Source organism: Eupeodes corollae, chromosome 1, assembly GCF_945859685.1.
Source record: "Eupeodes corollae chromosome 1, idEupCoro1.1, whole genome shotgun sequence".
Classification (NCBI taxonomy): domain Eukaryota; kingdom Metazoa; phylum Arthropoda; class Insecta; order Diptera; family Syrphidae; genus Eupeodes; species Eupeodes corollae.
In genome coordinates this window covers 287,148,908-287,293,086 of record NC_079147.1, presented here as the reverse complement: position 1 = coordinate 287,293,086, position 144,179 = coordinate 287,148,908, and the positions used below count along the sequence as shown (strand labels likewise).

Sequence of the window (144,179 nt, the reverse complement as noted above, 5' to 3'; positions counted from 1 at the left end):
GTTTACAAATTTATTATGATTGAATGTTGGAGGCGTGGGTACTCAGAATAAGACGTGATGCACAACAAAAATACAAATACTTATTGTTGATACTTATGCGGGTTATGTTGTTCTTTGTTGTTGTTGTTTGGAATCACAATTCACAGGAAATTTATTTATTATATTGTTACTTTTTATATTGTTGGCATGTGTGAAAAAAAAATAAATACATAATTGATTCAATTGCTTTTAATTAGTTGAAATTGGTTGTTATTGATTAGTTTTCACCAAGGAAGTTAAATTGTTGTCATAAAATATTTGTTTTTTTTTTTTGAAACATAGAGGAAATCAAAATTTGTGTATATTTCCATCACATATCAACGTCATAGAGACTTAAGTTTATGCTTCGTACATTCATATATCGCGAGAACGATAGGCGACCTTGAGACTTTAATTTCAGTATTTTGATCTTCACACTTTTTAAATAAGAACAATTTTACAAACGAATTAATTTCTTTTCTTTTCGGTAATAAACCGTTGATAGGTTCTGAGAAATTTTGTTGCTCCATACGTTAAAAATATAAACAGTTACCTAGCTTTGAGAAACTAATTTGATACGTAACTTTGAAATAAAAAAATAACAAAATTGAGTATGTAACAACTTATTAAAGATAAATTAACATCAAATTTGTCAACAATACACTATTAAATATTTAAGAGTTTTAAGTTGTTTTTGAGAGAGTGAGGTTATACAGGGTGGGCCAAGAATTCGTTAACATTTAAATGTAACTTACCGCGCAAACTATTGCCGCGCGGGGCGAGGGCGGGGGCACTACCTCGCTTCTTGGAAATTTAGTCGCATTAGATCGCTTCGCGTTGCCGCAACGCGCTTACTGCGTGAAACAGTTTTATTTAAACAACTTTTCGCTCATTACTGTGAGACGCTTATTTCGCGTTGAATATGGTTTACACGACTTAAGTCAGTGCTCCTTTAATAAAGAAATGGGTGAAGAAGTTCGAAGAGACGGGATCTACACTAAATGTGAAACAAACCGACGGCCCGCGGACTTCTCGGAACAAAGAGAACGCGCAGCAAGTTTCTGCTTCTGTTCGACGTGATCTTGATTTATCGACGCGTAAACGTTCGGCTGAATAAGGATTATCCCGCACATCATTACGACGTATTTTGAAATTGGATTTGAAATTACATCCATATAAGATCCAGGTAGTGCAAGAACTAAAGCCTAATGATTTAAATTTGCGTAAGTCATATGCCGAAACAATGTTAACTCGATTCGGTAATTTTGACAAAATCTTATTCTCTGACGAAGCCTATTTTGACCTAAATGGACACGTAAACAAACAGAATTGCAGGTATAGGAGCAGCAAAAATCCTAAAGCTAAACATGAGAGGCCACTTCACTCTCCTAAGATAACTGTATGGGCTGCAATTTCAGCAAAAGGAATCATCGGACCTTACTTTTTTGAAGATTCTCGAGGCCGTTCAGTTACTGTTAATTCTACCGAGTATGTGAAAATGTTACGGGAGTTCTTAACACCGATGCTACTGGAATTTGCTTGCTATAATCGTAACACATGGTTTCAACAAGATGGAGCCACATGCCACACATCGAACGAGTCCTTGCCGGTGGTCAAAGAAATGTTTCCGGAAAAGCTGATTTCCAGACGAGGTGACATCCCATGGCCACCCAAAAGAGCAGATCTATCCCCAGCAGACTTCTTTTTATAGCGTTATTTTAAGAGTCGTGTCTACATTGATAAACCGAATACACTCCGTCAAATTAAAGAAAAAATCATCGAAGAGTATTCGAAAACTTCAGGACTCGCTTAGATAAGTGCAAAAACCGAAACGGTGGTCATTTAGGCGATATAATTAAAAAAAAAAAAACTGATAACTTTCCATCTCGTCTGTCGATTTATTTGCTTAAAAGTCTATATGTACTCGTATCAATTTTTACCAAATTTGCGTACTATTTTTTGTAGATTTTATTTTTTATGAAAAAACGGACTGTTGAATTTTTATATAAAAATTACTAAATATTGAAAACAATATTTTCTGTGAAATAAAATAAGTTTGAAGCCAATATTTTTAATTTTTGAAAAGCTATTTTAGCCGAAAGTAAATTTTTACCAAGTTTTAGTATTGTTTTTTTTTTTTTAGAGTTTTATTTTTTGTAAGAAAACTGTCAATTTGAATTTTTTAAAAATTTTACCAAATGTTGAAAACAATATTTTTTATAAGATAAAATTAGTTTCAAGCCAATATTTAAAATTTTTGAAGAGATATTTGAGTTGAAAATCAATTTTTACCAACTTTTATACATTTTTTTTAAGGTTTTTATTTTTTGTAAAAAAACTGTCAATTCGATTTTTTTCAAACTTTAACTGAATGTTGACAACAATATTTTTTGAAAGATAAAAGTAACTTAAAGCCAATATCTCAAAGTTTTGAAAAAATATTCGAGTCGAAAATCAATTTTTACCTACTTTTATAAATTTTTTTTTAGGTTTTTATTTTTTGTAAAAAAACTGTCAATTCGATTTTTCTCAACATTTTTCAAAATGTTGAAAACAATATTTCTTATAAGATAAAATAAGCTTGAAGCCTAAACTTCAAGTTTTTGAAAAGATATTTGAATTGATATTCAATTTTTACGAACTTTGAGTAATGTTTTTTTTTAGATTTTTATTTTTTATAAAAAAAACTGTCAATTCGATTTTTCTCAAAATTTTATCGGATGTCAAAAACATTATTCTTTGTTGCACAAAATTGTTTTGATTGAGATGAAATCATTTTTCAGTCCTAAAATTTTGGAGGTGACAAATTTTGTTTTCAGTTTTATTGATTTTTAAAAAAACCGTTATATTGATTTTTTTTGAAAAAAATATACCTGTTTGGTATCACGTCACAATATATTATATAAAATTTAATTCAAGTCTCTAGCATTTTTGGTTCGTAAGATATTTAGGGTTAACCAAAATTTTCACCTTTTTTTCAAACTGCTATGGTAAAAAAACCACCCACGCAATTTTCTTGAGAGCCCTTTCTGCATCTTTCTGCCTTATTATCTGTATAACAAAATTTATTTGAAGTTGATATCTCTTCTGGTTCTTGAGCTAAGGAGGACGAAAAAAACGTCGCGAACGTACGGACGTACGGACGTACAAACGTACGTACACACGCACGCACAGATATCTTTCTAAAAATCTTTTATTTCGTCTCTAGGGATCTTGAAACGTCGAGAAATGTCAAAATTTTCAATTTGACAAATCGGACCCATTACAATAACTTCCTATGGGAAGTTAATAAATTACAACTAATTAGCTTTCTCGTAAATAAACGATTTCTAAAATATGTTAAATGGGTTTTTATACGATTTTTTCAAATGTTAAAATGTTAACTAATTCATGGCCCACCCTGTATATGAATACAATTAAGCAATTATAATATTAATATTTTGTCACTAATGGTTAATTTTGTGATTAATGGTTAATTAGCTCTCTATAAATAATCTATCAATAATCATAAATTGTAAATACTTACCTGCTTTGAGAAACTGTTTTGGCAGCCTGATAAGAATATAGGACATTACGTATTTTGTAACAATTAAAAAACAACAAAATTGTAAACCATCATTCACTCAATAAAAAATGAACAGATTTCTAGGAGGTGCTTTGATAAAACATATAGTTCGTACGAGAAACTTGTAAATGCTACAACTTATTCAGAACATTAAAACCAATTTCTTAGAGTTTGCTTGCTAAGTTGAAATCCGTTTCGACTAAAATAACAGCAAATATTGGACGAATAGCTTTAAATTGTCATAACTAATTTAAAGACTAATTATCAGTGAATTATTATTTATTAAAATTTTTGATGAATTGATTAGTTTGCATACAACTAGAAAAACAACAACAAAAAACATAGACTATAGAATACTAAATTTTCAATCGTTGAATGTTGTTTTGTTTACTAGTTAATATTTAATAACACCTTGATAAATCATCAGAGATAAGATGTTCTCTTAAAATTCTGTCGTATGTACAATTTAAAACAATAAATTGGTGCAATATAAATAATAATAATGATGCTTTAAAATCTGTATTGAGGTTTGTTTAAAACCGGGTTTCCCAAAGTGTGTCCAAGTGCTCCGCAGAAATATTTGAAAAAAAAATAAAAATTCCAAGGCGGACTAGCAACTAGTTATTTTTGGGGTTCTGATCTTGTAATTTTGATCGCAGCAGTCGGGTTTGAAATTCAGGGACAAATTCTATTTTTATTCCATCTTACTCGTATAAATTTACATACAATACCACGAAGACTAGTGAAAGTGATGATTGAAATAAAAACAGTTTTTGTTTAATTCAGTTTTACTTTATTTTGTTTTTATAAAAAAAAAAAAAACAGTTTAAAAGAAGAACCACGTATCATGTTTAAATTTTGGATTTGCTGAGGCAAATAACAAGTGACAGCAAACCTCAATGCGAAATTGCCACAAAGTGTCGACGAACAGTGTAATGTTTCCAGCAAAAATGAAACGTCATTTTGCATGAATTCATCCAGATTGCAAAAGCAAACTAACTGATTTCTTCAAAAGAAAGTATGATAAACTTAATAAATCTCAAACCATTATTATTTATCACTCAAAGACAGTGAACGAAAAACCGTTGATGGCCAAAAATTAGTTAACACCGTTCCTTTGTCAAATAACACTATATCAAGACGAATCGGAGAATGTGAAAGCTATTTTACTTTTACGAATAAAAGTCACAAAATTTGCGCTGCAAATGGATGAATTGACGGGTGTTGCAGGGTCTATTTTAATAGTATTTGTGCTCTACCAATATCGACAGTCCTTTCAAGAAGGTCTGCTCTTCTGCAACCTGTTGCCAACTACTACAACTAGTGCTGAAAATTTGAATTTGATTGAGCAATTGTAAATGACAACCTCGTGGATGTATGCACGGACGGTGCCAAGGCTTGAAAAACGCCCGGTGCCGTCGCAAGAATAAAGCAAATTTTTATAGGATGCACCAGTAGCCAGCCGAAATGTCCTCGCAATGAACAAAAATTAGGGTCTCTCTTAAAGAGGTGTTGGACTAAAGCATGAAAATAATAAACATTATTAAATCACGGCCAAAGGATAAAAGCCTCTTTAAAGTATTGTGCGATGACATGGGTAGTCTACATAAGTATTCACTTCTTCGTGAAAGTAAGGTTGCTTTCTCGTGGAAAAACACTGACGCGGCTTTTGAAATGAGAGCTGAAGTTACAACTGTCCTTATAGACGACAACTTTATTTTGGGGGACACGTTGTGTAATGAGAGTTGGTTATTGAAATTGGCTTATCCAATGACAAAATAGAAGCATTTAAAAATAAAATCCAGTTTTGGGCTGAATCAAAGAATTTAAAGAAGAAATAGATTTGGACATTCCCCCTGATATTTTAAATGAATGTCATTTGAGTAATAAGCCTGTACTCTGCCGTGTTGGAAAAACCACCTTCCCTCACATCGCTGCATTTTGAGTGCCTGATTGACCTGACATAAGATTCTACGATAAAAGAACTTTTTGCAACAAAGAAGTCTTTATCAGAAGTCTAGTGTATGTTGAAAGACGAGATTAGATTGCTGTCAAAGAAAGCTAAAATAATTCATCTGCCGTTTGCAACAACATACATGTGCGAATAAGGGTTCTCTGCATATTTCGGACTGGTTTAGAATAAACTAGATTAAAAAAGAATATAACATATACTAGTTTTATAAATTTAAAGAGAATCGAGGATTTGTTACCCTTATGAGAGCTTTAACTGCGTGAGCCTAATGTAAGACAGAATTGATCCACTTTAATAATTATAAAAACAGTCTGCGACAGCATATGTCTATCCTATAAAATTGGCTCACTATAACCTTGTTTATGCTAACCAAATTTGTTCTGAAATTAATCATGTGAAGTTTCGATATTTTTATTGTGCATGGTTTGATAGTCGGGGAAGTTGAATTGTGTTGAAATTTCTGTTCAGTTAGAGGTTTCGCAATTCATCATAAATGAGGAAAGAGTTGCCTTTACGGAGAATATGGAGAATGTTGACTGATTTCAGCTTTACATTGAAGAAGTTTTTATGAGATTTTCAGGCATTGGGCGCAATTACAAAGCTAGTAACTACGTAGTTAAAATTCAACCAGCTTTGTGAATGCAAAATTGCACTACAAAGCTAATCAATCCGGAACTGTCATATTAATGACAAATACAAACATATACAATAAGAAACATTTGTGTTTTCAGAACTTTAAATAGTTTTTTTTTTCTTTTTAAATTCAATAAAACCAAATTGAAGATATAATATGATTGATTTACAAGTTTGTATTTAAATACCGAAAGATTCATTTCATTTTGAATTCTTGTGTCCTTTGTGAAACGTCAAAACCAGTGTGCACTACCTTTGTAGCTGAAAATTTTACACTACGTCGGAGGGAAAATTTCAACTACTTTTGTAGTTAGATTTAGACAATCAGAATCCCTTGACTACGTAGCTACTAGCTTTGTGAATGCGACCATTGGTTTATCCCGAGAAAACAAAAGCTGTTGAAACATTTCAACTCCAATTTACGCAAATTTAACTCGCAGCCGTGACGGATAAATGTCGCTCAATTTTAATTACTTAAAAATTTAGTTCATTATGTTACAATTTGCTCAATTTTTAAATTCACAAACTGTATGAAAAACTCTATCCACTGAAGAATATTTTTGATTTTAACAAAGGAGATTTATTTGCACTTAATAATTCCATTGCATCAACTGACTGGAAACATGTTCGATTTATCTTTGCAAAGTGGGCATACAAAATTTGTAGATATTTTTTCTATCGGTTTAAACCAATGTTTCACAAAAAGAAAGTGTTGGAAATCATTTAAAACTCTTTGGTCTAATAAACGTTCGGGTAATTTAAAAAAAGTTAAAAAAGATTTTACAAACAATTCAGAACATCGAATTCTGATTCTGGAGCTGACAAAAAGATTGTCTGCCAGTTTCTAAAGGAGTAAGATTTGTTGAACAAATATTTACACAAATAATACGTACTGAATATTCGAATCCGTATTCCTTTTGATCCAATGGCCTTTTGGACTTTTTTAAATAATAATAACATTTTTACTGTTCTTCAGGAAAATATGTACTACAATTGTCAAACATAAAATTACGAACTTCGTATTTTTTCTCTTGGTTTATGTACAACATTCCACATTAAATTTTGACCAACCTTAAAACTATTCCATCAGTAAAGCTAATATCTAAACGCTTAATTGTTTTGAATCGGATATACTTTCTGATATCTCAACATTAAAATCCAGTTTGCATCCTGGCTCTGGCGAAAAAACCTCTCGTTAGCTTTGGCACTAACGATTATTTTTAATAAATCCCTCTAGTTAAATATTTTTGAATAAATGGAAATTTTCATATTTAAGTCCTATTAAGTCCAGGCGCAAACAATTTGGTAGTTAATTATCATGCCATTTCTAAGATGTAAGATATCTGCAATTCCTAAATTATTTGGGCTTATAGTTAACATCATATATTCTTTAATATAAAGGAACACATTTGTGTTGAACGGCATGGATTTATGTTATTCCTTTGAATCTGTCTTCCAGGTTAACTTAATCTATACAGATTTTGTGAAAGCTTTTGCCCCAATTTGTCATTAAATTCTTATAGATAGGCTGAAAGTTTTTGGAATTCATTTTTTGCTGTTGAAATATGTATCCATCTACCTTGACAATAGGAAATTTCATCTCTAGTACCATAAAAGTTTTCTGGAGTTCCTCAAGGAAGTCAACTTGGGCCAATTCTTTTTAACATATTCGTTTATGATATCCCTTCTTAGAAATGCTTGTTTATGTTTGAACTGATGGCTTATAAAAATATACCTATGTGTCATAAATAAAACAGAAAAATGTTATGTTTTTACTGAAAATCGCAGTTTTATTCCAACAATACACAACTGTCAAATTTTCAACCAGATTCTAGATCGCAAATCTGAGATTCGCGATCTAGGAGTCACTAAAATTGTAGTTTTCGATACATGTAGATTATATTATAGCAAGGGCAAACTCAATGCTTGGTTTTAAATCGCTATACTTGTCTTTAGTTCGTCCTATTCTCGAGTTTTGGTAAATTATATGGTGTCCTTCTCGCTTAATTGGGATATCCCGCATTAAAAGAATTCAAAAGGCGTTTACAAGATTTACAACCCTATTCTGCTATTCACGTAAATCAAATATTCGATTCACCCGTTCGATTCCCTTTCACACTGTCTTTGAATTCTGCTATCCATCGGGTGAACTACATTATCCTAAACTATTTTGAAATTCACGTAAACAGCTAAGAGAATCTTCAAACAGAGAGCTTCGAAAACATGTTTAAATGTGTCTTTACATTATTATATTATATTTTATTGTAGCAGTAATTATTTAAATTTTTTATAATTATATTGCACAATTTACAGAGATTTAGTGTAACCCTTTTATTACCATGCAATTTTAATTATTTGTTAATAAAATATAATAATAATAGTATAACCCTACTTTACTTCTGAAAAAAAAAATTATATAGAATTATCACAGTTTAACATAACTAAAAAATCGAAGGAAAAACCTAAAAAAACCTTCAAATTGTCAAGAAACATGGTTATCCATGATTGGAGAGAATAGGAGGCTGGGAAGTATCGAAAAACGCTAATCTCAAAAATGCTTTACACGTAAATAAATATATAAATACAATAAAAATAGAAAAAGTAAATATGTCAACAACCAAAAATAAATAAATACATAAATAAATAAATAAATAAAAATAAAAAAAAAATAATTACATAAATAAACAGATAATAAATAAATAAATAAAAACAGAAAAAGTAAATATGATAAGAAACAAAAATAAAAAAGAGACTGATAACTTCCCATCCCGTCTGTCGATTTGTCTTGCTTAAAAGTTTGTCTATATGTACTCGTATCAATTTTTACCAAATTTGTGTACTATTTTTGTAGATTTTATTTTTTATGAAAAAACGGACTGTTGGATTTTTATATAAAAATTACTGAATATCGAAAACAATATTTTCTGTGAAATAAAAAAAGTTTGAAGACAATATCTTTAATTTTTGAAAAGATATTTGAGTCGAAAATCAATTTTTACCAACTTTTATAAATTTTTTTTTTAGGTTTTTATTTTTTGTAAAAAAACTGTAAATTCGATTTTTCTCAAAATTTTTCAAAATGTTGAAAACAATATTTCTTATAAGATAAAATAAGCTTGAAGCCGATATTTCAAGTTTTTGAAAATATATTTGAATCGATATTCAATTTTTAGCATCTTTGAGTAATGTTTTTTTTTAGATTTTTATTTTTTTTAAAAAAACTGTCAATTCGATTTTTGTCAAAATTTTATCAGATGTCAAAAACATTATTTTTCGTTACACAAAATTGTTTTCGAGATGAAATCATATTTCAGTCGTAAAATTTTTGAGCTGACAAATTTTTTTTTTCAGTTTTATTGATTTATAAAAAAACCGTTATGTTGTTTTTTTTAAAAAATATACCTGTTTGGTATCACGTTACAATATAAAGGGTGATTTTTTTGAGGTTAGGATTTTCATGCATTAGTATTTGACAGATCACGCGGGATTTCAGACATGGTGTCAAAGAGAAAGATGCTCAGTATGCTTTGACATTTCATCATGAATAGACTTACTAACGAGCAACGCTTGCAAATCATTGAATTTTATTACCAAAATCAGTGTTCGGTTCGAAATGTGTTTCGCGCTTTACGTCCGATTTATGGTCTACATAATCGACCAAGTGAGCAAACAATTAATGCGATTGTGACCAAGTTTCGCACTCAGTTTACTTTATTGGACATTAAACCAACCACACGAATGCGTACAGTGCGTACAGAACAGAATATTGCGTCTGTTTCTGAGAGTGTTGCTGAAGACCGTGAAATGTCGATTCGTCGCCGTTCGCAGCAATTGGGTTTGTGTTATTCGACCACATGGAAGATTTTACGCAAAGACCTTGGTGTAAAACCGTATAAAATACAGCTCGTGCAAGAACTGAAGCCGAACGATCTGTCACAACGTCGCTATCGTTCAATGCTAACAAACTTTTTGTTGCCAAAAATGGAAGAACTGAACTTGGTTGACATGTGGTTTCAACAAGATGGCGCTACATGCCACACAGCTCGCGATTCTATGGCCATTTTGAGGGAAAACTTCGGAGAACAATTCATCTCAAGGAAAGGACCGGTAAGTTGGCCACCAAGATGATGCGATTTGACGTCTTTAGACTATTTTTTGTGGGGCTACGTCAAGTCTAAAGTCTACACAAATAAGCCAGCAACTATTCCAGCTTTGGAAGACAACATTTCCGAAGAAATTCGGGCTATTCCGGCCGAAATGCTCGAAAAAGTTACCCAAAATTGGACTTTCGGAATGGACCACCTAAGACGCAGCCGCGGTCAACATTTAAATAAAATTATCTTCAAAAAGTAAATGTCATGGACCAATCTAACGTTTCAAATAAAGAATCGATGAGATTTTGCAAATTTTATGCGTTTTTTTTTTTTAAAAGTTTTCAAGCTCTTAAAAAATCACCGTTTACTATATTAAATATAATTCAAGTCTCTAGCGTTTTTGGTTCGTAAGATATTTAAGGTTAACCAAAATGTTCACCTTTTTTTCAAACTGCTATGGTAAAAAAAACCACCCAAGCAATTTTCTTAAGAGCCCTTTCTGCATCTTTCTGCCTTATTATCTGTATAACAAAATTTATTTGAAGTTGATATCTCTTCTGGTTCTTGAGCTATGGACGACGAAAAAAACGTCGCGAACGTACGGACGTACGGACGTACGGACATACGGAGGTACGAACGTACGTACACACGCACGCGCAGACATCTTTCTAAAAATCTTTTATATCGATTCTTGGGACCTTGAAACGTCGAGAAATGTCAAAATTTTCAGTTTGACAAATCGGACCCATTACAATAAGTTCCTATGGAAAATTAAAAAGACTCATTTTTAAACATAATGTATACTTTTTTTATAAAGATGATGCACTCGTGTCAAAAACAAAAATCTGTCGAAACAGTTTTGACTTTTTTGGTTAAAATACGTTTCAGCATAAATGGTTCAGAATTTACAATGAATATTTTAACTAAATACTGAAGATAGGGATTGTTGATTTAGAAAACTATCAATAGTTTCATTGAGAAAAAACTACTTCATGCATTAAGATAGACTCAAAAAACCTTCAATGTCTCTAATCGTTTAAATAATAATTCTAAATAATTTAAAAACGTGACGTGACAGAATTATTTTGAATGTCGGATTTAAACTTAAACAATCAAACTCCCTCGGAAAAATGAAAACCTGTCGATAAGTGTTATTATAGAGTAATTGAATTTTGTTTTTTATTTTGACTTTCTGCGATTAATTCAATACATTAAGCGCCACCTATAATTTTAACGCCAAAAGTTAAAAGATCTGTTCCGCTACTCACGTGGATCGTATATTCGATTCACCCGTTCGATTCAATTTCACACTGATTTTGCATTCTGCTATCCATCGGGTGAACTACATTATCCTAAACCAATTTGACATTCACGAAAACAGCTGTTCATGTGACAATCTTGAGAATGTTGGATGAATTGTTTTAATTCATCCAAAAATTAAGTTTAATCAATCCAATTGTTTAGTGTAATTTTGGAAATTTATAATATTTGACTTTTTCCAATTGTAAACAGAGGAAAATAAAAATCATCAAACCGAGATTTTCAGAGAAATGTAAGAAAGTTAAAAAACTCAGCCACGTCTTTCATTGGTAGTCCTAGGAGGTTGAGTCTGTCTCTTAGGCTATTCCAAAATTCTCGGAGGTCTTCGGGTTGTCGTTTTGCATAATATTTTGAAATATCTGTATTTAATTTCATTACATAAATTATCGTTGGAATTGTTCCTTGTGTGTCGTTGTTCCCCTAAAAATGTTAATATTCTTTTATTTATATATTGCTAACACCAATTGATAAACCAGACCTCAAATGAAAATCCACTACATTTCATTTGCGGATCTGAATTGTATAGAATAAATGCGTTCACGTGAATAAAAGAATAGAGCACAGTATTACCGACGTTACCTACATACTACACATATTCACTTCAAATGAGTAGCAGAATAGTGAAAATTCAAGGAAAATTCCTCCCTATGAATAGCAGAATAGGGCTGATTATTCTTAAAAATACGAACATCAGTCGGACCCAACCGTTCACTTTCATTTTCCATTCATTATATCGGGTTATGCAATAAAGATTTTAATTGATTGCACAATGTTCACTATTTTTATAGGGAATTTTAAATGCACTGCTGACCCGTCTATCATTTTATTTTTAGTTTTGTTGGTGAACTGTCAAAAGATGGAAGCTTAAAAAATGACAACTGAATAAATAGCGGGCTATTCAAAATGAACCTTCAAAAGCTGTGTGATATTTTCTTAGTGTTACAAACAGCTTAAAACTTATATTACATCATATTTTCATTAAAAATCTACACTTTGATTTTTATAAATAAATAATAAATATATTGAAAACTTCCCCATAAGAAAATGATTAGATAAGAATTTGTGTAAGTGCCATTCTCTTTCAAGATTAAATAAAGTGAAGACTGTTTTATTTTTCAATTAGACATTGTGTGATTTCTTCTTTTAATAACGATGTATCAAAACATTTCTCTTGATTGATTGACATATTAAGAAAGTTCTGAGTACAAACAGAAAAATAAAAAAAATAAAAACAAATAAAAATAAAATTTAACCTTTGCGTAAGGTCCGATTTAATGATTATTCCAACATTTTCTTATTATTATTTTTAATCTAACTAACGATACAACTTAAAACAAAAAATACAAACAATTTATAGTTACTCGTACTTATTTAATTAAATTCTGTTATTTTATTAGCTAAAGGCCTTTAGCCTCTGTTTAACTTTGAGTAAAAAGTTGGTAGCCTCGATTGTTTTGCCAAAACTAACTTAATTTTTGACTGAAGATCAAGTCCTGTGGTGATGTTGTTAGTAAGTGCGAGCTGTCTATACCTAAGCTCTATCATCCAGTTTTTTGTTTTAATATTTTATTTTTCGCTATTCGACTTTGGAATACATTTATTAGAATGTGCAGTAGCATGCAATTGGCATGTTAAACAAACAGTGATGGTTAAAAGTATGGCTACACAACATTGATTTTTCTGCAAATTTTTGAAAATGACATTTAAAAACCTGAAAAACTCACTAGATTAGTCTTAGAGGACAGGTTCCATCAAAAATCGAATTCAATTGACAATTAAGTGATGGAACGAAAATCATCACCCTAATGCGAAGATGTTATGACATTTCAAAATGGCGGCGATTGTCACTTTTCTCTGACATTTGTGCATCAAACAAATTCAAAATTAACCTCAACAAAACATAATCGCTATATTTACATGTAAGAGGAGGGGTGCATACTTTAGACTCTTTTGAGTCTCCTCAATATAACATTTTATTTAGATCTCAATGACATTTGAAACAATTAAAAAAGTCTATATTATATCTTTCTACTTATCCAAGTGCAAATGAAATGATGAAACGACAAAATAAGTTGCTTTAATTAAGTCTAATGTGAACAAGGTCCAAAGAATGATTTCTCAGTCATGATAACTCTTGTGATTATTAAGAACTTTTCATAAACTTGTAAAATAAAAGTGCGAATACGCCCAAGTGAACATAGGTTGTATTTTTATTCACATTTATTTTAAGTACACGTTAGAAGTCGTCTGCGACCATAATATTTTGTGTTTGCACCTTTTTTATTCACATACTTTTTCTACTTACTGTATTATTAAAAACGAATAAAAACGAGACTCTGGGTAAGCAAGTCAATGATCGTATGTTAGCAAGGGTAACGACTTTTCATATACTGCATTGCACTTGGTTAATTCTGATTATTATTGTTATTTGGCTTTGGTTTTATACACCTCATTTGTACATTTAAGAAGCAGCTATACGTTTAAAATTCGAAACAAATAAATAAAAAAAAAAATGTTACAACTTCTGGCGAGTGAAATAAGACAGATGAATGACTGTGAAAGACCTTGGCATGGTTTCTATGAACGGTATAGAGGTTGACAACACAAAAGCGGTGACGCCGGGCGGCGCGCGGCGGCGCTGGCGACCGGCGGATGGAGGTCTACTCTATTTTACATGCAACATATCAACAATATATGTATGTATACAGTCCTCTATCACAGCTATACAATTCAGATATCAATTGATAAATAAAATAACAATAGAATTAAATCAAAATCAACAAGCGGAAAAGTTTCTTTACGTTTATGAGGGACACAAATAATTGTTAGATTTAAATTATCATGAAAAAGAATGGAATTTTCTTCTTTAGAATTTTCCATTGACACAAAAATGCATCAGTTTCCATATAATCGGAAGCAATGGGTCATTTTCATTTAAAGTAAAAAATTATACAAAGCATTTGTATTAAAATTTAGTTAAGTCACAGGAAAAAGCGGAATAATAAAGGGCTTTCTATCAATAAGAGGTTTCATTTGGGAAGCTGTCATTTTTGAAGCTGTCATCTTTTGACAGTTGACAAGTTCAAACTATAAAACAAAAAAAGAGGCTGGGACGCGACCCACACTGATAACTTCCCATCTCGTCTGGCGATTTGTCTTGCTTAAAAGTCTATATGTACTCGTATTATTTTTTGTAGATTTTAATTTTTTATGAAAAAACGGATTGTTGGATTTTTATATAAAAATTACTGAATATCGAAAACAATATTTTCTGTGAAATAATATAAGTTTGAAGCCAATATTTTTAATTTTTAAAAAGATATTTGAGTCGAAAATCAATTGTTACCAACTTTTGTTAATTTTTTTTAGGTTTTTAAATTTTGGTACAAAAACTGTCAATTCGATTTTTTTCAAAATTTTATTGAATGTTGAAAACAATATTTCTAATTAGATCAAATTAGTTTGAAGCCAATACCTACAATTTTTGAAAAGATATTTGAGTCGAAAATCAATTTTTACCAACTTTTATACATTTTTTTTGTAAAAAAAACTGTCGATTCGATTTTTCTTAAACTTTGTCCTAGTGTTGAAAACAATATTTCTTATAAGTAAAATTTAATAAGAAGCTATTATCTGAAATTTTTGAAAAGATATTTGAGTCGAAAATCATTTTTTACTAACTTTTGTTATCTTTTCCGGTTTTTAATTTTTTGTAAAAAAAACTGACAATTAAATTTTTCTCAAAATTTTATCATTTGTCAAAAACATTATTCTTCGTTGCACAAAATTGTTTTGGAGATGAAATCATATTGCAGTCTTAAATATTTGGAGGTGACAATTTTTTTCTCTTTTTTTTTTTTTTTAATAAAAAAAAACCGTTAGATTGAATTTTTCCAAAAAATATACTTGTTTGGAATCACGTTACAGTTTATTATATAAAATTTAACACAAGTCTCTAGCGTTTTTTGTTCGTAAGATATTTAGGGTAAACCAAAATGTTCACCTTTTTTTTAAACTGCTATGGTAAAAAAAAGAGAGCCCTTCCTGCATTTTTCTGTCTTATTATCTGTACAACAAAATTTATTTGAAATCGATATCTCTTCTGGTTCTTGGGCTATGAAGAACGAAAAAAAACGTCGCGAACGTACGAATGTACGTACACACGCACGCACAGACATCTTTCTAAAAATCTTGTATTTCGACTCTAGGGACCTTGAAACGTCGAGAAATGTCAAAATTTTCAATTTGACAAATCGGACACATTACAATAACTCCCTAAGGGAAGTCAATTAGATGGTACAATAGTGTATAAGGAACCTGGGCCTAGTGTCTTACAAATCTCAATCTTTCCTGTAAGCGAGTAATGTCGGAGCTGAATGGGACCTACAATTAATATGCTTTAAACTAATACTTTTGGGTCGTCTTGAAACTAGAAAATAATTTGAGCTATTGGAACAAATTAGTGAAAGAATCCAAACCGTGTACGCTCAAGAAATTCGATTATATATTTCGGCAATATATTTATTTTATTGGGCGTGTTAATGACCTTTTATTGACAGTCTGAACATTAAAAAAAGGAAGAGAGATTTTGAGAGGAGGTACCGGTGCACATTGGTTTTGAATCCCTTAATAGACCAATCACTGGGAAAGAAAGAATGTGTAAAGAACGAATTGCTGCACTTTACTATATGACCAAAGTTTGACTCGATAGCAAACGTATATCTTTGGAACTTATCATTTCTTAAACAACAATGCACGGTATTTTGCATAAAGGTGTAGTTGGCACTCAGGACGACCAATAACTCGCAACATCGTATCTGCGCTGATCATCAAAATGATCCAGATTTTTATCGAAAAATCATCTCCAGAGGTTACTTAACCCAATTTCACGTTTAAGATTACGGGTATCAGGAAATTTTGAGTTTGGAATATTTACAAATATGAGTTGAAAATCCTCAACATCGGCACCCAAGTGACCCACATTTAAATTTGTAATAAGGAATCTATAAAACTTGTCACATCCGCGTTACTTTACAGTTTTCTAAAAACAACTAAGTTGCTTAGATGTTTCTGAATAGTTTTTACTCCTTAAAAACTCAAATAAAGGAGCTTGCATTTATGTAAAATAAGGGATTTTGACCCCCTCTTTGAGTGTGACGGAAAAGTGATGTCTCTTAATAAAAGTATAGCAATATGATGGGTTATTTTGAACCTTGGTTAATTTATAACTTTTAATGTTTAATTTATTGAATTCGTAAAACAAATTAACGTTAGAACTTAAGACTAATATTGCATTTATTCTTAGATTTATAGATTTACAATGCTTTAAGTAATTGCAAACAAAAAAAGCTAAACTGAAGTACTGAACAAATTTACTTTAAATGTTTTACTTTTAAAATAATCGCTTACGAAATATACCAAAAAGTAATACTTGTTGTAAACTGAAATCAATTGGTTGTGGGGACTGTTTTACCATAGTTCGATCTGCTTGATATAGGACGTAAAGGAACTTGTCTTCTAATACTTGTACGGCAATAAATAAAGTTTAATTTTTCCAAAATTGTTGGTGATATGACTGACCCATTGACTGACTGGGAAACGAGTTGTGGACTAGGAGTTAACCAGAGTAAAACTGAACTGTTGGTCTTTACCACCAAAACTAAAGTACCGCCCTTCACGCTACCTCGACTCAACGGTCAAATCTTATCATTGTCTTCCAGTGCAAAATATTTGGGAGTTATACTCGACCCTAAACTAAACTGGAAACTAAATATTGAAGTACGGGTTAAGAAAGCCTGTGTTGCCTTCTACGCCTGCAGCAAAACTTTCGGCAAAAAGTGGGGACTTCAGTCGAAGATGATGTTATGGACGTACACATCCGTAGTACGCCCAATCTTAACATAGGTATGGCTCGATTGTGGAGTGGCCTGCTCTTAGCAAAACATATAATATTAATAAGCTAAAGAAGGTTCAGAGAACAGCTTGCGTGGGCACCACAGGGGCCATGCGTACTTGCCCAACGGACGCCTTAAACGTTATTTTGGATCTTCTACCAATCGACCTTTTTATTAAATACATAGTTTCCTGCAGCGCTATTAGGCTGAAGGAATCAAAAACCTGGTTGTCAAAACCTTATGGTCACAGCAACACTACGAAATTGATTCCCTCAGATATTATCTCGGTAGACACCGACTACTGCACTCCTACTTTGAACCTTAGTAAGGGTTTTAAGGTTATTTTCCCATCGAGAGAAGATTGGGAGGATGACATCGTGTCAATAGGTTTCGACACAACCATCTTTACTGACCGCTCAAAGAATTGGTTGTGGGATCTTTTCTGAGACCCTAAATGTAGCCAAATCCTTTAGGCTTCCTGACTTTGCTAGCGTTTTTCAGGCTGAACTGCTTTCAATAAGGGAGGCATGTAAGATACTTAAACAAAACCCAAACCAAAACCGAAATGTGGCTATCTTTACAGACAGTCAGGCAGCTGTCAAAGCCATTAGCTTGGCCATATCCTCATCTAAATTGGTCCAGCAATTTCGCGATAGTCAGGCAAGGATCGGCCCTTCATAGCTCACTTGCGGAAATGGTTAACATTCCTCTTGGTGCTATGAAGGGTAAAATCTTTTCTATCTACCAAACTGAATCAAACCGAAGGTGGAGCAATTTACCCAACTGCATTATGTCTAGGAAGATATGGCCCACCTATAACAAAACCCGTACAAACGATCTTCTATGCAGGCCAAGGCAAGACAAAGCCAGGATTGTTGCTTTTTGTACCGGACATTGGCCTATAGTAGTTCATGCAGAGAAGTTGGGTATCACTTACAACACCTTTTGCCGTAGTTGTAGTGACCAAAGAGAAAGTGAAACGATAATCCATTTCCTCTGCAAATGTCCTGCTTTGCCAAACACTAGAATGAAATACTTTGGAAAAGCATTCTTTCAAGAACTTGTTGAGCTATCTGAGAAAAAGATTAGAGACCTAATCTTTTTTCTCAATGCGACAAAATGGCTCTAACATAATCGCTATGAAGCTTCTCTATCAATCTATCTCTTTCAATTAAAGGTAAAATGAGTTTTTGGTATCAAAACGGCGCACTACAGCGCTAATTGGATCTCAGGCTTGGTTGCCTTGAGATCGCCTACCTACCTACATACCTGACCCAATGATTAATTTTATAAAAATGTGTTTCGAAAGCGATGGACGATTTATGAGCGTAAGCCTATGATTGTAGGGTGTCTATTGGACCATGGGAAGAAACGGAGGCAGAAGCGCATGAATATTCTTTGCTGTTTATATGGACTAAATAAAAGGGAGCCCATATTATGCAGCCATATTCCAATATTGGTCTTACAAATGATCATGAAGAAGTTTAAGAATATAAGAGTCGCGAAAATCATGTTTTATAAATCCGAGTGTCTTATTTGCTTTTTCAATAATATAGTCATAATGATTTGTAAAAGTTAATTTTGAGTCAAGAATAATAACTAGGTCAGAGAAAGTAGAGTGTTTAGTCAAATAATAAGAGTCTAATTAATAATTGCAAGTCAAAACATTTTGTTTGCGTATAAAATACATTGATTTACATTTGTCTATGTTTAGTAAAAGCTTATTTATAAAACACCAAGCGCGACTATTTAGATCATCTTGCAGGAGTAAATATTTGTCAAGTGAATCAATACGTTTGACAATTTTAATGTCATCAGCGTAAATTAAAACAGATGATTGTTTTATAATAGAAGGTAAGTCGTTAACGTACAAAATAAACAGTAAAGTACCCAAGTGCTACCTTGTGGCACGCCAGAGTTGGTATACAAATATGATGGCCGCTCATTCCTAAAAACTACGCTGTATGATCTATAATATAAGTACGACGAAACTCATCTAACAAATTTATCGTTTAAGCCTTGGGATTCAAGTTTGAAAGTTAATGTTTTATGGCACAATTTATCAAAAGCCTTACTAAAGTCTGAGAAGACATAGTGAACTTGTTTCCGTTTTTCAAACGAATCTATACAAAAAGAACTGAAATGAAAGAGGTTAGTAACTATTGACTTATTTTGAACAAAACCATGTTGATTGTCACAAATTATAGAATTACAATTAAACGATATGACTTTACAAGTAATGAACTCAAATAACTTAGGGATGACGGATAGTTTTGCAATGCGACGATCATTTTTTATTTCTTATTTACTTATTTATTTATTTATTTATTCGTCTTAAAAGTTACACACTCCATTTAGACTAATAATTATATGATACATAACATACAAATAAAATACATAATTTACTTATAGCATTATAACAAATTTACTAATATATTTTTCAAAACATTTCTATTAATATTAAAATCAATTGCAAAATCATATTCATTAAAATCCATACAAGCTCTTGTTATAGGATTATACTTAGCATAGCTAGTACTGTGGTAAGGAACATTTAGGAAATCACAGTCATGAGGGCGCAAGTTTCTAGAAGGCGCATAAATAAAAAACATAGATAACAAAACTGGACAGTCAATATTAAAATTCAAGACATCAAAAGCAAAAAGTATTGAGTTTAATTTTCTTCTCTGCGCAAGAGGTTTTAGGTCAATTAAAATACACCTCGTCTCATAAGATGGAACATTTGAATAACCATATATTTTTCGTAAGGCAAACTTTGTGAACCTTTTTTGAACTCTTTCTATACGACAAATGCTAGACGCGGTAAAGGGACTCCATATAACAGTACAATATTCTAAATGTGTGAATTTCGAAAAACAAACCCTAGCATAGAGTTTGCTTTTGAGATCGCATGGTCTATGTGATTTGAGAAATTCATTTTAGAATCGAAGATTACGCCTAGATCCTTATGGCTATCAAGTCTTTGTAGAATGTCATTTTCAAGTTTATAATTATAATATAATGGACTGTGATTTCTAGAAAATGTCACAACGCTATATTTCTTATTGTTAAAATATAGCCCATTGATATTACACCATTTAATTAAATTATTTAAATCAATTTGAAATTTATTTGCATCGTTAAGTGAATTTATGGAACTGAATATTTTCAAATCGTCAGCAAATAGAAGACATTTAGAAAAAGTAAGATGCAGAGGTAAGTCGTTAATAAAAATGATGAAAAGAAGTGGTCCAAGGTGACTACCTTGAGGAACACCCGAAAAATTTATAATTTCCTTAGACAAGGCAATATTAATTTTTACCACCTGTTTCCTACCTACTAAATAGCTCTTTATCAACATTAGGAGCTGAGAGTGAAATCCATATATCTCTAGTTTCTTTAAGAGAACACTATGTTGAACGCAGTCGAAAGCCTTTGAAAAATCAGTGTAAATAGTGTCGACTTGAGAACGCATTTCCATTTGTGATAGACAAAAATTTTAAAAATTTAAAAGTTGTAGTAGTGGATCTACCTTTTAAGAAACCATGTTGGTAAACTGAAATGTTATTGTGAATAAGATTATACAATTTGTTTTTTACTACAGCTTCGAAAACCTTAGGAATTAACTGCAGTTTTGCAATTGGTCTGTAATTTTCAATCGAACTTTTTGTACCTGATTTATGAAGGGGAGTTATTATAGAGTATTTCCATTCATCTAAGAACTCACCATTACTTAAAGAAAGGTTAAATATTATACAAAGTGGTGTAGCAAGTATATTAGCACAAGTTTTTAAAAGAATTGGTATCGGTGTTATGTACGAACTCTTCCAAATTTTAGGAAAAGTTGAAGATTTGAGCGATTCATTAAAAAGAATATAAAGAGGATATTATTAATAGGATGGGCATTTTTTGAAAATATAAGAACTTACACCATCTGAACCAAGGCTATAACAAACGTCCAGTTATAAAGCTTTGCGAACGATTTTATCTTTAGGCTAATTGATTTCAAATGAGGGAAATTTTTTGAGAGGGCCAATGACTCAAGCGTTTGACAGGAGTTCTCTACTTTAAAACCATTTTTAAAAAATTTGCAAACATATTTGAAATTTTTTTAGAGTAATGGATAAGTTCGTTGTTGAAAAACATGCAGTTTGAATACCCGTCAGTATTTCTCTTACTATAAACATAGCTGCAAAAGTTTTATGGGTTGTTTTTTATGTCGGCTTAAGTATTTAAAATAAAGGCATTATATAGAATATCTGAATAGTCAATAAACATATTTCTTAGCTCATTGAATATTACCAAGTCATAATTAGCTTTTATTTTATTATATATCCAGGCCTTGTTATTTTTTAAGTTTTTAAGCAAGAGTCAAACCATGGAGGAGATTTAGAAATATTGCGCGGTTTTCGCAATGGTGTGGTCTCATAAAAAAAGTTAAAGATAACACTGTAGAATTTATAGCACAAAGCATTAATGTCACAGTTCTCAAACAAATGATTCCAGTTAACATTACATAACAGGTTGAAAAGTTCATTAAGACTGCATTTTTTAAAGTTAAATTCAAGATTTTCTTTGGAGCAATTAGGAACATTACATACATTTAAATTAAAAGATAGGTCTAATGCTGGATGATGTCGGCCTTCTTCGACAAGAAGGGTATTGGCTGAAGTTACAGCAATATCATCATTGAGTGTGTCCAAGAAGAAAATAAGGTCCAATATTTGTTAAAGTTGTTGGCAATCCCATTAAACTGGCTTAGAGGACATGTTAATAGGAGATAGAAATTTCTCATGCATCTGTTTAGTACAGATCGAGTTTGGAAGATTGAAATTTCCTAAGACTAGTAACTCATCTTGTGGCTCAATTTGATCGTTTATTTTATCTATACAATTAATTAAGTTTTCATAAACGGTGTTAGGAGAGCTTGTATGTAAAGCGTGATTTTTTTGAGGTTAGGATTTTCATGCATTAGTATTTGACAGATCACGCGGGATTTCAGACATGGTGTCAAAGAGAAAGATGCTCAGTATGCTTTGACATTTCATCATGAATAGACTTACTAACGAGCAACGCTTGCAAATCATTGAATTTTATTACCAAAATCAGTGTTCGGTTCGAAATGTGTTTCGCGCTTTACGTCCGATTTATGGTCTACATAATCGACCAAGTGAGCAAACAATTAATGCGATTGTGACCAAGTTTCGCACTCAGTTTACTTTATTGGACATTAAACCAACCACACGAATGCGTACAGTGCGTACAGAACAGAATATTGCGTCTGTTTCTGAGAGTGTTGCTGAAGACCGTGAAATGTCGATTCGTCGCCGTTCGCAGCAATTGGGTTTGTGTTATTCGACCACATGGAAGATTTTACGCAAAGACCTTGGTGTAAAACCGTATAAAATACAGCTCATGCAAGAACTGAAGCCGAACGATCTGCCACAACGTCGAATTTTCAGTGAATGGGCCCTAGAAAAGAAAATCCGCTTTTTTATCGACAAATTTTGTTCAGCGATGAGGCTCATTTCTGGTTGAATGGCTACGTAAATAAACAAAATTGCCGCATTTGGAGTGAAGAGCAACCAGAAGCCGTTCAAGAACTGCCCATGCATCCCGAAAAATGCACTGTTTGGTGTGGTTTGTACGCTGGTGGAATCATTGGACCGTATTTTTTCAAAGATGCTGTTGGACGCAACGTTACGGTGAATGGCGATCGCTATCGTTCAATGCTAACAAACTTTTTGTTGCCAAAAATGGAAGAACTGAACTTGGTTGACATGTGGTTTCAACAAGATGGCGCTACATGCCACACAGCTCGCGATTCTATGGCCATTTTGAGGGAAAACTTCGGAGAACAATTCATCTCAAGGAATGGACCGGTAAGTTGGCCACCAAGATCATGCGATTTGACGCCTTTAAACTATTTTTTGTGGGGCTACGTCAAGTCTAAAGTCTACACAAATAAGCCAGCAACTATTCCAGCTTTGGAAGACAACATTTCCTAAGAAATTCGGGCTATTCCGGCCGAAATGCTCGAAAAAGTTACCCAAAATTGGACTTTCCGAATGGACCACCTAAGACGCAGCCACGGTCAACATTTAAATGAAATTATCTTCAAAAAGTAAATGTCATGGGCCAATATAACGTCTCAAATAAAGAATCGATAAGATTTTGCAAATTTTATGCGTTTTTTTTTTTTAAAGTTCTCAAGCTCTTAAAAAATCACCGTTTATATGTATATATGTGGCGATAATGTACAGCAGTCCTGTCTCAGCTTTAACTTTTATGCAAAAACCGGTATTATTTTTAACCCCACCGTGTTACTCTGTTTGGATTGGTTCTTAAGCTGGCAATAGTGGTGCAGTTGGGCCTTCTTTTTTAAAAATGAGGCTGTTGCAACTGTTGCAACGAAAATATTCCTTTATCACGCTATGGTTATTAAAACTGGTCAATTAAGTTTTGTTCGCTAATCCGATTTTTAGAGCTATCTTAATTCATGTAGCAATTGTTTTTAATAAAATTGTTGATGGTTTTGGAAACCATAATTCCTATCTTTAAAATTCGGTTTAAATATTTATAGTCCTTCAAATAATGTATGAAATATCATTTTGCTACGGTATTTGCCAGAAAAAAGCGAAACGGTTTAAAATTAATTTTTGTTTTAAGAATGAATCCGTCGTCTTAATAATGCTACCGCATTAAATTTTTTAAATGAAAATGGGTATTTTTAGAATTTGAGTACAAATTTACAATCGAAGCGCAGATTCAAAATCATCACGAAATTTGTACTTCAAAACTTGTTTTTCCATGAATGCATTCAATTCAAGGTTTTAAGAATAACGAGGATTGCCAAATTGAAGTTCAAATGGCAGACATGTGCATTCAAGAGGACACAAGCGTCCACAGGTTTTTCTCAAAACCCACCTCTGTCTATCAACTACTACTCTCACCTCCCCACGGTGAACATCGGGTGCCTAGTACCTCAACTGGAGATTGGGTTCCAACCCCAGTGGAAAGTTGTTGGGGGCAGCAAACAAGAGAGGGGGGGAGAGGTGTTTCCACCAAGGCACCTCTTCTTATCCAGGCGGCAGCGGACGAATTCTCGAGATGGAATCAACGGTGGCGTCTACAGTTCCAGTAAGGTTGAACTACTTAGTGAACACCTTATAGGGCTTCTTCGACATATTCGGAGCCCAGGACTGTAAGGAGCGGTTTATCCGGCTCCCCTTCCTTGGAGTTATACTAAGGATCTGGCCCTCCAAGTTGGGGGTTGTGCCGTCGGGGTGACTTCCTGGCCACGTAAAAATACCTTAAGTTTAGAAGCACCAACAAGCCTCGGATACGGACGGATTCACTGTTGACAACCCACGCAAACGAAATAAGGACAACGAACTTCGGATATGTACGTGGAATGTTAGGTCCCTTAACAGACCACGTGCAGCCAAACAATTAGCGGAAGCCCTTAACTGCTGCAAGGCAGATATTACAGCCATCTAAGAAGTGCGAAGGGATGGACCGGCCAAATGCAAACTAAAAGACTGCGATATATACTACGGCGACTGCTACCGAAAACAAAGACAGCATCTATTTGGGTGTAGATTTGTTGTTGGAACTAGGCTCAGGCAAAAAGTCTTGAGTTTCAACAGTGTGAGCGAGCGCATCACGACAATCCGCATCAAGGCTAAATTCGCCAACATAAGCCTAATATGCGCGCATGCCCCAACAGAGGAGAAGGATGAAGACACCAAAGACATATTCTTCGAGCTCTTGGACAAGACATATGAGCAGTGCCCTGGCTATCACGTTAAAATTGTCTTAGGAGATTTTAATGCCAAGCTAGGAAGAGAAGACATCTTTGGTGGCATAATCGGGAGATACCAGCCTGCACGGCACTACCTCCGACAACGGATTCAGGCTGGTCGATTTCGCTGCGGGGCGAGACGTTCTGGTAGCTAGTACAGAGTTCACGCATCTCAATATCCACAAGGGGACATGGAAACCTCCTGATCAATCAACCATCAACCAGATTGACCACATTGCGATCGACGCACGACACTTCTCCAGTATCAAGGATATCCGAACATTCCGAGAGGCCAACATTGACTCGGACCACTACCTCGTTGTAGCCAAGGTACGGCTACGGATATCCCGATCCAAGCCAAAACAAGGAAGTACTGTGAGAAGATTCGACGTTAGACGGCTACAATCGCAAGAGACTGCCATGTCCTTTTCCGAACGAGTCTCTAATAACCTCTTAAGGAGTCCTACGCTTCCTGCATTAAGCATTGAAAACCAGTGGCAACATTAACTTGCAGCCATCAGAGATTCCGCCTCTGAAGTGCTAGGTTTCACACGGTCACCACAGCGAAACCCCTGGTTTGACGACGAATGCCGGCAAGCGCACGCAGCGAAACAAGAGGCATACAAAACGGCGCTGCACAAAAGGACTAGAGCTGCTCGCGAGCTCTACGAGCAGAAGAGGAGAGAGGAACACCGGCTTCTTAGATGGAAAAAAAGAGAGCATGAGAAGCCCGCGTTCGAGGAGATAGAGGGGTGTCACAACAGAAATGAGGTTCGTAAATTTTACCAAAAGGTAAAAAAAACCTCCAAAGGGTACCAGCCACAAACCGAAGCCTGTAAAGACGATCAGACGAATTCCGCTGTAAGGGAGAAGAAGAAGAAGAATTCCGCCCACCCGACCTTGACGAAGTGAAGATAGCTATATCTAAACTTAAATCAAACAAAGCTGCTGGAGCTGACGGCATCGCTGCCGAACTATTCAAAGCAGCAGGCGATGACTTGCTACGGAGCATGTACCAACTCATCTGCAAAATATGGTCGGAAGAAAGCATGCCCGATGAGTGGAATCTCAGCATAGTGTGCCCGATACATAAGAAAGGAGACCCTCTTAACTGCGCCAACTACAGAGGCATCAGTCTCCTTAACATTGCGTATAAGATCCTCTCTGCCGTATTATGTGAACGTCTGAAGCCATTCGCCAACAACCTGATTGGTCCTTATCAGTGTGTCTTCAGACCAGGAAAGTCCACTATCGACCAAATTTTCACACTACGGCAGATCTTGGAAAAAACCCAGTAGCTTCAAATCGATACCCACCATCTCTTTATCGATTTTAAAGCCGCGTATGACAGCATCTATAGGGAAAAGCTCTACCCAGCAATGTCTAGTTTTGGCATCCCTGTCAAACCTATCCGTTTGTGCAGAATGACGATGGAGAATGCACGCTGCTCTATCAAGGTCGGAAAAGATCTTACCGATGCATTTGATGTCAAAAAAGGTTTTAGACAAGGCGATGCACTGTCATGCGACTTCTTCAACATCGTTCTTCAAAGAATTGTGCAAAACTCAACCGTTAACACTAGAGGCACAATCTTCCAAAAGTCCATCCAATTACTCGGATACGCAAATGATATTGACATAATTGGGAGATCAAAGCGTGATGTCAGTGGAGCGTTTTTGAGCACTGCGACGAAAGCGAAGAAGATGGGTTTAGTGGTCAATGAGGGCAAGACCAAGTATATGCTGTCATCAAAAAAGGACACTGAACGACGACGTCTTGGACAAAACGTCACCATGGACAGCTATAACTTTGATGTAGTTAAGGACTTTGTCTTCCTAGGAACCGCTTGGTGACTAGGAAGTTATTCAAACGAAGAATAACTCTTGCAAATCGCTGCTTCTTTGGACTTAGAAGTCAATTGAGTAGTAAAGTCCTCTCTCGAGCATCTAAAATCACCATCTATAAGACACTTATCATCCCCGTTCTCATTTATGGCGCTGAGGCCTAGACCCTGTCAAAGAAAGATGAGAGCGTCTTAGGATGCTTCCAGAGAAAAATTCTTCGGGTGATTTTTGTTCCCGTACGCATAGATGGAGGAGAAGATATAACGACGAACTGTACGGCCTGTACAGCGACACTGACCTAGTTAGCAGAATTAAAGTCCAACGGCTTAGATGGCTAGGTCATGTAGAGCGGTGGACATCAACGCTCCAGCCCGGAAGGACTTCGAATCCAATCGCGAGGGACGGGGAAGTAGAGGAAGACCGCGACTCAGGTGGCGCACCCAGGTAGGAGAGGACCTCAACCAACTTGGCGTGTGAAACTGGAGACAGCTAGCTAGGGACCGAGCTGGCTGGAGACGCTTGTTGGTTGAGGCCCAGGTCCGCCGTGGACTGTAGCGCCACCTTAAGTAAGTAAGTAAGTAAGAGAATTGCCAAAAATTAAACAAAATACTAAAATGATTTAAACTGGTAACCAGAAGAAAAAGATTTAAACTTTGCATAATCATCATAAAGTTCATTGCTGAGAATTATGTTGTTCTGTACCTTATTCTTAAAAAACAACTTTTTTGGTTGTCTTTAACACTTTGAAAGAGACTTATGTAAAAAAAAAATTGTTGTGATGGAAAAAAACTTATACAATTAAAACAAGAACACAAATTAATTGTGCAGACCAGGGTCTATAATTTTCTATGGCCGGAATGGAAAGATATTGAAATAAAGTTCATTTTCAACAAGACGAACGCAACGTGCAAAACACAAAATAACGAAACAAAACAATTTTACAAGAAAAGTTTGCAGGCCGAAATATTTCTCGAAGAAGTGATCACAATTTTCAACTGAGATCCTGTGATTAACATTTTTAGACTTGTTTTTTTTTTTAAAGATGGGCTCCATAATCGATTATCGAATTTATGGAAGTCATTATGCATAGCTGCAAATGGAAAATTTCATGAAAAGTATGTGGTGATGTAACTATAGATATTTAAACCGGTAGAAAAATATCGTTTTCCAATGATAAATGTATACCTTCTTCTTTGCAATGACATAAAAATCTTTTTATTTCTTCTAAAAAACTAATTTTTTTTTTAAATACCCAAATGAAACCTCTCATTGGACAGCCCATTTGAGTATACAGTATACACTCAAACGAGTTATTTTTTCTTAGAACCTGTAATCTAATTTATTTTTCAATTATTTCCTTTAATTTTGTTCCTAGTGTCAATAACATTATCTACACACAATACATTACACAGTCTTTGAATGAAGTTGCACCAAATTTGAAATGAATCTTCATCAATACCTCAATAATGAAATGTTTACTTTTTCAATTTGAATGATTATGGGAAATACGTTAAGACATTGTGCATAGATAAATAAAATCAATGTATCAAATAAGGAACTTTATAAAAGCTGACATTCAATTAGTTACATAGTAATTATTGTTTATCAAATAAATGTCAATGTTTTTTCTCAAGATTCATTAACCCTTAACTACATACGTTATATGGTGTTAACTAATATTTCACTATATTGACAGTTATATTGACGAAGTATCACAGTTTATCTGATAACTTGTAACGTTCTTGAAGACCTTCAACTTGAATTCCAATTACAATTTATTATCATAAACAAACGAATCATAAAAATTGATTCCATAAACAACATTTAATTGAATGGATTTTGATTAATATTATTATCGAATTGTAATGAATGCATATCTTCTTAATATTGATTTGAGCAAAACTTTCAAATAAAGACGTAATTATATCGTACTATTATTGATTATAGTGAGTATTTTCTTATCAGATAAAAGATTAAACGATTTATAAAACTGGGTGCTGTCCTACTTTGATTAATTGGAAAACCTTCGTTTTGCAAAAGATATCGGGGCGTAGCGTAACATACTTTAGGGTTTTTATGGTTGATGATATTGACATTATTTGAACGCATATAATATCTTGGAACTATTGTTAGTTAAAGTAAAAGTACTCATCTATAGGTATAACTATTTTGTTTAATTTTACCGTGGGAAAAGTAGCTTAAGGTGGTTTAATCTAGATATTCATACTCTGAAGTATATGGGGACGATGCACATTCAATTATTATATTGACAATAATTTACAATCGAGGCGAAAAATTATTGCAAATATTTAATATGCAATGACCTTTTACAAAAACTATAAATTATTACCGTATTTGATCGATATATTGATGCATTTCTGCAATTTCTATATAATTATTTATAAAGGGTACATTTAGATATTACAAAAATTGACATTTCCTTACCAATAATCAATGGGTCTTACTTTCATTGTAAGGAGGGAATCATATCAAGTCACGGATATGGGTGGAGCACCATATCATTATTTTCGTATATAATCAATTCGCACATTTAATGCTCTATGGTATGTCCCCGATAACTTCACAAATTCTATCTTTAAAGCCTTTAATCGATTATTCAGCATTAGAATAGACATTTTTTATTACACGGTTGAAAAGAAGAGAATCTTAATTTGTTTTAATACAAACTCGGTGACAAATTTTGATCAGCTGTCTAAAAAATAACACGGGCAGAAAACTTTTCTTATAATTTATATCACATCAGATTTTTAAAATATGCCTCTTTAAAAACAAATAAAACGGGGTTTTTAATGCTAAGATACAGTTCAAATTATTAATTTATGAGTTTCATTGAAACTTTTTATAACAAAGGTTTTGGAGGGTTTTTTATAGTGCTGATTCAGACTTCCCACTTTCAACTATCTGCTCAAATTGTAAAGTTACCGGTTTTTAACATTGTCTTTTTATTTTTGCAATGTAACTCCAAAAGTAATAAAAATTCAGGATCTGAGCAAATTCATTGAAACAAAATATAAAGAGAACACGATAAAAAGGAAACGTATTCTTTTTAAATATAAACTCTTGTACACCATCAGGACAAGGGCTACAATAAAAGTCAAGCTCTGAAACTTTTTTAACTTCAGAGACCAAAAGACTGTATATTCTTGTTTTCAGAAGTGCAAAATTTTCTGTATGGACAAAAAAATTCTGAAGTTTTTTTACTTCAAAAGCATCTTTGGAAAAATTTATTAGGATGTTTGAAATAACATCAGTCACGTTTGTTATTAAAAGACATGCAATTTAGATACCCTTGAGCAGGGTTAGTATTTTGTTGAACTAAAAATTAAAAAAAAAAAAAACAAAACACTTAAAAGGCATTTATTAAAAAATACTAGGAAAATAAACAAAAATACAATTAAGTCTGGTAGCATTGGAATAACAAGAGTTGTTAAAAGTTATCAAGTAGCAATCTTTTTCGATTGTCCCTTAGGCGGGCTTTGAAGGTGCTGATTGGTCTGGGTCTCTCAAGTTCAGCTGAAACGAGTCGAGCCCATCTAAAACTTTAAGCATTATTCACTTCCTTTTGTTTCCTGGAAGTGTGGAATCCACGTCGCCGTTTGTTACAGAATTTATCTGCTCAATCGTTTTTAGCCCTGTGTTTCCATTGAAAGCGGCGGCAAACTTCTTCAAGACTTCCTCTGCAATATGGCTTTTTGCTTCTTTAAATTTTCTTCAATGTCTTTCAAAACAGGCAGCACTTCGCTAATTGATTTTCCTTAACAAGAATATTGTTAGCTTAAATAATAAGTAAAAAAATTGACTTTAACGTACACCAGCAGGTATGCATGTAACGCAGGCGAGGAAGAAGTACCAAGCATTTTTGCGCAGACAAACATTAATAAATGCATTAATTCGAACATTTTCCATAATTTTTATGTGCTTGAAACTGTATAAGATTTTTACCTAAAGCTTGGGCGCATTCACAAAGCTAGTGACTACATAGTAAAAATTTAACTAGCTTTGTGAATACAAAATTGCGCTACAAAGCTGGTCAATCTGGAACCATCATATTAATTACAATTAATGTGTTTTCAGAACTTCAAATAGTTTTTTTTTTCTTTTTAAATTCAATAAAATCAAATATAAGCTATATGCAGGTAATATAATTACAGAAAGATTCATTTCATTTTGTATTCTTGTGTCCTTACCGAGCAGCTGTTTGTGAAACGTCAAAAACAGAGATCAATAGTTTTGTAGCCGAAATTTGTACACTACGTCGGAGGAGAAATTTCAACTACTTTTATAGTTAGATTTAGCCAATCAGAATCCCTTGACCAAGTAGCCACTAGCTTTGTGAATGCGACCATTCTCAACGGAATGAGAAAATGTTCGTATTTCTTTTAATGCTAAGCCAATTATTAGATATTTCTTAACAAATTTAATTAAAAAGCAAAAAAAAAGCTTTGAGAAAAGATCATCTACTATCAAGAATTCGTTGCTAGATTATAAGTTAGCAGGAGATATATAATCCTCATCCACCAGTTTAGTCTAGATCAGTCTTGCAAAATTGAAATCTCCTAAAAGTGAATTACTTATGGCTTCATTTGATTTTTTTAGAAACAATTACTTTTAAATTAAGGCAACTCTAATGGAAAGCTGAAATCTCCTTAACTATCAAGTCAAGTCTACTTCTATCAAAACTGAAAGCTGAACTATATTACTCTATGAATTACTTATTTTCTACACAGTCTCATTTAATATTTATTAAATGTAATTAAAAGGGTTCTTTGCCAAGTTGGATAAGAAATAAGTATACTTTTCTTTTCAAAGGCAATATTGTAATAGTTTTTGGTAGTTTTTGTGCTATGAAATGAAGGTAGAGGCTAGTGAAATAAAGTTTGGAATTTAAAATAAATTCATAAAACTTGAAAAAATGCACTTTACTGCAAATGAAGTCCCATAAGTTGCTTGAACCTGCCCATTATTTATACACTTAAGCTCTATTAAATGGCTCAGTGGGAGGAAGTATCATGACCCCCACGGCCAATCTCCCTCTATCTGCCACTGCAACCAGTATAATATGCCCACAAATTTAATTAATATTGTAATTAAATCATTAATTTAGTACTAAATACTTAATTTTTAACTAAAAATAAAAACTCCCATTTCAGCGGCTTAATTAAATGACTTCAACTGTTAGTGAAGGTAACTAAAACAATAGATTTGTTTTTAAATTAAGACTAACAAAGCTAAAATGGGAAGTGTAGGATAACTCAGGCGAGAAAGTATATTGACGTATTTGTATAGAACAGTTAAAAACAAGCATTTTGGGAGGGGGTCTTTCTCCCCCCGTTTAGGCGATAGTGGCAATTTCAAAAATATGAACGTTAAATATAAAAAAAAATATAAAAAAATATTGGTAATACTTTACATCTAAATTTTATAAATTTTTTTAAAGCCAAAACTTTTGTCAATTAGCTTGTTTTTAAATCAAGTCAAAACTACGCATAGTTTTTGAAAAAATTGTTTTAAACTCAATTTTTTTCAAGTACTTAATGACATGAAATCATCTAGTTTTCAGTTTTCGATTAAAAACAAATAAGAGCAATAAGTTCTTAAATAAATAAATACATTTTTTTCAAAAGCTACACATAGTTTTGCTTTGATTTAAAAAATTTGCTAATAGAACAGAATGATGTTCAAATGGTAGACATGTGCATTCAAGCGTCCACAGGTTTTTCTCAAAATCCACCTCTGTCTATCAACTCCTACTCTCACCTCCCCTTGGTGAACACCGGGTGCCTAGTACCTTAATTGGAGATTGGGTTCCAACCCCAGTGGAAAGTTGTTGGGAGCAGCAAACGAGAGAGGGGGAGAGGTGTTTTCACTAAGGCACCTCTCCTTAGCGTCTACAGCTCCAGTAAGGTTGAACTACTTAGTGAACACCTTATAGGGCTTCTTCGGCATATTCGGAGCCCAGGCCTATAAGGAGCGGTTTTATCCGGCTCCCCATCCTTGGAGTTATACTTAGGATCTGGTCCTCCAGGTCAGGGTGACTTCCTGGCCACGTAAAAGCTTTCATAGTTGCGAAGCACCAACAAGCCTCGGATACGGACGGATTTACTGTTGACAACCAACGCAAACGAATAAAGGACAACGAACTTCGGATATGCACGTGGAATGTTAGGAAATACGATGAGATGGGCCGGGCAAAAAGAGGATGAAAAACTGCGATATTAACAACGGTGACTGCTACCACGAAAACCAACAGCACTTATTTGAATGCGGCTTCGTCATTAGATCCAGACTTAGGCAACAAGTTTTGAGCTATAGGTACATCAACATTAGACTGATATGCGCGCACGCCCCACAGAAGAGAAAGACGACAACATCAAAGATATGTTCTTCGAGCTCCTAGAAAAAAAAATATGAGCAGTGTCGTAGCTACGATATTAAAATAGTCCTGAGAGATTTTAATGCCAAGCTAGGAAGGGAAGACATCTTTGGTGGAATTATCGGGAAGAACAGAACAACGTCATGGTAGCTAGTACGCGTTTTCCACACCTTAACATCCACAAAGGAACTTGGACTTCTCCAGATCAATCCACTGTCAACCAGATTGACAATAATGCGACACGCTTCCAGCATCATAGATGTCCGAACTTTTCGAGGAGCTAACATCGACTCAGACCACTAACTCGTTTTAGCCAAGGTAGCACTTCGGATTTCCAGACCCAAGGCAAAACAAGGAGGTGCTGGGAGAAGGTACAACGTCGAACGGCTACAATCGCCAGAGATCGCCAAATCCTTTCTGGCCGAGTTACAAGTAACCTTTCTCGAAGTTCTCTGCCGCCAACACAATGTATCGAAAACCAGTGGCAACATTGCCAAGATACAATCAGAGAAGCCGCCTCTGATGTGCTGGGTTTCAAGCAGCCACCAACAAGGAACCCCTGGTTTGATGAGGAATGCAGCCAAACAACAGGAACGCAAAGCGGCACTGCAGAAGAGGTGAGAGGAACACCGACTTCTCAGAACTAAAAAGAGAGGGCATGAGAAGCGTGCCGAAGGCTGCAAAGACGAAAGTGGAAACATCATAGTGGAACAGCAGTCAATGCTAAGGATATAGAAGGACCACTTCTGCAGACTGTATAACGGCGACGACAAACTCAATTTCGCTGTCAGGCAGGATGATCCATTCAACATGGACGACGAAAGCCAACAATCCCGTCCTCCCGACTTAGACGAAGTAAAGATTGCCATATCTAAGCTTAAGTCTAATAAAGCCGCTGGACCGGATGGTTTGAATGCCAAGCTCTTTAAAGCCGCTGGAGATAAGTTGGTTAGGAGCATGCACCAACATATCTGTAAAATATGGTCGATGAATGGAACCTCAGTATTGTTTGCCGATTCTGAAGAAAGGAGACCCTCTAAACTGCACCAACTATAGAGGAATCAGTCTACTTAACATCGCCTATAAAATCTTCTTTGCCGTAATATGTGAACATCTAAAGCCCATCGTCAACAACCTGATAGGTCCTTATCAGTGTGGTTTTAAACCAGGAAAGTCCAGAAAGTTGATCAAATATTCACATTACGGCAGATCCTGGAAAAAAACCAAGAACACCAAATCGACACCCACCATCTTTTCATCGATTTCAAGGCCGCATATGACAGCATCTACAGGGACGAGCTGTATAGAGCTATGTCTAGTTTTGGCATCCCTGCCAAACTCGTCCGTTTGTGCAGGATGACCATGGAGAATTAACGCTGCTCCATAAAGGTTGGAAACAACTTAACAGAAGCTTTCGATGTCTAAAAAGGTTTTAGACAAGGTGATGCGCTGTCATGTGATTTTTTTAACATCGTGCTTGAAGGAATAGTGCAGAGCTCACACGTCAACACTAGAGGCACTATCTTTCAAAAGTCTGTCCAATTACTAGAATATGCTGATGCGGCAAAAATGGGTTTAACGGTTAATGAGGGCAAAAAAAAGTACATGCTGTTGTCAAAAAAGGACATACAACACCGACCCTTATCATCCCCGTCCTGCTATAAGGTGCAGAAGCATGGACTATGACAAAAGCGGATGAAAGCACCTTGGGTCGGTTCGAAAGAAAAGTTCTAAGTGTGATTTACGGTCCTCTATGCATAAAGGGGAGTGGAGGAGAAGATGAAATGAGTAGCTGTTCGGGCTGTACAGCGACGTAGACTTAGTCAGAAAGGTAAAAGTCAATGGCGGATCCAAGGGGGGGGGTCGTAGGGGTCATGACCCCCCCCTGGGAGATAATTTGTTTGCTTTTTCGTAGGAATTCCCTTCAATTCAAAACTAATCGTATTGCGTTAATGGATATGACCCCCATAATATTTTGAATCATTTATTTTTTGTATATGAAAACAACATTTATATTTTACTTCCTTAAATTTTGTTGCTAAAAGTACTACTTTTGACTGAAGATTGGACCAAAAACATAATATGAATCGGATATTCAGCCTTATTCCAAAAACACAGCACAAATTCATTAACTTTTGACCAATCGATCCAGGGGGGGGGGTCACATGAGCCAAAAAGCTTATACAGTTAAGTTGTATAAGTAAGGATTTCATCTATAGATTTATTAGTAGGTAATAATAAATCTATATATATAATAAGTGATCATGAATTTTATATTAAGTTTGAATTCCTTAAACTAGCCTTCAATTTTATTTTTACATTTTTTTGACACACATTAATAGTAATTATTGATGTGATTTTAACTGCGACATACATATATGAACTATACAGCAAGTCTTGCATTAGTAAACAATTTCAAACTAGAGTTTCTAACCAAATATATCATTAGGTAGAGAAGCCGAAAAAAGTGGGTACCCCGAATCGTTTCGTCTGACTGTCTTTCCTGGCCCATACAGTCCAAACAATTGTGGTGATTGAAATTAAGATTTTCAGCCGATTAGTGTAAGGCGTTTTTTTTCATTTTATTAATACACAAATATTTTATAATTCAACATGCGATTTTTCTAAAACTTTCTCTAAATTTTGTGTTCTTAATTTGGCTTCTTTCTACAAGAAAAACATGTTTTCGTATTGCTCTAAAAGGGTACAATTCAAAAAATCTTTATTTTGTTTTTAAGTTTTCTCAAGAACTAATAAAACGTTTTCAAAATTCATCTCTTTCTGTGCAAGCTCTTGTCAATGATCAATGATGATGATTTTTTTATGAAATTGATTTTTAATAAAATACTAAACTAAAACCTTGATATTTCAGGGACAACATTTTTTGACGAAATTTAGTGCTTATACCAAAAATATTTTTAAAACAAAATTTAAAATGATTTTCGAAAAAATAGCTTAATCTAGATTTTTTGAAATTTAAATTTTTGAGAAAAACTTATTTTGCAGGTACATTTTTAAATCCTAAAATAAAGGAAATATTTAAACAGACTTTTTTTTAAGAAATTATTAAGTTCGTGCGTTTCATTTCATTCAAAATTAGTTTTCTTACAAAAGATTTTAAAATGTTAATTGAATCTATTTTTGAAGTGAATTTTTCTTTGGATGCTCTAGAACTAAGATTCAAACACTAATTTCGATAATACAAATGTCCCAAAAAAATCAAGTGACACTTTTGTTAAATTAATGGCATAATAAAAGTTTCACATCACTTGATATAAAAGCTTTGAAACGTGTAATTTGTGACTACTACAAAACTTTTCTTCCCAACTTATTTGTTTACTTGCCTTACTTTTTTTGAATCTAATTTTTTAGAGAATTTATGTACTTAAATGCAACTATTTTCTTGAATTCAAGAATCAAGCCTGTTTATCTCTACAATTTTTAAGTTTTGTTGACGCATTTAAAAGATCAAAATACGAGTAAGCAGATTTATAACGATAGTAATAAGAGACTCCCGGAGATTGATTTCGAAAAAACTACATCAAAAAAAGCCCGACATATTTACATATCAGATCTTCTCTCATTTTTTAGCTATTTAAATGTTTGCAGCGTTCTTTGCATCAATAGAAATGAAAACAAGAAAAGTGTGTTTTGTTTTTGGAAAAAAGCAACGTTTCAAAACAATTTCCTATATTTCTGCGCGAAATGCACCAAAAACCCTCTAAGCTATTGTATCTTAAATTTTTCTTAAATATGGCATATTTAGAAAACTGGTGGAATCTTGGAATGCTTTCATCCAAATTAAATAGTAAGACCATACCTTGCTGGACAGCAGTCTTCTAAATAATTAGATAACTAAAGTGGGTATTTTAGCAATTATTAAATTTTGTTAGGATCCTTTACAAAACATTAAAGAACATTTTAAAGCGGTGAGTAAAAACTCATCTAAGTGTGTGACCCCCCCCTGATGAAAAGTCTGGATCCGCCCTTGGTAAAAGTCCAACGACTAAGATGGCTGGGTCACGTAGAGCGCATGGAAACCAATGCTCCGGCCAGGAAAGTCTTCGAATCCACACCCACAGGACAGCGCAGTAGAGGAAGACCGCTGATCAGGTGGCGCTAGGAACCGAGCTAGATGGAGAAGTTTGTTGGGTGAATTCCTAGTTCACACAGGACTGTAGCGCCAAATTAAGTAAGTAAGTAAGTAATAGAACAGAATGTTGGCTTTAAAAAATGTATAATACTTAATTGTTAGCATTACCGTTATTTCTTAACTATTTTTTCCATTTTAAATAATAATTTTTTTAAATTGCTCCTCCCTAAACGGGGGGATATAGATACCTCCCTGACATAGTAAAAAAATGCTTGTTTTTAACTGTTCTTAAGAAATTCGTTATAATATCTAGTCGCCTGAAAAATCTTTGCCAAAAGAAGACGTTCGTCGTCGAAGAAAACAAATAAACACCGATTCTTATCACATTTATCACTGACAAGATAATACTACAAAATGTTATCATCTACTTGACCCACCTGACTACAGAAACTCTTATCACTTAAAATTAAACTTCAATATAATGCCATGCGATTTATAAATTATCTCAAATCATAAATCACGACACCACCGGTTAAATCTACTTTCATTTAACAACAAAACTGGTTCTCCATACACTAACTTATTCTTCAATTCTAAAGAAAAAATAAAATAAAATTTGTCATAAAACCATAAAATAAAAAAATATACATATTTAAATAAATTCAAAAGAATGCAATTCATTAAAAAAAATAAAAACCAATGTCATTCAACTAATGCTTAAAGATACTTTACGAGTATACTTCTCATTGTTGCTAATATTAAAATTCAATTCGAAGGAATTTTTAGCAAATAAATAAATAGTTCAATATATTCCACAAAACCATATGTTCGCGGTAGATAGGTAGGTATATTTTAAAAAATCAACACATGACTTCCTTACGTGACAAAGCGTCTTAATTAGATGTAAGCTAAATAACCTTGTACAACAACAATTTAAAGAAAAATAAAAACCTATTTATATTATTCTAGATACAAAAACAATCCATATCAATGCGATTACGTCGTCGTTGTCGTTTGCTGATTTTTATTTCATCGCAACGATATTTTATTTCTAGCTTGTCTCGAGACAGTACAGCAACAACGACTACAAAAAAATCACTTACTTTCACGGCTTATCTTAAATTCACCCTCAGATCAATAAATATAATATAATACAATTAAAAAAGCTTTATGCTTGGAACCATTGTTGTTGGTGATGGTGGTTCTTAACATATTGACTATCCCATTTTTAAAGAGAATTTTGATTATCATGTTTATATTTTTGCTTGTTCTTCAATGCCATAGGCGTAAGATTTCGTTCCCTGACAACACAAAACTACAGTAAAAAAGTATTTTCAAACCATTTAGCAAGACAGAAAAACAACACTCCCATATTTCAGTTTAGTTTTTATCAGAGAAACGTACAGTATTTCCGTACACGCTTTTCATCGTGCTCAAACATTATAACAAAAGAATATAATATCTACGTCATAATAAAAACAACTTTAAACGATAACAGACTTTATATAATTATTATTACTCATCCATCAGCATTAAGAAGTAGACAAAAAAACAAAAATATGTTTGTAAAATTCTAATTCCCATCACGAATGCATTTCACTTTTATTATTTAAATAAGTTACAAAAATAAGCATGAAAATGGAATCGTATGCCTCCACTACAATCGAAGTCTCAACTCGACAGTGAGAGTTAAAATTCATTCAAGAAAATATACAAAGCAAGCCTCCGACATGCAAACACGACACAATCTTAAATAAAAACATCGTTAACTTCGAATCTAAAATTCAAAATCGGAGGAGTTATTTTTCTGTTATACCTATTTTTTTTTTTACGAGCGACGTCGTTGATAATAGGGTTGATTGACCAAGTGAGACATGGAAATTGATAAAGATAACATCATTGGTTAACAAAAATAAACAATTCCATTGTTTGTCAGAGAACTGGTAATTTACTCGTTTTAAAAGCAGTATTTACATAATGAAGGTAAGATATAATCTCATGGGGTTACCCTTTGGTTAAGGAAAAAAACAAACAAATCAATTTCTGAAGTGAAGCTTCCTTGGAGAGAAAAACTTCAAGGCTAAGAATTTACTTGGAGTATATAAATGAAGATACAAAAGGAGTACAAGGTCAAATGCGATTGTAACTTAAATACAGATTTAATCTAACTCTACAGAAACTTTTATATAATGCTGATATTTTTGTTAGGTTAGGTTGGGTTGAGGGGCTGACAGTTGATGTCTTACGGTCACACTTAGATCAATACAGATCTATTGTGATACCCGTCAGTATTGCTACTCAAGTTAATAAGAAAAACCTATGTGATCAGTTAGTGAAGCCATTTAGAGGCTTTGACGAAGTTCAGAATGTTCGTACCTGAGTTCTTCTAAATCCCCGAAGAAATAGTTGCCAAGCACTTTCTTCCTTTGATGGGAGAGTGCGGGACAGTGACACAGAAAGTGCGAAGTGTCTTCATGCACCTCCTCGTCACCGCATCCTCTGCATAGATCATCTGAACTGATTCTCATCTTTTTCATATGATAACTTAACAGATTATGTCCGGTGATTATGCTCACAAGAGATCGTAGCTGCATAATTCTTTCCGTTCTTTGTTTGTTAAAACAGGGCCAGATCTTCCTTGTAGTGCCGCAGGTGTCAAGAAGGTTTCACCTTTCATCGGCCTTCACAGTTATTCTTTATGAGATTTCCTGTTTTAAATAACTAGCTGAGCTTGGCTTACGTCAAGCATTGACCCTTATCTTTCTAATTTATCGGCTTACCCGTTGCCTAATATATCGCTGTGGCCTGGGACCCAGCAGAGTCTAATGTTGTGCTGTGTGCCAAGAACCTTAAGTTCAAACAAGCTTTGATTTTACCTCAGTTGCAGTAATCGCTTTTATTGCCGCTTGGCTATCAATGTAAAAGGTGATAACAGATCGTGGTATCGCCATCATTGATACCTTTTTAGCAGCTGTTGTCACTGCCAGGACATCCGCTTGGAAGACGCTACTGTAGTTTGGAAGCCTAAGCGAGGCGGGTAACTTGAGAGCTTCAGAATAGACGCTTGCCCCTCCACCAGTGTCCATTTTAGAGACATCGGTATAGATAGCTATTGACGACTCACTGGAGTGTGGTATATTATTTATCAATTCCTCTCTCGTTGGGATGGCAGCCTCGAATGGTTTATGAAAATCAAGTTCGGGTATTTTAAAGTCTGTTGTAGTACTATGCCCCATAACTTTATGAAGGCCCAAGTCTCAGGGCACTTTTGGCTGCAGATTCTTGAACAAGGATGTCCAGGGAAATTAGATTGTGCATAACTTCCAGTCCCGCAGTTGGAGTGGATCTCATTGCTCCCGTAATGCAACTGCACACAAGTCTTTGAATTTTTTTCAAAGTTTTCAGGTTCTTGCTCTTTTCTAAAGCTTTCCACCATACCAAATTACTATAGGTTAGTATTGGTCTAATTATTGCCGAATACATCCATCTGATAATTTTAGGGTTTGGTCCCTAGGTTTCCCCGAAAATTCTATTGCAGGAGTAAAAGGCAATCGATGCCTTTTTGAATCTATCTTTGGTGTTCAGGCCTCAGTTAAGTTTTTTTTATCTAAGATCACACCGAGATACTTTGCGTGATCGGAGATTTTAGGAAGGCAGCCTTCGTAAATAGCACTAGTTCTGTTTTACCTGGATTGACTGTCAGCCCACAGTTCCTAATCCATTTGCTTACCAACGAGAGGGCGTATTCGGTTTGTTCACTGATAGTGGGTAGGGACTTGCAAGTCGCTAGTAATGCAAGTTCATCAGAGTAGGCTATTATCCTTACTCCACTTGATATCAATTTAGAGAGTATGCCGTTCATGACAAGAACCCAAAGTAGCGGTGAGAGAACTCCACCCCGAGGGATGCCCCTGGATGTGGTTACTCTTACCCTTTCTTCCGCTAGCTCGGAGTTAATTTGTCTCTTTCTGAGCATACACATTATCCACTGTGTTATTGCCTTTTCGACTTTGTGGTCGTCCAAGGGATGTTTTTGTCAAAGAGCGTAACAATTCCATTTTTAAAAAGAGGCTGGGATGCGACCCATACTGATAACTTCCCATCCAGTCTGTCGATTTTTCTTGCTTAAAAGTTTGTAATTTTTCGTGTTGGGTTAAAAAAGTTGTAAGTTAAATTATTCTTAAAAATTTACCAACAATATTTTTCATATAAAGAAAAAGTTTAGTTTGAAAATCTAGTTTTGTTAAATAGATTTTTGGTCGAAAACAAATGTTTACCAATTTAGTAGTATTTCTCAAATTTTTAACAAATTGGAAATTGAAAGCTTGCAATTAATTTGAGAGATATCAAGAACTGAATATCAATTTTAACAAAACTTGTCTACTATTTTTGTAGACCTTGGGGGTCATTCCGTAAAACGATAATCGTTCGACGATATCGTTTCGACGATAGTCTCACTTCACGTAAGACGATAATCGTCAAAGTGATATCGTCCAAACGATAGCGTTTGCACGATAGCTAAGTAGGTATCGTCTGCTATTAATTTCCATTGACAACTAAGCAAATTGAAGCAAAAAAGTTTCGGTGTAGTTTAGTTTTGTTACAAAATGAAAATAAAAAAATTAAAAAAAATACAATGAATTCAGTTACGCATTTTTTATATACAAAACATTAGTAATCTCTCTTAATTGTTGTTAAATAAATAAAACACTTGTAGTTTTGGAATTGCAAAAGAGGACTTTATAATGATATTATAAACAATAAATTTACCAGACGGTTGTCGTTCTACCTACATAATGTACATATATACATTCAATATTCAAATTTGTTGTAACTATTAAAACTTTGGGGCGTAGGAACATTGGTATATTCGACAGGCAACAATTTTTGTATCGCTCTTGCACAAAGCACTAATCCAAATTAGTTTTGGAAACATTAAATATTTTTGAAGCCAAGTTATGTTCCCTGTGGATAAAATGAATTCTTCACTTCCTTCCCTTTGACCAAATTGGGTTTATTATTGCAGATTGCAGCTGATTTACAAAAATATAAAGCATTGAACAAACATTTTCACATTATTGTTTTATCTTCGGCAGCAACAAATGAAAACACAAAAAGTGACAATAACAACAAACATCACAAAATAATTGGTATGTTTATTAACAATACGTTTTTTGAAAATTTTCAAAATTTCCCATAGAGAAAAACCAAGTTTAATAACATTTTCAAGTTATTGAACAAGCTTATCTTTCGTTGAGTTCATTTTGACATTTTGAATATACTCAACGAACTCATAGTGAAAACGATTGAACGAGACGATAGTGATAAAGTTACGTGAAGCAAATTATTGACGATATCGTTAATGATAATCGTTTTGACGATTATCGTTTTGAAAATTATGAAATGACTACCCTTATTTTTTTTTATGAAAAAACGGACTTTTGGGTTTTTATAAAAAAAAACTACTTAATATCGAAAACAATATTTTCTGTGAAATAAAAAAAGTTTGAAGACAATATTTTTAAGTTTTTAAAAGCTATTTGAGTCGAAAGTAAATTTTTACCAAGTTTTAGTACTGTTTTTTTTTTAGGTTTTTATTTTTTATAAAAAAAAAACTGTCAAATCGATTTTCTAAAAAAATTTCCTAATGTTGAAAACAATATTTCTAATAAGTGAAAACTACAGAGGTATCGCTGTTCTCAATTCATTACGAAAACTGTTTACATCTCTATGCTTTTTTAAACAGAAAACTATTACATTTCAAACTAGCAGGTGTTGGTTTATCAACAAAATTTTTAAGAATATGAGAAACTTCTTTCAAATACAATAGCGGTAGTTTATAATGGTAGAACGTCTTCTCTTCAGAACCTCTCAGCAATTTAAGAAAGAAGTGGGTGTCCCTCAAGGTTGCATTTTGAGTCCTTTTCGCTTCTCACTTTTTATGAAAAATGTTCCAGGGGATGTATATTATGGTGCTTTTATATGCTGATGACCTTGTTATTCTTACTGATAATCCGGTTACTCTACAACTGCAAGTTAACAAACTTAACCAATATTGTAACTCTTTGGATCTTCAAATAAATACATCTAAGTCGAAGATTATGGTTTTTAGATCTCATAATCGCAATGTCAGAAATGGCCGTTCTTGGATCCTTAATGGTGAAGGAATAGAGGTAGTTAAAAATTTTAAATACTTAGGTTTTACAATAACACAAAATTTAAACATACGACCTCATATAAAAGATAAAACATCAGTCGCGAAATCAGCCATTAACTACATTTGGTCAAGTTTTTTTAATAACAAATGTATCGAACCGATATTAAAATTCAAAGTATTTGATGCAACAATTAAAAGTTCACTCTGTTATGCTGATGAAGTGTATGGTTACGAAGTAAGTGAAGACTTTGAAGTTATCCAGAGATTTTTCTTCCAACGTGTATTTAAGGTCCCTTTAAATACACATTACTATGCAATATATGTCGAATCTGGACTTCCTCCAATTTTCTTAAAAACCTTAGGGCAAATGCGGACTATATTGTCAAAGTTGGCAAGAATTGGCTGCTTAATATAATACGACATTTAATTTAGCCTTGAATAACTTTGGTCCATGGAAGGATGAATTCTATGACTTTATCTCAGCAATTGACAAAAAAATATTTCTAAATTCTCTGAACCGTGCTAAAGAGTCCATGTCAAGAACGATATACAGAAAACTGAATCATTGTTTGGCGGAAGCTAATTTTTTTCGAAAAGAATTCACAGTTAACGATATGAGTTTAATATTTAAGATCCATACTGAAATGCTAGCGCTACATAACAGACCTCATAGGGTTGATATAAATCATAATAGTAATCTTTGCAACCTTAATCAAATCGAAAACGTTTATCACTTTCTAGCAAGATGTCTAATACTCCAAGAAATACGACGTTTATACTTTAGGAAAAGCTTTCTTTCTACAGAAGAGAGTTACTCAATTCTAAATGATGAGTGTGGTCGGAAAGTTCTTATCCGGTTTGTTACTGAAGGTATCGCTTACAGAAATACTTATGTTGATCTCTTTAAGAATCTACCTATTATTTTGTTTAGCTAAACTAAAAGCCCATCTTTAAGTTAATGTTGAATCCCTTAATCTTCCATTACTCTTTAATCGATTAATTCATCCATCTTTAAAATTAAAAAAATGGAACTTTTGTAACATATTTATATTAATTTCTATTAGTTTTAATTAGATCTGATTAAATTAAAGTCTTAAACTCAAATGATATTTTGTTAAAATATGTCTGGCAAAATTATATTCAATGTTGAAATACTCTGCACTTTTTCAAAATTTATAAATGTAAATTTTAATGTAATAATTTTAACTTTTAAGCCATGCTCGTAAATCTTTTATACTAAAACTTTTGTACTTTATATGTTAAACAAAAAAAATAAATAATAATTATAAGTTGAAAGCCATAATCTCAAATTTTTGAAAAGATTTTGTGTCGAAAATCAATTTTTACCAACTTTGAGTAATGTTTTTTTTTTAGGTTTTTATTTTTTGTAAAAAAACTGTCAATTCCATTTTTCTCAAAATTTTACCAAATGTTGAAAACGTAATTTTTCTTTTGCATAAAATTGTTTTGTTGATTAAATCATTTTGTATTCGTAAAATTTTTGAGGTGACAATTTTTATTTAAGTTTTTTTTTGAATTATAAAAAAACGGTTAATTCGAATTTTTTTAAAAAATATGCTTGTTTGGTATCACGTTACAATACATGATAAAGAATTTAATTCAAGTCTTAAGCGTTTTTGGTTATTGTGATATTTGGGGTCAACCAAAATGTTCACCTTTTTTTAAACTGATATGGTAAAAAAAGCCCTTTGAGAGCCCTTTCTGCATCTTTCTGACTTAGTATCTGTCGTCTGTATAACGAAATTTTGTTGAAGTCGATATCTTTTTTGGTTCTTGAGCTATGGACGACGAAAAAACGTCGCAAACGTACAGACGTACGGTACGTACACACGCGCGCACAGACATCTTTCTAAAAATCTTTTGTTGCGACTCTAGGGACCTTGAAGCGTCGAGAAATGTCAAAATATTCAATTTGACAAATCGGACCCATTACAATAACTTTCTATGGGAAGTTAACAAGCATTCAATTAAAACAAAAGAAACCCCCAAACATAAAAATATAATTATTCTTACTGAAGTTGAATCGTACCTATAATGTTTAAGAATCAATTGATTTATAATGAAGGTAGGTATATCGGCTGAGAACCTTGATGAGCAGGTTATTCCAGTTTATCGAAAGAAATCAATAACCTACAAAAATAATAAATTTGCTTTTAAGTGATTTCAATCAATTAAATTATTTGTACATTCATGACATCACAGTCAGATAAGATTTGCTAGACCTTCCCGCCTCATTTTGTTCATGAGAAACTTAAATGAATTAATATGACGTAATTTACGAGTGGCCTCTAAGTTTTTGTAATTAAAATAATGTTGATTCCTCATCACACTTTTTAATTAAAAAAGAAAAAACATTACCCACTCATTAGATACTAACGTAAATAGTTTCCAACTGTTAGTGGTAGGGCAATAAGTTTCCATAGTAACAAATGAGATTAATTATTATTTACATTGCTGGCAGAAAATAAAAAGCTTTACCTCTCTTAAACCTCAGAATATCATTATATGATATTTCAGTGGTAAGTCGGTGCTGAAATTAAGATTTCATTTTGAACTTTAATTGGCAACAACGTCATTGGTCTTATCGATGTACACGCAACCCTGAAAATCATTTTTTAAAACCATTCAACTAAATCCTAATTTACTGTCGATTTTCCATCGAGGAAATAATAAAAATCTCAACCGTCATCCCATCAAATTCCTGTCGGATATTAAAGAATACAAATCTGCAACTCACCCTTCAACTGATTGTCTTCCATTAGACACTTGAAGAAACCTTCCTTCCTGAAAAATATAACAAAACCAAACAAGTAAAAAAATCTTTTCTTTAGTACAACATAGACAACAATGTTCATCTTTTGTTTTGTTGTATTTTGTTTGTATATTTGTGTGTAAATACTTTGCGTACTTAACTATATTTTATAAGGAAACAAAAAAACATTAATTAATAATTAAAAAATAGGTATTGCTACGTACAAAAAATATATAAGAGACATTTGTATATAATATTATATATTTCCTAAATTTAAATACTTTTGCATTATTTTTTCTTTTAAATTTTTTAACTTAAAACTCTCAAAAATGAAAAAAAAAAATAAAGATCTACAAAACGAAAAAAAGAAATGTGTAAAAAAAGTGAGTCCTTCCACACTACACTAATTGCTCTCTTATTCGCTCTTTCTCTCTCACTCAATCTCTCTTTTTGTTTACGTAGAATTAGGCTTCTTCCTCAAGGAGTCCACCCTCAACATTAACTTGATTGATATCGTTTTCATCATCAATTTCTTCGGGTGTAGATTTTTTAACAAACGGCATCAAGCCCCATAGACTAGCTCCAGCGATCAGAATAATTCCGAGAGTGTGAAACAGCGGGCTATAAGTACGTGCGCTCTCAAACCACAGACCACATAGTGGCGGACCTACCAGTTGCAGTATGCCATTGACAAACAAACTGATACCATAGGAAGACGTCAGACGATCAGTGCCCAGCATATCGGCCATGATGACAGCGGTTATCCCCACATAGACTCCGGAAGCCAAGCCGAAGACGGCACACCAGAAGCTAACCAGTCCGTAGCTATTGACAAACGGCAGCACCGCCAGCGAGACTCCAGACAAGGCCAAACCACCAATGTAATAGAAGTGTTTGGGTATCAGGTTCAAGTCGGACAGAGCCGAGCCCCCGATGCGTCCAATTAAATCCGTGGTAGATACAATTGAAATTAAGTAAGCGGCCAGAGACCGATCGAAGCCCAAGGCCACTCCGTAGGCCGGCAGGAGGATGATGAAGTTGGTGTAGCCGATGGCGTTCGTTGAGTTCGATATTAGGATGATGAGGTAGACGGGATCCTTAAGGAGAGTTATATCGAAGAACTTGCTTCTGGTGCTGGGCTCCTCTTTCTCACACTCGACGGTGTCCTCGTGCAGGGCTCCACCGCTGCCCAGAGACTTCAACGACAGATGCGACGAGAACTCTTTGGGCTGGAAGGATAGCGTGCTGCCGTGGTACGGCGTGCTGATATATTGAAAACTACTAGTGGAAGGTGAGTGTCTGGACAAACGATGTCTGGAGCTGTTTCTTAGGGCTAAATTGCGATCGAGCCTGTTGTGCGATGTGCCGCGCTCGGGGACGGCATATAGTGAATTTTGTGAGTTCATTTGGCCAGGAGTGAATGTCTGATTGCGCTGCGGCACGGATCCGTACGTCGGCGTGCTCACCTTTCTGGTCCTGATGTGCGCGTTGTATTCATCGGGATTTTTGTTGAACGACTGTACAACAGCAGCCGAGGCACTTCTCCCGAAGTGCTTGTCATCTCCATTGCCCATGTATAAGTCTGGCGACTGCTTCGCCTCGTTTTGGTCCTCTGTGAGCGCCTTCAGCTCGGGATTCTCCTCCGCGACGCTCTCGAACTTCAGGACAATACCCACGTCCTCTTCCTCGATGTCATCCAGGGATTTCTTTGCTCTAGGAACACGAATCATATGGTTTTCTACTGGCTCGTAGAAGATGGCGGCCACGAACACATTCAGCGTCACTCCGCCCATTATAAGTACCGCTCCGCGATAGCCGTAAGTCACCAACAGGTACCGCAGCAGGGGAGGCAGGATGATGGAGCCCAGGGCACTGCCAGATATACAAAGCCCGTTTGCAAGGCCCCGCAACTTGACGAAGTACGAGGTGACGATGTAGACTGTTGGAGGGAATGACAATCCTGCCCCGATTCCCACCAGAACACCGTAGCTGATGTAGAGAAAGGACACTGAAGTCGCCCAGAACGAGATGATCATTCCGATAGCTGCCGAAGCGCCTCCCATGATCGTCACCGTCCTAAAGGAGTACTTTACCGACAATATACTCGATACTGGTCCCAGGGAACTGTACAGAAAGTAGCACAAAGCCGGAATCCACGCTGCAGTCGCCGGCGAAGCATTGAAGGCGTCCAAGAACTCCAAAAACAGCACTCCGAAACTTTTTATCGTTCCTGGAATAAGGATATTGACCATCATCGACCCGGCGAGGACGAGCCATCCCCAGCCACCATCCGGAGGCACCAAATCGTATTCCTCATTGACTTTGGAACGTTTTTTACCACTGCCAGTTCCACTGCCGCCGACAGGAACAATCTTGGGTTTCTTGCTGTTGTTGCTCTCAATGAGCTTCCCGTGCTGTCCATTCTGGACCTTTGTTGCATTTTGTGTTTGTGCCCGATTAGGAATTTTATTTTTATCCACCATTGTGAGTTATGATTTATCTATCGGTGATGGGTGATTGTGAGGGGACGAGGGGGAGACGAGGATTCTTTTGTTTCTAAAGAGAAAGAAAATTACGTTTTTCCAATAATGTATGTTTCTTTTTTGGTCAAAGCATTTTCTGTTTTATTTATTTTTTGTTTTTATTTAGTTCTAATTCTAAATTCGTATTCTTTAGGCTTTCTTTTTTAATAAAAAGGAAAAGTGAAGACTATTCACCATTTATCGACAACGAACACCACGATGACGAAACTGTCCATTTATCATTTAATTTTTGCAGCACCAGCTATCGCCAAGCAAAGCCCACATAACACCACACTCAATATAACAAAGGAAATTCAAATTAATTAAAACAACACACAAAAATTATAATTTTCGACTAAAATTCTGCTGTGTAAAAGGGAAAATATAAAATAAAAAGACGAAAAACGAAAAATAACGCACAATGAATGTGCGATGGTGACGGCCACACGCGAATTATCTTCTTGCTGTCACTTTACGACGTTTCTTTAGAAGATGGGGACTCTGTTTCGGTTTCGGTGCTCGGCGGTGGAGCTTTTCACTCTCGTGTGTCTTTGTCGTGTTGTGTGTAGCTGGGGACGAGGGGAGCCGTTTACGTTTTCACTTGACCCGCACCCGACGACTTAAAAAAAAAAAAACGAAAACCAAAAACAGTTTTTCTCCTTGGTTTTGGTCGATTGTCGCAGTCGAAGTCGTCTGCTAGGTTCGTTCTAGCAACAAAATAATAAATAAAAAAATATAACCGTAAAAAGATGCAATGTAATGCAAAGTTCACTCCGACTCCGTCTTCGATTGTTCTGCTGACTGACGACTGCTCTGCTTAGTGCTTAGCTTAGCGCTTCTGCTGATGAGGACGAACGACGAACAAAAAATAAAACAAACCTGTCAGTTGAGTAGATTTGGTTGTCGTAGTCGTTGTCTGTCGTTGTCGTTGCGTTGGTGGGCCGATATAACTGTATTTGTGGAATCGGCTGATGATGGGATGGCCGATTGCCGAGTTGACTCTCTTTTTCGTTAAATAAAATATTTTACTCTTTTATGTTATTTTACAGTTGTCAACAAGTTTTCGTTCAGTTAAATTCCGGCTGACAGCTGAACGGGGATGTGTTCGATGGTGTTAAGAAATGTCAAATTGTCGAAATGTATATTTTTAGAACAAAACGTGTTTTGTTTTGGTTTATTTATGGAATTTTGTGTAGGTGTTAGGGGATTTCCTTTTCCTATCGAGAATTTTATATTTCTATTTTTAAGTTGATGTTAGTCATGAGATAAGGTGTTGATCTTTTTGTTCGACCTTGAATACAAAATAATAATTTGATTATTTATTTGAATGGTCTTAAAAGTGATGTAGATATATTTAAATTATTAAATTATATTCATTCATGTATTCGGAAAGTAAAATAGCAAATTGTTGCATTTTTTGACACGTGTACACAGATGAGCAAATCAATATGAGGATTTTGTGAAAAGTTACCGGAATTCAGCGTTTTAAGCGAGTTTATGTATTTCGCAAGGTAACAACTTGTATAGTTTCTTTCACGGAGAGGAAAGAAAGAAGCGAAATCGAAGCAGTCGTCAAGGAACTTCTAAAAGAGTATATATTCTTATTATCTCAAAGTTTTTCATGTTTCAGAAGTGTTTTTAAGTTAATTTGTTTTGTATGTCTGTTTATTTAGCCTGACAGTCAATCCTTTTTCTTTGCTTAACAGTTTAAAATTCCTTCAAAACACAAACATATTTGATTATCATGTTCAGCTAACCCTTTTATCTTTGGAGAAATTGTATTCTATGTTTGTTCTCTTAAGTGGAAATTCTGACAGATTGATGACATTTATCGACATCTTTCTGCTTCTAATACCAAAAACATGAAGTTTAGATGGATGGTGTTCAAATTGACTCTTTTGCACCGACTAGTTTTGTAATTTGTTTGTATATAAATGTCTGCGTGACTTTCCGTTAAATTTTTAAGAATTAAATGTCAGCGAGATGAAAAGTCAAATAAGTTTTTTCATGGTCTTATTTTGCACAACTGCAGATTCTGACGAACACTCAAAATTTTGTTCCAATTTGATTTTTAAAAATATTTAACAAATTAATAACTTTAAGGACTAGGAGTTTTAAGGTGCACAAAAATATCTATAACTTGGCATTGATGATACAGATAAAGATGTTTTATTATTATTTATTAATTTAACTATTAATGTTCAAATTAGTACCAAATCAGCAGGAGTACCTTGAGCTTTCGGCTGACAAGATGTTCTAATATATTATGTGTTTAGGAAAATGAAATGTTTGCAATTTTTTATCAAAAAACGTAAAAAAAAACATTAATCATAAACGACAGAGCCAAAGACCCAAATAGACACAATCGAATTCAAAATGGAACGTGTGTGGAGAAACTGAGGTGGATCGGTTTGGCTCTGCCGATCCTTTTGGATTTTCAGCAAAATCAACGAGCCCGAGCCAAAGGCCTCGGTTCCGTTGTATGTGAGGAATCAACGAGCCAAGTAGTTCTGTCTGTTTACCCAATCTTATATCGCCATCCAACAACTATCTCAGTCTATATATATAGGGTTATCATTTTAGACCACGTTTTATTACAAACAAGTTTTGTAATTTTAACATGTTTTACTGCTCGGTCGTGTCAATTGGCTCTGTTCTATATGTCCAGCTTTATATTTTTTCGGAAAAACAATTGGGCAGTTTATGAACTGGCAAAGCTGAAGACTGAAATATAAAGACTATTCATTCACAATACAATTGTCTTTACATTTCGTTTCATCCCTCTTGAATTGTGCGATACAGAATTCTTGAGAAATCGGATTGTAAAAATTCTGTTCTCAGATTTTTGACAGTAAAATAAGAAATCTGTATGAAAAATGTTGTTTATATTTCTGAGACTACGGATATTCTTTTTCTTTTTACAATAAATAATTCATGCAACATGTAGCTTTTTCGAAAACAAATAGTTCGATTGTTAGTTGCCCAAACATCGCGTAATCAATGAAATAAACCAATATCCAGGAAACATTTATTCAACTTGACTAAATTTTTCTTTCTCTTGCACTTACACAAAACTATTCAAGGATTTAGTTGAATGACACAAACTTTGTTGGATTCTCCATTGAACATTTCTGATGAGAGTACTATCCAATAGAGACCAACAATCCAACATCCAGTCCATGATCCGGTCATGTCATCGCAGTTTGGATTTTTCGAGGGGATCAAAATCCTGTTACAAATTTGACGTTTGTGTTGTATGTTGTGAGCGTCCATTTTCCACAGTCTTTTTCAAATTAAAATTTCATTTCGTTTGAATTGTCCTCGAGTTCCTAAATTCATTAACTCAAAGTTATCTTTACTAGGCACAGAATAGCTTCAAAACTGTCGACCGACATCCTACGAAAATTCTTATAGTCTGCACCGTCTTCCCATAGTAAGTCCTTGAGTAGGTTTGCCTCCAAATCATGAAGTTCTCTTACTTCGAGAAATGGATTCACCCAAAACAAATAACTACCGACACTAAAGGTACATCAACAAAAAAGTAAACAACAGATTAACCGTTTCTAATATCAAATGTGATATTTGAAGTTGCTCATGGCAAGAAATAATATGTCCAGTCAAAAAAATCAATGGATTGCGGACGAGATTGCGGAAGAGAAGCTGGATTGGATTTTACTCTTGTGGAGCCTCAGGGTAAGGAATTGGTTAGAGGTGATTGTCTGGTTTGTGTCAAAAACACAAACTAAAAAGTTGCTCGAATGGGCGACAGAATGGTTTCTGCACGTGCGGGGACTCTCATATATGTAAGTCTATAGTGCTTAGTTTAGAAATCAAACAGTTTCGAAACTAAAATATGGACTGTTACTAGCCAACATCGAGTTGATGTCGTGTATTCTTTAACTTTACAAGACCTTCTATAGTTTTAAAGCCTAGTACATACTTCCTCGTGAAGTGAACGTTCGCTAGTGGAGAAAGTGAACTTTTGACATTGCTCACTGGTACACACTTGTGAGTACACGTTGTGAACATCGTCAACTTCATCAGTTGAATCTTCAAATAGGTATTCTATTTCATATGACACCATTTTAACTTTTTTTTTTAGAACAACGCGCAAGCAGCCACAAACTTTAAAATGCGGAAACCAAATGTCAAAGCTTCACCAACAGTTCCCGTACATTTTGCACGTGAATTGCACGTGAACGAAAACTCCTCACTTTGTTCTCCACTCAGCTTGACGAGCAAGTTAACGGGTGAACCAAAAACTGAAATTTGTATGGGTTCACGAGATGGTTCACAAGTATGTACTAGGCTTAAAGGGCCTTGCACATGAACATGAGAGCGAACAACGAATAGACGAACAAACGTAATTTTACACATTTAAGAAATTCAATTTCAAACAAAAACACATTTACATTATAGGAAACCAACTGGCACTAATGTTAGGATAATAAAATTTGCATTTTCTTCTCTAAAATAAGAAAATTTTGTAAAAACAATTTGGTAGTACCGAATTGCACTGAGGTTTCTACAAACTATCAAACTTGTTCCACATACCATCCACACTGCAACGAATAAATTGTTCGCACTCAACATTTCCTTAAAAATAAACCACTGTTTTTTTTTGTTTTTGTGTGAAAGTTCATGGTTGAGAAAAATATGGAGAAAAGGGTAATTCAATGCAATGTCTACGAATAGAAATAAAGTCCATGTGAAAGAAAAGTCAAAATATGCGATCATCCACAGTTCGTAGTTCATGTGCAAGATGCTTAAGGGGTAAAATAAAGACTTCTTTTAACTTGATTTTTCTATATGTTGTTCATTTTGTCAAACCTTACAATATTAGATGTCCTTATTTTCTTAAAAAAAATGTATGCAATGAAACATGAAATAAATTTTACAAATTTGTTTTAATTTTTTCCCACAAATATCCCAACTAACTAAAAATTTGACTTCCAAAAAAACAATTTTCGATTCACAAATTTTGAAATCTGCAGTGGCATCAATAAAAAAAATAGAGCAGAGACAAAATTAAGAAAATTTTGATGCAAAACTTAAAAAGTGAAATTTTTCTGTCATGCATCCATTGGGACCAGTTTTCTTGCATACATTTATCCTCTTAACTATTCTTCATAGTAGCAAATGCTGACACATGCAAGTCTGCCATAAAGTGAAGTTATAGCTTAGACAGTATCCGCACATATGACGACTCATTTTCGGCGTTTTATTTTGACGTATACACATTTTATTTTGCTCTCACTTGATGATGGCAAAAGAACGAAATTAACAGAGTTCAAAATGAATCGCCTCCAAATTAAAATGTGAACACAGTCTTAAACAATTCAAAGTTTTTATTTTAAGTGTACTCTCCGTTCAGTCATATGTCAAATTGACAATTCTCATTTCCACGTGCAAATGCCCTCCATCTGTCATTCTTGCAATTGAAAACCGGTGTGTAAACATAAATATTTCTCTTGCAATATATTGCATTTAACTTTTATTTAAAAAAATCTTTGTAGGTAGGAAACAAAAACAATAGAGAACTTTTAAAAATATGCCAGAGGAACAGGATAAATCAGAAGATGTCCTTGCCTATACGCAGCGTAACGAATTTACTTCGGAAATTTTCAAAATCGAAGTCAGAAATTTGGGAATCTTTGGTGTTTGGGTTTGTAAACTCACAAATATTTGTCTTTAATCAATTAAAATTGCGTTCTTTCCTTGTAGGAACTGAAGAAACTTCTCAAAACAACTTTGAACTTAGATGCCAGCAAAATTAAGTCCCCAAATCGTCGGGACTTTGCATTTGTTTGTTTCCGTAGCCAAGAAGACCAGGAGAAAGCTATTTCCGTATTAAATGGATACAAATGGAAGGGAAAGGTCCTTACGGCCATGGTATGAATTCAAATAAGTCCTTTTCATGAAAACTAATTGACTATAGACTTTCTTTCATAGCAAGCAAAAGCTTCGGCAGATCCCTTGATTAAACGACGTAACGAAGGCAACCAACGCCAGGACGACCAACCCAAACGACAAAAGACCTCCGTAGAAGCCACATGTCCTCTAGCTGGTCTTCCATACAAAGAGCAAATAGAACAGAAACGATCCGAAATGGAGAATCTCCTCAAGACTTTCGGCAAAGAACTAATTAAGTTCAATCCAGATGCAAGAAAAACCTGTTTCCCGCCTAACTCTGAGTTGCCATGCGAATTCCTGGGAATACGAGAATCCCCTGTAGTTGATGGATATCGCAACAAGTCAGAATTTACAGTGGGTAAGAATTCCGAAGGCGAAATCGTTGTTGGTTTTCGTTTGGGTTCCTATGCTGATGGTTCAGTGGAGGTTTGTACGGTCGCTGATTTACCCCATGTCTCGGATTTGGCCAAGAAAGCTGCCATAACGTTCCAAGAGTATGTGAGGCAGTCAAAGTTTCTGCCATTCAATCCAGAGCACAATGCCGGACATTTCCGTCAAGTCACCGTCCGGACTTCTGATGAAACAGGCGAAGTCATGCTGGTTGCAGGAGTTTACTCCTCCAATCTCACCGCCGAAGAAGTGCCTCTTCTAAAACAGGAACTTGTTGACTTCTATTCAAACTATGATAAGTCTAAGTTCAATTGTTCAAGTTTGTATTATCAGGATTTGCGACGTCGTCAGGCCGGGGAGACCTACAATCCAGTAGAACATCTCACCGGAAGCACCCACATCACCGACGACATTCTGGGTTTAAAATTCCGCATAAGTCCCCTGGCTTTCTTCCAAATCAACTCCAAGGGAGCTGAAGTTCTGTATCAGGAAGCAATCGATCTGATTGCTCCCAAGGAACAGACAACTGTCCTCGATATCTGTTGTGGAACCGGGACGATAGCCCTAAGCTTCGCCAAACACTGCAAAAAGGTTCTGGGAGTGGAAATCATCGAGGATGCCATCAAAGATGCTGAATTCAATGCCAAAGAAAATTCAATTGAGAATTGCAAGTTTTACGCTGGAAATGCCGACGATTACATTCAGTCGATGGTGAGGGAAGTCGTCTATGGAGCTGGAATCCATAAAGATCAACTGGATTTGGTGGCTATTGTTGATCCTCCTAGAGCTGGATTGCGTAAGTTTTGTTTTTCATCTCAGATGTGAGGTGGTAAAATTATAAGACCTAGAAACTTTTTTTGTTTACAGACAATAAATCGATTGCTGCGATTCGAAGTGCCTATGACCTCAAGCGTCTTGTGTACATATCATGTAATCCCAAGAGTGCTCAACGGAACTGGCTTGATTTGGCTCGAACAGAGTCCAAGCAATACAAGGGCAGTCCTTTCTACCCCACCAAAGCTGTTGCCGTTGATATGTTCCCACATACAGCCCACACGGAAATGGCTATACTTTTTGAACGAAAAGAAGACACCGATGATTCAGAAGCAGTTCAAGAGAATAAGGAAGTAAAAGAAGTTGAAAAAGAAACCGAATCTAAAGAGGAAACGATGGTGCAAGATGGGTGAGAGCTAAAAGCTTCAAAACTCAAGTTTAAGGGTAAATTAAATAATTTAAACAAAATCAAATAAACACCGATAAAGAGGGTGGAAGACTTGATTCGAAAAAATTAAATGTTTTATTTTTATTTTAATCAAATAAATGACAATGCAACTTTTCTTATCGTTACATTTTACATTGGAAATTTATTGTTTCTTCTTTTATGAGATTTTATTTTTATTCGCATTTTAAATAGGAAAGAGGTCACACAGATTTGCGTTTTCTATTTTTGTACGGGTTTTATCTTTTCAGGTAGTAAACATATTTTTGTTTTATACGACTCAAGAGATAATAACGGTAGTATAACATAAACCTAAGCAAAAGGGGGGCTTGTTCTTGAAACTTCAACTCAAACAATAATATTTAATCTTGACTACGCTACGCCTTAAAAATAACACTAAGTCAACAACTAAGAGAATTATTGTTGGTTCAGGTTCAAGAACAGGAAAACAATTTGTTTTTATTTTTGCAATGAATATATTCAAATGCGCAACATGCAATACATTTTTTTTTTTAATTAAAAATTAACAAACAATAGACAACTTAAAAAAGGGTCTAACGATCGGATTTTGGTGATATTAAAATTGTTGAAGTTAAAATGGAAACAAAAATCGTTTACGTCAGAAACTTAAGTTGTTATTCAAAAATGAGAATTGGAGAATAGGATCTGGCCCTCCAAGTTGTTGGTTGTGCCGTCGGGGTGACTTCCTGGCCACGTAAAAATACCTTTAGTTGTTAAGGATTCACCGTTGAAAATCCACGCAATCGAAATCAGAACATCGAACTTCGGATCTGTACGTCCTTTAACAGACCATGTGCAGCCGAAGAATTAGCGTAGGACCTAGACCGCTATAAAGCAGATATCACCGCCATCCAAGGATGGGCCGGACAAACGCAAACTAAAAGACTGCGACTACGGCGACTGCTACCGAGAACAAAGAAAGCGTCTATTTAGGTGTGGATTTGTTGTTGCAACTAGACTCAGGCAAAAAGTCATGAGTTTCAACAGTGTGAGCGAGCTCGTCACGACAATCCGCATCAAGGCTTAATTCGCCAACATAAGAAATAATCGGGAAAAACCGCCTGCACGAAAACACTTCCGACAAGGGATTCAGGGTCATAGATTTTGCTGCGGGGCGAAACGTCATGGTAGCCAGTCCGGGTTTTCCACACCTCAGCAACCACAAAGGAACTTGGACTTCTCCAGATCAATCTACCGTCAACCAGATTGACCATATTGCGATCGACGCCAGAAACGCTTCCAGCATCATGGATGTACAAACTTTCCGGGGAGCTAACATCGACTCGGACCACTAGCCAAGACAAACAACAGGCACGCCAAGCGGCGCAGCATAAAAGGACGAGAGCTGCTCATGAGCTCTATGAGCAGAAGAGGCGAGAGGAACGCCGACTTCTCAGAAGGAAAAAGAGAAGGCATGAGAAGCGTGTGGTCGAAGATGTTGAGATGTTTAAAAGCAGGAATGAAGTTCGAAAGTTTTATGAAAAAAGGAGACCCTCTTAACTGCACCAACTATAGAGGAATCAGTCTACTTAACATCGCCTATAAAATCTTCTCTGTCGTAATAAGTGAACGTCTAAAGCCCATCGTCAACAGCCTGATAGGTCCTTACCAGTGTGGTTTTAGACTAGAAAAGTCCACAGTTGATCAAATATTCACATTACGGCAGATCCTGGAAAAAAAACCCAAGAACACCCAATCGACACCCACCATCTTTTCATCGATTTCAAGGCCGCATATGACAGCATCTACAGGGACGAGCTGTACAGAGCCATGTCTAGTTTTGGCATCCACTGTCATTTTTTGGTTGCACTTTTGCTCCCACGTCAACATTAGAGGCACCATCTTTCAAAAATCTGTCTAATTAATAGCATATGCTGATGACATTGACATAATCGGAAGAACTCAGCGTGATGTCAATGGGGGTTTTGTGAGTATTGAGGCAGAGGCGGCAAAAATGGGTCTTACGGTTAATGAGGGCCAAACAAAGTACATGCTGTCGTCAAGAAAGGACATACAACACCAAAGTAATGGTCAAAACTACAACATCGACAGACGTAACGTTGAGGTAGTCAAGGACTTCGTCTACCTAGGCTCCGCTGTAAACGCAGAAAACAACACCAGCGCTGAGATCAAACGCAGAATAACTCTTGCAAACCGCTGTTTCTTTGGACTAAGAAAGCAATTGAGTGGTAAAGTCCTCTCTCGAGGGTCCAAAGTGTAGCTATATAAGACCCTTATCATCCTCGTCCTGCTATACGGTGCAGAAGCATGGGCTGTGACAAAAGTGGATGAAAGCACCTTGGGTCGGTTAGAGAGAAAAATTCTTCGTGTGATCTAAGGTCAGTAAGTAAGTAAGTAAGTTATTATATAGAACCAACTATTCTACTGTAGACCAAGTTTATAATCTTTCATGCATAATCCAACTTCAACTCTGCCAAAAGAAGAAACTACGCTCTTTTCATCGATCTTAAGGCTGCTTTTGATAGCATTGACAGGAATGCTCTTATTTATAAGCAATCGACTCTGGGAATATCTTCGAAGATACTGGCTACTATAAAGTCTCTTTATAAGGATACTATTGCAGCTGTTTGGCATGGTTCGTGTTTGTCAGACTTCTTCCCCACGAAGAAAGGTGTTCGTCAAGGATGTGTGATAAGTTTTCTTCTTTTCGTTCTGTTTTTAAATGATCTTCGTGCGGAACTTCCAATCGGTATTATTTTAGACGATCTTAAATTTAACGCCCTCTTATATGCGGACGATATTGTACCTACTGTTGTCGCAGATAATCCTTTCAATTTGCAGCAGCTATTTGAAGGTTATAAGACTTACTACATTCAATGGAATCTTAAAATAAATATTGATAAGTCAGAAAGAGTAATATTTCGCAATTTTGTAGGAAGAAGAGCAGCGTGCGAAAAATGGTTTTACAATAATTTAGAAATAAGGGTGTATGATCAATACAAATATCTTGGCGTAGTGTTTAATTATAACTTGTCTTGGAATGAGCATCTAACAAACAGATTGGGAGCATCTAAAAATTTCATGAATGCAACGTGGTAGAGACTGCTGCGAGACAATACCGTCCAAAGTTCAAAATATACAATGCCGCCTCAAAAGCTGTTGTGTATTGAAACAGGTTTACCGAAGGGTTTTTTTAAATTCTTTCCAGCTAAACTTTTCTTTCATAAGACGAAATCTAAATCTTCATAAAAATAGATTACCCAACATTTTATCGAAAGCCATTATAAATAAGAAAATCTTCTGGACTAATCTACTTGAATGGCCCAGCTTCAATTAAATATCACTATTTTGTTATCAATGAATTTTCATAACATACATATGTATGTTTCTTAATCTACTTACTTAGCTTATAAGTTTTTAAATTTCCTTTTTAACCTGACAGGCAACTTAAAGTTATTTTCAAAACTAATTTCAAACCAGCAATACTTATTTTTTCTAAAATCTTTTTGAAAATAAAATTATATATCTATGTATCTAACTACACACAATAGGAGTTTCGACAAAATTTGTAAACTTGATAGAAGCCATATACTATATCACACAATCAGCAGTTTGGACGGGAGAAGAGCTCTCCGAATATTTTGAGACACTTTTTGGAGTCAAACAGGGATGCTTTCTATCACCGTTGCTTTTCGCACTGTATATAAACGATTTGCACGAATCTTTGGGAGGCGGACTCTCTATTGACTTGTTAAGCATAACCACTGGAATGTTACTGCATTAAATGGAGCCTAGATGTAAATCTATCTAAATCCGAGATAATGGTGTTCAGAAATGGTGGAAGGTTATCTAGTCAAGAAAATTGGACATTAAATGGAGAACGAATTCAAATTGTCTCCAACTCTACTTACAAACTTAGGAGTTTCAACTTAAAAACCAAATGGAAACTATTTTAGGCGGTTTGTAGAGCTATTCAAACCTACGGTGCTCAGATATGGGGCTGTGGAATGTTCGAAGAAGTGGATAAACTTCAAAGCTATTTTTTTAAAACAAATTTTAAAATATCATTTACTCCAAACTACTCTTTGCCAATGGAAACTGGGGTGGAGGACGGACATTACTATACCCTTGATCTTCCCTTCAGATATACATATATCAAAAACAAAATTCGAATACATTTCAACAAGACTACCGCGTCAGTTAACAAAAATACTTTTGAGGGAAAAATTGTTCCGGGTAAAGGAATTGAACAATCTTGGATATTGTTTTGGACTGCGTTGGGATGAGAGATCTATTTCTCAAATTGATTGGATTCAAAAAGGCTATTTCTGTTATCTAATCGCTTTTTCTTTTTCTTTAATTTTTTTTTATTTTTATTTTTTTTGAAATTTACACAAATAATTTTCATTCTGTTTTCAAATCTTTTGAAGAAGTGTTGAGAATTGAATTTTTCAATAGCTTCTTGTGTTTGTTCATCTTTGTACTCGTATATAAACCAATTTGTAAGTTTGTTTGTCTTTAAATACTTTCTATGTTTAATTTTTATTTGTTCTAGAAAATAAAATCGTACAATATCTAAAAAAGTTGTTTGATTTTTTGGACACGATGTTTTTGTTTGGAAAACTTAAAGCGGTGCAACAGTAACTGTGTGCAGCTTAAGGGAGGAAGAAAACATCCAGCACTTCTTGGGCAGATGTCCCTTTCTTTCTTTGGGAAAGTTTGATTAACAAGAAAACAGCACGAGATTTGAAGGACTTGCGAATTTTATCACTGTAGCCTTGCCATACCGAAATGAACTAGTGAGAGAATATAACAAGAAGTCCAAGAAGTCGCAGGCCAATCGAGACCAACGCAATGCTGAGAGGCCGCAGTCGGTGTCATAACGGCGGCGGAAAGAACCCCGGAGAAAACGCGAAAACTCGAGTGGGTTAGTGGCTTTCTTAGCAGTAATACCAAATCCGACCTGCGGCGACTCAACGTCAAAGCGCAATAGGTTTTTCGAGGGCGACAAGCCTGAACCAAAAAGGCAGAAGGTGCATTCCAACAGCACAACAGCCTTCAATAAGGATCTTTTCTTCAGCGACGCGCTCAAAGACAAGATCATAGCCGCAGTCATTGACAGGAGTCATGTGGATGGTAACATCTCTCATGATCATTGGGTAGATGTCAAGGCTCACCTCAGTTTCAGATTTTTATCTGTCATCGAGGAGAATCCGGGGCCTCTCCCAGACACAGCCGATGCAGGATGGTACCAAAATCGTATCAAACTCATCGCCTGTGGTGATCAGAGATCTTTCAGGGCTGCTGTCAATGGCTTGCAAGAAGTCTGGCCGGACGCCAAGCACGAGGTTGTTGCAAGGGAGAATATTCCTTGCCGACCAAGAGCACGTATAATGGTCCCGGCTCTGCACAACTGCCCAGTAATCCAAACCTGCCTACGCACTACTGGAAAGTCCCAAAGGTTGAAGAGGAGACAGTAGGTCACTATAGATCAGCTCTCGTGTTGGTCAATAGGGAATCATTGGCTCCACTGGCCGCTACCAAAGGCGTGATTAGGTATGGTTTCGATGAAATCGTGAAAGATTCGTTTAACACGCCCCCACAGAAGCCCATTCAGCGGAAGGAAACGCTTCACTACCACCTATAATGATAGTCGATGCAACACCACAAGTGGAACCATCGACCACCACAGCCCCAAAGAAGCCATCTGAAGTGGAGGCTAAACCTATAGTCGACAGCAACACATGGATACTGAAGACGCCACGTTAGACATCACTCTGAGTAAGGAAGGCCTACTTCATTCCTCCTGAGACGATGAAAACGCCGATAAAACAGTGTTGGAGGTTGATCTGATCGTAGCAATGCTGCGATTAGTACAAATTAATCTCCATCACGCCATCATGGCCGCAAACAACCTGGTACTTCGATTGCATAGGAACAAGGAAGACATCGTCTTGATACAGGAGCCATGGGTCTCAAACTCTATCATCAGAGGCTTAAGGACTCCTGGCTATAAACTATTGTATGCATCGAAGAAAGATGAACCAAGGTCATGCATGTTAGTACAAAATGACTTAAACGCATTTTTACTCCCCAATTACAGCAACAAGGACACCACCACCGCTGTCTTAACAACGGATAAAGCCACCTACTGGCTCATATCCTCTAATCTTAGCCACGTTAGCCCAATTCCAGGAGAGACCTTGAGGAAGGCAATTGCGGACGCTCAATCGAAAAAAGTTGGTCTCCTAATTGGTTCGGACGCTAACGCCCATCACACGGTATGGGGTAGCTCTGATATAAATGAGAGAGGTGAGTCCTTATTTGATTACTTACTAAGCACTAACCTACTCATAAGTAATATTGGTAGTGAACACACTTTTGTAACCAAGAATAGGAAAGAGGTGCTTGATATTAAACTTGCCTCTGACTCGATCCACAATCTGATTTCAAAATGGCATGTCTCAAAAGAGAATTCCTTCTCTGACCACAGATACATTCAGTTTGTACCACCTGCCTAGTAACTAAGCAAATATGGCCAAGCATAGACTTAAAACGGTCAAATTGATTGATATCCCTGAGCAGACAAAGTATAAACTCTACAATTGGAGTAAAAACAGGACACTGCCTCATAGGAAGACATGCTCTGAGGCTAGGGGTCTCCACAAATGACTTCTATAGAAGCTGCATGGACGAGGAGGACGAGGAAACAGTCCAACAACTTCTATGTACAAGTCCAACACTCTCCTTAAGAAGGAGTAACTTTCTCGGTAATCCCTTCTTCGATAATACCAGTGAACTGCCAACGATTGACACAAAATGTCTCTCTAGGTATGTAGGTAGAAATGGCGATCTCAAGGCAACCTAGCCTGAGATCCAATTAGAGCTGTAGTGCGCCGTTTTGATACCAAAAACTCGTTTGACCTTTGATTGAAAGGGATAGGTTGCTAGAGAAGCTTCATAGCGATTATGTTAGAGCCATTTTGTCGCATTGAGAAAAAAGATTAGGTCTCTAATCTTTGTCTCAGATAGCTCATCAAGTTCTTGAAAGAATGCTTTTCCAAAGTATTTAATTCTAGTGTTTGCCAAAGCAGGACATTGGCAGAAAAAATGGAATATCGTTTTACTTTCTCTTTGGTCACTACAGCTACGGCAAAAGGTGTTGTAAGAGATACACACCTTCTCTGCATGAACTCCTATAGGCCAATGTCCGGTACAAAACGCAACAATCCTGGCTACGTCTTGCCTTGGCCTGCGTAGAAGATCGTTTGTACGGGTTTTGTTATAGGTGGGCCATATCTTCCTAGATATAATGCAGTTGGGTAAATTGCTCCACCTTCGGTTTGATTCAGTTTGGTAGATAGGAAAGATTTTACACTTCATAGCACCAAGAGGAATGTTAACCATTTCCGCAAGTGAGCTATGAAGGGCCGATCCTTGCCTGGCTAGCTCGTCAACCTGTTCATTTCCCACGATACCACTATGGCCCGGAACCCAGATCAGGGTGACACCGAGGTTAATATTGAGGCTCGCAAGCTCATCGCGACATTGCTGGACCAATTTAGATGAGGTTATGGCCGAGCTAATGGCTTTGACAGCTGCCCGACTGTCTGTAAAGATAGCCGCATTTCGGTTTTGGTTTGGGTTTTGTTTAAGTATCTTACATGCCTCTCTTATAGCCAGCAGTTCAGCCTGAAAAACGCTAGCAAAGTCAGGAAGCCTAAGGATTTGGCTACATTTAGGGACTCAGAAAAGATTCCAGAACCAACTCCGCACTCCATCTTTGAGCCGTCAGTAAAGATGGTTGTGTCGAAACCTATCGACACGATGTCATTCTCCCAATCTTCTCTGGATGGGAAAATAACTTTAAAACCCTTACTTAGGCTCAAAGTAGGAGTGCAGTAGTCACTGTCTACCGAGATAATATCTGAGGGAATCAATTTCGTAGTGTTGCTGTGACCAGAAGGTTTTGACAACCAGCTGTTTGATTCCTTCAGCCTAATAGCGCTGCAGGAAACTATGTATTTAATAAAAAGATTGGTAGAAGATCCAAAATAACGTTTAAGGCGTCCGTTGGACAAGTGCGCATTGCCCCCTGGTGCCCACGCAAGCTGTTCTCTGAACCTTCTTTAGCTTATTAATATTATAGGTTTTGCTAAAAGCAGGCCACCACACAATCGAACCATATGTCAAGATTGGGCGTACTACGGCTGTGTACGTCCATAAAATCATCTTAGATTGAAGTGCCCACTTTTCGCCGAAAGTTTTGCTGCAGGCGTTGAAGGCAACACAGGCCTTCTTAACCCGTACTTCAATATTTAGTTTCCAGTTTAGTTTAGGGTCGAGGATTTTGACCGGATTTGACCGTTGAGTCGAGGTCTCTCTAACTTTACAAAATGGTTTGTTTAAGTTCATTACTCTCCCATGAGTAACCCCATTAGTGGTGTCACAATGGTATCCCATGATTAACCTCATTAGTGGTATCATAGTGGTATCACAATGGACATCTGGAAAGCCACTCCAACCTAACCTAACCTAACCTATCACCAAATTTTCATTTGAAACTAATAATTGTAATAATATTTACGTAAATTCAACTATTGTTTGCCCGATCCTGAAAAAGGGAGACCCTCTAAACTGCACCAACTATAGAGGAATAAGTCTACTTAACATCGCCTATAAAATCTTCTCTTTCGTAATATGTGAACGTCTAAAGCCCATCGTCAACAACCTGATAGGTCCTTATCAGTGTGGTTTTAGACTAGAAAAGTCCACAGTTGATCAAATATTCACATTACGGCAGATCCTGGAAAAAACCCAAGAACACCAAATCGACACCCACCATCTTTTCATCGATTTCAAGGCCGCATATGACAGCATCTACAGGGACGAGCTGTACAGAGCCATGTCTAGTTTTGGCATCCCTGCCAAACTGGTCCGTTTGTGCTATGGAGAATTCACGCTGCTCCATAAAGGTTGGAAACAACTTAACAGAACCTTTCGATGTCAAAATAGGTTTTAGACAAGGTGATGCGCTGTCATGCGATTTTTTTAACATCGTGCTTGAAAGAATAGTGCAGAGCTCACACGTCAACACTAGAGGCACTTTCTTTCAAAAGTCTGTCCAATTACTGGCATATGCTGATGACATTGACATAATCGGAAGAGCTCAGCTTGATGTCATTGGGGCTTTTGTGAGTATTGAGGCAGAGGCGGCAAAAATGGGTTTAACGGTTAATGAGGGCAAAACAAAGTACATGCTGTCGTCTAGAAAGGACATACAACACCGACGTCTTGGTCAAAACGTCAACATCGACAGACATAACTTTGAGGTAATCAAGGACTTCGTCTACCTAGGCTCCACAGTAAACGCAGAAAACAACACCAGCGCTGAGATCAAACGAAGAATAACTCTTGCTTACCGCTGTTTCTTTGGGCTAAGAAAGCAATTGATTGGTAAAGTCCTCTCTCGAGGGACCAAAGTGTTGCTATATAAGACCCTTATCATCTATCCTTATCGTCCTGCTATACGGTGCAGAAGCATGGACCATGACAAAAGCGGATGAAAGCACCTTGGGTCGCTTCGAGAGAAAAGTTCTTCGTGTGATCTACGGTCCCGTATGTATAAAAGTGGAGTGGAGGAGAAGATGGAACGACAAATTGTACGGGCTGTAGACGTAGACTTAGCTAGAAGGGTAAAAGTCCAACGACTAAGATGGCTGGGTCACATAGAGCGCATGGAAACCAATGCTCCAGTCCGGAAAGTCTTCAAATCCGCACCCCACAGGACAGCGCTGTAGAGGAAGACCGCGGATCAGGTGGAAGGTGACCTCACCCAACTTGGAGCGCGAAACTGGAGACATCTAGCTAGGGACCGAGGTAGATGGAGAAGTTTGTTGGGTGAGGCCCTAGTTCACACAGGACTGTAGCGCCACCTTAAGTAAGTAAGTAAGTAAATTCAACGACTCATTTGTCAATGTCGTAAGTTTTGCATTTTTAACTTCAACAGGAACTTAAAATCTTATTTGAAAACGTTTACTTCTAGATATTAAGTTGGTAATAAAAAAAACTACTACTTCAATAAGCAAATCTCTACGTCAAGAAATTCCATAACTCTTGAGTTTATGTAATTTATTAATAAATTACTACGAACGAACAACGTAAATTTATGATTGTAACCGAAACGAGTATCTATACGAGATGCACTTTAAACTAATCCTTTTTGTTTAAAAAATTATTAATCTTGCTTTGAAAGCATTTTAACAAAAGCTATCACGCAACTGTAATTTCGTTATATGGTTTATTTGTGTAAAATTACATCAGGTGCCCACTTAAATAGAGAATAGCAAAACAATACCAAAGAACAAAACACGTCAAAGTAATAAAAATTACAAGTTTATTTTAACATTTTAAGCTTGATCGTAAAACAGAAATGACACTTACTGCATTCACATTCATCCCCTTTTGCAAATGTGGGCTTTCTCTCTTTTGGAGAACTTTAGCCGCTTTGCAAATGAGGAAGGGTGATCCCCTAACATTTATCATTTATTGTCATTATGGCACGATCAAAACTAACAACCCGAATTGATTAAATCTAATCTTTTTGCTGTGAATTGCAATCTGATGAGAGAGAGACAAGCACAAAGATAATAGAATAATTGCAACCAATAGAATGGCCTTCAGTATGGTCGTCAGCAACGGGAACAGAATTGGTTTTAGTTTTAGATTAGTTCGCGGCGGTGACAGCAGCGGTGGGGTTATACTTATACTTAACCTATCTACCTATCTACCTAAATGTGTCTGTCAACAATTCATCATGGATAAAATTTAGGATATGGGAACACGACAGTTTAAAAAGTAGAAAGCTTAAAAGTTAACAGTTATTCAGTCAAAATCATCGAGTGCAGTTCGGTTTTTCCCAAATTAACTCTTATGGAGGAATCAACAACCTTTAGTTGTAATAATTGCAGCTGCAGTTTAGATCCAGATCCAAAACTTCAAATCAAAGCTCCCTCGGAAATTGAAGTAAGATTTTATTTTTTGATTGAAAAATTCCTCATTATTTAGTTCGTGCCCTGAAGTGCTGTGAAAATTGTTGAACTTGTAATTTTACTGGTTTATTTATGACAAATTGTTACAACGTGACTGAGTTTTAGTAGAATCATTATTTTTTTAAATTTGATTTATGATTGATTTTCCTAGAAAAATTAAACGTTTTTTTAAGTGCAGTTAAAATTCTTAGTATTCAATTTAATTATTACTAATAGCGAAACTGTGAGACTTGAAGTCTTCAAATAATAAAATGTTTGATTTTTACACTTCTTAAGTAAAAAATTAGTACTATATTTAATGAGCTGAATTATAACCAATAGACAATTATTTGGAGAAATCTTCATCACATATTTAAAAAAGAAAATTAATTCTTCATTTGTTATGTTTGAAATGGCGCCCAAATTCGGATTTTCCTGTCTTGTCTGGTCATTAAAGGGTATTCAAAAAACAGGACAGCTTTTATATTTGCAGATGTCATCTTTTAATAAATGAAAAATAAAATCTACTTACTTGCTTACTTAAGGAGCCGCTACAGTCCTGTCGGAACTAGGGAATCACCTCACAAACTTCTCCATTTAGCTCGGTCCCTAGCTAGATGTCTCCAGTTTCGGGCTCCAAGTTAGGTGAGTTCACTTTCCACTTGTGCGCGCCACCTGATTCGCGGTCTTCCTCTACTGCGCTGTCCTGTGGATGTGGATTCGAAGACTTTCCGGGCCGGAGCATTGGTTTCCATGCGCTCTACGTGACCAAGCCATCTTAGTTGTTGGACTTTTATCCTTCTGGCTAAGTCTGCGTCGCTGTACATCCCGTACAGCTCGTCATTCCATCTTCTCCTCCACTCCCCTTCGATGCATACGGGACTGTAGATCACACGAAGAACTTTTCTCTCGAACTGACACAAGGTGTTTTCGTTCGCTTTTGTCATAGTTCATGCTTCTGCACCGTATAGCAGGACTGGGATGATAAGGGTCTTATATAGCGACACTTTGGTCCCTCGAGAGAGGACTTTACCACTCAATTGCTTTCTTAGTCCAAAGAAACAGCGGTAAGCAAGAGTTATTCTGCGTTTGATCTTAGCGCTGGTGTTGTTTTCTGCGTTTATAGCGGAGCCTAGGTAGCCGAACTCGTTGGCTAACTCAAAGTTACGTCTGTCGATGGTGACGTTTTGACCAAGACGTCGGTGTTGTATGTCCTTTCTTGACGACATCATTTACTTTGTTTTGCCGTCAATAACCGTTACACCCATTGTGGACGCCTCTGCCTCAATACTCATAAAAGCCCCATTGACATCACGCTGAGTTCTTTCGATTATGTCAATGTTATCAGCATATGTTAGTAATTGGACAGACTTTTAAAATATAGTGCCTCTAGTGTTGACGTGTGAGCTCTGCACTATTCTTTCAAGGATGTTAAAAAAATCACATGACCTTGTCTAAAACCTTTTTTGACATCGAAAGGTTCTGTTAAATTGTTTCCAACCTTTATGGAGCAGCGTGGTCTAAAACCACACTGACCAACCAACCAAGGACCTATCAGGTTGTTGCCGATGGTCTTTAGACGTTCACATATTACGGCAGAGAAGATTTTATAGGCGATGTTAAGTAGACTGATTCCTCTATACTTGGTGCAGTTTAAAGGATCTCCTTTTTCAGGATCGGGCAAACAATTCTGAGTTTCCATTCATCGGGCATGCTTTCTTCCGATCATATCTTACAGATAAGTTGGTGCATGTTCCTAACCAACTTATCTTCAGCTGCTTTAAAGAGCTCGGCATTCAAACCATCCGCTCCAGTGGCTTTATTAGGCTTCAGCTTAGATATGGCAATCTTTACTTCGTCTAAGTCGGGAGGACGGAAGTGTATGCCTTTCCTCATCTATGTTCAATAGATCATCCTGCCTGACAACGGAATTCAGTTCGTCGTCGCCGTTATACAGTCTGCAGAAGTGGTCTTTTCATATCCTCAGCATTGACTGCGGTTCCACTATGATGTTTCCACTTTCGTCTTTGCAGCCTTCGGTTCTAGGTTTATGTACCTGTGAATTTCATTTCACCAGTTCATAAAACTTTCAAACTTCATTCCTGCTTTTAAACCTCTCAACATCATCGACCGCACGCTTCTCATGCCCTCTCTTTTTCCTTCTGAGAAGTCAGCGTTCTCGCCTCTACTGCTCATAGAGCTCATGAGCAGCTCTCCTCCTTTTATGGAGCGCCGCTTTGCGTGCCTGTTGTTTGGCTGCATTTGCCTGCCGACATTCCTCATCAAACCAGGGGTTCCTTGTTGGTGATTGCTTGAAACCCAGCTTCTCTGATTGCATCTTTGCAATATTGCTAATGGTTTTGTATACTGCTGCACAGAACTTCGAGGGAGGTTACTTGTAACTCGGCCGGAGAAGTATTTGGCGATCTCTTGCGATTGTAGCCGTTCGACGTTGTACCTTCTCCCAGCATCTCTCTGTGTTGCCTTGGGTCTGGAAACCTAAAGTGCTACCTTGGCTACAACGAGGTAGTGGTCCGAGTCGATGTTAGCTCCTCGGAAAGGTCGTACATCCATGATGCTGGAAGCGTGTCTGGCGTCGATAGCAATATGGTCAATCTGGTTGACGTTAAATTGATCTGGAGATCTCCAAGTTCCTTTGTGGATGTTGAGGTGTGGAAGACGCGTACTGGCTACCATGGCGTTTCACCCCGCAGAAAAGTCTATGAGCCTGAATCCGTTGTCGGAAAAAATTACGCTTTACCAAAAATAGTGCGCTTTGAAAAAGTTCAAATTCGCAAAAAAAATTATGGACATTTTCCAATCAGTTAAAGCGCCTTCTCGTCGAAAATAGTGAAACTGGTGTAAAAATGTCAGCCGCTGTAACAAGTAAGTGATGTGCTCCTTGGTGTTGACGAAAAACTGGGGTATGTCAATTACTATTTGATCCCTGCTGAGCTATGAATTATGATTTTGTATGACTGAAATTATAAGATATTGATGTTAGTGTTCATCAAGATGGCACTACCTGCAACATAAGCAACGAAAAGTCAAAAGCTTGCGAGAAAAGTTTACTGTTCGTGTTATTTCTTGGAGACTAGGTCAGAATTTGCACCAAAATCTTGTGACTTAACACCTTTGGCCTACTTTCTTGAGACTATAAACAAGGGTTATACGAATGTTCCACAATAGATTCAAGACCTAAATGACTTAATTAGTGAAGTTATTGAGGACCTAGGGTGTATTCATAAACGACAGCCTAACTAAGAACTGCGTTATCTGCATTCATAAAGTCAGATTTTCGATCGAACTAACCTAGTCGAACTGCAGTACCTACCGTTCATAAACGTCAGACTGCTGTCAGCGTCGGGCAGATTGTGCAGCTGAATTTGTTTGTCTGCAGAAATAACTATAATTTTCTTTTCTTTTTCGGTACGCAAATCAAAAATCGAGTTCTACAAAACTTGTTTGGCAGCCATTTTTTTATGAAGTGTATGAACTCTGTTTACATTTAAATCGGACTAAGTCAGACGTTTTTGTTTACTACAGACATTCTGCAGTTCACAAATGCATCAGAAAAGAAATGCAATTTAAGCTTTTGACAGGTTTCTTACCGACTACGACATTTTACGATATCATGTGTCATAAAGCGTGACAGAAATTTGCAAATCGTAATTTAGCTTTAAACCTCGGTCATTGACAAGATAGTGAACATTAAAGAATAAAAGTTCTGTTCCTTAATAATTGCATAGCAAGTGCTTAACAGAAAAAATGTGCTTAACAGAAAAAATGTGTCTCTATTGATTTAATATTTGGGGAGTTGCAGAGAAAGCACTTTTCATGACAAGAATTACTCTTGGAAAATTTGTCAATTCCTCACAAGAGGCAGTCGCAGTACCCTTGAAAAATCATTAGGTGGCATAGGCAGGGATCGAACACAAGACCTCTCGCATGACAGTCCATCGCACTAACCACCATGAAACGGGTACTACAATCTTAATCAATCTTATCTTAATCTTAATCTCAGAAATTGCTTACTCTGAAAAGAAATTTGATTTTAATTTGATAATCTGGAAGACTTCTAGACTCTTGTGAACAAAATGATATTCCTGACATTGAAAAGAAGATAACTTTGCTATTGGATTTGTAATTGGGTGGGAACACTAAAATTAACTGTGACTGTTAATACGTGCAAAACATATAATCGACTTTTTATAAATAGAGTTTAATCATACAAAGACCACTTTTTGTAGAAATATTTACCAACTTATTTAATATTTCTAATTAGAATTAGGAAACGGGGACAGTGGAGAAAAGAAAACATAGTAAACGGACCTAAATTTGGGAAATGGCCCCATTAATTTAAAATGTCAGGAAATTATATTTGTTCAAAGAGAACGCGACTAAGGTCAGCGGTTAAAAACTGAACACGAAGACGATTGTCAAATTAAAGTTGTAGTATAACAAATAAAGCGACAGTTTAACGTCAACACACATGTAAATGTCACCTGAAACTAATAGGTTATTCGTGTTTGGAAAATCAAGAAGTAAGTTTCAATTTTATACATTTGAAAAGTATTTTCGTTGTTTGTTTAGCAATGTAGTCTAGACTAACAACTAAGGAAATCCCTTTAATCTTCTTCTAATTTGTTAGGAAAAATAATATCAAGGCTTCTTATCTTGAAAATTAAAACATCAACCCTGTTTGACTGCTCCTGAAAACAGGTTCGTGTCAAAATTTGAAATAATTAACATATATATCCGTAAACCAATTTAGACGAGACAAGCGCCAGTCTTACCTTAAAAAGATGGCCCCTCCCCTTCGTCACAATTTGCTTTCTCCCGCTTGTGTTAAGGTTTAATAGGTACTGTGGACTTAAAATTGTCGTCATTCCATCAGAGGTGATAAAACTCGCCATAGTATAGGTTTAGCTTAAGTTGAGGGGCTGGAGATCAATGTGGATCTATTGCCCTTAAGTATTAAACACCCTAAAAGAGTGATTAAACCTATTGATTGTTTTGTTCTAGCCGTTTAAAGGCTTTGATGAAGCTTATAATAGGCTGCTTCTTTAAGATTATTAAACAAGTGTCTGTCTTAGAATTTGTCTCTAGTGTATCATAGGTTCATAGTGCTTTGCATTGGCATTAGTTTACTGTATCTTTGTTATTCTCATCAGTGCAACCTTTGGACATGTTATCGGTGGTAAGTCCAATTTTCTTTTTAACCAATGGCCTCAATTTCACTGCTGATGCTGTTACGGCTTATTTTGTTGCTACTCACTTGATTTTTTTGGATTCACTTGTTAAATTACTTTGTATCGCAGTAAATTACAAAAGCAAAGACAAAATGTTGCCTTGAATTTTAGAACTGGGGTAATAGAACCCCAAAATTGACCGAGACCGCATTCTTTTTGACGTATGGCGAATGAGGAGGATATTTTTGACCGTTCCCTCGGAACCCGTTCTATTTGACCAGGCCTTTAAAGTTGAAGATCACTTTTTTATAAAAAAGTTACGATATGGTTGGCGTTTTTCTTAACTTAACAACTCAGCTTAGATTTTTATTTCCATTTTACTTTTTGATAAAAGTATCTACTGTACTAAAGTGACCAGTCATTGAACTCAATCCAATTTTATACAGTTTTAGTGACAGATTTCAATCAGGAATTTTTATTTCGATGATAGAACATTTTTTAAGATCGCTATAACCAACCTGTCAAAATAAATTACAATAAATCAATGCTAGCTATAACTAGGCCTCTAGAAATAGAATAAAGTAAATATTTCCTAAAAATAAACACAAACTTACAGTATACCTACCAACTGTAATAAAAAAAATTTAGTAGACAATAGCTGTGTTCACTGACGCTGTGCTGGACTGTTCTAGACAGAAAAGTACAGCTTTTTGTTGTTCATTAAGGTTTTTTCTGTGCTGAACTGTTCTACTTTCCTGTTCATTGATAAACCTAGAACAGGATTTTCTGTACTTGCTTTTGAGTCAGATCAGGTTAGAACAGACTCGTGAGAAATGTCAAAATCAAAGTTGTCATTTTTTTTGTTAACGTTTTGATTTGGCTGTGCTTTGTGTTTTTTTCTCGTGATTTAAAAAAATTAAAATAAAGTTATTTTGCAAATTTGTTTAATTAAATAATTAAGAAATAAATTGAAAAAAAATGCATCAAATTGAATTGACATCCGAGGAAGGAAAGACTGTGGTTGTGCAGTGTATCTGAAGAGGAATCCGACGAAAAATCACTATCGGTGTCTGAACCACTAACATTTTTATTTAGATTTAACATTTCAATAATTTTAAATAATATTTTTCACAGTAAAAACACAAAACATGAAAAAAAAAATGAGCGAGAAACTAAAAATTCACACAATTTGCAATTTGTTTTTTTTTTTTTGACAACTGACGTTTAACTGACTGTTCTAACTTGATCTGACGTTTCTCACGAAACTGTGCTGTCCTGATCTAGACAAAACCTCGGTGAACACAACTAATGTAGTTATAAGTTATGAGATGATTCTTCATCTTCTTCTTCTTCACTAAAACCTGACACCTCTCGACTGGTATTGAGTTATACGAATCACGCACTGCTTCATACAATTCTTCCGTATTCTTGGGTTTTGCTTTATGAATTGCGTTCTTAACATCCCCGGTCGGGGGATTGAGCGGGCCACTCAATAACGGATAACTTTTTCTGCGCAAACCATGATTTTGCATTTTTTGACGTATGATTTGGAACATATAGTCGCGTTGGTATACCCAAACCAACGGCATTTCTTCAGCATAGGGTAACATAACCTCCTCGAGAATTTTCAAACAGTCAGTCGGTTGCGTAATATCATAATTTTTCCTTCACCATGCTTCACTGTTTTTATAGTCTACCGTGGATAATTTCTGCATTTTAGGGTCTTATCACATATTCCCGACTACCCTTGGTCTCAAAAAGGACGCCTTTGCTTTCATCGCTCCACAGAACATTCCTCAATTTCTCTTTTGCCTAATCTCTATGCGCTTTAACAAACTCCATTCTCCTGGCCACATGCCGTTTCGTCAAGAATAGTACCTTGCGTGGACTTTGAACTGGTAACTTCGCTTATAAAAGACGTCTTCGTATTGTGACAGCTTTAACAGGCAGTTAAAATCAATTTCTTATTTTCCTAGAGCCTATGTACGGGTTCTGTTTTGCTAACTGAATGTTTTTTGTCAGTTCTTTCAGTAGTCAAGTCATCCTTATTGAGCCTAGCGTTATCGGTTTATTTTGTCATTTTAAGGCGTTACTGACCATTTTTGTGTGAGCAGCCTGGGATGTCTTGAATATTTTAGTACGTTTTCCCTCCAAATGCAGTTTTCTAATAAGTTTTCGAATTTCTTTGGTGCAGTGTCTTAACCGTTCCCTTGTTTATTTTTGAGCTATTATTTATTAATTTTTTATATGCAAGTATGTTACAAATACTTAAAACTTTATATAGTAAAATATTCACTTAACGAAAAAATAAAAAAAAATATTTTTAACACTTTTTAATTATAAAATCAAAAGCACTGCTATCTTTATGAACACTCTATATCCAGGGAGTTTGAAATAATGAGTGTTCACCGGGAAAAGTAGGGTATAACTTTAAGCTAAAAGTCTCTAATATGAAAACGAAAGACCGTTAGATGCAAGTAACATGGTCATTTTATTTGTAAGAATTTCCGTTATTTAAATAATTGACAATCTAATAAAATGTGACCAGCGCTACTTTTTTTATGAACACAACTGCATATACATTCATTGTCTTCCTTATCACGTATAAAATTAAAATCAAAGTAGTCTATGAGTTTTTAAATATTGTAAGGGAAATTCCCTAATATATATGATCTTGTTCTTGATTGTTCTTTTTCTCTCATTCCTTGTATGAACGCCTCAGTGAAATCATAAAAAAGATTTTTTTAAATTGAAAAGTGTTTTTTTGTTTTAATTGAAAATCCCAATACATAAAATTGACTAATTTCGAATACACACAATTTGTTAATAATGGCTTCCGGTAAAATATGCAATTTCAAATAAAACTGACAGAAAACGTCAAATGACTTCTATTTCACAAATTAAAACACCTATTCCACACCAGATGTAGCTGCTATTTATTCGAATATCTACATACGTCATTTCCACACACACCTCATCCGAATGAGAATCAGAGGAACTTGGTCATCTGGCTGAGTCATGCGCCATCGAAAGGCCTTTCCCCCTATTCATCCATAAAAACCAGATAAACACATGCTACCTCACCAGCTACAGCCACAGCCGAAGCCACGACCTTGATATCCACGTCAACAGAGAGGGATACAGAAAACATCATCACCACAGAACTCTGAGCTCTGACGGAGTGGTATCGGATCGGTATACGGTACGGTATGGTCTGCCCTGGCTAGCGTGCCCATCCCACCTCCAATCATCACTGTAACTGTGGTTTCACTAAACAGAAACACACCAAGCCAAGCACCTAGTGAGCAACAGCACGTTTCCCGTTCGAGTTTTCTCACTAAAAACAATAACAACAAACACGCTACCAGCTAGCATACCATTCATTTCCTTGCCGCAACTCGTGTGCGTATCGCGTGAACGACCAAAGTTCGATTTTAATGCGATTGAGAGAGAAAAGGCGAATGAGAGAAAGAGAGCGAGTGAAATGGAATAAATAAATTGGCATGACAGGTCTTTCTCAATGTGTTAGTAGTTTATTTAGCGAGAGGTGAGAGGTGAGGCAATCTCGGCACGGGAGTTGTTTTTGTTATGTTATTGTGTTGAAAAGAAGCGCGATTCGTTTCGCGCGGCAAGCGGCAGTAGCAAGGCAAGGAATTGTCAATGATCGTCGCAGAGGTAGCGGTAGGAGAGAAGCAGCAGCAGTACAAGTAGAAGCAAAAGCAAAGTGCCAAGTGAGTGATGTGGTGAGTGGTGACGGTGGTGAGCCCCTTTTTTTCTTCAAACGCTCCGCACAGCACATTCGCCGACCCAATTTATTTGTCTATCGTTTTTTGACTCGATTTGTCGCTCTTCTCGCCTGTAGCTCTCGGTGTATTTTGTTGTTGTATAAAAACTGTACAAAACATATTTTTCAATTTGTTAAGTGTTAACATTCCTACCTAAATAAATATATATATATATATAGGTACATGTATATTAAAAGAACAACAACAACAGTGGTAGTGCGAACGCGAAGGCAAAATGATAAACGAATCACCCCCAAGCCCAACAACAACAACATTTATAACAACAACAACAACACCAACAGAAAAGACTAAAACTAAAATTAATAAACAACAATTGATTCGGCCCAAGAGCGTCTTATAATTGACGACTACCGCAAAGGAAATCCTCAGTTCTTGAATTACCTACAAAGCCAATAGTCATGCTGTTATAAAAATAAATAACGTTTTTTTTTAAATATTTTCAAAAAATATAAAGTTAATTTTTTTTTTGAATTTTCTTTAAAATAAATTATTTTTAATTTTTTTTTAAATTTCGAATTAAATTTTCGAAGTGATTAAAAAACAAACAAAAATCTGTGATTTTAAAACATCAAGATGGTTAATTAATTTTTCTTGATTCGCAAAAGCTGGTTTGCCATAAACACTCAATTACTTTTCAATCTAAATTAAGTAATTTCAACATCGATTTTTAAATAAAAGAAATTTTATTTAAATTCACTCTGACAATAAATAAATAAAAGTATTGATTCAAAACTATACAACCTTACAAAACTTTTTTTCAAAATAATAATCAAATTAAAAAAGAAAAGAGAAATCTTGCAAAAATGTCAGTTCCATTGGTATTGAGTGTTTTGGATGCCACCGCGCCAACTGTACCTGTGATTGATGAGCACACAGAACATGTAATTAAATTTATAAACATATTTTATTAATTGTTATTATATATTTCATCATTCATTCCATTGAATCGCATTTAATTTAATTATTTTTAGTAAGGTATACCTACAAATTTTTTACCCACCATACCTACCATATTTTTGTTATTTTTCTTCTTTTTATTTTCCTCTGCTTCGCAGCAAGAACAACCTTGAAGAAGTAAGACCTTCCCCTTAACTTGGGGTGCTTGTGCATTGATTTTGCGCGATGCTAGCGACAAATTTGTGTAAATAATTTGATAATAGATAGAAGTAGGAAGGTAGTGTAGTGGGTGCATAGTTTGCGTCTTGCGTGTAGGTTGAGTTATTGCCAGATTTATATTTTTAGACAAAATGCGTAATTCGGGAATTCTTTTATGTTAATTTGTTTTTTTTTCTTTTTGTTTTTCGTGTAATAATAATTTAGGAGGGAGATTTCTTTATTTCTGAGAATGTGGGAATTTCTTACGAAAGAATTAGGTAGGTAGGTTAAGGTATTTATAAATTGATTTTATGCCCTGATTACATGTGTTTTAGTTTGAATATTTAATAATTCAGGTAGGTAGGGAGATATATACACCACCAGGTAGATGAAATTTCTTTAATTTGTTTATCAACTTTAACTGGGTACAGTTTGAGAGTTTTCTATGATTTTAAAATTGAAATGTATTTCGACGCATTTTTAAACGTCATATATTTGTGCTTTTGTTGTGTAGATCGAAGTGAAGTCTAATTTTGATTGGTTGTTAACACAAAAGTCAATGCCATTCCAGCACATTTTCTGCCAATTAAAAAATATTTTAATGGATTGGTTCAAAATGTCAGAAAAATTGTGTTAAATTGTTGCCTGTTTTATTGATTAAAGGTTGGGAGGGGGTTTATTTGTAGAATCAGACAGTTAATCAAAATTCAATTGAAAGATTGCGTAACTTTCAATTTTCTTTTTTTTTCATTTGTGAGTGGGAACAAGTTTTGAATTTAACTACTCTAACTGGTTTGAGATGGGTTTTAAATTGAATGTTACTTTTATGAAGTGAGTTTACACTGATATGTATTTCACGCTTGTTACAAAACAAGTATTTTAAAAAATATTGTGTTGAAATTGTTTCCATAATTTTAAATACATAGAGAAGTATGTATTTCAGAAGTCATTTATTTATATGCATACTTTATGTCTTTAATTTGTATTAAAATATTGCATAATTTGACATTTCATATGAAAAAATCTGCCATTTTCCAGAATCTGTCATTTTCTGACAGCAAATAAAAGAAAAGTATATTTTTGCTATTTCTATTCTGGTTTAAATTAAGTTTTCCATCAGATTATTCAAAAATAGTTCAAAAATGTATCAATGTATGATCAATTTACTCAAAAATAGGCTGTAGATTCTTGTTAAGGTTGTTTTTATTAATTAAACTCACAAAATTTCAAAAATGTTTAATTAATTGTTCAATGTTATATTTTTGTCGATTGCATAATTCGATGAATTATTTGGGAATGCATTCGGAGTGATTTTTTGACACTTTAACTATGGTAGAAATGTCAAAATGAATTTACTCCGCAAAATGCTCATCTGATTCTGTGATTGGTGTGTTTTACTTTCGGTTGAGTTTATTAATTGAAATAGTCAACATTTCGAAAATGTTTAGTTAATTGTTCAATATTATATTATTGTCGATTGCATAATTCGATGAATGAGTTGGAAATGCATTCGGAGTGATTTTTTGACACTTTAACTATGGTAGAAATGTCAAATGCTCATCTGATTCTGTAATCGGTGTTTTTTTTTTACTTTCGGGTGAATTTAGTTTAAGATTTTACGATAAAAATGCTCACAAATATATCCGAGCAATCAGATCTTATTTTTGTAGAATTAACATAAATTTCATGCATTTTGGAATGCTTAAAGCCTTTTCTTTTTAAGTAAGGCGCATCACTTAATGACTAAGTATTTTGTATAATTCTTTTAAATGACGCATGAAATCATAAAAATCATACAAATATTTATTTAAAAATGATTTGGTAAACATTCGCATTTCTTACGTGCGTCGTTGGTAGTTTCATACAATTACTTTATTTACGTAGATAGTTAAACATGAAATCGAGCAAAACAAATAAAATCGTACATATAAATAAAACCCTTACGTGCTAAGCCTTTTCGATGACGATATAAAAATAGATGTCCAATGTAAATATGTACATAAATAGATTAATCAATTTTGTTATCGGAATTATAATATGAAGACAGATCGCTTTGGTTTGCTAACCAGGCTTTAGATTTAATTATGTTATTATGACATTCCATTGTGACAATGTTTGTAAAGTTCTTACATATTATCAAACAGATCTTCAGTCATTTGAAGTCCGTTTATAATCGAATATGCCGATTTTCGAAATGGCTACGTTCATCAAAATATCTCAAGCTATCCAAATATGTAGGTTTGCGTTTCTTTTATGAGGAATCTCAAACTAAATTACACATAATGTAATAAAATAAATAAATTTATGAATTGAACAATAAGTTTCAATTAAATAAGAATCAAAATTCAATGATTAACTGAATTATATTGTTTTTGGAATTTGACAGCAAATAGTTTGCAATTTGACCTTGTCCGTTCACTCAATAGATATCAGTTCCAAAGGTGTCCCAGGCACTCTAAATTTAATCTGAACGCACGCATTTGTTTCGATTCTTTAACCATTGATTACACTTCATCTTAAAACATGATCTAGGATTTGCCAAATTGTCATTATCAAAAACTGTCACGTTTAGAAGATTATAATTTCCTGTCTAGGTTATTTATTCAGAATATGTAAAACTAAAATTAATTTATGTAGAAAGGAAATTGAGATAAGAAAATTTAAATTTTAAACAAATTCGCCCTTATAATGAAGCCATATTATTCTTGTGGCATATTTATTGCGTCATCCTATCTTAATATTCAAGAAAAGACCCTTGACACATAATATGTACCAATCTACAGGTTGTTATCAAAACTTTTAAAATATCACGCGATCACACAATCGAATAAGAAGACATAATTAAGGTAGCTAAAATATCAGAATCAGAACTGTCAAAAATAAAAACAATCTAATTATAACTTTATGTTGTTCTTCCATCATCTGCAAAAACAGAAAAGAATAACAACAAACAAGTGTATACCTATTTTATTTTTGTTTTTTTCGCCATAAAACTAAAAGTAAACACGCCACACCCACCAAACAATCACGTGGTACAGCCAATTAAAAATAAAATAAAAAGAAAACAAGAGTACTAAAATAATCAGCCTTCAACAAAACAAGCCTATCAAAGAAGAAATTTCAAAAATGTACTACCTATAGTTGTTATTGTTTTAAAAACAATATACACACATAGACTTCATCCAAATCATTATCACTATGCAGAACGTGACAATGGCTATAACAAACGTGTTTACGCAGCTGTCATATCCAGCTACAGCTCCATCTACAGCTCCAGTCCATACTAAATGAAAGATTTCCAACATGTGCTTAACATGTGAGTCTATTTTATTAAGACAGCTTGTGCGTCACTCAATATAGATTCTTATAAAATAATATAGAGATAAGAGCAATGGTGGATTTTGTTTAAGTAGAAAATAAATATCACAACGACAGTGCGCAAATAATGGAAAATTTTTGCTAATTAGCCTATCAATTTGAAATGAGATCGTTAACCTTATTTTCCATTATAGCCATTAAGCATTTAATGTTTGTGCGGTTGTGGCCACAGCCATGAGACTGGTTTGTTTTATTTTATAGCTGTAGCGCTGATAAGGCGATTTTTTTCTCTATTCATATATTTTTGAAATAAGAAATTAAAAATGCAAGCTTAGGAATAAACAAAAACGACACGTGCGTTTAATTTTTTGTATTTTTTTAAAAACTTTTGACGTTTAACCAAGGTTCATAATAATAATCAAATGACATTATCCTTAGTCGTGCATCTGTCATCTAATTCATATCACAAACAACAAATTTTGACAGGTGTTTACCTGATTGATTGTTCTGAGGTTGGGTTTATCAAGTCTCAAACAAAAAAATGTTATTGATGCAGAATAAAATAAATAAGTTCATTGCTGTCATAAACATTCACAAAACAATATTATTAATAACAAAATATTATTCTTTGTTGATATTTATACATCTTAAAAAGGTATAAGTACATAAATTCGAAACAAAGAAAATTTACCAAAAACATTGTGAAATAGGCACATATAATGTAATTTATCTAATCAAATACATTTTTTATTTTCGAAATTAGCTTCAAAACAAAAATTTATTGCTATGCATTTTATTTTTATATACACATTACACATGCCTGCTTTAATAAAATATTAAAAATTTCCAGCCCAGGTAAATGACAATCTAAATGTCAAATAAAAGCAATGTCATTATAGAACAAAGCCCTATCGTCTAAATTCAAATGTAAACACCTACACAGGTTGTGGACGATAGCTAAAAAAAACACTCAAGCGCGTGCAGCCATAAATGCAACCGAAATAAGTAAACAATAAAAAAAAATCTAAAAACTTTATAGCAGCACTTGCTTTCAAGTGAGTTATAAAAATAAAATAGAACCTCATCATCATCAGAAATTTCTAAAAATTAAGAAAAAAGAGCTTGATAAACAAAGAATAATTAAGTTGCTAATTGCATCAGAAAGACTAATAAAAAAATATAAACAAAAACTCGCAGAATAATATTTACTGTGTACCTATTTTATTGTTAATGTAATAATAGACAACAAAAGAAAAAGAAATAGATACAAAATCTACTCGATGCCAAGTGCTATCGTTACATAATTTGTTGACAGGTAGTTTAGATTTAGATTTTTAGTTTTAAAATTAAATATGTATTTGTTTGTTTATTTACAAAAGAAAATATGTCGTCAAAGATGCACGGCAACGACGCACAACGAACAGCGGCGACGATAGGAAACTACATTGTCACCTACTTTGTAGTGAAGGATAATCTCACTTCCTTTCATTTGCGTGCTATAAAGAGGCATAGCAGGAGTAGGCGTGTTCATAAAGAGAGAGTTTTCTGGCACGTTTTATTTGTTTTCGCTAACAAATTGTAAATATAATAATAGGTCTTAAAATAGTTTGTTATTTTGTAAAATCTGAGGCACATGTCATATTTTGGCATTTTACCATAAAATACACACAAAATAATTTAGAATTTAGATGATGTGTAAAAGGATAAGTGAAAGTGTATATACGACTTTCTAAAATCACATCTTAGTTCTTATCCAAAATAATTAAGATATTTTCATGATGTTTCAAATAAATTCAATGAAATGTCAGATGATTATTTCTATTAGGTCAATTAAAACATGTCTTAAAATGTTTATTTTTATGAACCCGTCTAATTTGGAAATATTTGACGTTTAAAGATAACTTTAGTTGAAGTGTTTTTAAGAAAACAGACATCGTGTAATTTTGTTGTTGTTGAACAAATGGAATTCATGATGTTATGGCTGCCTTTTGACAAATTGACATTTGAAATTTCATTTATTAGAATTTTTGTGTGTTAACCATGAAAAGAACACACAAACCGCAGTTCAAAGCAAATTTGTGTTGAAAATAAAGAAATCTTTAACCTGATGAGGTTTTTGAATTTGATTCCAAAAATATTTAAATAAAAATGTCAGTTCAACAAAGTGAATATTTTGACATTTGTTAATTTATTGGGATAGGAAGAAAAAGAGAGATATTGTTTATTATGAACAATGTCATTTGATCGTTTTTTTAATAAAGTAATAAATTCTCATTTAATTTTTGAATAATTTCCTCTGATATTTAATTTATACAAAAATATTCTTCAGATCACATTTAAGTCACGTTTGTTTATACAATAAAAATCAATTCCACTATCATTTTGTTTTGGATTGACTATAATGACGTTTCTTCTTCGGATAATAATAATTAAACTTGTTTGTTTTCATGTTAATAAACGCACAAACATGTCTGTACGTATATTTAAAGTCAAGATATTTATTTATTTATTATGTATGTCAAAATGATATGGAATAAATTTCCACTCTTGACAGAAGACAAATAAGTTTTGTTTTTTGTTTTGATTTCCTTTCTTTGAATTCAACAAATAATTTAAAGTCATTACCACAAGTGAGCCAGTTAGGTGATATACTTTAAGACAAATAAATGTTAAAATGTCACTTGTCAAAATCCGATTCTTAAAAAGAACTCATAGAGAAAGTGTCATTATGATGTAGACACATATGAAACAAAAATACCACGTGACTTAATGCTTTAAAATAGCTTGTAATCTATTTTAAGCTTTTTGGTTCTTACATGAAATTTTCACCCCTTTTAACCTTTAACAACCCTTAAACATCACAGCAGAGATGAAGAATCAGAATTATGTACTTATACATAAATTCTCAAAAGAGAAAGGGGTAAAAATGCAGACACATTGCAACCTCTCAACTGTCAATGTCAACCGAAAAGAACTTTGTACAGCGCAGTTGCAATTTACGTCACTATAGTTACAACACAAAGAATATTAGGATCTTATTTTTATTTTAGAAGCACCAAATTAAATTTAAATTAAACTACATATCTGTTGTTTGTAGCTATCGGTATAACAGACAGTTCTTATAGCCAGTGTTATTTTTGTCTTGTTTAGGTTTTAGTATTTTTTGAATATTATTACCATTTAGACATTAGACATTTTTTGGTCTTGAGTGAGGTGTTTTGTGGATTGTGTCGTTTTGGACATTTAAATATTTTATTTTTGCATGTAAATTAGTAGTTTTTAGTAAGAAAAAGAAAAACACTAAGTTAAGTTAAATTGTTTAAAAAGCAAATGCGAACTTTAGCTTCGCGATTTAATTATTATTTTCGATTGAGTAGCAAAGTTCAGGATGAGTTATTGTTAAATAAACGTTTTTGTATGAAGAAACAAGTTATTTCTTCGCTTGACGACAAAGCAATTAAGGTAAATAAATTATTTAAAAAATAAAATAAAATCAAAACCGATGATGAATGATGATGATGTAGATAGAGACTTATTGTAAACTGATTAGACTTTGTTTTGCCATAATTTCAAAAAGGGCGTATTAGTATAGATTTTACTCACATTGGTTGTTTGACAGGTGTGGCGGTAGAAAGATATGGATAAAGCTTGTCATGATTTTTAGTTTTTGTGATATTGAGATTTAAATTTCCATAATTTATTTAATATTTTATTCGTAGTTGGTTGTTTAGTTATGCATATTCCAAAATATAACACTATATAAAAACAAAAATGAAATAACTTTTCACTTGTAATGCATATCCAGCCCAATTAAAATATTTTGAGGAAATGAAAGATGTGTCTAGACACGCGACCTATGGTTCTATATCGTATCCATTGTTAAGGTACTGTTTGTTGACCCGTATAGAAGATTTTTACAAAAACAAACGTAAAATATTTGAGTTATGAAACTCAACAACATTAATATTCAAGTTCAAAAACATAAAGTGTACAAAATTCGGTTAATGGACAAAAATAAACATTTCCGATAGTAAACTTAACGAAAATAGAAATGGAATCAGAACTATTAAAACTTTTACATGAAGAACAATAAAACTATTTTAAATTATCTTACAAAAATGTCACTGACTTTCGTTCAGTTTTTAATTTAAGTTTATTTAAACTTAACCTATTATTGTTGGAGTTATGTTCTATAACGTGCATCCGTTTTTACTTTGTCCATGTATAACAATCAAACGAAATTATTTTCCAATAACTAACTTTCGTTAAGTTTTTGACATAAGCTTATTTTAACTTAACCTATTATTGTTGGAATTATATTCTATAACGTGCAGCCATTTTTACTTTCCTCATATAACAATTGTACGAAATTATTTTTCAATAAGAAGTAGTTTCATATCGAACAGTCCATTTTTTGACCATCTGTCATTTTTGAAGCTGTCAAAATTTGACAAGTACGACCTATGAAACTACTGAAAATTGAACTTCACATACCTAAGCAATGCATTTAAATTGTTAAAATGTGCATTTTGCAAGACACAATTTCCAATTTTTGATGAAAACATTTTTGGGATCGATAACAAATTGCCACCGACATCTTTTAATTTGACACCTTTAGACTTTTTTCTTTAGGGGCCAACTGAAATATAAAGTGTATGCCAATGTTTCACAACCTAAGACCTTAAAGATGGAATTAGTAAAGTTATCGATGACATACAGACTTTAAAGACTCACATGAGCGCAACCAACGAACGACGAATTAATTACAAAATGCGAGTTTATATGCTTTTGAAGACATATTCCCACACAAAACGATAGCAATATAGTTTCTATTTGATTTATGAAGCATACTTTTACTTTTAAATATCATATATGTATTAATAAATTTAAGAAAACAAATTTATTCGTCGCGAAAAAAATTGTAGTTGATACGAACTGTCAAACTTTATTCGCGTTCCACATTAATAATCGCGCGTACTTAACCTAAAATAATGATTCTTGTTCATTCATTCGCGAGGAATTAAAAACTCTCATGTGAAAGAAATGTCAAAATCGACGAATATTCATTCATTCATCGGTCGTTGGTCGTGCTCATGTGAATAGTGCCTAAAAGGCCTTGCACATAACAGCGAAAAAAAATGGACGTGATTTTACACATTTCAAAAAGTCAATTTCAAACAAAAACACATTTAGATTGTAAGAAACCAATTGACACTTATGTTAGGAAAATACAATTTGCATTTTGTTTTCAAAACACAACCCAATTTTGTAAAAACAATTTGGTAGGAAAGAATTGCAGTGTGGTTGCTACGACCTGTCAAACTCTTTTCGCGTTCCACATACCATCCACACTGCAACGAATAATTTGTTCGCGCTCAACTTAACCTCAAAACTATATCACTCTTGTTTTGTTTGTTGAAAAGGGTAATTATAAATTGACAATTTGTCGCTGTCTGCGAATAGAAACAAAGTTCATGTGAAAGAAAAGTCAAAACATGGGAACATCCACAGTTGGCCGTTCGCAGTTCGTAGCTCATGTGGAAGATGTTTTAATGTGTGAATTAGTCATCAGAAAATTTTAAAACATGAATGATGCAACCGTAGCCTTGGTAGTAATTTTGTTGATGTCATTTTCTTTTTCTGAAGGCATATTTTTCTCATTTCAATTAAATACGTATCCATTATTGATAACTTTAAAAGAAATACTTTTTATTGAAAATCAAACTGAAGTCTTGTATTGGAAAAGGGTTTTCAACTAAAGGGTATTGGAAAACCCTTTAGTTGAAATTCGATATAAAAGGAACAAATTTTCTCAAGTATTTACATATGTACAAAATCATACAGAGATGCTTAATCGATATGTCAAATCAAATGTCTATGCTTCGTTAAGTTTTCGTTAATTTTTGTTTTTAGAAAGTGATCTCAAAGTTAACTTCAGCTACAGTGAAAAGACTTGTCATTATGACATTTCTGCAACTGACCATGCATTCATTCATAAAACATGTCTACGCTATCAGTCTGCTAGCTTATTTTAACGTTGTTGTTGTCAAAATTTAAAAACAGATCAAAGTTCAGTTTATTATTAAAGGAAGAAGTTATAATAAATTGAAGGCACAATAACCTTCATTCGTTGTTTGTGTGTCAAATCCATATCGGACTTTTACCAGACTGTTTATCTACAAACCGTCTGAATATTGATTATTAAATTAATCACTCTTTCTTGAATTAAACAATTTTGTCCATAGTTGAAGCATTTTCCTAAAGGTATGCAACATTTTTTTGCTGACACGAACGTCCGTCATGCCTACACTATTGATAGCAAAAGTTCGGGCGGCAAAATTCCAAACGCTGAACTTTTCTGCTGATTTGAATTTTTTTTGCCATTATGCAAAATTTTGATAGCTTGATCTTGAATCTACAACACTTTGATGTTCGAAAGCCCTTATCTATCCGCAATAGATTTGCTTCGCAAGCTTACCCTTAATTAATGCAAAATAAATGCAATTAAATAACAAATTCAAGATTGTAACGTTTGTAACGTTTGTAGGTAGAAATAGAAATAAATTATAAAAAATCAACGAATTCTTACGTGACTTCTATTAGAATCCAAATGTAATTAAATAGTTTGAAAATGTAACTGATTCAATATTTTTCCAGTTAGTAGATTATAGTTGTTCAGAAGTTGTCTGAGGAGGGAGATTTTCATTTTAAACTTTTTCCTCGCATATTTCACTTTTTTATTTGTTCAATCTTAAAAATGTTAACCTTTAAAAATTCTTATACTTATGTGTTGTTGTTTTTGATCTTACAGTGCAATGCAGTCGCCAACAATGTCATTCAGCGAGCTGGTGAGCCATCTGTCGTTACCTCACCAACTGAGGAATGCATTCCATCGCCCAGAACGTTTACCGTTCAATTGTCCAAGCCCCTTGAGTCTAACGAGCATATGGGACTTACTGGGGACTCGTTCGAGTTGGGATCATGGGATCCCTTGCGTAGTGTCCAGTTGACACAAGTTACCCCAATCATTTGGAATGGTGTTGTGAATCTGAGCAGTCCCGGAAAGGTTCAATATCGTTACTTTGTGTATAGTCTGGATTCGTTGGGACGCATTCAGATCAAGCGTTGGGAAGCCTATGTTGAGCCGAGAAATATGCGAACTTGTAACGGAAATTGCATGAGAATGGATAGTTTTGGTGATATTGACGGTGAAAAGAAGATTGCCAGGGGCTGGTTGACCAATGAAACTATCGTTCAGTTGAAATTCCTCAATCAAGTGTTTTCGTTTGAGGGTTTTGCTCCGGAGAGGGTGTATTTGAAGTTGGTTAGCTTGGAAGACGAGAATGACTTACCCAATTACAATGAAAGTCTCAATAATGCTGAGGTTGTGAACATGAAGTATGGTCGAAGTGTCTTCGAGAGGCAGTCAGATCTGGGAACGCTCTACAAGCTGGGAGATATTGTGCTCTTCCAATTGTCAATTCCTTTGGGGCAAGAACACGAGAAGTACGCCTTGGTTTTGCATTCCGAGGATCGTCAGCCATTGGGTCATGCTCCTATACTGCTGTCCAAATTGCAGGAGAACGACGGAAAGTTGGAGTTGAATGTCACCAGTCCCGACTCTGGTTCGATGATTGCCAGTGTTAAGATTTCTTACTTGATCGTGAGACCCTTGCCGGGTATTCGGATGAATTTCCGCACAAGCTACGCCTACACCTGGAAGCCCAAATGGGACAAGCTGCTGGTCGGCCACAGAGGTAACGGTATTAGTTTTGCACTTGACGGAGCTCCCATCACCGAGAATACCATAGCTTCGTATAAGCAGGCCTACGAAGTCAACGTTGATATGATCGAGATCGATGTCCACATTACTGAGGATCTTGTGCCCGTGATCTATCACGATTACAAGTTCTTCACCGCTCCTAATGGAACCCGTCCAAAGTCCAAGGATGACCTGGTTCAGGTGTACATAAAAGACATTCGTTACAGTCAGCTTAAAGACATGCGGATATTCCGCGTGATCGGCGATGAAATCCGGGAGTATTTATCGCATAACGAAGAAGAACGTGTTGAGCACCGTTTGTTCCCAACTCTGGAAGAACTCTTCCAAGAGTTGCCATTGGGATTAGCCATCAACATTGAAGTCAAGTGGCCACAAACCCATATCGACGGTGTGCTCGAAGCAGAACAAGTTGTAGATAAGAACCTCTTTGTCGATATGATTCTTCTGACAACTTTGCGTTATGGATGCGGACGAATGTTGATCTTCTCATCGTTTGATGCCGATATTTGCGCCATGGTGCGTTTCAAGCAAAATATGTTACCTGTGATGTTCCTGACTCAAGGATCTACCAAAAAATGGCAAGCATACGAGGACCCTCGTTGCAATAGTATTGAGGCGGCCGTCAACAATGCTCAGACATTTGAGCTTACCGGCATCGCACCCTACTCCGAAGACATTCTCAAGGACCATCAAATGGTCCGCTTAGCCACTGATCTTGGACAAAAAGTATTCCTCTGGGGCTATGATATTAACTCGCTGGAACGAGTTCAATTCTTCGAAGCAGCCGGTGTGACTGCGAATATTTTCGATCGTGCGGACTTAATAGTCCCAAAGGAACGAACCGCTGGCGTGTTCAACAATCCTGAGACGATAGAGTATTTTAGAGGCCAGTGTCCGTTGTGAAATCGTTTATTTTCTAAATAATTTATTAAAAAAAAAACATTATATATTTTTACTTTAACTATAAGTTTAATCTCATAAGTCAAATTTAAGAAAAAAGTTTCAAAATTCATGTTTGACGATAATTATACAAAAAGAATGTCACATTTAATCTTAACAAAAACAAAAAATGTCTTCATAATACGTATAACAACTATAAGCCGTTATTGCTTATACGCTTTTTAAATTAAAAACAATTATTGACACTTTCATGCAATTATGTAGCGAAAGGAAAATTAAATAATTAAAAATTTGTGTGATATATATTCCTTCATATTATTTGCCGTGCTGAATGCCAAAAAGAAAATATTGTATCTTGAAAAAAGGCTCAATTATTGTTCAGTTGCTAAATTTATTTTAATATGCCATCAATTGAAAAAGAAAAAGGATAATAATTAATTTTAAAATCTAATTTTAACTGAGAAATAACAAAAAAAATAGTTTTTAAGAAAATATTTTTAACAATTAAATACACATTAATACAAAATACACAGTTTCACTTTTTTTCTGTATGTAAAAGATTAAAGAAAAGAGAAAAAAACAAACAAAAATAAATAAATTTCCTTCAGTAAAATATTTATTAATAAAAAAAAGAAAAACAAATAAAAGAAAATAAAATAAGACATCAAAATAAAATATTACAATATTAAAGAAACTTCAAAAAAAACTTTGTTTTAATTATGGACTTTTCAAAACCAATTGTATTGATGTAAAAATACATACATATGTTTGTATATCAGATAGAAATTAATTAAATTTAATGAATATTTCATTTTATTAATTAACACTATCGAAAGTAAGTTAGCTTTGACGTTGATTCCAGCAAAACAAACTTATACTTAATTGTTTGAATTAGAATTTCAAATTAAGTTACATATTTGATAAAAGAAAAGGTTGGGAAAAATAAGATATATGTGTATGCATGTATATAATTTCAATGTGGCTTAGATAAGTGTTGTAAGAAAGAAAATCTAAAGATGAAGCTAAAACAAAGAAAAGATAAACATACACTTACTCATTGCACATTTCATAATTCTTAATACTATTTTGATGATATAATAATAATTAATAAAATAAAATCATTTCAGTTTATATTAATAACACAAAGTGTAGTTTTTAGGAAAAAAAGTAAGTACACGCCATAGTGTACCAAATTGGAAAACAGGTTTAAATAATTTTTTTTTTTAATAATAAGCGCACACTCAAGGGGATATATTACCCTTATTATGCAGACACAGTGTGAGCACTAGGAAAGGGAGAGAGGGGTTGAAAGGAGATGTCTGTGCACATTGGTTTTGAATTCCTGAATATTGCAATAGCTGGGAAAGACAGAGTGTGACAAGGCATTCCACATTCGCATAGTACGGCTAAAGAACGAATCTCTGTACTTGACAGTACGACCGAAGTTGGCCTCGAATGTATATTGATGAGCATTCCTAGAAGCGCGAGTATTACGGTTGAACTGTTTAGGGGGGGAATGCAACTGGCTATTTCTCTAGAGCATAAACTATTAAAATAACGGTAGAAAAGGGTCAGACAAGAGACCTTACGACAATGTTCAAGCAAAGTAAATGAACTTATGATGATATTATCATCTATCAATTTAAATGCTCAACGTTCAATGCTATCCAAGAGGCTTAAGTAAGTAAGTATTGTTAATAACAGCCAGATTAGAGGGGGAGAAAAACTTCTTGCATTGCCTTAGAAAATCCAAACATCTTGCGGCATTTTTGGCGACATCGCGTATGTGATCGTTCCACAAAAGGTGGTTGGTGATACACATACCAAGAATATCCAAATGTTCAGTTTCCTCGATTCAAGTGCCATTTATGGATAATGGCAGCTGGGGTATATTTCGCTTTAACGATACAAGACAGCATTGCGTTTTCCAAGCATTAAATTCCACGCGGTTTCTTATTCCCCATTGTATTTACAATGCTGTTTAGGTCGGAATTTAATGAGCTTATCATATTTTGTCGTTGCAGTTCCACATCCGAAGAAGAGGGGTGTGAATCTGAAAACGAATATGAAAAGCTGAGAGTACTATCGTCAGCGAAACAATGTATTGGATTAGATGTTGTAGACAGGAGATCATTAATGAAAATGAGAAAGAGTGTTGGAGATAGAACAGAGCCCTGGGGCACACCAGCATTTATTTTGTGGTTTTCAGACTTGAATCCATCCAATACAACTTGTATTGAACGATTCGAAAGGTAATTACTAATCCAATGAAGAAGGGATTCATGCAAACCGAAGCACGCATTTTCGATAAGAGAGCCTGATGCCAAACCCTATCAAATGCTTTTGAAATATCAAGTGCAATAATCTTACTTTCTCCAAAACTATGTAAAGATTTGCTTCACTGTTCGGTGAGATGAACCATGAGATCACCAGTGGACCTATTGCTACGTAAGCCATACTGTCGGTCATTAAGAAGCTTCCGTTCTTCCAGATATTTCTTGAGCTGATAATTAATCAGCGTTTCCATGACCTTGGAAAAAAGGTACGTAAGTGCAATCGGTCGATAATTAGACGGTGAGGAAGATTCACCTTTTTTGGGAATAGGCTGCACAAATGCGGTTTTCCATCCGCTCGGAACGAGACCTGAGGAGTAGGACAGATGAAAAAGCTTACGCAATGGTTTTGAAAGCGATGAAGAACACCTTTTCAGAACAATAGCGGGGATACCATCCGGACCAGTAGATTTGTGTATGTTAAGATCTTTTAGGACTCTCGCTACAGTACGAGTGCGAAAAAAGATTTGCTCCATAGAATCATTAACTCGCTCAAGTACAGGCGGAGTCATAACACTCACTGGTAAAGTTGAATTGGCGGCGAACTGCCCAGCAAAGAGATTTGCTTTCTATAAAGAGCTAACAAATGTAGTGTTATTCACAACGAGCGTAGGAACCGAGGAAGAGTAAGAATTCCTCATATTTTTTTACAAATGACCAACAATTTTTACTGCCTTTGGGACATTGCAGTATTTTTTGCCGTAATTGTTGGTTGGCTTGCTTGCACGTGTGACGAGTGAGTTAGGTGGTTAAAATCAGCGAAGATCTCAGCACACACTCCTTCTGGTGTTGACTGGCCCGAATGTTGAAGCCATGAAGAATTGTGTACATTGAAATCGCCCGTAACAACGATTTCAGTGCGAGGATAGGACGAAACAATTCTTTGGATGGAATCAGACAAAACATCAAATTCACGAAAAGTTGATACTCTGTCTAAATTTGGGCTTTGATAAAGAAAGCAGTAGTGAATGATTTGCTTATTAACGGAGAATTTAAACCACATTGGTGTAGAGACCATATTGTAGCAAAAACTGATAAGCAACATCATTGCTAATGTATATGGCGAGACCATGGTGAGAAAAGAATAATGGCACCAAGTTATACCCTTGAATAAAATTCAGTGGGATCGGAATCCTCAACCACTTGGGTTTCATTTAATGCCAAAACAGCTGGCCTGTTTTAAGCAGTATGGGAGTACACAGAAAGAAAATTCGCTCTAAGCTCACGAATATTACAATAATCTACCCTGAAATTTCCAGCCATTGCATATAAAAGGATAACAAAAACCAAAACAGACGAAGACTATAAGAAAAATATTACTGCGTTGAACCACAAAATGCTATTTCTGTTATAGTTGTAATAAATTTAACTTAGATATGGTGAAACAGAACTAAAACAACACTTACATAAAGATAGTTCTTATCGTCTAAACTTTAGGCAGTTGAGAAATTGTGTGTAAAAAGGCACAAAATCCTTTAAAAATTTATAAATTAAATTTTTGTTTCAGTTTTTTTGGGCTAAAAGTTAGAATCAGGAATATGAATTCGAATTCAACTTAAGACTAAAAAGTAGTCGTACTAACTTACTTACTTAAGGTGGCGCTATAATCATTCACCCAACAAACTTCTCCGTCTAGCTCGGTCTCTAGCTAGATGACTCCAGTTTCGCGGGCCGGAGCATTGGTTTTCATCCGCTCTACGTGACCCAGCCATCTAAGTCGTTGGACTTTTACCCTTCTGGCTAAGTCTACGTCACTGAAGAGCCCGTACAGCTCTCCGTTCCATCTTCTCCTAGACTCCCCTTCGATGCATACGGGACTGTAGATCACACGAAAAACTCTTCTCTCGAACCGACCCAAGGTGCTTTCATCCGCTTTTGTCATAGTCCATGCTTCTGCACCGTATAGCAGGACAGGGATGATAAGGATCTTATATAGCGACCCTTTGGTCCCCGAGAAGGGACTTTGCCACTCAATTGCTTTCTTAGCCCAAAGAAACAGCAGTAAGCAAGAGTTATTCTGCGTTTGATCTCAGCGCTGGTGTTGTTTTCTGCGTTTACAGCGGAGCCTAGGTAGACGAAGTCCTTGACTACCTCAAAGTTACGTCTGTCGATGGTGACGTTTTGACCAAGACGTCGGTGTTGTATGTCCTTTCTAGACGACAGCATGTACTTTGTTTTGCCCTCATTAACCGTTAAACCTATTTTTGCCGCCTCTGCCTCAATACTCACAAAAGCCCCATTGACAACACGCTGAGTTCTTTCGATTATGTCAATGTCATCAGCATATGCTAGTAATTGGACAGACTTTTGACGGACTAGTGTTGGCGTGTGAGCTCTGCACTATTCTTTCAAGCACGATGTTAAAAAAATCACATGACAGCGCATCACCTTGTCTAAAACTGTTTTTGACATCGAAAGGTTCTGTTAAGTTGTTTCCAATCTTGATGGAACAGCGTGTTTCTCCATGGTAAACCTGCACAAACGGACGAGTTTAGCAGGGTTGCCAAAACTAGACATGTCTCTGTACAGCTCGTCCCTGTGGATGCTGTCATATGCGGTCTTGAAGTCGATGAAAAGGTGGTGGGTGTCGATTTGTTGTTCTTGGGTTTTTTCCAGGATCTGCCGTAATGTGAACTTTCCTGGTCTAAAACCACACTGATAAGGACCTATCAGGTTGTTGACGATGGGCTTTAGACGTTCACGCATTACAGCAGAGAAGATTTTATAGGCGATGTTAAGTAGGCTGATTTCTCTATAGTTGGTGCAGTTTAGAGGGTCTCCTTTTTTTAGGATCGGGCAAACAATACTGAGGTTCCATTCATCGGGCATGCATTCTTCCGACCATATCTTACAGATAAGTTGGTGCATGCTCCTAACCAACTTATCTCCAGCTGCTTTAAAGAGCTCGGCACTGAAGCCATGCGCTCCAGCGGCTTTATTAGACTTCAGCTGGATATGGCAATATTCACTTCGTCCAAGCCGGGAGGAAGGGATTGTTGGCATTCGTCGTCTATGTTGAATAGATCATCCTGCCTGACAGCGAAATTCAGTTCGTCGAAGTGGTCTTTCCATATCCTCAGCATTGACTGCGTTTTCACTATGATGTTTCCACTTTCGTCTTTGCAGCCTTCGGTTCTAGGTTTATGTACCTGTGAATTTCGTTTCACCTGTTCATAAAACTTTCTAACTTCATTCCTGCTTTTAAACCTCTCCACATCTTCGACCGCACTTTTTTCATGCCCTCTCTTTTTCCTTCTGAGAAGTCGGCGTTCATGAGCAGCTCTCGTCCTTTTATGCAGCGCCGCCGCTTTGCGTGCCTGTTGTTTGGCTGCATTTGCCTGCCGACATTCCTCATCAAACCAGGGGTTCCTTGTTGGTGATTACTTGCAACCCAGCACGTCAGAGGCGGCTTCTCTGATTGCATTTTGGCAATGGTGCCACTGGTTTTCGATACATTGTGTTGGCGGCAGAGAACTTCGAGAGAGGTTACCTCCCTGTTTTGCCTTGTGTCTGGAAATCCAAAGTGCTACCTTGGCTACAACGAGGTTCAAAAGTATTCACTTGTGAAATATTGTTCTTTTTTAAGTACAAAATTATTCATTCTACCAAAAAGTACCTACAAACTCATTGAATCAAAACTTTAATAACTCGATGTTTTGCTTATTAAAAGGACTTGAAAAAGAAAAACAATTAATGGGGATGGGATGCAATTCGCACTGCTAATTTACGATTATTTGATGACCTTAAAAACTTACTTGAGTCATTAAACCAATTAAGTGATTTTTGTGTAATTTTGTTTCCATTTTCTGGGGAAACTTGGAAACTTATGGCGATTGCTTATGAAACAAACTTCAACCGGTGAAGAAAAACGGATTTTGATGTACATAGGTTTCTATTTCTTGCCAAAAAAAACTGTCATTTTGATTTAAAAAAAGGCTGGGATGCGACCCACACTGATCACTTCCCATCCTATTTGTCGATATGTCTTGCTTAAAAGTTTGTCTATATGTACTCGTATCAATTTTTACCAAATTTTCGTAATATTTTTTGTAGATTTTATTTTTTTGAAAAAACGGACTGTTGGATTTTTATATAAAAATTACTGAATATCGAAAACAATATTTTCCGTGAAATAAAATAAGTTTGAAGCCAATATTTTTAATTTTTGAAAAGCTATTTGAGTCGAAAGAAAATTTTTACCAAGTTTTAGTATTTTTCAGATTTTTATATTTTGTGAAAAAATTGTCAATTCGAATTTTTTAAAAATTTTACCAAATGTTGAAAACAACATTTCTAATAAGATAAATTTAGTTTGAAGCCAATATTTAAAATTTTTCAAGAGATATTTGAGTCGAAAATCAATTTTTACCAACTTTTATACATTTTTTTTAGGGTTTTATTTTTTGTACAAATACTGTCCATTCGATTTTTCTCAAAATTAGTCCTAATGTTGAAAACAATATTTCTTATAAGAAAAAATTAGTTAGAAGCTATTATCTCAAAGTTTTTAAATGATATTTGAGTCGAAAATCATTTTTTACCAACTTTTGTTAATTTTTTTTGTCGGTTTTTATTTTTTATAAAAAAAGCTGTCAGTTCGATTTTTTCAAACTTTAACTGAATGTTAACAACAATACTTTTTGAAAGATAAAAGTGAATTAAAGCCAATATCTCAAAGTTTTGAAAAGATATTTGAGTCGAAATTCAATTTTTACCAACTTTTATGCATTTTTTTTAGGTTTTTTATTTTTTGTAAAAAAACTATCAATTCGATTTTTCTCAAAATTTTATCAGATGTCAAAAACATTATTCTTCTTGCACAAAATTGTTTTAGAGATGAAATCATATTTCAGTCATTAATTTTAGAGGTGACATTTTTTTTTTTCAGTTTTATTGATTTATAAAAAAACCGTTACATTGATTTTTTTCAAAAAATATACCTGTTTGGTATCACGTTACAGTTTATTATATAAAATTTAATTCAAGTCTCTAGCGTTTTTGGTTCGTTAGATAATTAGGGTTAACCAAAATGTTTACCTTTTTTTCAAACTGCTATGGTAAAAAAACCAGCCACGCAATTTTCTTGAGAGCCCTTTCTGCATCTTTCTGCTTTATTATCTGTATAACAAAATTTATTTGAAGTCGATATCTCTTCTGGTTCTTGAGCTATGGACGACGAAAAAAACGTCGCGAACGTACGGACGTACAAACGTACGTACACACGCACGCACAGACATCTTTCTAAAAATCTTTTATTTCGACTCTAGGGACATTGAAACGTCGAGAAATGTCAAAATTTTCAATTTGACAAATCGGACCCATTACAATAACTTCCTATGGGAAGTTAAAAAGGTTCTAAATTACATTAACCTCTTCGAGAAATATTGCAAATTTCAAATGTTTAAATGTTACTGCACAATATTTTTATATTTCAAATGGTCCCACCATTTCTAGGTATGTACATTATGTAAGTCCATGAAAAAGTATTGTTCTAACATTTATACGTCATTTTCTTAGATTTTCTAAAGAAAAACAATTAAACATTGATGAAAAATAATTTTAATTATTCTTACCTACTTGCATGACTTATTGTTTGCATCTTAAATAAGATTTCTGTGTGTCAAAATGAGAATGTCTGTTCATCGACAACTTTGTCTTTTAATAAACCATAATTATTATCAATTATAACACAGTTGTTGTCAATTCGAAAAAACTTATCATTAAAAAATATTTGTATAATAAATAAATTTCTTAGTGTCAATGTTTTGGCATAATAATTGCTAATTGGTTTCAGAGAAAAATATTAGACTCTTGATGCATTTTATCAATTGACAGCTAAAAATAACAATATTAAATGTTTTTAGAATACACAGTTTAAAGTATAAAATTTTTTACTTAATTAATTCCTCAAAATAATTTAACTTTACAGTAAACCGTCTAAAAATCAAACATTGCTTGCAAATTATTGGTTTTATTATCAAAATGCGTGGCTCTGTTAAGAGCACTTCCTTCATTTTAGGGAGTGGTTAAATTTTAAGGGCCAATATTGATTTTAAAAAAATCAAACAATTTATTTAGAAAATTACTGTCATTTCTTTTTATTGTGATAAAATTGATATGGTTCAATTATGCAGGGAACAAAATATCGGCCAAACAATAGCCGAGATATCGTTGGCACAACTTCATCCGATGACCCAAATGCAGGCAGGTTTTATTTTTAAATTCAATGTATTTTTAATTTAATTAGTACTATGTATTTTTATCTACAATTTAATTTTACTTTTTAAATATAAAGCAGCAAGTTAATAATACGTCATTTCTTCTGCTTCCCTTCTAAATCATCCAAGAAAAATAACGACCTTGAAAAAAGAAGATTGGCTTCTCTTCACTAGTAGCTTGATGCTGGATCTGCAAATGGTTAGCGTTGTAGGAGTTTAACTTGGCTTGCACTTTTGCCATTTGGTTGACAAAAGCGTACGTTGCTCGTAACTCGTGAGTGTGTACGTAAGTTCATACGGTCTAGAAGCTTTTTTCGTAGTCCATATCTCAAGAACTAGGAGAGATATCGACTTCATACTTTATACAGAAATGCAGAAAGGTTTGGTACTTTTTTAACCATAGCAGTTTTAAAAAGTGAAAATTTTGGTTAAACCAAAATATCTCACGAACTAATAACGCTTGCGACTTAAATTAAAATAAAAAATATTGCCTTCCGACATTCAGTCAAATTTGTAAAAACAGTCAGTTTTTTCATAAAAATTAAAACCTAAATGAATGAAGGTATTGACTTCAAAACGATTTAATTTTGCGATAAATTTTGTTGATAACTTAAAATATTGTTCTTAGAAAAATCTAATACTTATTTGTTTATAAAAGAAATACAAATTTCCAAGAAATGATACTAAAACTGGTAAAAATCGGTTTTGGACTAAAATTTCGTTCACAGAAATATATTTTGAAATCAAAATATTAAATCATATGCCAAATACGAATATTTTTAATAATTTCTTAGAAAAATTCAGTAGACAAATTTCTTAACAAAACACGAAAACCTACAAAAACCACAAAAAACTGGCAAGAATGGTTTGGAAATGTTATTCAACTCAGGTATTAGGAGAACAAACAAAGATATTGACTTCAAATTATTTATCTTACACAAAATATTGTTATGATTATTTGGTTAAAGTTTTAAGTTGGACATATCGTTATAAGTGTGGGTCACATCACAGCCTCTTTTTTAGCTCTTGAATTGTTGCTGGCTTATCTACGTATACTTTTTCTTTCAAATTAACCCAAAGAAAGAAGCCCAAAGGTGTCAAATCAAAAAACCATTATTTCGTTAGCTTTGTAGAAAATGACACCGACCTGTTAAAACCACATATCGTTCACATCCATATCTTTTAATTTGGGCCCTAAAAAGTAGCGTTTATTTGTTATTCAATATATAGTGCAGTGAAAAATTGCCGATCCGCAGTAGCCAGATTTTTGTATTTAAAAATTGGTACAACTGAAAGAAGATCTGTCAGAATAGTAATGAAAAAAAGCACTAAAATAGAAGAAAGTTTTGCGAAAATAAAAAGTTAAAACTAAATTAGCAACAAAAACTAATAAAATGGACAATTTTTAAGATGAAATGGTAAGAAAACATCTGTAAATTGAGATTCTATAAAAATAGTTCATTTAACAATTTAATTTAACATAAAATAATAACTTCAACAAGTGGGTATGTTCGTAGAGTACTACATTAACATGTGGTATTGAAGGGAGCTTAAAACTCGTATCAATTCTTTATAAAACTGAATCGAGTGGAAATGAGCTTGATTTGATTAGAAAATTTGTGAAGAAAAGCCTGTGTTTATTTTTCAGGTAATGCATTACTTGCATGTTTGTTTACGAAAAATATAGTTTTGTTCAAAAAAATTGCACTTGGAGAAGGTAGCGTATTCTTATAAGTTGCTGAACTATTCAGTTCTTCATTGTTTAATACGAATCAAACTATCTCACTTGCACTTTATAAGAAACATCGAAACACCATTTGCATTTTAGAAAGTGCTGTCAAACTTAATCATTTGTAAATCTTCTTGTGCGGTGGAAACACTAAAAAGATTTATTTAATTTAAACTGGATTAACCGTTGGTGAAAACATAGCAAAACTTAATTATTTTTTCTATTCTTGCAAAATAAGCCCAGTTAGTCCATTTTCATTAACAAAACTAAATAATATCAACAGTAACAGATTGATTTTTTTTGCCAATGGAAAACACATGGTTCCAAATGCACGACTACTCAACAAACACTGCCATCGAGATACGAATGCAAAATCAATCGTACCAACATTTGAGAACATATTCACATGAGATCCATTCGAGACTCGTATAAATGTCAAAAACCCATCCCTAGTAATATTCTACTACAACTTTTATCAGTAATATTCATATTATGGAGATTGTTTTTGTTTTTCGTGTAAAATCCTACACACTCTCGCGATAGCGAACACCATTCACAGTAACTGCCTGACAGCCCGATGATATCACCAGCCCATAAATCGCAAAAAACATTTACTCTTTGTGAGTGCATTGGTTTCTCGACAATCACTCTTAGATTATCATTCGACCAAATGTGTCAATTCAGCTTATTGAAGAACGCACTGAAGTGAAAATGTGCCTCATCACTGAAGATGATTTTCTTCAAATTCTTCCTATTCTGACCATTGAAGACTTTGGCTTTAGTTCTTGAATCACTTGCACCTTGTAACCGTGTAAATGGGATGTGACCGCCCAATACGCCCATTGATATAATTCAATCTAAAAAAGGAACGACCCCTTCACCCCCGTTAAGGGAACAGACGCCGCGCCGCGCCGCGCCGTTGCAAGCTTTGAAGCCATCTATACATCCGCCAAATCCAGTACGGGGCCATTACAATGACGGGCTTGGTAGATGGTAAGACGGTCTCGAAGGAGACAAATATGGAGGGTGCTTTCGAAAGCAGTACAAGGGGCCATGTCTCCGAATGCAGCCTTAGCATAACCCCTTCACCTTCGTCAAGCAGCAGTGTCATGGACGTTATTACATTAAGTACTAGGATGACAAAAACGGTGATCGAGAAAAAGACTACCAAAACTCTCACCGAAGACAGACTACTTCAGAGGAGAATACGAAACACTGAATGGACAATTCGACGCCTATCCAACAAAGATCCGAACTCCTTAACGGCAAGAGATAAGATAGTGCTCGAAAACGCTACACGAAACCTAAAGACTCTGACAGCAACGAATAAAAACAAAAATATAGGGACTAAGGACCTGATGAAGGAGAAGGAGATGGTGGGCCATGTGCCTCCTCTGGGCCCTGATTCAGTGGCAAAAACGTCCAAAAGAACAAGGAAGGATGACACACTTTCGGCCACGAAAAGATCACCCCTGGGCATGACGAAAAGTTATGGTAGAAGGGCTCTTCAACCACACTATCGCGAACATCAGCGATATTGTCAGCGGTATTTTTGAAAGATTTGCTCGATTGTACGCTGATTTGGGCGATATGATATATGATTTGAACCTTGAGACATTTGGAACTTCACAAAACGTATCGAGAGCCCCACGTGCAAGAAAAACCACATTAAGAGACGATCATTTAATACAAAGAGCTTTAACAGCTGACCCATTCAAGACTTCAAACCAAATAAAATCTGATGTTGAGTTACATAACGGTATTTCTGTGTCTTCTCGGACAATCAGGCGGCGCGGCGGTTGAATGAAATTCAATTAAGGGGCTGCATATCACAAAAAAAACCATTCATCTCAAAATAAAATATAAAGTGCAGAATTTAATTTGCTAAAGAACACCTAAGAAAGCCTCTTAATTTTTAGAAAAACGTGCTCTGGAGTGATGAATCAAGGTTCTGCAGATTCGGATCAGATGGAAAAAAAATATGTTTGGCGTCCACCTAATCAACAATACAACCAAAGTACACTCTCAAAACAATTAAATACGGAGGAGCAAATGTTATGGTGTGGAGAGCTTTCTCTTGGAACAGCACGGCGAGTTGGCCCAATTGTTAAAATAAGCTCAAAAATGGATCAAAATATTGACAGATCATATGATTTCCTACGCCGATGACAATTTGCCTTTGACATGGCGTTTTATGCACGATAATGATCCGAAGCATACTTCTCGGATAGTAAAATCATGTTAAGAGGATAATTGTGCTAGTGTTTTGAAGTGGCTGGCTCAGTCTTACGATCTCAACCCGATTGAGAATCTGTGGAATGACTTTGAACGCCTTTTGGAAGGTCAAATCCGAAAAATTTTGAGGAAATGTGGAAAAATTTTAAAAATGTTTGGTACTCAACACCAATAGCACGGTGCAGAAAATTAGTAGAAAGTCTGCCAAGAAGATGTCAAGCCGTGATTGACAGCAAGGGTTTTCCAACTAAATATTAAGTAAAATGGAGAAATCAAAACGTAAATTTAATTTTATAGCACATGTGCTAATTAAATGTCCAAGCTACAATGACAAAAGTTTACTAACTGTGGTTCTCATCTCTATTTTCTTACAGAAATAACTGAAACTAAGAAACTTACGGTTCCTAATACATTAAGAAAAAAGAGGCTGGGATGCGACCCAAACTGATAACTTCCCATCCCATTTGTCGATTTGTCTTGCTTAAGAGTCTGTCAATATGTACTCGTATCAATTTTTACCAAATTTGCGTAATCTACAAAAAATAGATTTTATTTTTTTTTTAAAAAACGGACAGTTGGATTTTTATATAAAAATTACTGAATATCGAAAACAATAATTTCTGTGAAATAAAATAAGTTTAAAGCCAATATTTTTAATTTTTGAAAATCTATTTGAGTCGAAAATCAATTTTTACCAACTTTTATACATTTTTTCTTAGGTTTTTATTTTTTGTAAGAAAACTGTCAATTCGATTTTTCTCGAAATTTTATTAGTTGTCAAAAACATTATTCTTCGTTGCACAAAATTGTTTTGGAGATGAAATCATATTTTAGTCGTAAAATTTTGGAGGTGACAACTTTTTGTTTCAGTTTTACAAAATGATTTCATCACCAAAACAATTTTGTACAACGAAAAATAACGCTTTTAAAATCTGGTAAAGTTTTGAGAAAAATCAAACTAACAGTTTTTTTGTATAGAAAATAAAAACATTAAAAATGATTTTCGACTCAAATATTTTTACAAAAAATATAGATTATTGCTTCAAACTAATTTTAACTTATAAGAAATATTGTTTTTAACATTTGGTAAAATTTTGAGAAAAATCAAATGGTAATTTGGTAAAAATTGATGTTCGGTTCGTGATATCTCTCAAATTAAGTTCAATAATCCAATTTGTAAAAATTGAAGAAATTTTACTAAAATTGGTAAAAAAAACTAGATTTTCAAACTAAACTGTTTCTTTATAGACAACATTTTGTTGGTAATTTTAAAAAAATTAAGAATAATTCAACTTTTTTAACCGAACACAAAAAGCTATAGACTTTTAAGCAAGACAAATCGACAGACGGTATGGGAAGTTATTATCTACTGTGGGACGCATCCCAGCCTCTTTTTTTAAAGTTTTTTTATAAAAGGTGGTTAAAGTTTAAGGGCTGATGATTTTAAATAAAACAACAATTATTTAGAAAATCATTGTCATTTCTATTTTTAAAAATAATACTAAAGGGTGATTTTTTTGAGATTAGGATTTTCATGCATTAGTATTTGACAGATCACGCGGGATTTCAGACATGGTGTCAAAGAGAAAGATGCTCAGTATGCTTTGACATTTCATCATGAATAGACTTACTAACGAGCAACGCTTGCAAATCATTGAATTTTATTACCAAAATCAGTGTTCGGTTCGAAATGTGTTTCGCGCCTTACGTCCGATTTATGGTCTACATAATCGACCAAGTGAGCAAACAATTAATGCGATTGTGACCAAGTTTCGCACTCAGTTTAAATAAGCAAAATTTCCGCATTTGGAGTGAAGAGCAACCAGAAGCCGTTCAAGAACTGCCCATGCATCCCGAAAAATGCACTGTTTGGTGTGGTTTGTACGCTGGTGGAATCATTGGAACGTATTTTTTCAAAGATGCTGTTGGACGCAACGTTACGGTGAATGGCGATCGCTATCGTTCAATGCTAACAAACTTTTTGTTGCCAAAAATGGAAGAACTGAACTTGGTTGACATGTGGTTTCAACAAGATGGCGCTACATGCCACACAGCTCTCGATTCTATGGCCATTTTGAGGGAAAACTTCGGAGAACAATTCATCTCAAGGAATGGACCGGTAAGTTGGCCACCAAGATCATGAGATTTGACGCCTTTAGACTATTTTTTGTGGGGCTACGTCAAGTCTAAAGTCTACACAAATAAGCCAGCAACTATTCCAGCTTTGGAAGACAACATTTCCGAAGAAATTCGGGCTATTCCGGCCGAAATGCTCATAAAAGTTACCCAAAATTGGACTTTCCGAATGGACCACCTAAGACGCAGCCGCGGTCAACATTTAAATGAAATTATCTTCAAAAAGTAAATGTCATGGACCAATCTAACGTTTCAAATAAAGAATCGATGAGATTTTGCAAATTTTATGGGTTTTTTTTTTAAAAGTTCTCAAGCTCTTAAAAAATCACCGTTTAGTATAGTGCAATTATGTGTGGAACAATATATCGGCCACATGACAGTCGTGACCTTCATCTGATGGTCCAAATGTTCGGTGCCGAAGAAGCATAATTATTGAGGTTCTATGCCGAATTATCTCATCCTCTAGCTCTTGAATTGTTGCGGGCTTATCGACGTACAAATTTTCTCAAAAATAAGTTCACATGATCTTGGTGGCCAATTGAAACTTCCACCACGTGAAATAAGAGAATGGCCATTGAATTTGTCGCCCTAAAGAGTTATTATTTCGTTAGCTGTGTGTCAAGGGGCATATTCCTGTTGAAACCTCATATCGTCCACATCCATATCTTCCCAATTCGGGCCTTAAAAACTTCGTTGTCATATCACGATAGTGAACACCATTCATAGTAACTGCCACTCTCGTTTTTCGACAATTATTCTTGGATTCTACTTGTTTACGAATCCACTGAGGTGAAAATGTGTCTCATCACTGAAGATGACTTTCTTTGAAAATTGATCATCCACTGTTTCTATTTCTTTCCACCATTCTGAAACATTGACGGCGCTTGAAATGGTCAAGAGGTTTAAGTTCTTGAGTCAATATTCACGATATTCATTTTAATATGTGTGCAAACTTTCATAATAAGCCTTAATAACTTTAACGCTTTGCTCGATTATGTATATTTCTATGGTTTGAGTGAGTCTGAAATCGAGAAATGTCAAAAAAAAAATTAGACAAAAATTGACGTTAAAGTTTAGTGTACATTTTACGTCGGCCCTTAAAGTTTATCCACCCTTTATCTCTTAAAAAATCGCTAGTTATCTTATATTATTATTAATTATATAACATTATTTTAAAGATAAATAATATCAGTTTTAAATGTCTAGTAGTTATTTTAAATTGTTTAAATTACATGATTTACGAGTATTTCAAACTTTGAATAATCTATTACTCAACAGATGGAGCCACTTAAAAAAAAGAAATGTATTGAGTGGATGCGCTGCGCATTCTTAAGCAATTTATTGTTAAACACAAACAAAACAGAGTATAGAGAAATAAGTTATGCCGTTATCCCATTATTTACTTCCTCATGGCCTTGCAAAATTGTATATGTTTTATTAAAACAGAAAAAGAGAGCGCGAGCGCCAGACACGGCACAGCCACAATTTCGCCAAAGGAAAAACGAGAGAAGTTAATTTCTGACACAATGGCATTGTAAAAACCTCTATGGCTATATGGCTTCGTCTGACAGTTGTACAAAACATACAATGTAGATACATATATACATTTTTAACAATAGTCTGAAAAAGTATTCATTAAAAAAAGTACCTAGACGGTTTCCAGGAAAAGCACTGTTTCTTAAGAAAAATAATTGTTTCAAGTCTGTATGCCAAACCATCATCAGGTAGGTACCTCAAAAAGATTTTGTTTATGTTTCCATTCTGCATTTTGCATGATTTTGTGTAATGTATATAAATACTGAGTATATCTATGAATTTAAATCCTTATTCCACTTGAAAAACAAACAAATACCAAATTATAGGAACTACTCTCTCTTTATGTAGACCTACTACAATGTAGTTGAGGTACGTAACGTAGTTCATAATCATATGAAAACTAAGTAGCGCAATAGTTTTGGAGAGAAATTCTTTTGAAGGCGTCTATAGGGGTGTCTTAATCTAATTCGCGCAATGGCTGATGGGTATACCATTGTTTCTTTGTTGAATCGTCTCGGTCTCAGTCTCATCGTAGTTTAACTTTCGTCAACCATTGTAATCTTTTGGTATTGGTATGGGAGAAAAATAATTGCTGTGTGGAGAACTAGAGTTGCCACTTGATTATTTCAAAACGAAAAAGTTAATATAAGTGAAATTGCCAATGAATATTATAGAAATGTGTTAAAGTTTTAGTTCAAGTTCCTTTAAATCGCTAAACCTATTAACTTTCTATGAGATCTTTATTTTAAAATCCAACATGTTACAAAACTACAAAATTATAAAAATTTAAATAACAAAAATAATAATAACTCAATTTTATTAAAAGATATTAATGGTAAAAGAATAAGTTAAAACTGTTTTATTTACCGATGCATTGGAGGAGTTAAATTCATATATATTGTGATGAAAAAAAATGCCTTAAAATAAACGGTGATTTTTTAAGAGCTTGAGAACTTTAAAAAAAAAAAAACGCATAAAATTTGCAAAATCTCATCGATTCTTTATTTGAAACGTTAGATTGGTCCATGACATTTACTTTTTGAAGATAATTTCATTTAAATGTTGACCGCGGCTGCGTCTTAGGTGATCCATTCGGATAGTCCAATTTTGGGTAACTTTTTCGAGCATTTCGGCAGGAATAGCCCGAATTTCTTTGGAAATGTTGTCTTCCAAAGCTGGAATAGTTGCTGGCTTATTTGTGTAGACTTTAGACTTGACGTAGCCCCACAAAAAATAGTCTAAAGGCGTTAAATCGCATGATCTTGGTGGCCAACTTACCGGTCCATTCCTTGAGATGAATTGTTCTCCGAAGTTTTCCCTCAAAATGGCCATAGAATCGCGAGCTGTGTGGCATGTAGCGCCATCTTGTTGAAACCACATGTCAACCAAGTTCAGTTCTTCCATTTTTGGCAACAAAAAGTTTGTTAGCATTGAACGATAGCGATCGCCATTCACCGTAACGTTGCGTCCAACAGCATCTTTGAAAAAATACGGTCCAATGATTCCACCAGCGTACAAACCACACCAAACAGTGCATTTTTCGGGATGCATGGGCAGTTCTTGAACGGCTTCTGGTTGCTCTTCACTCCAAATGCGGCAATTTTACTTATTTACGTAGCCATTCAACCAGAAATGAGCCTTATCGCTGAACAAAATTTGTCGATAAAAAAGCGGATTTTCTGCCAACTTTTCTAGGGCCCATTCACTGAAAATTCGACGTTGTGGCAGATCGTTCGGCTTCAGTTCTTGCACGAGCTGTATTTTATACGGTTTTACACCAAGATCTTTGCGTAAAATCTTCCATGTGGTCGAATAACACAAACCCAATTGCTGCGAACGGCGACGAATCGACATTTCACGGTCTTCAGCAACACTCTCAGAAACAGACGCAATATTCTCTTCTGTACGCACTGTACGCATTCGTGTGGTTGGTTTAATGTCCAATAAAGTAAACTGAGTGCGAAACTTGGTCACAATCGCATTAATTGTTTGCTCACTTGGTCGATTATGTAGACCATAAATCGGACGTAAAGCGCGAAACACATTTCGAACCGAACAATGATTTGCAAGCGTTGCTCGTTAGTAAGTCTATTCATGATGAAATGTCAAAGCATACTGAGCATCTTTCTCTTTGACACCATGTCTGAATCCCGCGTGATCTGTCAAATACTAATGCATGAAAATCCTAACCTCAAAAAAATCATCCTTTATTACAAAACATTATCAAGATTTAAGCTTAAGTACTTTTTAATATGTTTTATTTAATGTTTTTATTTTGTTCTCAATCTATAATAGCTCTACAAAAATATAATAACACATTTTTCTGTAAGAGAGTTTGACGTCAATATTTTTATTTTGTTATCAAAATATCTTAGTTGAAAATTAATTTTAAACCAAAGTTGTTTCGTTTAAAAAATGCACGTCGATGATTTGTTAAAGCAAAATTATTTACTCCCGAAATGTTTAAGTTAAAATTAGTTTTTACCAGTTGTTAGTAGAAAGCTAAAAGTAGTAAACATTTAGGTTGGCCCCAAATATCTCACGAAAAAATAACGCCAGCAACATAAATTAAATTTTATATTTTTTAATGTGAAAAATTAGTACAATTTTGTTATAAATTCAATTAACGTTTTTTTTTTATTAATCAAAAAAAAACTGAACAAAAAAATTGTCACCTCGAATATTTTATAAACAAAAAATGATATTAAATCCAAAGTTTGATGAGTTACATTTTTAAGATCTCGTAAAATTTCACGAAAAATCGGAGTTATGATTTTTAATAAAATATAAACACGTACTAAAAGTTTGCAAAAAGTGATTTTCGAAACGAATATCTTGTAAAAAATTAAGAATATTGCCTTCAAACTATTCTTATCGCATACAAAATATTGTTTTCAATATTAATAACAATTTTTAGAAAAATCCAATACGCAGTAAAAAATACTACGCAAAGTTTGTACGATTTAAAATTATTTCATTCTAAGTAAAATTTTGTTAATTAACCTAAGATAATGTTTTTAGAAAAATCCAATTTTAAATGCTATAAAATTTCATAGATTGATAGATAGATTTATTGTTTATTTTTAAAATTTATGTTTACAAAAAAGTATTATTCTTTAATTTTAAGACATGACAATTAAAGCCGTCTGCCCGAATTTAACAAAATTTACATAATAAAGTATTGTAATAGGTATGTTAAAAATGTTCTTCAATTATATAGCTCTTCTATATTTCGAGGCTCTAGTGCGCCGTTTTGACAATAGTTGTGCAATTTTTCCCAGTAAGCGCCATTTAAAATCATTTTTATTTCTAGTTCCTCCAGTTCTAGTTTCCCAAAAAAATGAATCCTGAACTCCTTTAAGACAGGACATCTTCAAATAAAGTGATAAATGGTTTCCCTTTCACGCATTTTGCAAATAGTGCAGAAAATTTGCAAATCTTCTCTGTGGGGTTAAGGTCAATAATTTCTCCTCTGGCCTTAAAAATAGTAGATATTGTGTCAGTTGAATATTTTTCATTAAAATAGTTGTTTTCGCAAAGATTATGGTTTAAGCTAGCATATATTTCGCGATAAGTTGAAGTTAGTGCTTTTTTAATGCTTTCCGCTCGCATTTTTCCATCCACCGCTTTAATTAAATTATCGAACTCTTCCTTCCATTGATGGATATTATCCATAGTAATCCTTAAAGTGTGACCAGCGATCTCTGCGAGTGCTTTCCAATGTTCATAAAACAATATTCTCTTCTCTATCACGTAATTTGCTATTCGTTTGGTCAACCTTTCTCCGTCCAGTACCATAGTTTTCGCAATGAAGTTGAAATGAAGTCGCAATATTTCTATGAATAGTGGTCAGATTTCTGTTTCAAAAATAGCATATGGTTTGGTGAGGATTGTGGAAGCTTGAAAATTCGCTTTAAGAAAAATAGGAGCAGTTTTTTACTGTATCGTATGATTTGTATCCCCACACATGAGCTCCATATAGCATTATTGATTTGGAAACTGCCTGGAATAATTGGTAATTGATTCTCATCGATATATGTTTATCTTCCAGGCAGTTTTTCCATGCGGCAGTTATAGCTAATTTAGATGAAGATAGCTTCTCCTGAAAGTGTTGTTCCATGTTCATGTTGCAGCAGATATTTATTCCCAAGTATTTATATGACTCTACTGTTTCTAATTCCTGTCCATCAAAAAACCACTTCTCTAATTCTAGCGTAGTACCCACCTCCTTTTCTAACCACCATCGTTTTGGATTTACTTATGTTTACATTCAGCCTCCATTCATCAAAGTATTTTTTCAGCTGATAAATCATTTGCTGTAAACGTTCTGGTGTGTCCGCAAGGAACACCAAATCATCTGCATACATCAAAACTTTAATAAGGATTCCCCCAATTCATACACCGCCACATAAATAATCGGAAATGTCATCTATAATCATTATGAATGCTTGCGGTTGCAGACTAAAATTGCATCCTTGTATCAAACCTGTAACCATTTCAAAAAAACTTGACAGTTTGTTACCGTCCCAAACAGCAGAAGCCGTTTGGTCATGCTATTTTTCAATCAAGTTGCCAAATTTTCTTGATAGACCTATATTGTACAGTTTAAAAAAAGTGCGCTTCTGTCCACCGTATCAAATGCAGCTTTTAGGTCCACAAAAAACGCATAGAGCGTATTTTTTAATTGAAGATAAAATAATAAATACATGCTCCTTGACAATAAAACAATGATATTTAATCTACAGAAGCTCTTTTATTCCAATACACAAAATCAAATTTAACAAAAAATAACGGAGAACGCATTTTTTCGCACACCCGGTCTCACATACCAGTAGGTCACCATTGTTGGGTTAATGTATAGAGATGAGAATGTAATATTAACAGGAGAGATTTTTAGTAAAAATTTAATTTGTTTTGAGAAAACTTTATTTGCAAAAACTCATTGGACTTATTACTAAAACTTAAATCTTACATACAAAAAATTAAATAAAAGAATTTGAACGTATTAAATTGTTAATAGTGTGATTATTTATTCAAAAATAAATTTCTTAAATGGCGCCCAACGTTAAACGGTATTAATTTTCTATTTTCCAAACCAATATTGAGTATTGATATTATCAATATCAAAATCTATCTTAAAAAAATGTTAAGCACCAACAACACCTGTCTTTAAATTTTAAACGAAAGAATAGTTATTTTATATGCAACTCTAATAATTCTTAAATGGCGCCCAACTTAAAACGTACAAACTTTTTAAGCACTAAAACCATCTAGTTTTAAATTTAAAACGAAAAAATATTTATTTATCCAACTTTAAATTTTTGTATTTATTAATTTAATTAATTGAAGCTGAAAAAAGAATAAACATTCAATAAAAACTTCATTTATCCATCTTCAATCAAAGAAAATCTTATCAAACACATTCACAATAGTTTAATACAAATTTTCCTATACGAGTGAAAAATTCGAAAAAAATCACTCAATAGTGGCCACCCTTAAAACAAATTCATACACACATTCACACACATTGTCTGACTCTGTACAAATTTGCGAGCATCGACCCCCCACACATACAACTACGAGTACCTTATTCTTATAAATTACTCAAATATGTCGTCATCGTCATTGTTGTGAATGACACACAAAACACAATTCATAGGTACAGTGTTTAAGAGAGAAGCTTTTTGTCAAAACTGTACAAACATGTTTGTTTGTTTGATATGTGAACAACTCACAAATCACAACAAGAGATTAGAAAGATTGCAAAATCGGCCACAACGCAAATTATTGAATTTAATCAGTTTCATTAAAAAGCTATACAAACATTCATACCCATGTACTTCTGCTTATTTAATTTCAAGATTAGGGTGCAGGCTCTAAGATAACATAAAAATGTAGCCTATTTTTTGAGTTTCAATTTTATATACTTCTCCGAGTATGTACATACATATGTATGTTTGTATATATATTTTATTTGCGGGAATAGGTACCTATGGTTATCTGCCTTATTTTTGCCATTATATACTATGTTTGTTATGTATTGTTTATGCTTTGTTGTTGTTGTTGTTGCTCTCTGTTTGTTTATATATTTTATTTTTTTTTTGCATAAATACCCCCCGAACGAAGATTGTGATTCAAAATTTTTAGTTTCGTTGAACGTTTAACAACCAACGGTCGGCTGTGTAGTGTTTGTGAAGAAATAATAAATTTGCTGTCGGTTTCTACACACGATTATTTGTGGTTTTATCAAAAAAGGAATACCTGCGTACTTTTCTATAGATATTTTGTAATTTTTGTGAAGCTTATCAACTTTTAATTAAAAATATATTAAACAATAAAAAGATAAAATAAGAAAAAGAAAGAAAAATGTCAGTGTCAATGGTTTTGAGTGTTTTGGATTCTACGTCTCCAGCAACTGTAATCGACGAACATTCTGAACATGTAATTACATTTTGCATATTTTGAATTGTACCTAATTCAGTTTTTGAATTGGATTTAGGATATTTTTGGCGTTTGTGTGTTTATTTTATTCTTATTCTTTTGTGCATTTATTGCAATATGAAGTTTGTTTGAATTATTTTTCTAAAACAAAACGTAATATTTTTATTGAACATCATAAACAAAATGAATAACGTAGGAAACTTGTAGACCGGTTAAACAAAAAGAGGAAGCGAAAGTGAAGTGATGGATGGACTTTGATTTGTTGTGTGTTATTGTTGTTGTTTTTGTTTTCTTTTTGTTCTAAGTGTAACGTGTTGTGCGTGAATAAGATACCTTTTGTTTTTGTTTTTGTTTGTGTAGACTTTTGGAAAAACAATCAAGAACAAACATGTTTGATGACTATGACTATAACTAGTACTTCTATCCATCTCCCTACTTTATTATTGTGAATGATGATCATTTGTTGTGAATTAATGTGTGTTGCGAATTTGAATTGCAAATCACAATTGCGTGTTTTTGTGTTGTTTGTTTTGTTTGAACTAAATAGTTCAACGTTAGATTGTGTGGACTTGCTTATGGTTGTTTGAAATAAGGCTTTAAAGATTTTGCGTATTTAAAAAAATAATTGTCAAGACAAAACCTTATAGAAAAAAGAGGCGACCCACATTGATAACTTCCCATCCGGTCTGTCGATTTGTCTTGCTCAAAAGTTTGTTCGTTTTTGTGTTGGGTTAAAAAAGTTGTCAGTTAAATTATTCTTAAAAATTTCAATATTACCAAAAATACTTTTTATAAATTGAAATAGTTTAGTTTCTAGTTTTGTTGAAAAGATTTTCAGTCGAAATCTAATTTTATAAATTTTAGTAGCATTCCTTAAATTTTTTTTTTATTACAAATTGAATGAATGAAATTAATTTGAAGGCAAATTCTTGAGATATTGAGAATAGAAAACCAATTTTTTTGTGAGATAAAATTAGTTTGAAGCTAATATTTTAAATTTCTGAAAAGATATTTGAGTCGAAAATCATTTTTTACCAACTTTTGTTAAATTTGTTTTAAGTTTTTAATTTTTTGTAAAAAACTGTCACTTCGATTTTTCTCAAAATGTGTCCTATTCTTGGAAACAATATTTCTTATAAGTAAAAATTAGATAGAAGCTATTATCTCAAATTTTCAAAAAGATATTTCAAACGAAAATCATTTTTTACCAACTTTTGTTTATTTTTTTTCGGTTTTTAATTTTTTGTAAAAAACTGTCAATTTGATTTTTTCTTTGAAAATTTTACTGAATGTTGACAACAATATTTTTTGAAAGATAAAAGTAAATTAAGCCAATATCTCAAAGTTTTGAAAAGATATTTGAGTAAAAAATCAATTTGTACCAACGTTTATTCATTTTTTTTAGGTTTTTATTTTTTGTAAAAAAACTGTCAATTCGCTTTTTCTCAACATTTTTCAGAACGTTGAAAACAATATTTCTTATAAGATTAAATAAGTTTGAAGCCTAAATTTCAAGTTTTTGAAAGATATTTGAATCGAGATTTGAGATTTTTATTTTTATAAAAAAAAACTGTCAATTCGATTTTTCTCAAAATTTTATCAGATGTCAAAAACATTATTCTTTGTTGCACAAAATTGTTTTGGAGATGAAATCATATTTTAGTCGTAAAATTTTGGAGGTGACAAATTTTATTTTTCAGTTTTTTTGATTTATAAAGAAACCGTTAAATGGATTTTTTTCAAAAAATATACTTCTTTGATATCACGTCACAATATATTATATAAAATTTAATTCAAGTCTCAAGCGTTTTTGGTTTGAAAGATATTTAGGGTTAACCAAAATGTTCACCTTTTTTTTAAACTGCTATGATAAAAAAAACTACCTTCGCAATTTTCTTGAAAGCCCTATTTATTTGAAATCGATATCTCTTCTGGTTCTTGAGCTATGAACGACGAAAAAAACGTCACGAACGGACGGACATACGGAAGTACGAACGTATGTACACGTATGTAAAAATCTTTTATTTCGACTCTAGGGACCTTGAAACGTCGAGAAATGTCAAAATTTTCAATTTGATAAATCGGACCCATTACAATAACTTCCTATCGGATGTTAGAAAAAGGTAAATATCAGTTTTTGCTCGCAAAGATATTCGGAACGACAAATAATTTTATTCAGTTATTTTTGATTTTCACTTTAGAAGCATTTAAAACCAAAATAACTAAAGTTATTGACAATAGTTTGACTGATATCTACGAAAATGTGTTTCATAATAACCCAAGAGAATCGAATTTTGCGAATTTTCCCGGGTCTAAAACCAGAAAAGAAATGTTTCTACTAAAATCTTGTAACGTCTCGAATATCTTGACAAAAACTAGCTTAGGCTTTAATTTTACATCGAACTTCATTAAAAGACAGTTTCATTTATTACAAACAAATTTAAGAGGAAACATAGGAAGTTATTAATTAATATAGACCACATTTGATCCTGTTCTTTAGTTGTTATTGTGAATCAACTATCACTTCCATAACAAAATTATACTGAAATGTAATGTTTAGATAATTTACAATTTTGAAATTACATTAAGTCATTCTAAAACTATTAATTAGTTTTTTTTGATTTGTTAAAAACTGTTAAGTATTTTTTTTCGAAATTATTCTTAATAGTGACAGTTCATTTATAAAACAAAACTAAACAAACAAACCTTAATATTGTAAACAGTTCTATTTATTTAAATGTCAGTTTAAGTAGCCATTTTGTGATCAGCCAAGTAAAATTTAATGTTTAAAGATAGTAAATGTTAAAATCGTTTAAAATTATACAAAACATATTTTCGTCTTGGTAACTTACTAAAATAAGGGTACATTTTTTTATTTTTTTTTTAAAGAATTTGTCTCCATTATCCTCGATTTAAAAAAAAGTGTATTGGTTTTTTAAATAAGATGTTTCATTTTGAATGAACTACTATTTAGGAAGCTGTCATTTTTGAAGACATCGTATTTTGACATTTGTAAAACAAAAATTGCTGAGAACTGGAACGATATACGCCTCTACAATGCCTCTTTTTTTTCTTTCTTATTTAAAATGAATGTTTGACAAGATTGATGGGAAAGTTAAATTGAAAATCAATTTTTTGGTATATTAAAACATCTTTAAGTTTGTTTTTTTTTTTACAAAAGCAATAATCGCCTTTTGGATCAATAATGAATAAATATTTGCACAAATGCTGGGAATTTGAACTTTAATTATTTTTCCCCCAACAAAAGAAAATATCGCATTTTTCGTGTTTAATCATAAAATAACAAACAAAATGAAAGACAGATATTAAATAAGAGCGTGTCAAGCTCGAATTATATGAGTACTGGTTTTTTAAACTTTTTTTTTGATTGTTAAAAATCAATATTTCCATGTGCTAATTTTTGTAATTTTTCAATGATTGATTATTATAATTGTAAGATTAAGAGGGAGACGTATACATAATACAAATTTTGAGATGAAACATTCCAGTTTTTTCTTTACTTATTCAAAAATTAGCAACAATCAGTATTTAACTTCAAAGATAAAGAAACGAGTTCTGTTCTTAAAACTGCATTTTCTTGAAATAGCATTTTTATAAACACGCCTAATGGAACAGTTTAGTTTTGCAACTTGCGTCAACGATCGAAATCTGAATGTGATAACAATAAACACCAAATAGACGGTGATTGAACGTCATTAAACGATTAATTTTAATATCTTATCATTTTATCTTTTTCCCCTTTGAGGCTTAAAAGAGATAAGGAAGTAAGGTAGACATTTTAATTTTTTTTTTTTAAATAAAAATTAGTCAAAGAAAGATATAATGATTAAACTTCAAAATTAGTCACTTCGAAAAAAGTCATCGTCAAAGAATATAATTTCAAATCTCTTAAATTGTATCCATCTACGAGACTATACTTTTATTTGGACAAACTTTTAAAAACTAAATATAAGGTCTGTTTGTTAACTTTTTTTTTGTAAATATTGAATACTTTAAAACTGCGCTAACTCTATTCATTGAGAACTTAGGTTAGTTTGAACTTGCTCCATATTTTTAATCCAAGCAAATTAATACAAAATCGGTCGACTTTTAGATCAAAAAGTAAAGAACAAACCAAAAATAAAACAAATATGTTTAACTATAGTTAAAGCCGAAAAATGTTCAAAAACTATTTGTTTCCTTTTTTGGAAATTGTGGGAAATTACATCTGTCGTTTGACACCTGTCATTTTAAGTGTCATCATATCAGTTGTTTGTTTGCCATTTCAATAATAGGTCGCTTGCACAATAGAAGAGTGCATCAAAATTTTAAAATGTAACACTAAGGGGCAATTCAAAAGCAGTCACTTTCAGCGCATTATGAATTTGAAGCTTTTGCAATGTCAAGTGCTCACCAAGATCATGCGATTTGACATAATTATATTATTTTTATAGGGCTTAATAACCGATGAACTTTAGAGGCATTTATAACCATAATAACTAAAGTTATTGACAATAGTTTGACTAATATCGGCAAAAAAGTGGATCAAAATAACTTGAAGAGAATCGTATTTTGCGAATCTTCTCGGGTCTAGAACCGAGACAAATTAATGACCGTTACTACTTAAATCTTTTAAAGTCTCGAATATCTTGACAGAAACAAGCAAAGCTTCAATTTTAAATTGATTTTCTATTAAAGACAATTTGGGTCATTACAAAATATTTGAAAATTTGAAAGTCCAAAAATGGGAAGTTATCAATGTGTGCCGTACTTAACCTTTCCTTTTAGTTTACCCGTGTATGATGGTTAGTGCGTTGAACTGTCAAGCGAAAGGTTTTGGGTTCGATCCCTGCCTATGCCACCTAAAGTTTATTCACGGGTACTGCCTCTTGCGAGGAATTGACAAATTCTCCAAGAGTAATTCTTGTGATCAAAAGTGCTTTCTCAAATTTTCCGTTCGGATTCAGCTTTAAAGTGTAGGTCCCTTCCATCCCTGACAAGAGTACTCGCACACACGAATAGTTGAGAGTTGTCAGTCACTAGGCCCTAGTTCTCAAACGGACCCAATTTTTTTTTGTTATGGGCCCGATTTGTCAAATTGAAAATTTTGACATTTCTCGACGTTTCAAGGTCCCTAGAGCCGAAATAAAAGATTTTTAGAAAGATGTCAGTGGGTGCGTGTATACGAACGTTCGTAACGTTTTTTCATCGGTCATAGCTCAAGAACCAGAAGAAAAATAAATTAATTTTGTTATACAGATAATAAAACAGAAAGATGCAGAAAGGGCTCTCAAAAAAATTGCGTGGGTTGTTTTTTTACCATAGAAGTTTGAAAAAAAGGTGACAATTTTGGTTAACCCTAAATATCTTACGAACCAAAAACGCTAGACACTTGAATTAAATTTTATACAGTATAATGCAACGTGATATCAAAGAAATATATTTTTGAAAAAAAATCATTTAACGGTTTTTTTTTTATAAATCAAAAAAACTGAAAAAAAAATTGCCACCTCCAAAATTTTACAACTAATATATGATTTCATCTCCAAAACAATTTTGTGCAACGAAGAATAATGTTTTTGACATCTGATAAAATTTTGAGAAAAATCGAATTGACATTTTTTTTTTATGAATAAAAATCTAAAAAAAACATTACTCAAAGTTGGTGAAAATTGAATATCGATTCAAATATCTTTTCAAAAACTTGAAATTTAGGCTTAGAACTTATTTTATCTTATAACAAATATTGTTTTCAACATTCGATAAAATTTTGAAAAAAATCGAATTAACAGTTTCTTTACAAAAAATAAAAACCTAAAAAAAAATAATAAAAGTTGGTAAAAATTCATTTTCGACTCAAATATCTTTTCAAAACTTTGCGATATTGGCTTTAATTTACTTTTATCTTTCAAAAAATATTGTTGTCAACATTCAGTAACATTTTGAAAAAAAATCGAATTGACAGTTTTTGTACAAAAAATTAAAAACCTAAAAAAAAATTTACCAAAAGTTGGTAAAAAATGATTTTCGATTCAAATATCTTTTCAAAAATTAAAAATATTGGCTTCAAACTTATTTTATTTCACAGAAAATATTGTTTTCGATATTCAGTGATTTTTATATAAAAATCCAACAGTCGGTTTTTTCATAAAAAATAAAATCTACAAAAAATAGTACGCAAATTTGGTAAAAATTGATACGAGTACATATAGACAAACTTTTAAGCAAGTCAAATCGACAGACGGGATGGGAAGTTATCAGTGTGGGTCGCATCCCAGCCTCTTTTTTTATAGGGTTTAATAATCGATGAACTTTAGAAGCATTTAAAACCGAAATGTCTTAAGCTATTCATTATAGTCAATACCAATCTGCAAAAGAGTGATTCAAAATAATGGAATTTTGCCAATCTTTCGGGTCTAAAACCGGAAAAGTAATGTTCCGTTACTGCTTAAATCTTGTAACGTCTCGAATATCTTGACAAAAACTAGCTTAGGCTTCAATTTTACATCGAACTTCAGTAAAAGACACTTTCGGTTATTATAAAAAAATTTAAGGGCAAACATGGGAAGTTATTAATCAAAGTCGGTTATATCTGAGCCTCTATTTTAGCTTTTTATTGTTATTGTGAATCAAGCATTTTATTATGTAATGTTTAGATAATTCACAATTTTGTAGTTATTATTCATTGAGTCATTCAAAAACTTTAACTAAGTAAAAAGAAAGTGTATGTTCGATTCTCTGGGAACAATTCAACAATTTGTATATTTTATTCGTCATATTGTTTGAAGGTTAAATGATTATTTAATAGGAATTATTTTTATTAATATTCTCAACGGACTACAATCTCCTAAATCCTAAGTTTAACAAACAATGACTATTCATAACATACATGACATAATGAATACGCCCCCTTTAAGCAACTCTAATGTATGCATTATTGTCAGCAAATTAATTAATTACAAATTTTATGAGAACAAGCTTAACAGGGTTTAATTGTTTTCATCACTTCATAAATGATACAAATTAATAATAATTATTATTATTATCATCGGGTGGCTTTTTCAAATTAGTTGTGAAGTTGAGTTCGGGTCATGTGATAAATATTAAGATATCAAAACAAATTAATCTGACATCACATGACAAAAGGATTTTCCCTCTGAAAATTGTATAAATATGTTTTTCTTGGGATTTTAAAGAAAACAAAGTTCGAGTTACAAAGTCCAAACTTCAAAGTTCAAAATTGAATATGGAAATGAACTTAAGTCAAGCGGTGTGTAATACGTTATGTTGTTGTTTGTTGATATTTAAACTTTCTGTGTTCAAGAAATCTTATAAATAAGATTTCTAGTTAAAATTATTTTATATTTTATGATATGTCATGTTCTTTTATGATTCATTGAGGCAGTAGACATGGTATTGTTCTTAGTTACAATTGTAATTGATACTCTTTCGATTGCGTTCATTTTTTGTTTCCAAATATGGAATTATGTAAACGTTATCTGAATATTTATTAAAATTATTTCAAAAATGTAACTAATCTTAAAGTTCTGAATTTTTAAAATTATGATTTTATGGTTAAATGGTATTTAGAGAAACTTACTGAATTTTTGGTGTCGGTTTTCCTAAATTTAGAGGAATTTTGTTATATCAGCATTTCAATTTGGTTGGTTTTAGCATTTCAGAAAATACAGTGGAACTTCCATAAGTCGAACTTTCAAATTATTATTTTTTTTTTTTGACAGGAAGAAATCTTCAAAAGACACAAGGCAGTATTCGACACCAAGTAGTGTGGGACTCTTAATTACTAAAACCACCTCTTCATCAGGACCAATCTTGAAGGATCGACTTCCGATATTTCTTTCTTAACTTTGTACAATAACTTGGGGGGAAGTTTAAACTTTTAATACTTTCCCATGTTTTTTTTTAGACCATAAGCTCATGAGGCTTGGTTCTTCTTAATCTCCGAACATGGTTTCTTACATTCAAGACGGACTCCATTTCAGAATTAGTATGACTTTGCAGTCTCTGGTTGTGCGATACAGCGTATTTTTTAAGAACTTCTGTAACCATTTCTATTTGTAAGTCACGATGTAGATCGGTATTTCTTATGTACCAAGGTGCATTAATTATTCCACGAAGGACTTTGTTTGGGAATTTTTGGATTATTTCGGTATTTATTTTCTTTGTGCAGCCCCATAATTGGATTTCATAGGTCCAAACAGGCTTTAGAACTTGATTATACAGCATTATTATGTTTTGGATTGATAAATCAAAGTTGTTAAAAAGCAAGTTTAGTTCTTCTATTTTCTTTTTGATGTGCTATTTCCACTTAAGCCTTGCATTCAAAGTCATTCCAAGGTATTTGGCCGTGGTGGCGTAAGGTACAGCTTGATTATTAATGATTATTGGAATATTGTTTATCTTTTTATTTGTAAAGTTTATATTTGAAGATTTTGTTTCATTGTTTCCATTTTTCGGTCCAAGCTCTCACTGTATCGATGGCATTTTGTAGTTTTACTGCTGCATTAGAGACACATTTGTCGGGTACCAAAATTGCGGTATCATCTGCAAAAGTAGCCATTATGGTGTGATTACCAACTGGAATATCCCTTGTGTATAGTAAATACAGGGTAGGACCTATTACACTTCCTTGTGGTATACCGGCTTCTATTTTCTTCAATTGCGAGTATTCTTGATCGTGTCTTACTCTTAACAATCGGTCTGAGATGTACGATTTTAATATTTCAAAGTACTGCCTGGGAAGATCCCTTTGCACTTTGTAGTCAAGTCCCTCATGCCAAACCTTGTCAAAAGCTTGAGCAACATCTAAGAAAATAGCTGAACATACTTGTTTTTCTTCTAATGATTTTTCTATTACATCTGATATTCTATGAACTTGGTCTATCGTGGAATGTTTATTTCTTAAGCCAAGCTGATGGTTTTGGGATTAACCTTCTTTCTTCTATGATTTTGCTAAGTCTCTTCAGAAGCAATTTTTCAAAAACTTTTGCCATAATTGGTATAAGCGATATTGGTCTGTAAGCCTTCACTTCTGTAGGTGGTGTACCTTGCTTTGGTATGACAATTACTTCAGCAATTTTCCAATGGTGCGGGACATACCGGTGCTTAAGGCATGCATTTATTATATATTGGAGTTTTATGAAGGCTTAAATGGCATTTCTTTCATAACCTGAGCTGTAATTAGATCGTAACCTAGTGATTTTTTATTTGGTAGTCTTACAATTGGTATTTCACTTCCATCTGTCTTATCAACAAGCTGTAATCTATTTTCAGCAGCGTTTGATGAGTATGGCTTAAAAACATTCGCAAGATGTTCAGCGAATAGGTTAGCTTTTTCTTTCGTGTTACTGATCCATTTCCCGACTTGAGATTTCAAGGGCGAGTTTTGTAATTGCGGTCTTTTCAGGCGCTTGGCTGCTTTCAATAGCGAAAAATCGGTTGAAACATTAGTCGTTAAATTCCTTAAGAATTTACTGAGTGAATCATTTTTGAATTTGTAAATTTGTTTTTTAAGATTGTTGCTTATACGGTTAAACGTTGTTTTATCATCTGGAAATCTAGTATTTTGCCATTTTCTTCGAGCTCTTCTTTTCTCTATTATCAACTCTCTTATCTCTAAAGGATATTTTATTTCATTTTGTCTTCTATTAGAAAATGTCGGAGTACTTTCTTCAGCGGCCTGTTGCACATCACCAATAAATTGTTCCACTTCATGGTCAATTTGCTCGATTGTATCCATGGGAGATCTTAAACTTATAAAACTTAAAAGCCTTTCTCTTAAATCGCTCCAGTTTGTTTTATTATTTACCAGCTTTGGATTACTTTTTTCTAGTACTTCCGATTCACTTAGTGATAGAATCATTGGAGTATGATCTGATGACAGGATATAATTACCTTCGACACTAGTGATTTCTTTTGATTCCTTTAGCTACGAAAAAGTCAATAAGGTCTGGTATTTTGTTAGTATCGAAAGGCCAGTAAGTCAGTAAGGAGGAATAGAATTCGCAATTGTATTTACGGCCTGCTTGGAAAAGTCTTGAACCCGAATGGGTGTGTTTCGAATTGAAGTCTCCACCAATAAGAAAGTTATGCCCAAGAAGATTAAGTAGATCTGTATAGTCATCTTCTGTCGGGGAGCGTCTTGGTGGGCAGTATATAGCTTCTATCTTAAACTCTTTCTTTTTCATACCAATACTAATAGTTGTTACTTGCATATTTTCACTAGTAAACTTGGTTGCTTCATACTGTTTTAAGCTTTCTTTTATAAGAATCGCCGATCCACCACTTTCAAAATGAAAGACAAAAAATTCGAGAAACTTCGATTTAAAGAAAAGAGACAAAAGTTAGTGAATTTCTGCTTTTCCAACTAAGAAACATAAACAAAAGTCGGAACTTTTGCGCATAAAAACCAGTAACTCGTCTAAAGCCGAACTCTGATTGGCCATCCCTCTTCTTCAAAAAAAAAACTACAGAAATTAATCACAGTAGACTTAAGTACTTTTCAAAAAATTGTAACAAAAGGGGGTTTCCCAAATAAGAGCAAAGAATTTAGAATGTATCTTCTAACAAACGTCTAAAATAATTTTAGAAGCCTATAGTAAATTTTGAAAAAGAGGTTAAATAAAATGGGATTTTCTCAATAGGATAAAAAGGCATCAAACAGTATCTAAAAAAAATCGCTTTATAGAGAAATTCAACTTACAGAAGTTCGAATTATGGAGGGCAAAATTCATGAAAATAAGGTTGAACAATCAAAGTTCTCAATAAAATTTTGAGTTATAGAGAAATTCGACTTAAAGAAGTTCGACTGTATTGGTTTAAACCAGAATAAAATTTGTATATATTAAGTTCCTAGATTCGCAGATATGAATATGGAAACTCTGAGTTTTATATGAAGCTGATGAGCTTCATCTCAACGAAAATATCAAATATCAGCTATACGGAATCTGGAAAACATTTAACTACGGGATATGTGTAATTTGTGTGATTGAATACTTGGCTAATTGGCTTATAAAACCAAAAATGGTGCTCAAGGTTCTTGAAGATATAAGACTACAGCAGAATAAGGTGATACAGAGTTATTCATTCTTATAGATTTCGAAAGTAGAGCTACATAAGTAAAATTCACACATTGACACCCTTTAGATGAACATTCTATTTCATTATACAATTTGAGCTTCGGAATGATTCAAAACAATGACGATATGTTGGCCAAAAATTGAGTAATGCATCTTAATAACCTACAATACGGCTTTTATAGCAATAGGTATACTGTTGACTTCATAGTTCATCTCAAATGAAACAAATCTTTACATTTTTTTTTACTTTGGAGAAAGTAAGATTATCGCACTTGTTATTTCCAAAGCATTCGATAGGGTTTGGTATCAGGCTCTCTTATCGAAAATGCGTGCTTTCAGGTTTTATGAATTACTCCTTCATTAGATTAGTATAATAACCTTTCGAATCGATCAATACCAGTTGTATTGGATGGATTAAAGTCTGAAAATCACAAAATAAATGCTGGGGTGCCCCAGGGCTCTGTTCTATCTCCAACACTCTTTCTCATTTTCATTAATGATCTTCTGTCTGCAACATCTAATCCAATACATGGTTTTGCTAACGATAGTACTTTTAGCTTTTCATATTCGTTTTCAGACACACATCTTTTTTCTTCGGATGTGGAACTGCAACGACATAATATGATAAGCTCATTAAATTCCGACCTGAACAGCATTGTTCAATGGGGATTAAAAAACCGCGTGGAATTTAATGCTTCGAAATCCCAATGCTTGTTTCGTTAAATCGAGATATACCCACTTTGCCATTATCAATGGATGCCACTTGCATCAATGAGACTGAACATCTGGATATTCTCGATATGTATGTAACCAACCACCTCTTGTGAAACGATCACATACGCGATGTCACCAAAAATTCCGCAAGGTGTTTGGGTTTCCTTAGGCGATGCAAGAAATATTTCACCCCTTAGAGACTTATATACGTCTAAAGCTTGAGTATAACTCCTATATCTGGGCTGGTGCTCCTGCAACTTACTTAAGCCTCTTAAATAGTATTGAACGTAAATCATTTAAATTGAGAGGTGATAATATCATCATAAAGTTTCTTGTCTCACGCTTTTTTCCGTTATGTTAACGGTTTATGCTCAAGAGAAATAGCCAGCTGCATTCCTTCCCTTAAACAGTTCAACCATAATACTCTCGCCTCTAGGAATTCTCATCAGTAAACCCTCGAGCCCAACTTCGGTGGTACTGTCAAATACAGAGATTTGTTCTTAAGCCGTACTACATGAATATGGAATGTCTTGCTACACTCTGTTTTTCCCAGCCATATATTTAAGAATTCAAAACCTATGTGCACTGACACCTTCTTTCAACCCCTCTCTCCCTTTCCTAGTGCTCACGCTGTGTCTACATAATAAGGGTAGTATAACTCTCTTGAGTGTGCGCTTAATATAAAAAAAAACAAATGTTTGACTAAGCGTACCCGTACGGGTACTTCCCATAGGAAGTTATTGTAATGGGACCGATTTGTCAAATTGAAAATTTTGACATTTCTCTACGTTTCAAGGTCCCTAGAGTGGAAATAAAAGATTTTCAGGAAGATACTAGTAGAGATTTCGACTTCAAATAAATTTTGTTTTAAAGATAAAACAGCAGAAGGAAAAGGCTCTCAAGAAAATTGCGTGTGTGATTCTTTAGTATAGCAATTTTAAAAAAGGTGAACAGTTCGGTTAACCCTAAATATCTCATGACACAATATTGCTATAGACTTGAATTAAATTTTATATTATAAATTGTAACGTGATACCAAACAAATATATTTTTGGAAAAAAATCCAATTAAAGGTTTTTTTATTAATCAAAAAACGGAGAAAAAAATGTGTCACCTCGAAAACTTAACGAATAACGAAGAACAACATTTTAAAAATCTGGTAAAATTTTAAGTTTATTTTATAAAAAATAAAAACCTTAAAAAAACATTACTCAAAGTTGGTAAAAAACCGATTTCGACTTAAATATCTTTTCAAAAATTGAGATTATGGCTTCTTACTAATTTTGACTTATAAGAAATATAGTTTTCAACATTCGAACAAATTTTGAGAAAATCGGATTGACAGTTTTTTTTTACAAAAAATAAAAACCTAACAAAAAAATCAATAAAAACTGGTAAAAATTGGTTTTCGATTAAAATATCTTTTTAAAACTTTGAGTTTACGGCTTACAACTTTTTTTATCTTATAAGAAATATTGTTTTTAACATTCAGTAAAATTTTAAGAAAAATCTAATAGACAGTTTTCTTACAAAAAACAAAAACCTAAACAGAAAAATCTATAAAAGTTAGTAAAAATTGGTTTTCGAATAAAATATCTTTTCAAAACTTTGGATTACGGCCTTAAACTACTTGTATCTTTTAAAAAATATTGTTGTCAACATTCAGTAAAATGTTGAGAAAAATATAATCGACAGTTTTTTTTACAAAAATAGAAACTTAAAAGAAAATTTAACAACGGTTGGTAAAAATTGATTTTCGACTCAGATATCTTTTCAAAAATTTGAGGTATCAGCTTTAAACTGCTTTTATCTTTTAAAAAATATTGTTTTTAACGTTCAGTTAAATTTTGAGAAAATTCGAAGAGACAGTTTCTTTTTACAAAAAGTAGAAACCTAATAAAAATTAATAAAAGTTCGTAAAAATTGCTACTAAAATTGTTAAAAATTTGTTTTTACTAAAAATCTATTTAACCAAACTAGATTTTCAAACTAAACTATTTCTTTATATAAAAAATGTTTTTGAACTAACAACTTTTTTAACCCAACACGTAAACCTTCAAACTTTTAAGCAAGACAAATTGACAGATGGGATGGGAAGTTATCAGTATGGGTCGCATCCCAGCCTCTTTTTTAAATTGGTTTATGATATTTTTTTGCTACTGAATCATAGTTTTTGGACCCATTTTAAAATATTTCATATGCAACGAAATGTTTTTCTATAACTTTCTCAAAACCAATAAGGAAAATTAAAGTTTAAAAATAAGCTGGATAAAATAAGTTTTAGTATTAGTTTTCGCTGTGGCAGCTTTTTATACCCTTATTTTATTGATGATTCCTTCATGACATTCTAAAGTAGCATACGCGTTCAAGATATTTGAACATATGATATAAAGGTTCAACAAAATGGGTATATGGTATTATACTGAGCTTTAAGTATCCAAATTAATTGGGATCATTTAAGCTGTTACCGGAAATGGGAACTTGCTAACTAAATAATAGGTTAGGTTAGGTTGGAGTGGGTCCATTGTGATACCACTTATGAGGTTACTCATGGGAGAGTAATGAAATTAAACAAACCATTTTGTACTTTTAATAAAGTTAGAGAGACGTTTTTTGTCAATCGTTGCCAGTTCACTGCTGTTATCGAAGAAGGGATTACCGAGAAAGTAATTCCTTCTAATAGAGAGTGCTGGACATGTACACAGAACGTGTTGGACTGTTTCCTCTTCCTCCTCGTCCATGCAGCTTCTACAGAAGTCATTTGTGTAGACCCCTAGCCTCAGAGCATGTCTTCCTATGAGGCAGTGTCCCGTTACTACTCCAATTGTAGAGCTTATACTTTGTCTGCTCAGTGATATCAAGCCTTTTGACCGTTTTAAGTCAATACTTGGCCATATTTGCTTGGTTGCTAGGCAGGTGGTACTTTGTGACCATCTAGCATTTGTTTTTTCTAGAGCATATTGCTTGAAAAGATATTTGCATGTAGCAAGTGGTGTTCCTATGTTATGTTTTTGTCTAACATGAGGCAGAAGTGTTCCGTTTTTGGGGAGCTCATCGGCTTTGCAATTCCCCGGAATGTCTCTGTGGCCCAGTACCCAAATGAGGTGAATGTTATACTGTTCCGTTATCTCATTCAGAGATGATCGACAATCGTGGACTGTTTGAGAGTTTGTGGAGACAGACGCGAGAGATTTAAGAGCGGCTTGGCTTGTCTGAGAAGATTCGTATATCCTTCCAAGATATAACGTTTTCTTTGAGCCAGGATAGTCCTTCTTTAATCGTCATTACTTCTGCCTGGAATACACTACATTGATTGGGAAGTCTATAGGATAGACTGAGATTCAGTTGTTCTGAAAAGATACCACTTCCAACTCCTTGATCGGTCTTTGAACCGTCAGTATAGAAGTGTACCGCATCATCTTCCAGGGGTCTCTCTTCTTCCCAGGAGGATCTTGAAGGGATGGACACATGGAATCTTTTACCAAATACCATTTTTGGTGTGGTATAGTCTAAGCGATCTGGGATAGATTTGAAACTGTCTAGAATAGTAGTATGTCCAATATTGTTACTGGTCAATTGAGAGGTGGCTCTAAGCCTTACACATGAGTTGGCGGCCACCTTTTTGGAGAAGATGTCAAGTGGTGTTAGGTTTAAAAGCACTTCCAGTGCTGCGGTTGGTGTTGAGCGAAGTGCTCCTGTGATGCACATACCTGCTGACCGCTGGACTTTGATGAGCTTATTTAGATTTACCATCTTGTCCATACGACAGCTCCATAAATGAGTATTGGTCTGATTGCCGAAGTGTATAGCCAGTGGGTTATTTTTGGGGTGAAGCCCCATTTTCATCCTATGGCCTTTTTACAAGTTAAAAGCGCTACAGTAGCCTTTTTGACTCTTTCATCAATATTTGCCTTCCAATTTAGTTTTTTGTCTAAAATGAGGCCCAAATATTTAATCTTGGGTGGGCTAATCTTTTTGCTGTACATACTTAAAAATCAAGTGATTTTTTGGAAGAACTTTCTACATATGTATGTACATATATCGTTATTAGATAATTCTTAGGTTATAGCCGACCAAAGAAACCGTGAAATACCAAGAAATTCCAATATTTTAAATTTGATAAATGAGATCCGCTCATAATATAACCTCCAATTAGAAGTTCATACATTTTTCTCAAAATACTAAAAGCAAAGAAATTTAGACCAACAGACAGAAAAGCGATAAGAACTTCCTATGACTTCTTATATTTCGATACTATATGATGTCAAATTGTATCTAAATGTCGACTAAAGTATTCTGAATGCGAATATGAACGTCACTTTGTGACGTACCAACAAAAAAAACTTAATCTAATCAATACAAATCTATAATTTAATAATCAACAAAAATTAACCAACCAAAAAAAACCCTAAAATCACATTTTTATAATTGACACTGTCATTGATTGTCGTCAAAACGAATACAAAAATATAAAGCTTGAATTTTAAATGCAACGCCACCCTGAACTTCGTTCATCAAGGTCGAAATTAAATATATACTATGTATCTCGACATTATTCACAATACTTTAATCTCTCTTTAAATTAAACTTCATTTATGGTTTCAACTGTTGTACCTTTCAGTCAGATCTGAATATGACCTACGAAGTTGATTGAAGCTAAGAATAGAAAATAATAAAACAGAGACACAAAAAATAAAACAAATAAAATGCTGATAAGATATTCATTTTGCTTTGGAACACGTTTTTCTGTGTGTCTTTTTAACTGATTAAAAAATATCGCGAATTTATTATGTATCAAAACTTTGTATGCTTAAGTATCTTTAATTTTATAGTTGATATAATTAATTTACAGGTATCTTTTTATTTTATTACGATGTGAACATGTATCTATGAACACTTATAGATACAATCTTTTGATACTGTGTATTCACTCGACAAAGTGTGCCTATTTTATAAATATACATTTCTTCTGATCAAAGTCCATGTCAATAAAATTTATGACTGCCTGCGTAGTTTTGATATACATACATACTTATACACGGTGCAGAAAGAAGGCGCAAATTCGTATCGACTTAAAAGATTTTATTTGTTGCTATTTTAAGATACTTTTTGTTCTTAAGAATGATCTTGCAAAAACGTTTACGTTTTGTCAATTTTTCAGGGTCTTCAAAATCACATCGGGAGACAAAAATAAAACAACCTGTCAGAATTTTACTGTCTCGTGATTTCGCGTTTCAGAAATTTCAATTAAAATTAAAATAAAGAAACATAAAACACTCACAAGTAGTTTCCTTAAACATTCTTAAAAATAAGTTCGAAACACACTCTTCAAGAAAAAAAGTGAACGAATTTCTTTAATTCATATGAATGTATTATTATTTTATAAAACGTAACGAATCATTATTTATTCAAGTGAATTAGAAATAGAAAAGCAGTAATTCGAGGTTCATGTTGAGATATGTGTCATTGGAGCTTGAAAGCAGATTTCTGATGGTGTCTTTTTGAAACCTGGTTTCTAAATCTTATCCACATGGTATATTAAATAAATTCAATCGTTCTCGTTTTACCAGCTTCTTTAGTTCTTGATATTAATTCACAGAATCATTTAGCATTTAAGACTTCGTTGCACTAGGTTGAAAAATTGTTAGAGTTTTCTGTGAAATAAAAACAAAATATAAAAACTTTATGTTGATATAGACTAATTTTTAATGTACTTTAATAATAAAGAGATAATTCTTTAAAAGTGAAAGAAAGAAAAAAACATTATTGTCTTAATTTAAAGTGATTTATTTAAATGAAATAATCTCTTTTTTGTTATCATTCTTAAAGCACGTGATTTAATTGTCTATAATATATTCATACATTTATAATTTTATTTTGTACATATAAACTTCTTGTTTTGAAAAATCACTATCAGTTTTAATAATGGCACACGTCGCACAGTGGAACGAAAACATGAAAAAGTGGTCATCGGGCTGTAACTTTTGAAATAATTGATGGATTTTGAAACGGTTTTCACTATTTTGTTCTTGACAAATTATAGTTTCATAATTTATTTCAAAAAATCTCAAAAGATAAGCAATTTCCAAAAAAATAAAATGAGGGACATATCCAAGAGTTTTCAAATTCTTTTTAAGTAAATAAAAGTAATCTTATAATAGACAAATAATAAATATTTATTGTTCTTAATATATTACAATTTGTTAAGTATGCAAACAAAAATTTAAAGTAAAAAAAATTCATTTCAGAAATTTTGCAAAAAAAAATGTCCAATTTTTTTCCCTTGAATTTATTGTCGTTGTTTGGATAACAATATTTAACTAAGTACTTATAGTCACTTAAATCACGCCCGTTAGCCTTTAAAACGTTGAAAAAATCTTCGTAGGTAAACACACCCATTTTAACTTAGAAGAAGGCTTCAAAATTATCTGTCCACTAAACCGACCGCTTAGTTAAAGTAACTAAACAAAAATGGCATCCATAAATATAACATCACATGATTATTTTTTGTTAAATAAAGAGAGAAAATATAACCGTTAGCATGAGAGCCATACTTTTTTTTGCCTAATATAAATAATGATAGCATATACAAAAAATCTCTAACCAGAGCATATAAGATTTAATTGAAAAAAAGGAGAATAATACCCCCCCTCCTCCTTCTTTCATTTATGCATGTTAGTGTTTCATAATTTTTGATGTCTTTATGTTAGTTATAATTATTTTTAATGCAAAAATACCCCTACCCCCTTCTCCAATCAAAAAACTTATTTTATTTAAGATTTCTTATATAGCTCTAAGGGAGACTTTTAAAAGCCCTCCAGAAAGCGGGGTCGGATGCGGTCGGATCTAATTTTTTAAAAATATGACTCTAAATAAGTACAAAATTCATTTAAGACTACCCAAAACCCGAGCATGTTTGAGCATTTTTTTAAAAACATCTTCAAACAAGAAATTAAGATTTTTTTTGAAAAGTCACAAAAAGTGATTTTTTAAAATTGAAAACAATTTTTTTTCTAGAATTTTCGTTATGTTTAAGCTTAAGTAAACCAATATCATACCTACAAAATTTATTTCGAAAATAAAACATAAAAAGCGCCTGAGAAAAACAAATTACAAGAATGCTTTAAAATTCCATTTTTGTTTTGCTTTGAAAATACTGCCACTTTGAGTCGTTGTTGTTTGAAAATTAAAAAGTGTACATAAAAAAACTGTCTTATATATAAAAGAGGCGACAATTTTCTATGATTAACAAACAAAAAATATTTAAAAGAATGAAAAAAAATTTTTCACCCAATGTCCGGAATTTTGTACTAGACGTTCCACTGTGCGTCGTCTCTGTCATTGTTTATAAACATCCAGTACAATTTTTTTGGATTTTTGTTTGTGTTCTTATTTTGTGTTTTGAATTTTGCAAGGTATGAATATCAAGAATTTTTTATATTTCTAATATTTTCCTAAGACTTTATGTCTTTTACATAAATACATGATCAGATCTTGGAGAATGGAAATCAATTTGTTTTAGAATAATTCAATGTTATTTATTTGATTTCCTTAAAAAATCTTTAAAAAAAAGAAATGTGAAGTATAGAAAAGAGTATTTTGTAATTTTGTGGGAAAAGTGTTGGTTTTTTTTCAAACTATAAAAGTTTAAAAAAAATATATTTGAAAAAAATCGGTATATCTCGACTTTTAATCAGGGGGTTCGCGGGTACATTGTTTGCTTACATCCTTAAAATAAAGGAGAGTTTTTGGGCCATGCTTAAAAATGTTCTGTAAAGAAGGCTGACTAAATTAAAAAAACATAATGTAATGAGTATCTTAACCTTACATTTACACATTTTAAGGGTAAAAAAAGAGAGTTACCTTATAGATTTGGGTATGCTATTTTCAAATTTCAACTTTGCCACCTCGTACCCCCGCCATCTTTAAAAAATGGCGTCTAAAAACGGTTTTTTTTTTATTAATATCTCCTTTTCGACGCATTTTACGAAAAAAAATATTTATGTACAAAGTTAAACTAGAAAACATTTCCCACAATTTAGTATCAATAATTTGTTTCATAAAATCAATAGATTTTGGCGTACGAGTACCACAAAGTATCATTCATCTGCACCACCACGTGTTTTTCGTATATTGTTCTAAAATATTCTATTACTGCCACCGGTTTTCTCACACAGTGTATACAGTCTCCATACTTTCGACCTACAACGAAACATCTGTCGATAGAAGCTATATTACGAAAAAAACTTGGTTGAGCCATATATTGACACATCTTTCAATTGCCTAAGTTGTTCTACAATTAATAGATATTACACCCGATCTCAACGCAGAATTAGAAAGAATTTTATACAATTTTGATAGGTCAGTGGTACTCGAGGCGGACCAAGAAGAATGCTGTCAAGAACTTGCAGAGAAATTTGAGAATCAATTGATTACATTTGAACAACGTGGCCGTACAGCAAAATTATGGGTCCAGTATTTCCGGATGGTTACACTTGTTGAAAAATTCATTGAAGCAGAAAGAATGGGCAATTGGAATTTACATTTCAACACTATTCAGAAAATGATTCCTTATTTCCATGCTTGTGGCCACTTCTTGTATGCAAAATCTTGCCATTAATATTTGCAGGACATGTCGGATTTAAAGAAACGAATGTCAGCTGAAGAATACGAACTTTTTATTACTAAAGGATATTTTACAAAATTAGACGTTCTGACAAATTTTGGTGTGGCACATGGTCTGATATGACAAGTGAGCAGTCGCTGATGAGAACGATGTAATGCATTGGTGGTCTTACTCATGGACGAGGAGTCAATGAAAGCGTGCTTTCCAAGTGGACTTTAGGGATGGTATTCTTGCACAATATTTGCGACGAAGTAGAAAACTTTTGCAATGTTACTTTTTCTAGTTCCGAGCAGCACGTCGAAATGAGAAGTTCACGAGTAAGCCGCGACGATGGCGATGTAAAAAAGCTGATGGATTGGTTGTCCAACCATTCACCTTTTCCAGAATTAAAGGATATTATGTCAATAAGCACTGGAGTTGTTGAAGATGACAACATTAATTTTTACATGGCTCGAGAAATTGGTTGGATAAAATCACTTAGTGTTATGACTGCAGGCATCCCAATAGAAGGTGAAAATGTTACGATTAATCCATTATTAATTTTCCAACGAATGTGTTTTGCATAAGAATCTGAAAAGGAAATTAAAAACTTTCTTGCGTACGAACTTGCTTCATTTCCATTATCAATTTTCAATGGCGAATGCATGCGTAAATGCATTAAATCTTCGATGTATAAGGCGTTTAAGCAACATTCTGGAGACATCAATTTTGGCGATATAATGCACGTCATCGACGGAGGGCACTTATTACACCGAGTCATTTGGCATCCTGGTGAACCATTTTCATCTATTTGCAATAATGACATTAGGTACGTTCGATCAAAATATAAATCCAATGCCATAATCGTATTCGACGGATATCCTGAAGATGAAGCAACCCGTAATACGAAATACGCAGAACGATCCCGACGATCAAGATGGCAAATTTGAAATTCGAAAAGGGCATACCTAAATCTATTAATTAACCAATTTTCAAAGCTCCCGGAGAACTTTCCAGGTAAAACTACCAAATGACTGGACGATATCCAATAACACAAAATAATTAGGTAAGAATTCAAGAAAATTCCTACGAAAATAAAAAAAAATACTCTCCTGGGAGTAAGGAGGGTGTTCTCATTACCCCTACGACCCTACACCATTGCTAACATCCTTTCATTTGGAAGTGGAACAAAAAATGTGTATCGTTTGATTCTAAGAAATAAATAGTCCATCGCGAAGAAGTTAAAAACTCTAAAATTTGAACACTTGGTGATACTTTTTCGGATATTCATGATAAAGGGCTTATGTTGAATGTTGTCCAATTTGTTTAACCATCTTGACGAAAAAACGAAGCTTGCACCGCTTTATGTCTTAAAAACTAAATTACGTCATTTATAATAATTTACATTTTGTTGTAAATCCTTTAGGTTGTTCTCAAATCATGCTGTGATAAAAAAAATTGTGGGAGTTATTAAAAAAGAGGCTGGGATGCGACCTACACTGATAACTTCCCATCCCGTCTGTCGATTTGTCCTGCTTAAAAGTTTGTAGGTTTTCGTGTTGGGTTAGGAAAGTTGTCAGTTGATGAATTATTCTTAAAACATTACCAACAATATTTTTCATATAAAGAAATAGTTTAGTTTGAAAATATAGTTTTGTTAAAAAGATATTTAGCCGACAACAAATTTTAACCAATTTTAGAAGCATTTCTTAAATTTTTATAAATTGGATGAATGCAATTAATTTGAAAAATATTAAGAACCGAACATCAATTTTTACCAAATTTGTGTACTATTTCTTGTAGATTTTATTTTTTATGGAAAAGCGGGCTGCTGGATGTTTATAAAAAAAGTACTGAATATTGAAAACAATATTTTCTGTGAAATAAAATTAGTTTAAAGACAATATTTTTAATTTTTGAAAAACTATTTGAGTCGGAAGTAAATTATTACCAAGTTTTAGTATTGTTTTTTTTTTTTGTAAGGTTTTTATGTTTTGTACAAAAACTGTCAATTAGATTTTTCTCATTTTTCAGAATGTTGAAAACAATATTTCTTATAAAATAAAATAAGTTTGATGCCTAAATTTTAAGTTTTTATAAAGATATTTGAATCGATATTCAATTTTTACCAACTTTTGTTAATTTTTTTTCGGTTCTTAATTTTTTGTAAGAAAACTGTCTATTCGATTTTTTTCAAAATTTAACTGAATGTTGGCAACAATATTTTTTGAAAGATAAAAGTAAATTAAAGCCAATATCTCAAAGTTTTGAAAAGATATTTGAATCTATATTCAATTTTTACCAACTTTGAGTAATGCTTTTTTTAGATTTTTATTTTTTATAAAAGAAACTGTCAATTCGATTTTTCTTTTTTTTTCAGTTTTTTCGATTTATAAAAATACACACGCATGCACAGTCATCTTTCTAAAAATCTTTTATTTCGACTCTAGGGACTTTGAAACGTCGAGAAATGTCAAAATTTTCAATTTGACAAATTGGACCCATTACAATATGGGAAGTTAAACATGTAAACCAAATACTTATTTCAAGATAGAAATATCGCTCTAAAACCTGAATTTCTAAAAAAAAATTACAGTGCAAAGACATTCTCCACACAAAAATATGACTTTAATACAATTTTTGACAAAATGGCCTGCATTACAATGTTTTGTATCAACTTAATGACGTCATGAACTATAGAGTATAACTAAAACTAGAGCCCTATTTACCCCTAAAGTTTTTTTGCTCTGTTCCAAAATGACTTCTAAGGTGTGCTAATAAGATATAAATATTCAAGACTTCCACCAAAACTCAGCTTTTTCAGTATTTTTGTACCTAATTTTCTTTAACTATAAGTTGATTTTAATATTTGTTCAATAAGTTTAATTTGTATGTTTTAACTAAGTGTTTTATTGAACATTTGGATTTTTCTTTTTATATCAAGTTTAAGTTCTGCAGGTATATATTAACAATTTCATGCTTTTCAAGATCACTTTTGGCTTTTGTTGTGTATTTTTTTACAAAACAACCTGACGGAGACTTTTAATAATATATCTAAGGCTTCGTTGCCAAAACTGCCGGTTTTTAAATCAGTATGATCGCAAACACGCACATTCACTTCAATTGACACGTTTTTGAAAGCCCTGAATGTTGCTATATTCGACGCAAGACTTACCAGCCATCAAAATCTGCTCCAGTACACCAAACAAAAAAACAGCAAATAATATTTTTTTATTTAGAGCTTCATTTTTGAATAACTTAATATTTAGACAGCTGTTACTTGAGGAGTTCTTAACTTTTGACATTTGAAAAGTAAAAACTATTGCTTAAACGCTTTTAAATTTAAAGAGTTTAATAAAAAACATTGTAAACATTTGTATGTCACCTAAGTTATTTTTCGATGAGGTTAACGCAGTTGACCAAAGAGATCTTGTGATTTGACACATAAAGACTTTTTTTAGGACCACGCGAAAGATATCTCTTATGCATATCCCCCACAGTCGGTTCACGACCTTAAAGTTTTAATTCAAAAACTTATCACGGACATACAGCACCAAATCATGGAAATTTTAATGATTTGAACATGGTGTTTCATATTGGTTTTCATTATCAATGGAATTCATTCCTTCTTACAATGAAATAAAAATCAATTGATTTCCTTTAAAACATATTCGTTTCTTTTTAACATTAAAACGAAATCTTCAATTGAAAAACCCTGTATTTATAAGCCCGTTTCCAAATGATTAATTCATCAAAGGTTTCAAAACGCGTAATTGGAAAGAATGTTGGATTAACTCGAAAGTCTTAAGACTGTTTATGTGAGCATTTTGAAAAAAAATTCGAGATGTCCAGGTTCTGAATGATTACAAATCGCAAAATAGATAAAATATTCGTTGTTAAATTTTGGAAATGTAAAATCCCGAATTTCTAATACCAAATGTTGACCAATATCCATCTAAACAAAAATTGAAATATATTTTTAAATCACAAAATTCCAAGATTCCTGAATTTAAAATAACGAAGGTTTAAATTTCAAATTCTAAGAATGGAACTTCTTAAGTTAAAAATATTAAATAATTTTAACCCCAAATGCTTAAGAGCTTTAATCATGGATTATAAAATATGGAATGCAAAGTTCACTCTTTTTATCTGTTGGCATGTTTGAAAAATAAATTTTTTCTTCAGAGGAAAAATTCCAGATGCTAAGAAACCACGATTTTCAAATATTTTGAATTCCAGAAAAAAAAAAAATTTCAATGACAAAATTGAAAATCTCAAAATCCGGAAAGCACAATTAAATTCGAAAGGCCAATATCCCAAAAAGAGAGAATTCAAATTGTCTAATGCTAATTGATGCAATTTGAATTCGTATGGAATTATTTAAAATAATCTTAGGAATTTCATACAAAAATGTATTTTTAACGCAAAATATAAATAGGGCTATACATAAATAATAAAGTTTAAGAGTAGTCCAAAACCTTGTAAAATATCTGGATTACGAAATCATGAGTCGCCTAAAAAGAATGCAAACATCCCCAAAACATTTTAAAAAGTCTCAATTTTAAAATCCAAAACCTTATGTAGAAATTCAAATTGCTTTTTTCATATTTTTCAATATATTTTTAATTTAGGGTTTTTATACTCTTAAAAAATAAAGTTTGTAAAGATTTGTATATTTATTTTCTGTTTTCTTTTTTTTTTCAGTGTAATGCCGTTACAAACAATGTCATTCAACGTGCTGGTGAGCCAACTGTCATTACCTCGCCCACAGAACAATGTCTTCCATCGCCAAGAACATTTACTGTCCAACTTGATGCCATTCTTGCACCCGATGAATATGTCGGATTGACCGGTGACTCCTTCGAGCTGGGAGCATGGGATCCATTGAGAAGTGTTCAATTGTCTGAGGTGGCTGCAAATATTTGGACCGGAATCGTAAATCTTTGCAGTCCCGGAAAAGTTCAGTATCGCTACTTTGTGTACAGCCTGGACTCGTTGGGCCATATTCAGATCAAGCGATGGGAGTCCTACGTCGAGCCAAGAAATATTCGAACTTGCAATCATGGTTGCATGAGGATGGATCAGTTTGGTAAGATCGAAGATCAGCAACAGATCTCCCGTGGCTGGTTGACTAATGAAACTGTCATCCAACTGAAGTTCCTCAATCGGGTGTTCTCATTCGAGGGACAGACGCCAGAGAAGATGTACCTTAAGATAGTGCCTGTGGAAGAAGGCGCTGTCCTTCCAAATTACAACGAGAGCCTAAGCAACGTTGAGGCTGTGAATATGAAATATGGAAGAAGTGTGCTAGAACGTCAATCGGACCTTGGTGTGATGTACGAAGGCGGAGATATTGTAGTGTTCCAGTTGACAATTTCTGGGGGCCAGGATAATGATACTTACGCCTTGGTTTTACATTCTGAGGACCGTGAGCCATTGGGACATGCTTTGATCTCTGCCGCTTCAATGCCAGAAGATGATGGATACATCAACTTAAAAATTGTAAGTCCTGATGGGAGTGCGGACGTCGCCAGTGCCGAATTGCCGTACGTCATAATTCGACCTTTACACGGTGGAAAGTTGAATTTCCGCACCAGCTACGCCCACACTTGGCAGCCTCAGTGGGAGAATCTACTCGTCGGCCATTGTGGTGCTGGTTTGAGTTTCATTCCCAATGGAGCTCCAGTTCCCGAGAACACCATAGCTTCATACAAGCAGGCGTATGCATCAAATGTCGACATGATCGAGCTCGATGTGCATTTAACTAAGGACTATGTTCCAGTGGTGTATCACGACTTCGAAATCTATACCGCTCCTATTGGAGCTGAGCCAAAATCGAAAGAGGATTTGACTAAAATCTTTCTCAAGGACATAACATACAACGAGCTTAAGGAAGTTCGCATTTTCTCTGTGGCTGGGGGCAAGATCAAGGAGTATCCTTCTCACAACTCCGAGGAACGGGAAGACTACCGTCTGTTTCCAACTCTTGAGCAAGTCTTCCAGCAACTGCCCCTGGGTTTGGCTATCAATGTTGAGATTAAATGGCCACAGCTGTTGTTCGATGGATCGCTGGAAGCCGATCAAATGCTCGACAAGAATCTTTTCGTGGACCTGATTCTGTTGACTGCTTTGCGCAATGGTTGCGGCAGGATGATCATATTCTCCTGCTTCGACGCCGACGTCTGCACCATGGTCCGGATGAAGCAAAACATATTCCCTGTGATATTTCTGACACTCGGCTGCACCGACAAGTGGCCGGCTTACGCCGATCCTCGCTGCAAGGATATCGAAACAGCCAGTAGTAACTGTCAGGCTTTTCAGCTAATTGGAGTTGCTGTTCACGCAGAAGACATACTAAGAGATCCTTCCATGACTCGCTTGGCCACGGATCTCGGCCAAAAAGTTTTCCTCTGGGGCGATGATATAAATTCCTTCGAACGTGTGCAGCTATTCGAAGCAGCCGGCGTAACAGCAAACATCTTCGATCGAGCAGACCTCATTGTTCCCAAAGATAAAACGAATAATATCTTCCGGACTGCCGAGACAATAGAGTACTTCCGAGGGCAATGCTCTCCGTCTCCATAACATGGCCACAGGTTTCTTCTGTTAAATTATAAACAAAAAGAACTCCTAAGATACTTTAAACTGACCTAGAAACATAAAATAGGCAGTTGTTGACAAAAAAGATGTTAGTCCAAGGAACACGAGCGCACTTTTGGTTAGGATTATTGAAAATGGAAACCAAAGGTTTTATTACATTTATGCTTAAATGTAAAACTTTGACAAATAAAAATAAAAAAAAAATAAAGTAAAATGATATGCAAAAAAAAATAATAAAAGAAAAGAGGTAATTAAATTTCCCCATGGGTAAAATTAAGGCTGAATCTATAAAGCTCTAAAACTCTGCCACTGATAAGTAAGTTGAAATCACGGCTATTTAAATTGAGGGTCTTACCTCTTTAAGGTATTCTACTAAAGGACCTTGTAAATGGTCTTGAGATTGAATAATTTTTGCATGTTTACAGAAAATATTGTGCTTTGTTTTGAAAATAAAAAGTAAGAAACAAACAAAATTATTGTAATTTACTTGAATTCTAAAATTAAGCCAATAAAGTCTTCAAATTTTATATAAAATCATTGTATATATTTATACACTTCGATTCAGAACTCATTAAAAAGTATTTAAATTTGTATATTTAGAAATAAGTGAACATTTAATAAAGTTGAATAAAAATAAACAAAACTGTTTGATTTTTAATTATTTTAAAAGACGTAGATAACTTAAAAAAGGGAACATTTCAGGCCAGAAAAGTAAATCATAATAAGTAACATCATCTGAACTTGAAAAAAAAATTCTCTTGAATTGAAATACTTGTACACCTATACCATTTTATTTATAGGGACTTATTTTACCATACATTTCTTTAATTACATTATCAACTATTATTTTGAAATTTTCGTTGGAAATTATTTGATCAAATTGAATTGAATTAAAAATTCAAAAAAATTCTGCTATTAAGAAGTCACTAGGCTTAGAAATAAACAACAAGAAGACCCTCTTAATTGCGCCAACTAACAAACGCATCAATATCCTGAACATTTCATATAAGATCCTTTTTTGCCATATTATGTGAACGACTAAAGACTTTCGCCAAAAACCTGATAAGTGAGGGCTTCAGAGCAAGAAGGTTCACCATTGACCACATTACGGCAAGTCTTCCAAAAAACCGAGAAACTTCAAATCCGTTTATCAAGCGTCAACACTGTAGGCCAAAGGCCATATTGACATAATTGGAAGATCAAAGAGTGATGTCAGTGGAGCATTGCCACGGAAGTAAAGAAGATGGGGTTTTCGGTCAATTAGGGCAATGTTACCATGGGCAGCTTTAACTTTAAGGTTGTTCAAGACTTTGTATACCTAAAAACGCTATAAATTGAGCAGTAAAGTTCTCTCTCGAGCATCTTAAATCAACATCTATAAGACACTCACTAACCTAATGTTTTGGGAGACAAATTCTTCGGTCGAGTTTGGAACTGTCTGCATAGATGGAGAGTGGAAGAGAAGATACAACGACGAACTGTATGGGGAATAAAAGTCCAAAGACTAAGATGGCTTGGTCATATAGAGCGTATGGACCCATGGTCCAGCCCGAAAGATAATCGAATCCTTTACCGAGGAACGGCAGCGCAGTAGAGGAAGACAGCGACTCAGAAGGAAGAGAAGAAGATCTCAACCAACTTGGCGTGATAAACTCGAGACAACTAGCTAGGGACCGAACTGGCCGAAAACGCATGTTGGTTAAGGACCAGGTTGGCCCGGACTAAAGCTTCACCTTTGGTGAGTAGGTAAAGGCTTAGAATTTTCTATTTAATGCAAATGGCTACGTTCAAAGGCAATCTGAAATTAAATTTATCACAAAAGAGGTTCTTTGAAATTGATACGAAAATATTTACTTTAAACGGTTTTTCAATGAGATTTCATTTTGAATATTCTTTTATTTGGGCAGCTGTCATTTTTGCGAAATAATTGCGTTTACTGCGTAACAAAAGAAATTAGGCATGGAAAACGAATCTCAAAACTCTGTCTCCAATCAAGGTCTCTTTTTATGTTGAACTCTTTAACCAATTTAAGTCTCTTTCTAATTTTTTATATGCTTGTTATGTTATTGATGTGGGGAATTCTTTGAAAGAGAATCCTAAAAAAAATTGGAATTTTGTAAACTCAAAGAAAAAATCAGATGGTTTTCCAGTTAACTTCACCTACAAGAACCTTTCGTTAGATAAAACTTTTGATATCTGTAACGCTTTCGCAACGAATTTTCTTGAGTCATTTGTTAATAGCCCTCAAAAAGTTGATGAAGTATATTTTCATAATCTTCACACTTTTTCGCAAACTAGCTGTAGTCACATACCTGTGCTACAGAGTACGGTCCTTGATCTTTTATTTGCGTTGAATGATGACTGCTCAGCCGGACCTGATGGTATTCCCCCAATAGTACTTAAAAAGAGTAGTAATGCTTTAGTTGAACCCCTTACGTTTTTATTCAAACTTTCTCTAAAAGCAGGCAAATTTCCTAGTATATGGAAGAAGTCATTTCTAAAACTAATTTTCAAGAAAGGTAACAAGTTGGATATAAGCAACTACAGGCCCATTGCAAAGCTTTCTTGCATTCCTAAAGTATTTGAACAAGTTGTTTGTGAAAGCGTATCATATTTTAGTAAAAATATCATTTGAGAACAGCATCATGGTTTTGTGAAAAAAAGATCAACCGTTACTAATCTCCTCACATTCTCAAACATATGTTCAAAGCGATGTATTGTCATGTCTACGCTCAAGTGAACTTCTCATTTTTGCTGACGATATGAAGATTTTCAAAATAATAAAAGTCCACCCATGATCGTATTCTTTTACAAGCCGACATTGATAGTTTCACATTTTGGTGTGGGAAAAAAAGCCTTTTACTCAACCCTTTAAAATGCCAGACGATAACTTTCACTAAAAAACTAATCAGTAACGTATTTGGCTACTGTATATCACAGCAAAAAGTCTGTCGGGTCTCCACATTTAAAAATTTAGGTGTACATTTCTGTTCTAGCTTAGAGTTTACACATCACATCAATTTTATTGTTAATAAGGCAAGTTCTATGCTTGGTTTTATAAAACGTTGGGCAAATGAGTTCAATGATATATATGTTACCCTTTCTTTGTATAATTGCCATGTTCGTCCTCATCTTGAATATGCTTCGCAGGTATGGACTCCCTATTACGAAATTCAAAGAAAACGTATTCAATTCAAAATAATTTCATTCGTTTTGCCCTAAAAGGTCTTCCCTATGATCTGCCTCCCTATGAACATCGTATTCGACTTCTTCAAATGCAATCTCTCCATCAAAGGCGTGTTAATAATGACTTACTATTTTTTCATCAACTTATTAATGGTGAAATTTATGCACCTTATCTTGTGTACATTTGAATTACCGGGGCGGAACTCATCAGCTGCGCACATTTGATTTTATACATATTGACTTCCATAGAACTAACTATGGCAAGAATGAAGCTTTAAGTCGAATGAGCATTTTTTATAACTTAAACTGTTCATCGATAGATTTAATTTAAATAAGGTGGCATTCAAATCATTGTTTAGAACCAGTGCTCCACTATCGTAAACGTTCTCATTTTATTTTTTGTTCTGTAATAGTTAAATGCTAATTTTGTTTTGTATTTTGTGCGTGTGTTAGACTATATTTGTATTATTTTTTACTAACAACTAACACATGCTTTTAAGATGAGCCTCTGATCGTAGTTTGACGCTTGCTACAAGCTTACTACTTTCTGAAATTTTGAAGTGTAAAAAAAAGCATATATTTTAATACTTTCCAAAAGTATTTTATTTTAATTTTTATTTTTCTTTATTTTATACAAAAAAATAGTATATCGGCAGGAATGAAAAAGATGACTTTTCTTCTCGACTTCCACTTTTTGAATGCCCTCGTTACGTTATTTCAATTTCTTTTGAATCAAATACAACGAGCTATCCTATTGGGAGATAGAACGAGCGATCTCATTGGTCGGATAGTTCGGATCCTTTTTGACAGTTCGAATTCGAAACAAAAATAATAGGACATTTACATGAGTCAATTTTCATATCATATTACTATAGTGTTACATCATATTAATTATTATGGTATTACAACTCGGCCGATCTGACACCAAAATCGACCTCGATCATATTAACTTTATTATCCTTAAAACTACTAAGATTCTAACAAGTGTTGCCCACATAAAGTTGCGTCGGATCATTCGGTGCACTACCATCTACCATCCATTTTCTCATACGCGAAGCCTCAACAAGCCATCGTAGGGTATTTGGGTGATCTGACAATTTTCTATATCTCTAATGACATACCGGTCGTGTGGCAGAACCTTATGGACAAGGTACGGTCCGCGATAATTCGGTATAATTTTTTTATTGGTACCGACAACCGTGTCTACATTACGTATTACAACAAAATCACCTTCGGAGTACGTCTTCGCGGGTTTACTGTGTGTTAGGAAGTAGTTCAAACTGTACTCTTGTGATTTAACAATAGCGTCCGAGGCAGATGCTCTCATCCCTTCCAAGTCACGTTCTGAAGTTGCAACTTGTTTCTCTTCAAGATATTCTGTCAATTGATCAACTAATTCACCTCTTTGCTCTACACCGAACAGCAATTTACTGGGCGTCTCTTTTGTAGTGGAGTGTATGGTGTTGTTTAAACTCTTTTCAACACGACTTAACATAACAGACCAGTTAGCGTGGCTTACCGGCTCACTTATTTTACTAAGCATAGACTTAATGACTCTGTTTACACGTTCCACTTGCCCGTTTGCTTGTGGAGACGCGACAGCTACTTTAACATGAGTTATCTTATGTTCCAACAG

At 34.0% G+C, this 144,179-nt stretch overlaps 4 protein-coding genes across 8 annotated transcripts; 3 read left to right on the top strand and 1 right to left on the bottom strand.

Annotated features, from left to right (window-relative positions):
* Nucleotides 1–46,628: 46,628 nt before the first annotated feature.
* On the bottom strand, nucleotides 46,629–49,952 carry LOC129939136 (monocarboxylate transporter 9). The gene is made up of 2 exons (XM_056047016.1): nucleotides 49,279–49,952; nucleotides 46,629–49,117 (listed from the first exon to the last, which is right to left on the bottom strand). Exon 2 carries the CDS (start codon nucleotides 49,042–49,044, stop codon nucleotides 47,026–47,028), a length of 2,019 nt encoding a protein of 672 aa, XP_055902991.1. The 5' UTR covers nucleotides 49,045–49,117; nucleotides 49,279–49,952; the 3' UTR covers nucleotides 46,629–47,025.
* A 4,442-nt stretch (nucleotides 49,953–54,394) lies between these two features.
* LOC129939140 (tRNA (uracil-5-)-methyltransferase homolog A) lies at nucleotides 54,395–56,749 on the top strand. 2 transcript variants are annotated; one of them, XM_056047024.1, is made up of 5 exons: nucleotides 54,395–54,531; nucleotides 54,600–54,748; nucleotides 54,808–54,975; nucleotides 55,036–56,182; nucleotides 56,254–56,749. In XM_056047024.1, the coding sequence occupies exons 2-5, from the start codon at nucleotides 54,635–54,637 to the stop codon at nucleotides 56,571–56,573; spliced, it is 1,749 nt and encodes a 582-aa protein (XP_055902999.1). In that variant the 5' UTR covers nucleotides 54,395–54,531; nucleotides 54,600–54,634; the 3' UTR covers nucleotides 56,574–56,749. The 2 variants fall into 2 exon arrangements, with proteins under 2 accessions (XP_055902999.1, XP_055902998.1); XM_056047023.1 differs by lacking the exon at nucleotides 54,395–54,531 and having other exon boundaries at nucleotides 54,543–54,748.
* Nucleotides 56,750–67,340: 10,591 nt separating this feature from the next.
* LOC129939138 (glycerophosphocholine phosphodiesterase GPCPD1-like) lies at nucleotides 67,341–90,832 on the top strand. Of its 3 annotated transcripts, none has more exons than XM_056047019.1 (2): nucleotides 67,341–67,612; nucleotides 87,840–90,832. In XM_056047019.1, the coding sequence occupies exons 1-2, from the start codon at nucleotides 67,520–67,522 to the stop codon at nucleotides 89,712–89,714; spliced, it is 1,968 nt and encodes a 655-aa protein (XP_055902994.1). In that variant the 5' UTR covers nucleotides 67,341–67,519; the 3' UTR covers nucleotides 89,715–90,832. The 3 variants fall into 3 exon arrangements, with proteins under 3 accessions (XP_055902994.1, XP_055902995.1, XP_055902993.1); XM_056047020.1 differs by lacking the exon at nucleotides 67,341–67,612 and adding an exon at nucleotides 76,561–77,496; XM_056047018.1 differs by lacking the exon at nucleotides 67,341–67,612 and adding an exon at nucleotides 84,220–84,490.
* Nucleotides 90,833–112,030: 21,198 nt separating this feature from the next.
* LOC129939139 (glycerophosphocholine phosphodiesterase GPCPD1-like) lies at nucleotides 112,031–139,811 on the top strand. Of its 2 annotated transcripts, XM_056047021.1 has the most exons (3): nucleotides 130,063–130,090; nucleotides 131,485–131,567; nucleotides 137,462–139,811. In XM_056047021.1, exons 1-3 carry the CDS (start codon nucleotides 130,078–130,080, stop codon nucleotides 139,340–139,342), a joined length of 1,977 nt encoding a protein of 658 aa, XP_055902996.1. In that variant the 5' UTR covers nucleotides 130,063–130,077; the 3' UTR covers nucleotides 139,343–139,811. The 2 variants fall into 2 exon arrangements, with proteins under 2 accessions (XP_055902997.1, XP_055902996.1); XM_056047022.1 differs by lacking the exons at nucleotides 130,063–130,090; nucleotides 131,485–131,567 and adding an exon at nucleotides 112,031–112,339.
* Nucleotides 139,812–144,179: the final 4,368 nt, after the last annotated feature.

What these genes read in the sequence shown, in the direction of transcription:
- LOC129939136 (XM_056047016.1), bottom strand. Translation starts at nt 49,044, where the DNA reads ATGGTGGATAAAAATAAAATTCCTAATCGGGCACAAACACAAAATGCA.
- LOC129939140 (XM_056047024.1), top strand. Translation starts at nt 54,635, where the DNA reads ATGCCAGAGGAACAGGATAAATCAGAAGATGTCCTTGCCTATACGCAG. An exon ending in TGGGAATCTTTGGTGTTTGG is followed by an intron (nt 54,749 to 54,807) that starts GTTTGTAAACTC and finishes CTTTCCTTGTAG; the next exon opens with GAACTGAAGAAACTTCTCAA. An exon ending in TCCTCCTAGAGCTGGATTGC is followed by an intron (nt 56,183 to 56,253) that starts GTAAGTTTTGTT and finishes TTTTGTTTACAG; the next exon opens with ACAATAAATCGATTGCTGCG.
- LOC129939138 (XM_056047018.1), top strand. Translation starts at nt 84,359, where the DNA reads ATGCGAACTTTAGCTTCGCGATTTAATTATTATTTTCGATTGAGTAGC. An exon ending in TTGACGACAAAGCAATTAAG is followed by an intron (nt 84,491 to 87,839) that starts GTAAATAAATTA and finishes TTGATCTTACAG; the next exon opens with TGCAATGCAGTCGCCAACAA.
- LOC129939139 (XM_056047021.1), top strand. An exon ending in TGTGTTTTGAATTTTGCAAG is followed by an intron (nt 131,568 to 137,461) that starts GTATGAATATCA and finishes TTTTTTTTTCAG; the next exon opens with TGTAATGCCGTTACAAACAA.